This window comes from Ornithorhynchus anatinus, chromosome 12, assembly GCF_004115215.2.
Source record: "Ornithorhynchus anatinus isolate Pmale09 chromosome 12, mOrnAna1.pri.v4, whole genome shotgun sequence".
Classification (NCBI taxonomy): domain Eukaryota; kingdom Metazoa; phylum Chordata; class Mammalia; order Monotremata; family Ornithorhynchidae; genus Ornithorhynchus; species Ornithorhynchus anatinus.
In genome coordinates this window covers 49,216,553-49,353,649 of record NC_041739.1, presented here as the reverse complement: position 1 = coordinate 49,353,649, position 137,097 = coordinate 49,216,553, and the positions used below count along the sequence as shown (strand labels likewise).

The 137,097-nt window shown below is 54.9% G+C and overlaps 4 protein-coding genes across 13 annotated transcripts; 1 reads left to right on the top strand and 3 right to left on the bottom strand.

Moving 5' to 3' along the window:
- The first annotated feature begins 43,273 nt into the window (after nucleotides 1-43,273).
- DAPP1 (dual adaptor of phosphotyrosine and 3-phosphoinositides 1) lies at nucleotides 43,274-67,660 on the top strand. Of its 2 annotated transcripts, XM_039913807.1 has the most exons (9): nucleotides 43,274-43,501; nucleotides 55,581-55,703; nucleotides 57,235-57,368; nucleotides 62,051-62,181; nucleotides 63,788-63,835; nucleotides 64,054-64,116; nucleotides 65,180-65,265; nucleotides 66,222-66,309; nucleotides 66,775-67,660. In XM_039913807.1, exons 1-9 carry the CDS (start codon nucleotides 43,413-43,415, stop codon nucleotides 66,856-66,858), a joined length of 846 nt encoding a protein of 281 aa, XP_039769741.1. In that variant the 5' UTR covers nucleotides 43,274-43,412; the 3' UTR covers nucleotides 66,859-67,660. The 2 variants fall into 2 exon arrangements, with proteins under 2 accessions (XP_039769741.1, XP_028932794.1); XM_029076961.2 differs by lacking the exon at nucleotides 66,775-67,660 and having other exon boundaries at nucleotides 66,222-66,756.
- Nucleotides 67,661-72,371: 4,711 nt separating this feature from the next.
- LAMTOR3 (late endosomal/lysosomal adaptor, MAPK and MTOR activator 3) lies at nucleotides 72,372-85,945 on the bottom strand. Of its 7 annotated transcripts, XM_039913735.1 has the most exons (8): nucleotides 85,792-85,945; nucleotides 84,695-84,740; nucleotides 82,548-82,582; nucleotides 80,915-80,973; nucleotides 79,110-79,211; nucleotides 78,791-78,924; nucleotides 76,121-76,184; nucleotides 72,372-73,204 (listed from the first exon to the last, which is right to left on the bottom strand). In XM_039913735.1, exons 2-8 carry the CDS (start codon nucleotides 84,701-84,703, stop codon nucleotides 73,131-73,133), a joined length of 477 nt encoding a protein of 158 aa, XP_039769669.1. In that variant the 5' UTR covers nucleotides 84,704-84,740; nucleotides 85,792-85,945; the 3' UTR covers nucleotides 72,372-73,130. The 7 variants fall into 7 exon arrangements, 6 of the variants coding, with proteins under 6 accessions (XP_039769669.1, XP_028932832.1, XP_039769666.1 ...); XM_029076999.2 differs by lacking the exon at nucleotides 79,110-79,211 and having other exon boundaries at nucleotides 85,792-85,937; XM_039913732.1 differs by lacking the exons at nucleotides 82,548-82,582; nucleotides 84,695-84,740; nucleotides 85,792-85,945 and adding an exon at nucleotides 82,310-82,541.
- Nucleotides 85,946-87,999: 2,054 nt separating this feature from the next.
- On the bottom strand, nucleotides 88,000-127,098 carry DNAJB14 (DnaJ heat shock protein family (Hsp40) member B14). Of its 3 annotated transcripts, XM_029076495.2 has the most exons (10): nucleotides 126,939-127,012; nucleotides 113,963-114,214; nucleotides 113,285-113,456; nucleotides 104,694-104,839; nucleotides 102,751-102,936; nucleotides 100,647-100,744; nucleotides 98,956-99,065; nucleotides 96,109-96,281; nucleotides 94,123-94,285; nucleotides 88,000-89,384 (listed from the first exon to the last, which is right to left on the bottom strand). In XM_029076495.2, the coding sequence occupies exons 2-9, from the start codon at nucleotides 114,141-114,143 to the stop codon at nucleotides 94,161-94,163; spliced, it is 1,191 nt and encodes a 396-aa protein (XP_028932328.1). In that variant the 5' UTR covers nucleotides 114,144-114,214; nucleotides 126,939-127,012; the 3' UTR covers nucleotides 88,000-89,384; nucleotides 94,123-94,160. The 3 variants fall into 3 exon arrangements, with proteins under 3 accessions (XP_028932328.1, XP_039769606.1, XP_028932329.1); XM_039913672.1 differs by lacking the exon at nucleotides 88,000-89,384 and having other exon boundaries at nucleotides 93,508-94,285; nucleotides 126,939-127,011; XM_029076496.2 differs by lacking the exons at nucleotides 88,000-89,384; nucleotides 113,963-114,214 and having other exon boundaries at nucleotides 93,508-94,285; nucleotides 126,939-127,098.
- Nucleotides 127,099-132,945: 5,847 nt separating this feature from the next.
- Nucleotides 132,946-135,166, bottom strand: LOC100083640 (histone H2A.Z). The gene is made up of 5 exons (XM_029077158.2): nucleotides 134,935-135,166; nucleotides 134,592-134,669; nucleotides 134,375-134,488; nucleotides 133,870-133,999; nucleotides 132,946-133,384 (listed from the first exon to the last, which is right to left on the bottom strand). The coding sequence occupies exons 1-5, from the start codon at nucleotides 134,935-134,937 to the stop codon at nucleotides 133,323-133,325; spliced, it is 387 nt and encodes a 128-aa protein (XP_028932991.1). The 5' UTR covers nucleotides 134,938-135,166; the 3' UTR covers nucleotides 132,946-133,322.
- Nucleotides 135,167-137,097: the final 1,931 nt, after the last annotated feature.

Sequence of the window (137,097 nt, the reverse complement as noted above, 5' to 3'; positions counted from 1 at the left end):
CCTATAGACCCTCATCTACGTGGCACATACGGAGGTCTCAAGCGCTCAACAGACACCACGACGATCGTCACCGTTGCCGACGCACGACCGACGCGCCCCTCCTCGACGAGGAGCCGCGAAGGCGGGTTTCTGGCCGAGCAGTTGCAATCGTTACCCCCGGTGCCCGGCGCCATTTTCCCGTCTTCTTTTCTAAGACAGTCTTCCCATTTCTGCAGCCCAAAATGGAGTGTATATTGTGCTGCCGCCTCCCCGGTAGATCCGAATGACATTTTCCTTTGCCATCCTTTGTGCTCACTGGTGGATCCTGAAGCGAGGGGCTTAGTCAAGAGCAAGACGTTGGCCATTTTATTGGCACAATTCCCAGCCATCCACTACGTACGCCCGTCTCTGCTGCCTGAGTCACATGTACCAGCTGATCTCAGATCCCCCTATCTGATCTGAATTGTTGAGCAATTAAAAGTGACTGACGTTTCATCCCCTGGACCAGCATCCCCCCCCCCCCCCCCATCGCTCTCTATATGGGCATTCAAAACGATCACAAAGGGGATGATTCAGGGCTAGTATTTTTAACTCTCCTAGAACTTGCCTTCTCGTTCCTTGTTCCCGTCGGGCGATGGCTCACAGAATGGAAACTTCACGGTGAGAGAATAAATGGAGAATGCTAGGCTTTCGGCTAGGGGGATATGCGTATAGAGCCAGCTTTTGTGATCATAAAGCAAGAAAAACTATTTTCCTCTTCAGGGGCAGTGGGGCCTTGCCCTGGCCGGGAAGTCAGCGAGAGGTGAAGCAGCACGGCCTAAGGGAAAGGGCACGGGCCTGGAAGTCAGAGGACCAGGGCTCTAATTCTCACTCTGCTACCTGCCTGCTCTTTGACTCGGGACATGTCATTTTACTTCTCAGTGCCTCAGTTTCCTCATCTGGGGAAATGGGGATGGAAATACAATACCCGTTCTCCCTTCGGCTTAGACCGTGAGCTCCGTGTGGGGCAGGGACTGTGACCAACCTAAACGTCTTCTATCTCCCCCAGTGCTTAGTACAGTGCTTGGCACAGAGTAAGCGCTAAACAGAGCAGCGTGGCCTAGTGGGTAGGGCAAGGGCCTGGGAGTCAGAAGGTCATGGGTTCTAATCCCATTTGGCTGCTGGGTGTCCTTGGGCAAGTCGCTTAACTTCTCTGTGCTTCAGTTCCCCCATCTGTAAAATGGGGATTAAGACTGTGAGCCCCATGGGGGACAGGAAGTGTGTCCAACCTGATGGGCTTGTCTACCCCAGCGCTTTGAACAGTGCCTGGCACCTAGTAAGAGCTTAACAAATACCATAATCCTACCGGCACTTAGCACAGTGCCTGGCACATAGTAAGCGCTTAACAAATACCATCCTTATTATTATCATTATTATTAAAATACCAGGACCCACGTACTGAAAACCAAGGTGTTTGGGTTGCCTCAATTTTCCCACCTGAAGGAACCTGCTCTTCTCCGCCTCGCTGGATTATCGAGTAGATAAGTGGCGTGCTGGTGGCTTGAGATGTTAACGTGAAAGATGGGCTGTGAATCCGGAGGAGAGTCAGTGCTGATTCCCAAGGAAGGCTTGGGAGAAACAGCGTGGCCTCGTGGAAAGAACACAGCCCTGGGAGTCAGAGGATCCGGGTTCTAATCCCGGATCCGCCATTCCCCTGTTGCATGACCTTGAGCAAGACTCTTCACGTCTCTGATCCTCAGTTTCCTCACTTGTAAAAAGGGATTTCAAAACCTGGTCTCCTTCCCTAACCCTCTTTTTCCCACTCCCTTCTGCTTTGCCTTGATTTGCTCCTTTGATTCACCCCTCCCTCAGCCCCACAGCATTTATGTGCACATCCATAATTTATACATTTATATTAATAACTGTCTCACCCTCTAGACTGTGAGCTCACCATGGGCAGGAAATGTGTCTACCAACTCTGTTGTATGTATATTATTATTAATCCTATTCATTGAGCGCTTACTTTGTGCGAAGCACTGTACTGGTGCCTGGGAGGGTTCAATATAACATCAGACACATTCCCTGCTCACAACGAGCTCACAGTCTAGAGGGGGAGACACACATTAATAGAAATAGGTAAATAAATTACAGATATAGATAGATATATGTATATAAATACAGATAAATAATGTACTCTCCCAAGTGCTTAGTAAATTGCTCTGCACACAGTCAGCACTCAGTAAATACAATGGATTGATTGGTTACTTAGACTGTGAGCCCCAGGAGCGGCAGGGACTGTGTCCTACCTGATTAAGCATTCGTTCATTCGATCTTATTTACTGAGCACTTACTGTGTGCAGAGCACTGTACTAAACGCTTAGCACTGTCCTTACGGTCCAGAGGCTAGACGTAGTAAGTGCTTAACAAATACCATTATTATGGTAAGCGGCATGGTGTATTGGATGGGCCTGGGAGTCCCAAGGTCATGGGTTCTAATCCCTGCTCTGCCACTTGTCTGCTGTGTGGCCTTGGGCAAGTTGCTTCACTTCTCTGGGCCTCAGTTACCTCATCTGGAAAATGGGGATCAAGTCTATGAGATTCATGGAGGAAAGGGACCATCTTCGATCCGATTTGCTTGTATCCACTCCAGCGCTTAGTACAGGGTCCGCCACACAGGAAGCGCTTAACAAATGTAATTGCCGTCGCTTACCTCATCGACCTCACCGGGAGCCTTCGATCGCCCCCCTCCACCGAGCCTGTCTGCTCACCCCAATCCTCTCCTCCCACGTCACCTCCCCAGTCCCCTCCGCCACCCAACTCCATCTCTCCCCTCGTGTTGCCCCCTCCCTGCCCCATCCCTGTAATCCCTCTGTCCCAGAGCCAGTCCTCATCCCCCTCCCCCAGAGCCGGCCCCCATCAACTCCCTCCCATCCAAACCCTCCCCACCCCCCGCGTCGTCCCCTCCTCCACTGCCCCCTCCACAGCTCCTGTCAAGTGCGGCCTGTGGAACCGCTACTCCATCATGGATGGGGGAGCTTCCCTTCCTTGACCTGTTCCTGTCTCAGACCCTCCTCCTCCTCGCCATCGCTGAAAGCTGGCTCTCCCCAGACGACGCGGTCTCTCCCCTGCTGCTCTCTCCAACGGAGGCCTCTTCTTCTCCCTCTTCCCCAGACTCACTGGGAAAAGAAGAGGTGTTGGCTTCCTTCTCACACTCCAGTGCCGCTTTCGTGTCATTCCACCTCCCCCTTCCCTTTCTTTCCCTTTCTTCGAAGCCCAGATCATCCGCCTCTACCCCCCAGCTCCAGAGTCTAGGAGCTGTCAACTACCGCCCCCCAGGTCCCACCTCCAACTTCCGTAACCACTTTGATCCCTTTCTCACATTCCTTCTCTCTTTCTCCATGCCCACTTTGATCCTTGGGGACTTCAGTATCCACGTAGAAGTTCCCGATGACCCCTCTGCCCCCGCCTTTTATCGCTCCTCAACCCCGTCGACCTCCTGCTCTACTCCACCTCCCCGACTCACCAACTTCACACACTCGCTCTCATCATCTCTAACCGCTGCACAATCTCCACCCTGACCAACTCTAAAATCTCTCTCTCTGACACACCTACTCCCCATTAGTCTGTACCATTCTACCATTCCCCACTGAGACCTCCAATCCTGGGCCTCCAGCCAATTTTCTCATCTCATCATGCCCCACTTAGCCTCCATACTCAAACTCCCCTCCCTTGAATGACCAAATAGACGTTCTCAACACCACCCTCTCTGTCGAACTCAACTCGCTCGCTCCCCATCCCTTCGTCGCTCTCGTACCACTAACCCACGGCTCTGGATCACTGGCCCTGGCCGCCTCCTTCGCTCTTGTGCTCGAGCGCAGGGCGCCGCCGGCGGAAATCTATATATCGGGCTCACTTCGTCCACTTCAAGTTTATCCCTGCGTGCTTTAACTCTGCCCTCTCCTCTGCCCGGCAAAACTGTTTCTCTACCCTCTCTGACACCCACGCCCATCACACTCGCCAGTTGTTCCAGACATTTAACTCCCTCCTCAGGCCCTCTGTCCCCTCGCCTCCCATATCCCTTGCCCTCAAGGAGCTGCCTACCTACTTCATTAAGAAAATTGACAGCATCAGGTGTGAGCTCCCTAAAATCGCCCCTGCCCTTCCTCAGTCCCTCCCCCTTCTGGCCCCCTTTTCAACTCTCCCATCGTCCCTAGACGTATCACCAGAGGAGATCTCCTACCTCCTCTCAAAAGCCACCCCCTCCACATGTGCATCAGATCCCATTCCTGTGCATCTTTTCAAAACTCTCACCTACTCCCTTATTCCCTCCTTATCAGCCATCTTCAACCATTCGCTCTCCAATGGCTTCTCCCCCACCGCTTTCAAACATGCCCACGTCTCTCCTAGCCTAAAGAAATCCTCCCTTGACCCCACAGCTCCCTCCAGTTACCACCCCATCTCCCTCCTACGACTCCTCGCCAAACTCCTTGAGCGAGTTGTCTACACCTGCTGTCTCAAATTCCTCTCCTCCAATTCTCTCCTGGGCTGCTTCCAATCTGGCTTCCGTCCCCTTCACTCTACAGAAAATGCCCTCGCAAAGGTCACCGGTGATCTCCTTCTTGCCCAATCCAATGGCCTCTACTCCATCCTAATCCGCCTCAACCTTTCAGCTGCTTTCAATTGTATGGACCACCCCCTTCTCCTAGAAATGTTATCTAACCTTGGCTTCACTGACACTGTCCTCTCTTGGTTCTCCTCTTATTTCTCGAGCCATTCATTCTCAGGCTCCTTTGCAGGCTCCTCTCCTGTCTCTCACCCCCTAACTGTGGGGGTCCCTCAAGGTTCATTGTTGGGTCCCCTTCTGTTCTCCATCTCCACCCGCTCCCTTGGAGAACCCATTTGCTCCCATGGCTTCAATTATCACCTCTATTTGGATGAGCCCCAAATCTCCATCTCCAGCCCTGATCTCTCTCCCTCTCTCCAGTCTTGCATCTCCTCCTGCCTTCAAGACGTCTCTACTTGGATTTCCTCCCGTCACCTCAAACTTAACATGTTCAAAACAGAGCTCCTTATCTTGCCACTCAAACCCTGTCGTCCCCCGGCTTTCTCATCACTGTAGACGGCACCGTCATCCTTCTTGTCTCACAGACCCATCCATAACCTCGGCATTATCCTTGACTTCTCTCTGACATTAAACCCACATATTCCATCTGTCACCAAGTCCACCTTCGCAACATCGCAAAAACCTGCCCTTTCCTTTCTCCATCCAAACTGCTACCGCCTTAATACAATCACTCATCCTCTCCCGCTTGGATTACTGCATCAGCCTTCTTGCTGACCGCCCAGCCTCCCGCCTCTCCCCATTCCAGTCCATACTTCACTCTGCTGCCTGGATCATTTTTCTACGAAAATGCTCTGGACACATCACCCCATTCCTCAAAAAACTCCAGTGGTCGTCCATCCTCCTACGTATCAAACGAAAACTCCTCTCCATTGGCTTCAAAGCAGTTCATCACCTTGTCTCCTCTTACCTCACGTCACTTCTCTTCTTCTACGACCCAGCCCGCGCACTTTGCTCCTCTAATGCTAACCTTCTCACTGTGCCTCGATCTCGCCTGTCTCCCCGCCAACCCACGTCCTGCAACACCCTCCCTCCTTCAATCTGCCAGACAGCCACTCTCCCCCACATCGACGTCTTATTGAACACACATCTCCTCCAAGAGGCCTTCCCAGACTAAGCCCCACTTTTCCTATTCTCCCACTCCCTTCTGCGTCACCCTGACTTTCTCCCTTTGCTCTTCCCCCCTCCCAGCCCCACACCACTTATGTACATATCTGTAACTTAATTTATTTGTATATAAATACACTGCTCTTCTATAAATGCTCTTATATACATGCATGTAAACAAATGCTCTTCCCCCCATCCAGACTATAAGCTCCTTATGGGCAGGGAATGTCACCGTTTATTGTTGTATTGTACTTTCCCAAGCGGTTAGTACAGTGCTCTGCACACAGCAAATGCTTAAAAAATACGATTGAATGAACAGATGCCATTATTATTATTATTATTATTATTATCCCTATTATTATTATGGCTTTTGTGGTAAAATTGGGATTTCAGCAGATGATCAAACTCAGGAAAGGTGAATTAGAAGGAGATAAGTCAACATGGAGGAGGTGTGCTGGAGGGGATCGGATGTGACGAAAGAATTGATTCCAAGGATGGGGATATCGCTGGAGACAAAGGATGAGGGCTGTTTAGGGGGCCACATGTTAATCAATCAAGCGATCGATCAGTGGCATTTATCAAGTGCTTGTGGGGTGCAGGGCACTGGACTGAACGCTTGGGAGAGTATTGACAGATATCTTCCTTGACCAGAAGAATCTTATAGTCTACAGGGGAGGACCGACATTAAAATAAATTATGGATATGTACAAAAGTGCTTTGGGGTGGATAGCAAGCGTTTAAAGGGTACAGATAAAAGTACAAAGGTGATGCAGAGCGAGAGGGATTAGGGGAGATGAGAGCTTAGTTAGGGAAGGCTTCTTTGAGGAGCGGGGATTTTAATCAATCCATCAGTAATATTTATTGAGTGCTTACTGTGTGTAGAGTCCTGTTCTAAGCACTAGGAGAATACAAGATAATAAGATTTGGTAGACATATTCCCTCCCCACAAGGAGCTAAGGCTTTGAAGGTGGGGAGGTTATGTCTCCCCTATCCTAAACCTCCCAATCCTTGACCCCACGATTCCCATCAGTTATTGCCCCAACTCCCTCCTACTCTCCCAAGTGCTTAGTACAGTGCTCTGCACACAGTAAGTGCTCAATAAATACGATTGAATGTATGAACGTGTTCCTCTCCAAATTCCCCGAGTGAGTTGTCAACTCTCACTGCCTCCCTTCCTCTCCTCCAATTCTTTCCTTGACCCCCTCCAATCTGGCTTCCCCCACCCCCACCCCTTTTACTCTACAGAAACCACCCTCTCAGAGGTCACATGGATCTCCTTCTTGCCAGATCCAAACAGCCTCTACTCCATCCTAATCCTCCTCGACCTCTCAGCTGCCTATGATACTGTCGACCACCCCCTTCTTCCGGGAAACATTATCCAACCTGGGCTTCGCTGATTCTGTCCTCTCCTGGTTTTATCTCTCTGGCCGCTCATTCTCAGTCTCTTTCGTGGGCTCCTCCTTTGCCTCCCATCCCGTAGCTGTGGGGGCCCTCCAAGGATCCGTTCTGGGTTCCCTTCTGTTCTCCATCTACACCCACTCCCTCGGAGAACACATTCGCTCCCACGGCTTCAAGTACCACCTCTAGGCGGATGATTCCCAAATCTACATCTCCATCCCCGGTCTCTCTCCTTCTCTGCACGCTCTTATTTCCTCCTTCCTTCAGGACTTTTATACTTGGATGCTCTGCTGACCCCTCCAACTTAACACGTCTAAAACAGAACTCCTCATCTTCCTATCCAAACCCTATCCTTCCCGTGACTTTCCCATCACCGTAGATGGCACCCCATCCTTCTTGTTTCACAAACCTGTACACTTGGCATTAGCCTTGATTCATCTCTCTCATTCAACCCACGCTTGTCACCAAATCTTCTAGGTTCAACCTTGCCAACGTCACTAAAATCTGCCCTTTCCTCTCCATCCAAACCGCTACTACATTAATCCAAGCACTTATCCTATCCTGCCTTGACTACTGAATCGGCCTTCTTGCTGACCACCCAGCCGTCCCGATGTCTCTCCCCACTTCACTCTGTTGCCCAGATCATTTTTCTACAAAACCATTCAGTCCATGTCTATCCACTTCTCAAGAACCGCCAGTGTTTGCCCATACACAAATTCCTTACCATAGGCTTCAAAACACTCAATCACTTTGCCCCCTCTTACCTTACCTTGTAGGTTTCCTACTTCAACCTAGCCCGTGTACTTCGCTCCTCTAATGCCAACCTACTCGCTGTACCTTGATCTCGTCCACCTCACTGCCGACCGTTTTCCCATATCCTGCCTCTGGCCTGGAACTCCCTTCCACTGCGTATCTGATAGAGGGTCATTTTCCCCACTATCAAAGCATTACGTAAGCTCGTTGAGGTCAGGGAATGTGCCTGCCTATTGATATACTGTATTCATTCATTCAGTTGTATTTACTGAGCGCTTACCGTGTGCGGGGCACCGTACTGAGCGCTCGGAAAGGGCAATTCAGCAATAAAGAGAGACAGTCCCTGCCCATGCTGGGCTTACAGTCTACAAAGGGGGAGACAGACATTAAAACAAGTAAACAGGCATCCATTTAAATAAATAGAATTATAGATATACACACATCAAAATAAGTGAACAAGCATTCAATAAATTCATTAGTTCATTCAATCATACTCATTAAGCACTTACTGGGTACAGAGCAGTATACTAAACACTTGGGAAAGTACAGTTCGACAGTAAACAGTAACATTCCCTGCCCACAATGACTGAGTAAATGAATGAATGATTTAAAGCCCATTTCCTCCAAGAGGCCTTCTCCTACGAAGCTCTCATTTCCTCTTCTCCCACTCCCTTCCGCATTTCACTTATACTAAATTTGCACCTTCATTCACCCCACCCTCAGCCCACAGCATTTACATAGCCATCGTTCATTCATTTATATATTTACATAATTATAAATTAACATTTATAAGTGTATGTGTTATAGATATTTACATTATCAATTAACAATTATATATGTGCCTCCCCCTCTAGAGTGTAAGCTCACTGTGGTCAGGAAACATCTCTACCAACTCTGTTATACCATACTCTCCCAAGCACTTAGTACAGTGCTCTGCACACAGTGCTCATGAAATTGGATTGATCGGGAAAGAGCTCCAAGCCCGAGGGAGGGAATGGACAAGGAGATAGACGAGATGACGACAGAGGAGTGAAGTGAGTGTTCAGGGTTGAAGTAGGAAATCAGCGAGGTAAGATAGGAGGGGACGAGGTGACGGAGTTCTTTTAAGCCGACGTTTAAGCTGTTTTATGAGGACGTCAAGTCAGAAGGATGTTGAGGAACAAAGATTCTCGGGAACGATGGGAGATGAGGCAAGTTCTCCTGAGGAAATCTTTGAGGGAAAGGAGAGCGTCCCATCCTGCCAGATTGGGCTTTCAGGGGCCGAAGAACTACCCAGAACTCCGTGCTGAAGTCAGAGAGCGCAGAAATGAGAGCCCTCTGCAATTGAAATAGAGCAGTCACTGCTGGCACGACCTCTAACTAAACTCTTCTCCATCTGTATGCTGAGCAGATCAAACCCATGTCTTTTGAAGGCCACTGGGCCGGGAATATGTCTGTTATACTGTTACATTATACTCTCCCCAGCGCTTAGCTCTGCACACGGTAAGCACTCGATAAATACAATTAACTATCTCTAGCCTCCCTCCTTTCCAATCAACCATGCATCCCCTGATCTCTTTTCTAAACGACCACGCAAGATCACATCACCCCCGCTCCCCCAAAACCTCTAATGGCTCGTAATTTATGTCTCCGTCATTCTATCAATCAGTAGTATTTACTGGGCACCTACTGTGGGTAGAACATTGTACTGTGCATTTGGGAGACAATAACCGAGATAGACTAAAATATATTGCAGAGAAATAGTCTTGTCAGGCAGAGTTAAAGCACGCAAGGATAAAGTCGAAGTGGATGAAGTCGGCCCGATATTTAGGTTTCCGCCAGCAGCGCCCTGCGGCTCCAGCCCAGGAGCGAGGGAGGCGGCCTGCGGCGGCGATCCACAGCTGTGGGTTAGTGGTACGAGAACGGCGAAGGGATAGGGGAGCGAGTGACTTGAATTCGAAAGAGAGGGTGGTGTTGAGAGCGTCTATTTGGTCTATCAAGGGAGGGTAGTTTGGGTACGGAGGCTAAGTGGGGCATGAAGACTTGAGAAAACTTGGATGCGGTCCAGGGAGTGGAGGTCTCTGTGGGGGACCAGTACAGATTTACGGGGAGGAGGTGGTGGGAGAGGAGACAAGTGGTCAGACACAGGGATTTCAGAGTTGGTGAGGGTAGAGATTGTGCAGTGGTTAGAGATGATGAGGTCGAGTGTGGGTCCAGGTTGAAGAGTGGGTGAAGTGCGGTGGAACGGGAAGTCAGCGGAATTGAGGGGTGAGAGAAGGCGGGCAGCAGAAGGGTCATCAGGAACATCTATGTGGATATTGGCCTAGTGGCAAGAGCACAGACTTGGGAGTCAAAGGACGTGGCCTCTAATCCCAGCTCCGCCACTTCTCTGCTGTGTGACCTAGGGAAAGTCACTTCACTTCTCTGGGCCTCAGTCACCTCATCGGTAAAATGGGAATTAAGACTCTGAGCCCCATGTGGGACAGGGACTGTGTCCAACCTGATTAGCTTGTATCTATCCCACTGCTTAAAAAAGTACTGGACACATAATAAGCACTTAACAAATACCACTATTATAAGTTTACTCGATTAACCTCTTTCTCCCTGTGATTTATTTTAGCATCTGTCGCCCCACTAGATTGCAAGCTCTTTGGTGGTGGCAGCTCTTCAGTGCTTAGAACAGTGCCTGGTACGTAGTGAGCACTTAATAAATGCTATTATTACTATTATTCTTATTTGTAGGGTGTTTTGTCGGGTTTTCTTCTTTCTTTCTCTCTCTTGTCCCGTGCTAAACCCACGTGTGGATCATTCTCAGCTGTGGCTTACCAAATGGGTGAGAGGCCATCTCAGAGATATTTAGTTCTGGGGCCACATTCTGCACCCAATCTGCTTACCAGCTGCCTCTCAGCGCGTGCCTCTGGGAACAAGGGTGAGAGTGGGGATAACTCAGTGCGGGCCATCACCGCTACTGCAGAAACGATGCGAGGAACACGTCCTGCTGGTGGCAGGACAGACCTCTCTCATCCCGGCTCCGCCGACTGCCTGCTGCGTGACCTTGGGCAAGTCACTTAACGTCTCTGTGCCTCGGGTCCCCCATCTGGAAAATGGGGATTAAGACCGTGAGCCCCATCTGAGACAGGGGCTGGGTCCAACCTCCCTATATCTCCCCCAGCGCTTAGAACAGTGCTTGACACATAGTAAGTGCTTAACAAATACCAACATTATTATTATTTGCTTGTATTCGCCCCAGTGCTTAGTACAGTGCCAGGGACACAGTAAGCGCTTAACAAATACCACAATCATTATTATTCTAAGCACTAGCCTGGGAGTCAGGGGACTTGTGTTCTTAGAACAGTGCTTGGCTCATAGTGAGCGCTTAACAAACACCATCCTTATTAATCCCAACTCCACCACTGACCCACTGGGGGAATCTCAGGATCTTTACAAATACCACAATTAATATTAACTACTGTTTCTGCTCAGAGCTTGCCCAAAGGGCCCAAAGGGCAGAGATTTTATAACTTCAATATTTTCACAAGCCGCAAAGTGTGCAGACCAGTCTCTCTCAGAGACACTCCCACTGTGAATCAATCATTCGATCGATCGATCATCGCCCCTGGGTCAATCAGTCGATCGATCAACCGTAACTTATTGAGCACTACCCTCGGTAGTGACAGATTCTAGACTAAGCACACTCTCCAACTCTTCACTCCTTCATTTTTGGTTTACTCTGTTGTTGCTTACTGATATTATCAATTATTTATAATAATGTTGGTATTTGTTAAGCGCTTACTATGCGCAGAGCACTGTTCTAAGGGCTGGGGTAGATACAGGGTCATCAGGTTGTCCCACGTGAGGCTCACAGTTGACCCCCATTTTACAGATGAGGGAACTGAGGCCCAGAGAAGTTAAGTGACTTGCCCACAGTCACCCAGCTGACAAGTGGCAGAGCTGGGATTCGAACCCATGACCTCTGACTCCCAAGCCCAGGCTCTTTCCACCGAGCCATGCTGCTTCTCTGTTAATATAAATTAACGTTTATATTAATGTTGGTCTCCTCCTCTAGACCGTAAGCTCCTTGGGGCAAGGAATCGGTCTGCTAATGCATCTGCTGGAGAAGCAGCGTGGCCTCACGGAAAGAGCACGGGCCTAGGAGTCAGAGGACGTGGGTTCTAATCCTGCCTCCACATGTCCGCTGGGTGACCTTGGGCAGAGTCACTTCGCTTCTCTGGGCCTCAGTTACCGCATCTCTAAAATGGGGATTGAGACAGTGACCTCCACGTGGGTCAGGGTCCGTTCAATCTGATGATCTTATGTCTACCCTAGTGCTTAGTACAGTACCTGGCAAATAGTGCTTAACAAATACTATTTATAGAAAAAAAAACTGTGTTGGTTTGTACTCTCCCCAGCACTTAGTACAGTGCTCTACACATACAGGTTCTCAAAAAATAGCATTGATTGATTAATTGATTACCATTTGTGTGAATATTTTCCTTCTTTTTCCCCTCTGCCTGTCTCCTTGCTTCAATTTTAGCTTCCTCAAGGGCAGGGGTCATAGTTTCTATTTTTATCATTTGCTCCTGAACACTTATGACAGTGCTCCACCCAGGAAGGGCTCAGTAAATTTTGATGATGACAAAGGAGGAGGAGGACGTAGGTGAATTTTGGTGCAGAGCTTAGGAGGGTCTGGAGGCTGATCATAAGCTCCTTGTGGGCAGGGAATTTAGCTTATTGTTGTTCTCTCTCAAGCGCTTAGCGCAGTCCTCTGCATACAGTAAGCGCTCAATAAATACAATTGAATCAATGAATTTAATCTCAGAAACCGGGGACACGATAGGGTGCGGTGAACCCTAATTTCCCTACCCTTGCTGGGATCCTGGGCTCAGAACCCCTGAACTCAAAGAAGAAGCCAGCAGAAGAAACTCAAAGAAGAAACACGCTGCAATTCTAGACCGTGAGCCCGTCGCTGGGTAGGGATTGCCTCTATCTGTGGCCGAATCGTACTTTCCAAGCGCTCAGTACAGTGTTCTGCACGCAGTAAGAGCTCAATAAATACGACTGAATGAATGAATCCCCCAGAGTCTGCTAAGTCCCACCCCACCCGATCTTCTCCTCCCACTCATTTGGTCAAGAGCAGCCAGAGCAAAACTTGAAGCGCTCAGCAGTTGCCCGTTTTCTCATTAAGCAAATTCCAGGCTTTAATATGCCCACTATTTTGATCCATGTAAACATACACCCCCGCCCATGAGCCTCGGTGCGGCACGTACATATTTACACATACGCGGCCTCTATGAATAGAAATAGGGGCAACTCCAGTGAATATCTATACACCCCCAACAGCTGGGGAAACAGTTCTAGAAGCGAAGAGGCCATTTCTAGTCTAAACATACCCCCTCCCCTCCTTTCTGTTTTTCACCATAAGAGGCTGCGGGCCTCCCGCGGTGCTCTGGGCAATTATCAAGTACTCGGTCACTCCCTCCGGACATAGGAACCGCCAGGGTCACCGACCTCTCCCAGCTTGCTCTCACCCGATTATCTTCAGAGGGAGTCCGGCTCTTGCAGGATGGCGACCGGGAAGGCCAGTGAAGAGACCTCGGCTCCCCACCCAGTGCAGGGGAGAAACGGGAAGCGGTGCCATCTGTGAAGGAGAAACGGGAAGTGGCCCCATCCGCAGGGCAGAGACAGGAAGCTGTGCCATCTCCAGGAAGAAAAAGGAAATGGAATCTTGGTTGGAAACCCTTGGCAGCCCAATTGGACTACCCAAAAGAGATGCTAAATGCCTGGGTGGGATGTAAAGTCCCCTGCCCACCCAAATCTCTCTATTCCTCTTTCTTCCCCTTGGGCCTTTCCCCACCCCGGCTATATCATTTCAATATTCCAGAAAAATTTTTCCCCTAGATCTGTTGGGCATCCTCTGCTGACTGGCTTCCCTGAGGGTCACACTTCCTTACCCTCTCCACCTCTCCGGATGCCGGCAGGTCCTAAAGAATAACTGGCATTGGTCCTAGATGCGGCTGTACTAGCTCACCAAAGGAGGTTTATTATTAAAAACCCTAACTGGGGTATTTGTTAAGAGACTTGACTTCACCGAGGTCACACAGCAGGCAAGTGGAGGAGCCAGAATTAGAACCCACAACTTTCAGACGCCCAGGTTTTATCCACTACACCAGGCTGCTTTTATCTGGGAGGCAGCAGGGCCCAGTGAAGTCAATCAAGCAATCAGTAGCATTTACTGAGGGCTTATTATGAGCAGAGCACTGTATTAAGGACTTAGATCAGGGGCCTGGGAGTCAGAAGGTCATGGGTTCTAATCCCAGCTCTGCCAGATGTCTGCTGTGTGACCTTGGGCAAGTCACTTCACTTTTCTGGGCCTCAGTTACCTCATCCGTAAAATGGGGATTGAGACTGTGGGACAGGCACCTGTCCAACCCGATTTGCTTGTATCCACCCCCGCACTTTAGTACAGTGCCTGGCACATAGTAAGCGCGTAACAAATACCATAATTATTAAGTACTTGGGAGAGAACAATGCAACAGATACAATACTGGGAATCAGAAAGAATGGGTTCTAGTCCCAGCTGCTCCACTTTGTCAGCTGTGTGGCCTTGGGCAAGTCGTTTCACTTCTCTGGATCTCAGTTTCTTCAGCAGTAAAATTTGATTCCAATACCTGGTTTCGCCCTCCATCTTTGACTGTGAGCCCCGTGCGGGATCATCATTATTATTATTTTTATGCTATTTGTTAAGTGCTTACTATGTTCCAGGAACGGTTCTAAGTACCGGGGTAGATACAAGCTAATCAGATTGGACACAGTCCGTGTCCCTCGAGAAGCTCACAGTCTTAATCCCCACTTTACAGATGAGGTAACTGAGGCCCAGAAAAGTTAAGTAACTTGCCCAAGACCACACAGCAGACCAGTGACGGGGCTCGGACTAGAACCCAGGACCTTGTGACTCCCAAGCCCATGCTCTATCCACTATCCAAGCACATGCTCTATCCACTCTGCTTCTCTGGGACTGTGTCAGTCAGTCAATCGATTGTACTTATTGAGCACTGACTACGTGCAGAGCACTGTACTAAGCGCTTGAGAGAGGACAATATAACAGAGTTCGTAGACATGAGTTTACAGTCTAGACTACAGTCCAGAATGATCGTCTCATATGTATTACAGTGCTTGGCACTCAATCGGTCCATCAATCAATGGTATTTATTGAGCGCTTATTATGTGCAGAGAGCATTGTAGTAAAAGCTTAGGAGAGTGACGCAACAGATACCCTTAACTGTGGGGGTCCCCAAAGAGGGTCCCCTAACCTTCTCACTTGGGGAACTCAGACATTCTGATAGCTTAATAATAATAATAATAATAATAATGTTGGTATTTGTTAAGCCCTTACTATGTGCAGAGCACTGTTCTAAGCGCTGGGGTAGATACAGGGTAAGCTACCACAGCTCTGTGGACGCCTCTCAGATTGACCTCGCTGGCCCTGACCCCTCTCCTTCTCCACTATCTTGAAACTCCTCTTAACTCTCGGGCCTTTCTTACGTGGCTGTCCCACCAGCATCCTCAGAACTTGTACGTCCGAAACCGAACTCCTCATCTTCCCTCCTAAATCCTCTCCTCCGCCTAACTTTTCCATCGCAGACGACAACACCGTGCTCCTCCGCGTCTCTGGAACCCTCAACCTCGGCATTACCGATCAATCCATGGTATTTACTGAACTCCTAGTAGATGCAAAGCACCGTACTAAGTGTTTGCAATAGTGCTGATAGACAAAATCACTGCCCACAAGTAGCCGTCATCCTCGACTCCTCCCTCGGTTTGCAATTTGTGGCAAATCCTGTTGGTTTTTCCTCTAGAACATTTCCTCTTCATCCAAATGGCCACCAAGGCAATCCAGATACTGGTTGCACCGCTGTTTGGTTACCACATCAGCCTCCCAGCCTTCCTGCCTCCAGTGTCTCCCCTTTCCAGTCCATACTTCAGTAGGCTGCCTGGATCATTCTTCTAAAATATCACACTGCAGGCCTCCCCAACCCCGACTCCACCCCGCCCACTCCCTGTGAGGGTCCCTCAAGGCTCAGGTTTGGATCCCCTTCTATTCTCCATCTCCACCCACTCCCTTGGAGAACTCATTCGCTCCCATGGCTTCAACGACCACCTCTATGCGGATGATTCGCAAAACTGCATCTCCAGCCCTGATCTCTCTCTTTCTCTTCAGTCTCGCGTTTCCTCCTGTCTTCGGGACATCCCTACTCAGATGTCCCACCGATGTCTCAAACTTAACATATCCGAAAAAGAACCGCTTATCTTCCCACCCAAACCGTCCTCCCCATGACTTCCCCATCACTGTAGGCAGCACCACCATCCTCCCTGTTTCACAAGCCCATAACTTTGGTGTTATCCTTAACCCTCTCTCATTCTACCCGCATATTCAATCTGACACCAAATGCTGTCAGTTCTACCTTCACGGGATTGCTAAAACCCGCCCTCTCCTCGCCATCCAAACTGCTACCGTTAATCCAAGCACTCATCCTATCCCACCTTGAATACTGCGTCAGCCTCCTCGCTGACCGCTCAGCCTCCTGTCTCTCCCCGCTCCAGTCCATATTTCACTCTGCTGCCTGGATCATTTTTCTACAGAAATGTTCAAGACATGTTTCCCCACTCTTCAAGAACCTTCAGCGGTTGCCCATCCACCTCCGCATCAAGCAGAATCTCCTTAACATTGGTTTTAAGGCACTCAATCACCTCGCCCCCTCCTACCTCACCTCGCTGCTTCACTCCTCTAATGCTAACGTATTTACCGTACCTCAATCTCGACTATCTCGCTGCTGACCTCTCGCCCACATCCTGCCTCTGGCCTGGAATGCTTTCTCTCTTCATATTCAACCGGCCACCCCTCTCCCCACCTTCAAAACCTTATTAGAAGCACATCTCCTCCAAGAGATCGTCCCCAACTAAGCCCTCATTTCCTCTTCTCCCACTCCCTTCTCCGTCATACTTGAACTTGGATTTGCTCCCTATATTCACCCTTCCCTCAGCCCTAGGACACTTTAGTACATATCAATAATATATTTATTGATTTTAATGTCTGTCCCTCCCTCTAGACTTAAGTTCCTTGTGGGCAGGGAACATGTCTACCAACTCTGTTACACCGTACTCTCCGGAATGCTTAGTAAAGTCCTCTACGTATAGTAAGTGCTAAATAAATATGATCGATCGATTGATAAAATAGTCTCCCTTCCTCTCCGCATCAAGTAGAAATGCCTGCCTATTAGATTTAGGGGGCTCCATCAGCTCTCTCCTCCTCTCCTACTTATCCACTCTCTTCTTTACCCCCCCAGCTCACACTCTTTATTCCTCTTAAACCAACTTACTCTCTTTCATCCCTCCTATCTCTGACCCCATTTTCACACCACTAACCTCTCTGGAACTTCCTCCCCTTTCAAATTCAACGAACCCCATCTTGCCCCATCTTCAAAGCCCTTCCGAAATGACAACTTCCTCCTCTTCCTCCTGCTCCTCTACATTCTTTTCCTCATTCTAAAAATGCAATGACCAGAGCCAGGCATGGAGCTCAGATAAATCTTCCTCCTCTTCATCCTCCTCCTCCTCCTCTTCTTTCTCCTCCTCCTCCCACTCCTCCTCCTTCTTCTCTTCCTCCCCCTTCTCCTCCATCTCCCTCTCTTCCTCCTCCTTCTCTTCCTCTCCCTAAAATAAAGTGAGCCCATTGCTGGGCAGGGATTGTCTCTATCTGTTGCCGAATTGTACATTCCGAGCACTTAGTACAGTGCTTTGCACACAGTAAACGCTCAATAAATATGATTGGATGAATGAATGGGCCTAAGGCTCAAATAAATCTTCCTCCCCCTTCCCTCTTTCCTCCTCCATCTCTTCCTCCTCCTCCTTCTCCTTCTCCCCCTAAAACGCAGTGATCAGCTCTGGGCCTGAAGCTCAGATAAATCTTCCTCCTCCTTTTTACTCCTCTTCCTCCTCCTCCACCTCCTCCTCCACCTTCTCCTCCTCCACCTTCTCTTCTTCCTCCTTCTTTTCTTTCTCCTCATCCTTTTCCTCCTTCTTCTCTTCCTCCATTTCCCCTCTTCCTCCCCCTCAAATACAGTGACTGGCTCTGGGCCTGGGGCTCAGGTAAATCTTCCTCCTCCTTTTTACTCCTCTTCCTCCTCCTCCACCTCCTCTTCCTCCTTCTCCTCTTCCTCCTCATCCCCCTCTTCCTCCTCCTCCTCAAATACAGTGACGGACTCTGGGCCCGGGGCTCAGAGAAAGACTATCGCAGGCCATCCCTCCTTCCCAATTGTGCCCTTGGCTACACACATGAATCTGTCGGGGAGAGGGACCATTCATTCAATCATATTTATTTTCATTCAGTCGTATTTATTGAGCGCCTACCGCGTGCAGAGCACTGTACTAAGCGCTTGGAATGTACAATTGGGCAACAGATAGAGACTATCCCTGCCCAACAAGGGGCTCACGATCTAAACCGGGGTTTGTCGGAGTTCAGCGAGCTCCTGCTCGAGATCGGATGAGCAGCAAGCCCCCTTCCCGCAAGCCTCCTTGAGCAGCGAGCGGGGGGGTTCGGGGTGGGGGTCTCTGTTTGGTCACAAGAGCCAGTTCCCGAGCACTGACCACCCCCACCTCCCCTGGGCCAAGCCCCCTGCCCGGAGCTGAAGGCTGGTGATGAAAAGTGGGATCAGACAGCTCTCACAGAGAAGCCTCCAGCCGACACTGCCTCTCCATCTATATTTAGACCCGTGCAATAAACACCATTGTCAACTGCTTGGACCTCGCCTGCTGGAGGTTAGGCTTGGAAATATCTATACACAACCCTCGCGGGAGCCTATTTTATTAACTATAAAAAAAAAGCTGACATTTGCCTATCTTTTAAATCGAAGCTGCCAGGCCTAAGGGAAAGGGCAAGGGCCTGGGAGTCAGAGAACCTGAATTCTCACACCGACTCTGCCTCTTGGCTGCTGGGTGACCTTGGAACTTCTCTGTGCCTCAGTTTCCTCCTCTGCAAAATGGGTTTTTTTCCCCCATTAGAGTGAGAGGCCCGGGTTGGACAGGGGCTGGTTCCGAGCTCATTATCCTTGTTGTAACCCAGGGCTTTGCACAGTGCCCTGCACATAGTTAAAAGTGCTGGACGAGAATCACAAATATTGTTATCCTTAAATGGATCTCCAATCAGCCACCAGTCCTTTAGCTAAAGTAACAGAAAGGGGAAGAGTGTCTGATCAGGGTCAGTTAGAATTTTCATGCAAAAGGTAGGAACTGAGGCTGTAATATGAGTTGTCAGGTGTCTTGAGCATGCAGGCTTCAGAACTCGGGGGTGAGGGACACCTTTGAAACAGGGCAGTTTAAGAATCGGGACAAAGTTCCTTTCGCAAAGGTGGCCCAAGGCCAAGTACGGAAAAGCAACCTGGCCTAGTGGGAAGAGTCCAGGCCCGGGAGTCTGAGGACCTGGGTTCTAATCTGTGTGTCTCCTCCTCTAGACTGTAAGGTCAATGTGGACAGGGAATATGTCTACCAACTCTTTGTTATTGTACTCTCCCAAGTGCTCAGGATAGTGCTCTGTGCACAGTAAGAGCTCAATAAATACTGACGATGATGATGATGATGATGATAATGACAGTGATCCACCCTCCCCAAAGGCAAGAAATGCACCTTTTTGTAGGGAAGAAAGTGGCAATTTTGCCTACTGCCATGGCATAGTGGCTAGAGCACAGGCCTGGGAGTCAGCAGGGCATGGGTTCTAATCCTGGCTCCACCGCTTGTCTGTTTCGTGACCTTGGGCAAATCCCTTAATTTCTCTGTGCCTCAATTACCTCAACTGGAAAATGGTGATCGAGACCGTGAGCCCCATGTGGGACAGGAACTGGGTCCAAGCTGATTAGCTTGTATCCACCTCAGCGCTTAGCATGGTGCCTGGCACATAGTAAGCGCTTAACAAATGCCACAATATTTAGTATTATTATTATTAAATATCTCGGCAATGGTGCAGAAGGGTGCACGTGGCATTTCTGCCAAACACCATCCCTTCCTTCTCACCTGTGAAGGGTGACAGAAGGCATGGGAAGATTGCCACAGCCCTGAGGGCTTTGGGGGGAACAGAGGGAGAAGCAGGACAGACATTTAGGGGGAGACTTTTCTCCTACAGCAACCTAGCCCTTCATTCATTCATTCAGTCAATCATATTTATTGAGCACTTACTCTGTGCAGAGCACTGTACTAAGTGCTTGGGAGAGGACAATATAACTATTTAAAAGACACATTTCCTGCCCACAGTGAGCTCACATTCTAGAGGGGGAGACAGACATTAATAGAAATAAAGAAAATGATAATGGACATAAGTGTTGTGGGGCTGAGAGGAGGGGTGAATAAAGGAAGCAAGTCCGGGCGACACAGAAGGGAGAGGAAGAAAAGGAAAAGGAAGTTTAGTCAGGGAAAGCCTCTTGGAGGAGATGGGCCTTTAATAAGGCTTTGAAGTTGAGGAGAGTAATTGACTATTGGATATGAAAGAGGGAGGGCATTTAATAATAATAAAAATAATGGTACTTGTCAAGCTCTTTCTATGTGTCAAGCGCTATTCTAAGCACTGGGGTAATAATAATAATAATAATGTTGGTATTTGTTAAGCGCTTACTATGTGCCGAGCACTGTTCTAAGCGCTGGGGGAGATACAGGAAAATCAGGTTGTCCCACAAGGGGCTCACAGTCTTAATCCCTATTTTACAGATGAGGTAACTGAGGTACAGAGAAGTCAAGTGATTTGCCCAAAGTCACACAGCTGATTAGTGGAGGAGCCGGGTTTAGAACCCATGACCTCTGACTCCCAAGCCCATGCTCTTTCCACTAGGCCACAGCATTTCAGGCCAGAGGTCAGTGGCAAGATAGACGAGATTGAGGTACAGCGGGTAGGTTAGCGGTAGGGAAATGAAGTGTGCAGGCTGGGTTATTGTAGGAGAGTAGCGAGGTGAGGTAGGAGGGGCCAAGGTGATGGACGGCTTTAAAGCCTTTGGTGAGGAGCGTCTGTTTGATGTGGAGGTGGATGGGAAACCACTAGAGGTTCTTGAGGAGAGGAGAAACTTAGCCTGAACGTTTTTACAGAAAAATGATCCGGGCAGCAGAATGAACTATGGACTGGAGAGGGGAGAGACAGGAGGCCAGGGAGGTCAGAGAGGAGGCTGATACAGTAATCAAGGTGGGACAGGATAAGTGTTTGGACTAAACAGCGTGGCTCGGTGGAAAGAGCCCGGGCTTGGGAGTCGGGGGTCATGGGTTCGAATCCCGGCTCCGCCATTTGTCAGCTGTGTGACTGTGGGCGAGTCACTTAACTTCTCTGTGCCTCAGTTCCCTCATCTGTAAAATGGGGATTGACTGTAAGCCTCACGTGGGACTACCTGATTACCTTGCATCTCCCCCAGCGCTTAGAACAGTGCTTGGCACATAGTAAGTGCTTAACAAATACCAACATTATTATTAAACGGTACTAAACCTGCTTGGTCCTAAACCTCCATTTCCCTACTTGCACAGCTGGGAAAATACACTGGTCTATACTTGCGTTAATTACTAGAGATGGCGTGTGCTGTTTGGATATGAGTGAATGACTATGCGTAAGCATGTCCTTTAAATAATAATAATGATGGCCTGTGTTAACCACTTACCACGTATCAAGCACTGCGCTAAGTGATAGGTCCAAGATAAGCCGGTCACACGTGGGGTCTGATCTGATTGCACTGTATCTTTCCCGGCACTTGGAACGATCTGAATATCATAATTATATTCAATTAGACCCAATCCCTGCCCCACAATCTAGGGGGATGAGAGGACTGGTGCTGAAACCCCATTTTACAGATGAGGAAACTGAGGCACAGGGAACTTAAATCACTCACCCAAGGTCACACAGCAGCCAAGTGACCGAGCCGGGGTTAGAATCCGGGTCCACTGACTTCCAGGCCTGGGCCCCTCCCACCGGGCCACCCTGCTTCGTCGGTGCGTAGGGGAGAAGTCAGGGCGATTGATACCATCTGGCCGTCCAACCACCGGGGGTATTTACTGAGCACTAACTGGGTACAGAGCACTGGTCAATACTTGTTAAGCGCTTACTATGTGCCAGGCACTGTACTAAGCCCTGGGGAAGATACAAGGTAATCAGGTTGGACACAGTCCATGTCCCACACGGGGCTCACAGCCTTAATCCCCCTTTTACAGAAGAGGGAACCCAGGCCCAAAGAATAATAATACTAATAACGTTGGTATTCGTTAAGCGCTTACAATGTGCAGAGCACTGTTCTGAGCGCTGGGGTAGATACAGGGTCATCAGGTCGTCCCACGTGAGGCTCACAGTCTTAATCCCCATTTTACAGATGAGGAAACTGAGGCCCCGAGAAGTAAAGTGACTTGCCCACAGCCACACAGCTGCCAAGGGACAGAGCCGGGATTCGAACCCACGACCGCTGACTCCCAAGCCCGGGCTCTTTCCACTAAGCGAAGTGACTCGCCTAGGGTCACTCAGCAGAGACGTGGAGGAGCCGGGATTCAAACGCCTGCCCTTCTGCCTCTCAGGACTGCTCGACCCACTAGGCCACGCTGCTTCTCTGGTCGACAAAGCAGCAGCTCCCAGGATCCCGTCATTCTTGCCCCTGCGCGGGCACTCTCGGCCAACGCTAAATCACAAACACGGTAATTCCCGGCTGCGGGGACTTAGCCGTGCCATCCCCCACCCCAGGTTGACACGACCTGCCTCTTTGCAAAAGCTGCCTGGGATTTACTGCCTCGGGATGGGGACTGAATGGCCTCTTTACCTAGAAAGAGTGGTCACTCAAGGTCAGTGCCTTTAGGGGGGCGGAGGCGGGGAGGGGGCCGGTCGCTGAAAGCTCAACACTAGAGCCAGCGGTCAGCCGCGCTGGTCTATTAAGTGGTCTTTCTGCTCTGGAGCCGATGGCCGGATAGCTCATAGACAACCCAAATCTGTTTTCAAGACCGCCGAAGCCCTCCCCACTTTGTCCTCCCAGGATCCAGTGAGTGTGGGCATCCGGCAAGAACACAGGTCCGGAAGAGTCAGGAGGCCTGGGTTCTAATCAATCAACCAGTCAGCGATATTTAGTGAGCTCTTATTTTGCGCAGAGCACTGGACTGAAGCCTTGGGGAAATACAATATAATAGACGCGTTCCCTGCCCGCAACAGGCTTACAGTCTAAAGGACGGACGTTAATAGAAATAAATAAAATCGAAGATGTGACACGAGAGCTGCGGGGCCGGGACGGGGGATGAATAAAGGGAGCGAGTCAGGATGACGCAGAAGGGAGTGGAAGAGGAGGAAAAGAGGGTTTAGTCAGGGAAGGCCTCTTGGAGGAGACGGGCCTTCGGTAAGGCTCTGGAAGGCGAGCGGGGAGAGTAACTGTCTGGCAGATACGACGAGGGAGGGTGCGTTACTGAGCTCTTTCCGTGCGCAGAGCACTGCACTAAACGATTGGGAGAATGCGCTACAGCAGAGTCGGCAGAAGCGTTCTCTGCCCACAACCGACTTACAGCCTATAGCCCAGCTGGTAGACGCGATCCCGACACGCTTACGAGGAGCTTACGGTCCACGGGGGGAGACAGGTGTTAAAATCTAATCTCAGCTCTACCATTTTTCTGCTGTGTGACCCCGGGCAAGTCACGTCACTTGCCTCAGTTTGCTCGTCCTGTAAAATGGGGATTAGATACCTGTTGTCCCTCGCCCTTCCGGACCGTGAGCCCCAGGTGGGACAGGGACTGATGATCTAGACCAGATCATCTTGTACCCACCCTAGGCTTTGGCAATCGTAATAAAAATAATAACAGTAATTGTAACTATAATTGTGGTAGTTGTTAAGTGCTGACTGTGTGCCAGGCACTGTGCTAAGCACTGGGGTAGATGCAAGGTAATTAGGTTGGACGCCATCCCTGTCCCACATGGGGCTCCCCGTCTTAATCCCCACTTTACAGATGAGGACACCGAGGTCTAGAAAGGTGAAGTGACATGTCCAAGGTCACCCAGCCAACAAGTAGAGGAGGTAGGATTAGAACCCAGGTTCTTCTGACTTCCAGGCCCATGCTCTATCCACTAGACCATGCTGCTTTACCTAGAGCACCGTGGCATTAGAAGTTCCTCTGGTAACATTTTATTGTTGAACTGCACTCTCCTAAAGTGCTTAGTACAGTGTTCTGCACAGAGTAAGCGCTCAATAAATAATAGATACGACTGAATCAATGAATGAATAATCATGTTTGGCCCAACATTCTGGCTTCCCCCTAAGAAAATACCCACTCCGTCCTCGGCCAATGCAATAAGACGTAAAACCGAAATCCTGCCGGAAGCAGCGTGGACTAGCGGCAAGAGCCTGGGCTTGGGAGTCAGAGGTCATGGGTTCTAATCCCTGCTCTGCCACTTGTCTGCCGGGTGACCTTGGTCAAGTCACTTCACTTCTCTTTGTCTCAGTTACCTCATCTGTAGAATGGGGATTAAGAACTGGGAGCCCCATGGGGGACAGCCTGATTACCTTGTATCTATCCCAGCACTCAGAACAGTACTTGGCACATAGTAAGCGCTTAACCGACACTGTAATTATTATTACTAATCTACTTTAATATCTGTCTCTCCCCATAGATTGTAAACTGGCTCAGGGGAAAGAGCGCGGGCTTGGGAATCAGAGGTCAGGCGTTCTAATCCCAGCTCCGCCCCCTAGTCAGCTGTGTGACCTTGGACAAGTCACTTAACCTCTCTGTGCCTCAGTTACCTCATCTGTCAAATGGGGATTAAAACTGTGAGCCCCACATGGGACAACCTGGTCACCTTGTATCTCCCAGGGCTTAGAACAGTGCTTTGCACATAGTAAGCGCTTAACAAATACCACAATTCATTTTATTTATTTAAACTCTCTGGGGGCAGGTATTGCATCTAACTACCCTGGTCCTAGTGGCTAGAGCATTGGGCCTGGAAGTCAGAAGGACCAGGATTTTAATCCTGGCTCTGTCACTTGTCTAGTCTGTGACACTGGGCAAGTCACTTCTCTTCTTTGTGCTTCGACTCCCTCGTCTGCAAAATGGGGATTCATTCATTCATTCATTCAGCAGCAGTTACTGAGCGCTTACTGTGTGCAGAGCACTGTACTTAGCACTTGGGAAAGTACAACACAACAATAAACAGTGACATTCCCTGCCTACGAATGACCTCGCCATCTAGACGTGGGGAGACAGAAATAAATAAAATGACAAATATGTAAAAAAAATTGGTGTGGGGCTGGGAGGAGGGAAGAGCAAAGGGAGCAAGTCAGGGTGATGCAGAAGGGAGTGGGACGTGAGGAAAGATGGGATTCGGGACCTGTTCTCCCTCCTACTTAGAATATGAGCCCCACGTGGGACCTGATTATCTTGTATCTACCCCTGTGTGTTCAGTACAGTAAGTACTTAACAAATACCATCATTATTATTATTATTATTTTACAAATGAGGGAACTGAGGTCCAGTGAAGTTAAATGACTTGCCCAAGGTCACACAGCAGACAAGTGGCAGAGCCGGCATTAGAAACCAGGTCCTCTGACTCTCAGGCTTGTGCCCTCTCCATTAGGCCATGCTGCTTCTCATTAGGCCACTCGCCTGCTGGGTGGCCTTGGGCAAATCCCTTAACGTCTTGTGCCTCAGTTTCCTCTTCTGCAAAATCAGTCAGGTTGGTGCTACCGTGATTCTAAGATTCAGGCCAAACAAGAAAAGGTATTGAGCGACTGTAATCAATCGATTAATCAATAGCACTGAGTACTTACTGGGGATTAATGACTGTTCTCCCCTTTCAATTATGAGCTCCCTGTGGGACGGGGATTTTCATTCGATTGTATTTATCGAGCGCTTACTGTGTGCAGAGCGCTGAACCGTGTACCGCATCTACTCCAGTGCTTGGCACAAAGTGTTGAACAAATACAGCGATGATCATTACTACACAGAAGAGAAAGAGTGGGGAGGGAGAAAGAATTAAATTTCCACCAACCTTTCATCTCCCCTGGTGAACAGAGGAAAAGGACGTCCCTACATGAAACAAAATTGAAACTCGAGTCCTGGATTTGTGTCACTGAGCGGGAATCCGTGGAAAATCCGCGGAAAAGAGCAGGGAATTATTCAGGGAATTTAGCGTTCCAACTGTGAATCACAAGAGCCAGCGGTGCAGGCTATAATTTCCCACTCCTTATCAGTCAGTCGGTCATATTTATTGAGCGGTTACTGTGTGCAGAGCACTGTACTAAGCGCTTGGAAAAGTACAAGTAAAGAAAGTAGAGAAGTAGCGTGGCTTAGTGGAAAGAGCCCCAGCTTGGGAGTCAGAGGTCGTAGGTTCTAATCCCGGGTCCCTGTTTATCAGCTGTGAGACTTTGGGCAAGTCCTTAACTTCCCTGTGCCTCAGTTACCTCAAATGGAGTTGGAGACGGTGAGCCCCACGGGGGACAACCTGATTACCTTGTATCTACCCCGCTTAGAGCAGTGCTTGGCACATAGTCAGCACTTAACAAACACCGTCATTATTATAACAGGCACATTCCCTGCCCACAACGAGTTTACAGTCTAGCGGACTTGTGTAAATCCACTCTGAAGCACTCTCTCTGCTTTGCTCCTTGTGTCTGCCAGGTTGATGGTTTTGAAGATCCACTAGGAACTCTGCCTCGTCAAAATAGGGGTTCTCTATTCCCGCTTGGGGAGACGGTGCAAACGAACCCGAATGTCTTCGGAGCAACAGCAGGAAAGAGCCAGAAACGAGAGCCTTGGGTGGCAAAAGGAAACAGACACTTGACAGGCGGATGGGAGTTTGCCCCTTGCACCTCATAATAATAATGGTACCTGTAAAGCACTTACCATGTGCCAGGCACTGTTCTAAGCGCTGGGAGAGATATAAATTAATCAGGTTGGATACAGTCCCTGTCCCACATGGGGCTCACACTCTTAATCTCCGTTTTACAGATGAAGTCGCCGAGGCCCAGAGAAGTGAAGCGACTCGGGAGTGTACAGTACAACAATAAACGGGCGTATTCCCGGCATAGAGACTCGCTCAAAGTCACACAGCTGACAAGTGGTGCACCTGGGATTAGAACTCACGACCTCTGACTCCCAAACCCGTGCTCCTTCCACTAAGCCGGCGTGCTCAATAAATGAGATTGACTGAATGAATAGCACTGATCTATTGACTGATCTCCCAGGCGTATGGAAGGTAGTGCTCTAGGTTGTAAGCTCCTTGTGGGCAGGGAATGTGTCTACCCAATCTGTTGTACTGTAATAATGTTGGTATTTGTTAAGCGCTTACTATGTGCCGAGCACTGTTCTAAGCGCTGGGGTAGATACAGGGTAATCAGGTCGTCCCACGTGAGGCTCACAGTTTTAATCCCCGTTTTTACAGATGAGGTAACCGAGGCACAGAGAAGTTAAGTGACTCGCCCGCAGTCACACAGCTGCCAAGTGGCAGAGCCGGGATTCGAACCCATGACCTCTGACTCCCAAGCCCGGGCTCTTTCCTCTGAGCCACGCTGTGCTGTGGGGCTGGGAGGGGGGAAGAGCAAAGGGAGCCAGTCAGGGTGACGCAGAAGGGAGTGGGAGAGGAGGAAAGGGGGGCTAAGTCAGGGAAGGCCCCTTGGAGGAGACGTGTCTTCAATAAGACTTTGAAGGGGGGGAGAGTCACTGTCGGATCTGAGGAGGGAGGGCGTTCCAAGCCAGGGGCAGGTCGTGGGCTAGGGGCCGGCGGCGAGGTAGGCGATATCTAGGCACAGTGAGATGGTTAGCCGTACCAACGGTCAATCAATACGATCGACTGATTGCCAGACGAATGACGGCATTTCCTCTCACTGGGGGAGACAGTGCCATTTCAGAATCCACCCTCCCACTCTTCCGGGCACGTGGCAGAGGAAACGCCAGAAAGAGGAAGAAACCACCGAGAGGTGTCCGCATCCGGTGAGGGAGGGCAGCGTGATCAGTAGCAGGAAATGCCTTGGATTTCATTTCCTGGGCCCTCTCGGACTGCCTTTCCATAATCGATCCGGTTACAGCTTCTGCGGTTGGCTGGTTCGACCGGAGAGGAGCCTCCACGGACCCTCAGGGCATTATCAAGAAGGGACGGCCCGCGAAATGGACCGGAAACCTTCGTCGAGCAAGCTGGCTAGAGGGGCCCGGGGGAGGGGAGAGGGTGGAAGCGCTTAGTACAGTGCTCTGCGCTCAGTAAGCGCTCCATAGATGCGACTGAATGAACGGAAGGGCGGGGGTGAGGAGCTCTCTCCGGCAGGCGCGAGATGAAGAGAGCTGGGGCCAGGGCCATATAGAGAAGCTTTAACCCTGGTCCGGCCTTCTCGGCCGTCTCGGATCGGTGGTAACTTCAAGGCCTCGTGCTAATCGTCGGCTCTCTGCTGGAAACGGCTAAATATAGTGAGACCCTTGAAACCCAATGCCGTGGAGGAGCCGGTGGGCTCCAGAAGAACCACGCCACCTCCCTAACAAAGGGATAACAAAAGGGAATTCGGATCGGCCCACCGCACTTTCCCCGACTTCGACAGCTGCTTCCGCCCGGATCGGCCTCCCCTTCTCCGGCTTTTCGGCGGAAATACTTATTAGCGAAGTCATGGGGACGGAAATCTCTCTAATTGAGAAAGTCGATGGCACGTGGGAAAGGTTGGATTTCACCCCGGGCCCCGGAATGAGCAGGGGCCCGAGAGCCAAGGCACCTGGGTTCCGATCCCGGCTCCGCCATCTGCCTGCTGTGTGACCTTGGTCAGGCCACGTGACTTCTCTGGGCCTCGGTTTCCTCATCGCTCCGGTGAGGATTTGTTACCTGTCCTAGTCCCTCTTAGACTGGGGGCCCTGGGAAGGCTAGGGACCGTGTCGGATTGAATTGATTGATCCCAGAGCTTGGCACACAGTGAGCGTTTAACAAACACCTCAGAACTCGGGGTCAGGAGTCAGAGGGACCTGGGTTCTAATCTCGGCTCCGCCACACGTCTGTTGTGTGAACTTGGGCAGGTCACTTATCTTCTCTGGGCCTCAGTTACCTCATCCGTAAAAAATGGGGATTAAGAGTGTGAGCCCACCGTGGAACAGACTGTATCCAACCTGTTGAACTCGTATCTAATCCGGCACTTAGAACAGTGCTTGGCACATAGTAAGCATTTAACAAGTACCATAATTATTATGATTATTACTAGAAGTAGGACAATTATTACTATAAAGAAATTAAGGGTGACCACTGACAGCACAAAAAAATTACCCTTACTTTATTCCATAATATAATATATGGGCAAAATTTCGCGATCCAGTTAGGGCGCCTGGCACAGAGAAAGTGCTTAACAAAAAACACAATTACTATTAATATTATTATTATTACTGCCGAGCATGCCACTGAGTAGATTGCTTGTATCTGGGGCTGTATCTGACCTGATGATCTTGTCTCCACCCCGGTGTTTAGCACAGTGCTAGGCACAGAGTAAGCGCTTACCAAACCCCCCCATCTTGATTGTTATTATCGCCTCCACTGCTCCGGCGATGAGGTGTTTCCCTCCCGGGGTCGGAGGTTCTGAGCCACGGAACTCGGCAGCAGGAGACAAGGATGAGGGAGGTTCGGTATTTAAAATGAGAAGCAGCGTGCCTGATGGCTAGAGCACAAGCCTGGGAGTCAGAAGGACCTGGGTTCTAATCCTGGCTCCCCCACACACCTGCTGCGTGACCTGGGGCAAGTCACTTCACTTCTCTGGGCCTCGGTTACCACATCTGTCAAATGGAGATTAAGCCTGGGAGCCCCACATGGGACAGGGATTGGATCCAACCCAATTAGCTCGTATCTACCCCAGCGCTTAAAACAGTGCTCGGCACACACTATAAAACAACAGCGACTTAGGGGAGAGATTCCGCCCTCTCCGAGGACTGGCTCATCTGAAGAGATCAGCTGAAGCTCAGCGAACTCCAAGGGAGAATTCCGTTAAGGCGGAGGTCAGAAGAAAATGTGAAATCACCCCCAACCTCTCTCTTGCTCTGTGTCTGTAAACTAAAGTCAAAATTCCTTGGCTGGAGCACCAACAAAGTCAACACCAGGACTTTCCATGGGGAAAAAAGACAAGTGGAAGGTTCTAACTTGGAGAACAACCCAGATTAAGTTCATCCGTTCATTCGATCGCATCTGTTGAGTGCTTATCGTGTGCAGAACACTATACTAAGCGCTTGGGAGAGTACAATACGACGACAAACAAACACATCCCCTGCCCACATCGAGCTCACAGCCTGGAGGAGGAAACAGACATTAATGTAAATAAATAAATGACAGATATGTACAGAAGTGCTGTGGGGCTGGCAGGGGGGATGAGAAAAGGGAGCGGATCAGGATGACGGAGAAGGGAATGACACAGAGAAGCAGTGTGGCTTAGTGGAAAGAGCACGGGTTTGATACAGAGGTGGGAATCAGACCCAATCTAATGAGGGAGCAAGTCAGAGAAACGCAGAAGTGAGTGGGAGAAGAGGAAAGGAGGACTTAGGGAAGGACTCTTGGAGGAGATGGGCCTTTAATAAGACTTGGAAGGGGGGACGAGTAATTGTCTTTTTATTGAGTGCTTATTGGGTGCTGAACACCATACAAAGCTTTGGGAGAAAATCCACAGGTGGAAATTAGAAGCAGACTCTAAGATTCGAGGTGGCCCAGGTCAGAAGCAAAATGGCCCACAGGGATTCACTTCCCCCTCAACGCCCTCAAACGCTTACATCCTCATCTTAAGACTCCGTTTCTTCCCCGGACCTGTAAATAGAATTTAACATCCGTCTCCCCTGCCCCTCTGTGAGCTCCTCGAAGGCAGGCATCACCCCTGGCTTCTCGCAAGCGCGGCCACAGCTGCTGAAACCAACGGGGAGCTTCCGAGTGGTCTGCAAAACCCTTTCCAAGAGCTGGGACCAACGAACCGGACGGTTCAGGAGACAGCGGGGGGAAATCACAGTTTCTGGATCGGGATTACTAATTTCTTCAGAGAACGGGGGCAGCCAACACTGTCAGTGGGTGGCACCGCTAGCCGGAGTGTCCGCTGACGAGATGGAGAGGGAGAAAGCAGTCTGAGTGTCCTGCTAACAGGTGTGGCACCGACAGGCACACCGAGAAGCAGTGTGGCTCAGTGGAAAGAGCACGGGCTGGGGAGACAGAGGTCATGGGTTCAAATCCTGGCTTCACCACTTGTCGGCTGTGTGACTCTGGGCCAGTCACTTACCTTCTCGGTGCCTCAGTTACCTCATCTGTAAAATGGGCACTAAGACCGCGAGCCCCACGTGGGACAACCTGATCACCTTGTATCCTCCCCAGCGCTTAGAACAGTGCTTTGCACATAGTAAGCACTTAGCAAATGCCATCACTATTATTATTATTATTAATAGGGGGCTGACTCCCTTGACCATATTCTATTCACTTGGCTACGCTGCTCTAGCTCTTGGGGAGAGAGAAGCAGTGTGGCTTAAAGAAAAAGCACGGGCTTGGGAGTCAGAGGATGTGGGCTTTAATCCCGGCTCCACGACTTCTCTGCTGTGTGACCTCGGGCAAACCATTTCACTTCTCTGGGCCTCGGTTACCTCATCTATAAAATGGGGAGTAAGACTGTGAACCCCACATGGGACAACCTGATTACCTTGTATCTACCCCAGCGCTTAGGACAGTGCTTGGCCCATGGTAAGTGCTTAACAAATACCGTCAGCATTATTATTATTATTATTATCAATAGAGTTGATAGACAAGATCCCTGCCCTCAAGAGGTTTTCAGCCTAGAGAGAGCTGGAACTCAAACCAGAAACAGAGAGGGGAAATGGCAGGGATAGGGATTGTGTAAGGATAAGGACATAAGTGCCGTGGAGCTGGGAGTTAGGCGAGAATCAAAGGGTTTTAAGGGGTCACAGCCGAGTGTGTAGTTGACGCAGAAAGGAAGGAGAAAAGGGTGAGGAGAAGAGAAATTAGCCAGGGAAAACTTGGTGGAGGAGATCTCCTTCTTGTCAAATCCAACGGCCTCTACTCCATCCTAATCCTCCTCCTCCTCTCAGCTGCCTTCCGCACCGTCGACCACCCCCCTCTCCCGGAAACATTATTCAATCCCGGCTTCACCGACGCTGTCCTCTCCTGGTTCTCCTTATAACTCGCTGGCCGCTCATTCTCAGCCTCTTTCACGGTCTCCTCCTCCGCCTCCCACCTCCTAACAGTGGGGGGTCCCTCTAGGTTCACTTCTGGGTCCCCTTCTATTCTCCATCGCCACCCACTCCCTCGAGAACTCATTCACTCACGTGGCTTCAACTGCCGCCTCTATGCGGATGATTCCCAAATCTCCATCTCCAGTCCTCATCTCTCTCTCCCTGTCTTCAGTGTCTCATCTCCTCCTGCTTTCAAGACATCCCTATTTGGATGTCCTCCTGTCACCTCGAACCTAACATGTCCAAAACAGAGTTTCTCAGGGGCAGCGTGGCTCAGTGGAAAGAGCATGGGCTTGGGAGTCAGAGGTCATGAGTTCGAATCCCGGCTCTGCCACTTGTCAGCTGTATGACTGTGGGCAAGTCACTTCACTTCTCTGTGCCTCAGTTACCTCATCTGTAAAATGGGGATTAACCGTGAGCCTCACGTGGGACAACCTGATTACCCTGTATCTACCCTTGCCCTCCTTTTTCTTGTGCTAAGTGCTTACATAGTGAGCGCTTAACAAATACCAACATTATCATTATTATTATTATTATCTCCCGCCCCCAAGCCCTGTCCTCCCCGCTGACTTTCCCATCACTGAAGACGGCACCACCGTCCTTCCAGTCTCACAAGCCTGAAACCTTGGGGTTATGCTTTACTTCTCCCTCTCACTCAACCCACATATTTAATCTGTCGCCAAAATCTGTCAATTCCACCTTCGCGACATGACGAAAATCCGCCCGTTCCTTTCCGTCCGAACTATCGTTATTATTAAGTGCCGCCGAGTCGGTTCCGATTCACAGCGACCCCGTGGCTCTACTTTCTCCAGAACGCCCTGTCCCCTGCCATAATCCTCAACCCTTCGAATGGTTCTTCCACTGTCGTTGTCATGCGCGGCTACCGCATTAATCCCATCACTTACCCTCCCCTGCCTTGATTACCTCCTTGCTGACCTCCCTGCCTCCTGTCTCTCTCCACTCCAGTCCCTATTCCACTCTGCTGCCAGGATCATTTTTCTACAGAAGCGTTCAAGTCATGTTTCCTCACTCCTCTGGAGACTCCAGTGGTTACCCACCCAACAAAAACTCCTCACCGTCGGCTTCAAAGCTCTCCATCACCTTGCCCGCCACCCCACTTCTCTCCTTTACAACCCAGTAGTCAAGGGGAGAACTCTACTACAGAAATTTATTTATTTATTTATCTATTTATTTATTTCTATTCATGTCTGTCTCCCCCTCTAAACTGTGAGCTCGTTGTGGGCAGGAATGTGTCTGTTCGGTGTTGCATTATACTCTCCCAAGCTCTTAATACCGCGCTCGGCACGGAGTAAGCGCTCAATAAATACGACTGAATGAATGAATGAACCATTAATTCTAGTACTACAACGACTCTTTCTGCTGCTACTATGGGTTCCCCTTCTTCGTGGGTTTTCTCCCACTGCTGCCCCTTGCCCTCCTTTTTCTTGCTGTGCAGGGTAGGGGGGAAGGAGCCGCCCCATCCCTCCCCCCGCCCTGGGGACACCGGCGGGGTCTTCCATATCAACGGCTGAAATCGCCGTTAGGACTTCTGGGTTGAGAGCCAAGTGTCCACAGCCTGGCATCTCCCTCCCCGTCCCTCCATTAGCATTTTGGGGGAGAGGGCAGCCCTCCCGGATCCTGAACCCCCCAGCCCGTTGAGGGAAGGGAGACCCGACCGAGAGCCCTGCAGAGGTGGGATTCTGCTTTCTTGATTGTTTTTTCCAGAAAATAAATGAGCAAATGCCACGCTCAAATCGGTCTATGGAGCAGGATAATTTTAGGTGGCTATTTGGAACTGGCAGCCTGTCTGGGCACGTAGTGACAGAGGGAGATCGGTTACCTCGGGTTACTGTAGGGAGCAGGTGTCTAAACAAAGTCGCTGTTAGTCAAACTGATTTAGAAGAGCTCCGGCCCTCTCCGGGCCCCCTGGCATTTCTCAGCAGGGAGCAGATACCAGGGAACTTCTTCTGCAGAACTGGCCTTTGCGGACACTTCGGCCTAAACGCAAGATAAGGAAGGAAACATCAGTTACGCAGCAACAATAGTAATAAGAACTGTGGCATCTGTTAAGCGTTTACTATGTGTCAAGCACTGGGGTAGATAAGAACAACCCCAGTACTGGTTAAGCGCTTGCTATTTACCCGACACCGGACTAAGCACTGGGGTGGATATAAGCAAATCAGGTTGGACACAGTCCCTATCCCACGTGGGGTTCGCGGTCTCAATCCCCATTTTACAGGCGAGGTAACTGAGGCCCAGAGAAGTGAAGGGACTTGCCCCGGATAACACAACAGACAGGTGGCGGAGCCGGGATTAGAACCCAGGACTCCCAGGCCCGTGGTCTCTCCACTATGCCACGCCGTGAGACGATCAGGTAGGAAACAGTCCCCGTCCCATATGGGGTTCACAGTCTAAGGGAGAGGGGACACACATTTAATCTCCATTTTACAGATGAGGCAACTGAGGCCCAGAGAAGTAAAATGACTTGCCCAGGTCCATGAATGTTGTAAGTGTACTTTTGCATCCAGGATTCGAGGGACAGCAACCTTCGTCAGTCAGTCAATCAATCAATCGCATTAGTTGAGCAGTTACTCTTTGCAGAGCAGACAAGCGGCAGGGCTGGGATTAGAACCCAAGACCTTCTGACTCCCAGGCCCGTGCTCTCTCCACTATGCCGCACTCTGAGATAATCAGGGAGGAAACAGTCCCTACAGAACAGAGTAAGCGCTTGGGAAGGTAAACTACAGAGTGGGCAGACACGTTCCCTGCCCACGGTGAGCTTGCAGTCTAGAGAGGGAGATAGACATTAATCTAAATAAACTATAGATTTGTACATAACTGCCGTGGGGGCTGAGGGAAGGGTGAATAAAGGGAGCAAAATCCAAGTGTAAGGATGACGCAGAAGGGAGTAGGAGAAGAGGAAAGGGGGGCTTAGTCAGGGAAGACCTCTTGGAGGAGGTGGGCCCTCGGAAAGGTTTTTGAAGGTGGGGACAGTCACCGTCTGTTGGATTTGAAGAGTCCAAGAGTACGAGATGGAGGTACAGTGAGTAAAATGGCATTAGAGGAGCGAGGAGTGCGGGCTGGGTTGTAGTTGGAGAGAAGCGAGGTGAGGTAGGAGGGGGTCAAGGCGACGGAGGGCTTTAAAGCCAATGGTGAGGAGTTTCTGTTTGATGCGGAGGTGGATGGGTAACCAATGGAGGTTCTTGAGGAGTGGGAAGATGTGGACTGAATGTTTTAGTAGAAAAATAATCTGGGCAGCAGAGTGAAGTTTGGGCCGGAGCGGGGCGAGACAGAAGGCAGGGACAACTTCCATTCAGTCTACTCAAGGGGTCAGTTGTCTGGACTGATGCTGAGGGGCAGTAAAATGCCTACGCCTTTCTCATTTAAAAGCACGACCAAGTTGAAAGAACACGGTCCTGGGAGCCAGACGACCTGAGTTCTTTTCCCGGCTCCGCCATTTAACTGCTGTATGACCTGGGGTAGGTCACTTAAATTCTTGTGCCTCAGTTTTCCCCTCTGTAAAATGGGGATTCATTCATTCATTCGTTCAATCGTCTTTATTGAGCACGTACTCTGTGCAAAGCACTGTACTACGTGCTTGGGAGAGTACAATATAACAACAAACAGTCACAATTTCTGTCCACAATGAACTCACATTCTCAAGGGGGAGACAGACCCTAAAACACATGAATAAATAAATAAATAACAAGTATATATATACATATATATACGCAGATTTATACATATGTGCTGTGGGGATGGGAGGGAAGATGAACGAAGGGAGTAAGTAAGGGCGTCGCAGAAGGGAGAGGGAGAAGAGGAGAGGGCGCCTTTTTAGAGGACGTGCGCCTTCATTAAGTCTTAGACCCCAGCCCTCTCCCGACATACTCAAAGCTCTCCTGAACAACCCACCCCTGCAAGGAGACCTTTCCTCAAACACTCCCACCTCTCTGCTTCATGTCATCCCAACAGCTGTCCGGTGTAATAATAATCACCGTGGAGTTTGTCAAGTGCTAACGAAGCCCGTGAAGATGGTCTAGACTTATCCCCATTTCCAGTAGCGTCTCCCGTGAGGACTGCCCGGGGCCATCCTAACTCCTGGCAGTGTTTCCTGTGAGGACTGACCAGACTGTCCCTGTTTCTGGTTGTGTTTCCTGTGAGGACTGCCCAGGCCCGTCCTCATTTCTGGTGGCGTTTCCTCAGAGGACTGCCCGGTTCCCACCTGTTTCTGATAGTTTCTCCTGTGTGGACTGTCGAGATCTGTCCTGCTTTCTGGCAGTGTTTCCTGTGAGGGATGCCCAGACTTGTCCCTGTTGTGCTTCCTGCGAGGAATGTCCAGATCCATCCTCATTTCCAGCAGTGTTTCCTGTGAGGGATGCCCATATCCTCCCTCGTTTCCTGTGAGGACGGCCCAGACCCAACCTAACTTCCGGCAGTGTTTCCTGGGAGGGATGCCCAGATCCACCCTCACTTCCAGCAGCGTTTCCCGTGAGGACTGCCCAGATCTGTCCCTGTTTCTGGCAACGTTTCCCGTGAGGACTTCCCAGGTCCGTCCCCGTTGCCGGCAGTGTTTACCGTCAGGACTGCCCAGATCCGTCCCCATTTCTGGTGGTGTTTCTTGCTGGGACTGGCCAGACTGCCAGCAGCTGCCCAGAAATCCCTCCCCGGGGCTGGCAGTCGATCAGTCGATCGATCGATCAGTCGTATTTATGGAGCGCTGACCGTGTGACCGATCCACCGCAACTCGGGGCACAGGGTCCGGGGACGTCCGGAGGAGTCCGGCCTGGTCCTCGGGGTCGGGGTGAGGCCTTTAGGAGCCGGGGCTGTCGGGGGTCTGGTCTGGAAGCTCAGGCAGGGAAAATTGCCCCCCAGCCCGTGGCAGGGAGCGGGCACTGCAGGTTGGCATCACCCATTGACCCAAACTGGGAGCTGAGCGAGAGCCAGCAGAAGCTGAGAGTCCTAGCTGCCTGCCAAGGATTGCTCTTGGCTCTCAAATGACCACAGGTGGTCTGGCTGCCTCTTTTAAACCTCACCTAAAAATACCCCACCCCCGGGCTCTGCCAGCCCCCGGGGGGGATTTCTGGTTCTTTGGCTTCTCCTCGATGGGGGAGGATGGAAGAAGGGAGCCCTCTGGTGAGCGGGGCCACCCCTCAGACCACCAAAATTTCAACAGTGCTCCTTTAATAATAATAATGATGGTATTTGGTAAGCGCTTACTACGTGCCAAGCGCCGCTCTCAGCGCTGGGGGAGATACAAGCTTATCAGGTTGTCCCACGTGGGACTCACAGTCTTAATCCCCGTTTTACAGACGAGGGAACTGAGGCACAGAGAAGTGAAGCGACTTGCCCGAAGTCACACAGCCGACAAGCGGCGGAGCCGGGATTAGAACTCCCGACCTCTGACTCCCAAGCCCGGGCTCTTGCCACCGAGCCACGCTGCTTTCCTCCCTTAGGCTGCGATCACAGTCGAGGTGTCTCCCCCGACTAGAATCTCTGCCGTTTTCTAATCAAGGATGACTTCCGAGTAACAATAATGGCGGTGTCTTTTCAGCGCTTACTATGGGCCGAGGACTGTGCTAAGCGCTAGGGAAGATACATTACGATTAGATCATCGACAATCCCCGTCCCGGGTGGAGCTCACCGTCTAGCGGGGAGAGAGAACAGATATTGAATCCCCAAGAGACTATCAGGCACAGAGAAGGTAAGTGCCTTGACCAAGGTCACACGGCTGGCAAGTGGCAGAAACGGGATTAAGGCCCAGGTCATTCATTCATTCAGTAGTATTTATTGAGCACTTACTATGTGCAGAGCACTGTACTAAGCGCTTGGAAAGTACAATTCGGCAACACAGAGAGACAATCCCGGCCCAACGGCGGGCTCGAAGTCTAATCCGGGGAGACAGACGGCAGAGCAAACGGGACCGAAACCGGAAAACAAGGCACTATCACGATAAATAGAATCAAGGGGATGTACTCCTCTTTAACAAAATAAATAGGGTAATAAATAATATATACAAATGAATACAGTGCTGAGGGAACGGGGAGGGGAAGAGAGGGGGAGCAGAGGGAAAGGTCCTCTGCGTTCCAGACCCGTGCTCTTTCCACTGGACCACACGGCTTCCAAAGTCATGGCAAATGATGGATTTCTAGTTCCCTTGGGTTGTCCAAATGTTCACATGTCCCCTGACTGACTCTGGTCTTCCCTGTACTCCACTCCCCAACCTCCTGACCCCATCGCCCCCACACTCCGCCAAGCATGCCTGCACTGATTATTTACTAGTCGTTGACCTTGCGTCTCTTATTTGGATCTATTCTCTCACGCTTAACTGTGTAGATTCTTATATCCATGATAATAATAACTGTGGTATCTGTTAAGCGCTTACCGTGTGTCAAAGCCCTGCGGAAGACACAAGCTAGTCAGATGACAACAGGAATAATAACGGTACTTGTTCAGCGCTTACTATGTGCCAAGCACCGTTTTAATTGCTGGGGTAGATACAAGTTAATCAGGTTAATCCGTCCCTGTCCTGCACGGAGCCCACGGTCTTAATCCCCATTTTACAAATGAGGGAACTGAGGCCCAGAGAAGCGAAGCGACTAGCCCAGGGTCACCCAGCAGACGAGTGGCGGGGCCAAGATTAGAACCAGGTCCTTCTGACGCCCAGGCCCGGGCTCTATCCATTAGGCCACGCTGCTTCTCTTTCAGATACAGTCCCTGTCCCACACGGGGCTCACGGTCTAAGTAGAAGGGAGAGCAGGTATTGAATCCCCATTTTAGGAATGAGGTAACCGAGGCCCAGGGAAGTAAAATGACTGCACCGAGGACACACGGCGGACAAGTGGCGGGGCCGGGATTAGACCCCAGGTCCTGTGACTTCTGGGCCTGTTCTCTATCCACTAGGCCATGCTGTTCCCCTATTTATCTCAGCTTGCTTCCTCCATTCCTCCCATGCGGGCAGGGATTGTCTATAATACATCTCTTCTATGTTCCCCAGGCACCTAATCCTCGGGCAATACTGACTGTGTTTTCTATTACTGCTATTATTACTATTACTATTATTACATTTGTTAAGTGCTTAATAATAATAATGTTGGTATTTGTTAAGCACTTACTATGTGCTGAGCACTGTTCTAAGCGCTGGAGGAGATACAGGGCCATCAGGTCGTCCCAGGTGAGGCTCACGGTTAATCCCCATTTTACAGATGAGGTAACTGAGGCACAGAGAAGATAAGTGACTCGCCCACAGTCACACAGCTGACAGGTGGCAGAGCCGGGAGTCGAACTCGTGACCTCCGACTCCGAAGCCCAGGCTCCTTCCACTGAGCCACGCTGCTTACTATGTGTCAAGCACCTACGTGTCCACTTCAAGTCTATTGTCGCGTGCTTTAACGCTGCCCTCTCCTTTGCCCGGCAAAATGATTTCTCCAACATTACTGACAGCCACGCCCATCACCTTCGGCGGTCTCTCCGGACGTTTAAGTCCCTCCTCAGGCCGTCCGCCTCCCCCCTCCCTTGCCCTCAGGGAGCTGCCCACCTACTTTATTAAGAAAATTGCCACTATCAGGAGTGATTTCCCAAAAATCTCCCCTGCCCCTCTCCAGTCCCTCCCCTCTCCTGCCTCTTCTTCAACTCTCCCATCTTTCCCAGCAGAATCTCTAGAGGAGAGCTCCTGCCTCCTCTCAAAATCCAACCCTTCCACCTGTGCTTCCAACCTCATCCTTTGCACCTAATCGAAATACTTGCCCTTCTCCCTTCTTTCCTCCCTAACTGCCATCAACAGCTTGCTCTCCAATGACTTCTTCCCCACTGCTTCTCAAACATGTCCATGTCTCCCCTATCCTTAAATAAAAACCCACCCTTGACCCCCTCGCTCCCGCCAGCTATCGCCCCATCTCCCTCCTACCCTTCCTCTCCAAACTCCTTGAGCGAGTCGTCTACACCCTCTATCTCCAATTGCTCTCCTCCAGTTCTCTTCTGGCCCCCCTCCAATCTGGCTTCCGTCCCCTTCGCTCCACAGAAACCGCCCTCTCAGAGGTCCCCGGTGATCTCCTTCTTGCCAAATCCAATGGCCTCTACTCCATCCTAATCCTCCTCCACCTCTCAGCCCCCGAGTACCATAATAATTACGGACGATTACGCTTCTCGGACGGTTTCCCCCTAAGTCCGGAGGCGGGGTCCCGGGGAGTGGCGAGCAGCCGCGCTGAGGCCGAGAATCCCGGATCGGGGTCAGCTGGACGCCCGTAGGCGCAGATCACCGCGCTCGCTGGGTTGGATGCCGCCTCCAGGCAGGGAACCAGGGTTGACATCGTCATCATCATCCCTGCTCTTCCCAGTTCTCCCTACCCAACTCTGCTCTTCCCGTTTCTCCCCTCTCTTCCCTCCTCCTCTTTCTTCTCCTCCCTCCCTGTTCTCCCCATTCCTCCCTACATCTCCAATTCCTCCTCCTCCTCCTCTTCACTCTTCCCTGCTCTCCTCTGCTCCTCCCTGCCCCTCCCCTTCTCCCCACCCCCGTCCTTCCCTACTCCCCCGTTTCCCCCCCACCCCATTCTTCCCGCTCCTACCTGTCCTCCAGCCCTTTCATTTAGTCGTATTTATTGAGCGCTTACTGAGTGACCAGCACTGTACTAAGCGTTTGGGAGAGTACAATATAACAATAAACAGATACACTCCCTGCTCACAATGAGGTCCCAAGGCCTAGCTGACTTTCATCCTTCCACCTACCCACCCACCCATCCACCCATCCATCCATCCATCCATCCATCCATCCATCCATCCATCCATCCATCCAACCATCCATCCAACCATCCATCCATCCGAGCCCACCCAGCTTCCCCAGATTCTCACGCATGCCAGCAGACCCGCTGGGTCGTCCCCCAGGGGCTGGGGTCAGGGCGGGCCAGGGGTGGGACCGAGGGAGGAGTTGGGGACAGAGAGATCCAGACCCCCAGAACTCTGCTCTCTCTCCCACCTCCCGCACCGCAAGAGGCAGGCTGCTGGGTCCTCGGAATGAGGGGCGGGGGACCTCTGCCTACGTGTGTGTGTGCATGCACAGTATGTGTGTGCCTGTGTGTGAGAGAGCATGGGCACACGAGGGTCTGTGCATGTGCATATATATATACACATAATAATAACTGTGGTATGTGTTGAGCACTTACTATGTTCCAGACACTGTACTGAGCACTGGGGTGTCACGTAAGTGCGTCTGTGTATGCAGGTGCATACTGTGGGGCTATGTATGGACCCGTATGTAGTAGCATGTGGATATAATAATTTGGGTATTTGTTAAGCGCTTAGTATGCGCCAAGCACTGTCCTAAGCACTGGGTAGATACAAGGTAATCAGGTTGTCCCACGTGGGGCTCACAGTCTTCATTTTACAGATGAGGGAACTGAGGCCCAGGGAAGTTAAGTGACTTGGATATGCACGTGTGTAGGTATGCATGCATGTGTGGGCATGCAAATACAATTGTTCCATATGGATACATATATGTATCAGACTGGTGTATTTATATGTGTGGGCATTTATGTAAGCGTAGTTGTGTGGGCATATAGGAAAGCGTACGCCCATGGGGTCTAAACGCGTACACGAACGTATTTGCACATGCGCGTGCCTATGTAAGCGTGCAAGAGTGCGGTGTGAGTGCGCGTGTGCATACATGAGAGCTGTGCGTCCGTGAACGTCTCTGTTTATGCCTAAAAGTGTGGGTGTCGGTGCACGAAAGTGCCTGCAGATGTGCCGAGTCTGTAGTTTTGAGCAGGTGTGCACCCGTCTGCGTGCATCCCCTTAATAGTTACGGTACTTACTGAGCGCTTACTTGGCGCTAAGCACGGTTCTAAACACTGGGGTAGATTTGAATTAACCAGGTTGGAAACAGTCCCTGCCCCAGATGAGGCTCACAGCTCTTATCCCCGTTTTACAGATGAGGTGACTGAGGCACAGAGAAGTGACTTGTCTAAAGGTATCTGTGGGTATGGAAGTGCATGCGGGGGGGTGCAAGTGTGGCCTCGGTGTGTGGGGGGGGGGGGGGGCGAAGGGGTGTGTATGTGGGTGGGGGGGAGGGGGGAAGGTGAATTCCCACGTCCTTCAGGTGCCGCGAAGGGAAGCGGCGTCCAGTAAATACAGTTGAGTGAATGAATGACTTGGCGGAGAGGGGGCGTGAGCCAAGAGGCCCGTGGGTCCAGCGCTTAGAACAGCGCTCTGCACATAGTAAGCGCTTTACAAAATACCAACATTATTATTATCGTTAGTGGTCAGTTTAGGTCACAGTGGTCGGAGTTGGACGGCTCCCGCTGGGGCTCTGGGGCGGCGGGAAGGCAGGAGGGGGCCGGCTAAGGCTGGGCCGGGCCGGGCCCCGACGGCCGGCATCGCCGCGCGCCCCCCACCCCACCAGCCTCGCCCACCTGGCCACCGGTCCACCCGCAGCGGTGTCCCCTGGGCCCCCCTCCCTTCCCGTGCTCGTCCAACCCACCCTCCCTGGAGGGAGCTGATGGCGGGGAGGGGGCCTGGGGGTGCAGGCGACAGTGGGCCGGCGGCTGGGCCGGGGCAGGGCACGGCTGCCTGACCGCCTCTGCGTAATAACGACACGATAATAATAATGATGGTCTTTGTTAAGCGCTTATTATGTGACGGTATCTGTTAAGCGCTATGAGCCATGCGCCGTTCTAAGCGCTGGGGTAGATACAAGGTAATCTGGTTGTCCCTCGCGGGGCTCACAGTCTTTCACAGATGCGGGAACTGAAGCCCAGAGAAGTGAAGTGACTCGCCCAAAGTCACTCAGCAGACAAGCGGCGGAGCCGGAGTCGGAACCCGCGACCTCTGCCTCCCGAACCCGCGCTCTCGCCGCTAAGCCACGCTGCTTTTCGCAAGCACTGTTCCGAGACCTGGGGTAGATACGGTCGAATCGGGTCGGACCCGGTCCCTGTCCCACCGGCGCTCGCCGCCTCAACCCCCGTCTTACAGATGAGGTCGCTGAGGCCCAGGGAAGTCAAGTGAGTTGCCAAAGGTCACACGGCAGACAAGAGGCAGAGCCGGGATTAGAACCCAGGTCCTTCTGACTCCCAGGCCCGGGCTCTAGCCACTGAGCCACACCGCTCGGCATAGTTCGCGGATGACTGTCCGGCCTGGGGCCGGGCCGGGTCCCGGGGGTGCTGGGCTGGGGGCTGGGCCCCGGGGGGGTTGGGCAGGGAGGCGTCCCGGGCTGGGGTTTCACTTCCTCCCCGGGCCGGGCCTGGAGCAGAAGCAGCAGAAGCGGCAGGAGGCATTCGGTCCCGGCTTCTGGCAGCCGTCGGCAGGCCGAGCGTGGAGGGTCTGGAGGCCCCCTGCCCTTCCCCACCTCCCCACGACGCCCCCCGCCCCCCATGCCCCGGGGCCGGGCCCCCGCAGGCCGTGAGGAGGGCGGATGGGCAGGGTTGAGGCCGGAGGAAGGAAGATGAGTGAGACTGTGCCCCCGGAGCCCGCGGGGAGCCCCGAGAGGCTGCAGGAACTGGGGTAAGGAAACGGGCCACGGCCTGGCGGGGCACCCCTGGGCATCTCTGGGCGTCTCCGGGCACCTGTGGGGTCGGGGCCAGGCTCGGCCCCTCGCCGGGTCCCACGGTCGGGCCTGGGAGAGAGGGACCATCCTCCCTCCTCCGTCCCTTGGGGGCTTCTAAGGGGTCTCCGCCTTCCGGGGATCTCCGGTCGTCCCCCAAACTCAGACCCGGGGCAGAGGGGCAGAGGGGTGAGGTGTCGGCTCTCGGGCCGGGGGGCGGCCCGGCCTCGAGAGCGCATCCAACGTTGTCCGCCCGTTCCCTGGAGGTCCCAGTGGGGCCGGTGGGTGGGGAGAGGGGGGTACGGGGGAGACCCACCGGGTGGTTTTAAAGGCGCGAAAATGAGGAAGTGTGAGCCTCGCAGTCCCATCCGCCCGGGTCAGGGTGCCCGCCCCCCACCCCGTCCCAGGTAGGCCGCTTCTGCGGCCTACGGGGGTCGGGGCTCGGCGGGGCGGGCGGCCAACCTGCCGATCGCTCAGCGGTGTCCATCCACAGCCCGCTTGGTGCGGCTCTCTCTTGGGGAAGCGGTACGGCAGGGGCCCGGCCCTGGGAGTCAGAGGTCCCGGGTTCTCATCCCGGCTCTGCCGCTCACCTGCCGCGGGACCCTGGGCGCCAGTCACTTCGCTTCTCTGGGCCTCAGTTTCCTCAAGTGTGAGAAGCAGGGTGGCCCGGCGGATGGAGCACGGGCCTGGGGGTCACAAGGGCCGAGGAACTAATCCCGGCTCTGCCACTCGTCGGCTGTGTGACCCCGGGCAAGGCACTTCACTTCTCTGGGCCTCGGTCACCTCGTTTGTAAAACGGGGATTAAGACCGTGAGGCCTCCGGGGGACAGGACCCGACCCGATTTGCTTCTCTCCAGCCCAGTGCTTCGTACGGTCCCTGGCACGTAATATAAGTGCTTAACAAATGCCACAGTTATCATTATCATTAATATTTATTATCAAGATGGGGATTCGATACCCGTTCTCCCTCCTACTTAGGCCGTGAGACCCCTGTCGGTCAGGGACTGTGTCCAACCCCAGTGCTCGGAACAGCGTTTGACCCGTAGTAAGCACTTAAAACTCTCAGAAGTCAAAGGGCACCAGATCTAACCCTTGGGCTGAGCAGAAGAGTTAGCCTTCGAAGGGCAGGTTCGCCGTCGTGCCTCGAGGAGGCTTCTGGCGGCGGGCAAACTCTCAGCTTCAGGCACTGCACCGAGGGGCAGTGTGGTCTGACGGAAAGAGCTCCGGACTGGGAGAGTCCAGAGATCTGGGTTCTCGTCCCGCTCTGTGTGACCTTGGGTCGGTACCTTAACGTCTCTGTGCCTTTTCCGTTCAGTGGAGATAGACTGCCCACCTCCCGCGCCCTCTTAGATGTGAGCTCTTGCGCTACGGGGCCCGGTTCTGCTCTGATCGCTTACTCCAGTTGCTTCGGACACAGGACACGCTTACATGTGATCGGGCGGATCAACCATCTGTCGGGAGGATCAACAGAATTCTCCTTTGGGAAAGAATGGGCGCTTTTTGAGGAGGGTAATCTAGCTCCAGGCCAGGGCCCTCCGAAGAGGTCCGCGGTGGCCGTGAGGCAGAGAAGAAGCCGGTAAGTGGCTGCTCCTCTGCCTCATCCTCAAAGTTTTGCCCCCTCTGCCCTCACCTCCCTATTCTCCTTCTACAACCCAGCCCGCGCACTTCGCTCCTCTAATGCTAACCTTCTCACTGGGCCTCCATCTCGCCTGTCTCGCCGCCGACGCCTAGCCCGTGTCCCGCCTCTGGTCTGGACGCCCTCCCTCCTCAGATCTGACAGACAGTGACTCTCCCCGCCCTTCAAAGACTTATCGAAGGCCCATCTCCTCCAAGAGGCCTTCCCTGACCAAACCCCCCTGTCCTCTTCTCCCACTCCCTTCTGCATCACCCTGACTCGCTCGCTTTCTTCTTCCCCCGGCTCCCAGCCCCCACAGCGCTTACATCCATATCTGTCATTTATTTATTTGTACTGATGCCTGTCTCCCCCGCTCTAGACTGTACGCTCGTTGTGGGCAGGGCATGTGTCTGTTTATCGCTGTAGTGTCCTCTCCCAAGCACTCGGTACAGTGCTCCGCACACAGTAAGCGCTCAGTAAACGCAGTCGAATGAATGCCTGAGAAAATGGAGATTCATTCTACTCATAATAATTACTATTATGGTATTCAAGCGCTTACTATGTGCCAAGCCCTGCTCTAAGCGTAGTCAGGTTGTCCCCGTGGGGCTCACGGTCTTTATCCCCACTTTTACAGATGAGGTAACTGAGGCACAGAGAAGTGAAGTGGCTTGCCCGAGGTCGCAGAGCAGACGAGTGGCGGAGGCGGGATCAGAACCCGCGTCCTCTGACTCCCGGGCCCGGGCTCTTGCCGCTAAGCCACGCTGCTTCTCTAGCAATTAGAGAAGAGCAGGCTTGGAAGGGCAGGTTTGAAGCAGCGTGGCTCAGTGGCAAGAGCCCGGGCTTGGGAGTCAGAGGTCATGAGTTCTAATCCCGGCTCCGCCCCCTCATCAGCTGTGAGACTGTGGGCAAGTCACTTCACTTCTCTGTGCTCAGTTCCCCCATCTGTAAAATGGGGATGAAGACTGTGAGCCTCGCGTAGGACAACCTCATTCCCCTGTATCCACCCCAGCGCTTAGAACAGTGCTCTGCACACAGTAAGCGCTTAACAAATACCAAAAAAAAAAAAAAATAGGGCAGGAGGGCTGGGGTCGTCGGCGGGGTGAGGGGGAGGTGACGTCTGCAGAACCCAGGTCCCCGGCTCGGCTCCTGTTGGGCGGCCCGGCTCGAAACCGACCGACGGCTTGGGCTGGGGGCTCGGCTGGTGGATCCGTAGCCCCTCGGCCACCTGGTCGGGGCAGTCTGGAGTTGCCGGACCCACCTCCACGATGACATGAGCCTCACCCATTTTGAAAGAGAAAAGCCGATCCCCCTTCTCCCTCCTCCTCAGCCTGGGAATCCCACGTGGGACCTGCGTCCAACCCGATTATCTTCCATCTAGCCCAGCCCTGACGAAAGTGCTTCGAGTAACTGCCACAATTATTAGCCACTGATATCACTATTCTGCGAAATGCAAATGCTTGTACCTTGTCTTTGCCGGTCATCTCCTTCTTCAAATGCCGTCGAGTCATTTCCGACCCATAGCGACTCCTTGGATCCACCCTCTTCACGATATCCCATCTTCCATCGTAAAGTTGTCCCGGTATGTGTATCCAGGGAGTTTTCTTAGTAAAGCGGCCGAAGCGTTTACCATCGCCTTCTTCGGCACAGTGAAAACTTCAGTCTCTGCCGTGGTTTTCGATCAACACTGCGATCGCTCCATCATCCGCCTTGGACTCTTTGCCAGCGCTGGTCACGCAACTCTGTCTGACGCTTCGGCTTGGACCCCTTCCGTTCTGGGTGAGCCTGACGAGAGAACGTCTCTCAAAGGCACTTCGTCAGCCTACGCAAACCCTCCCGCCACCCCAGGACGTCGATTCGTAGGAGAATCACCTTCTGCCGTCTTGAAAAACATCGGCCAGGGTGTCTGCGTCTCATTCGTTCATTCGTAGAGAAGCAGCGTGGTTTAGTGGAAAGAGCCCGGGTTGGGAGTCAGAGGTCGCGGGTTCTAATCCCGGCTCCGCCGCTTGTCAGCTGCGCGACTTGGGGCAATTCATTTCACTTCTCCGTGCCTCAGTTCCCTCATCTGTAAAATGATTGTGAGCCCCATGTGAGACAACCTAATTAGAACAGTGCTTAGCACATAGTAACCGCTTAACAAACACCATCATTATTATTAGTATTCATTCGATCTTGATTTATCGAGCACTTACCGTGCCCAAAGCAAGCGTACTAAGCTCTCGGAAAAGTACAGGACCACAAAAGACACATTCCCTCCCCAGAATGAGCTCGCAGTCTAGAGGGGGAGACAGACATCAATACGAATAAACATTTCCTTTTAAAGCCAATGGGAGGACGTACAGATCGCCTCGAGTTGACTGTTTTAATGGCAACGTTAGGTAGGAATAAGCTCATGAGGGAGGCGGTTACTGGATCAGAGCAAGGGCCTGGCTAAGAAGCTGTGAGGCCTAATGAAAGAGCCCGACCCTGGGACTCAGGCTGTGTGATCTTGGGTAAGTCAACTAAGTTCTCTGGGCCTCAAATGGGGATTCACAATACCTGTTCTCTCTCCTCCTCAGCCCGGGCAGGGGCAGTGTCTGATCTGACTGTATTGCATCTACATCGGTCCTTGCCATAATCAATCAATCAGTGGCATTTATTGAGGGCTTACTGTGTGCAGAACACTGTACTAAACACGTGGGAGAGTACAACAGAGGTGATAGACACGTTCCCCGCCCAAAACAAATTCACTGTCTAGAGGAAGAGCCAACAAATACCACGATTATTCTTTTTTTGTGGGCGATTACCCATCCCAGAACTGTCTCTAACCATGGCACCGAAACACTTGGAGAAACCGGATGGCTGTCTCTGGCACCTAGTCTCGTGGTTAGGGAATGGGTAGAGCGCTTAGTACAGTACCAAGGGCTTGGAAAAACCGGGGTGGCTGTCTTGGGCACCCATTCTCATGGTTAGGGAAGGGATCGAACGCTCGGTACAATGCCGAGCGCTTAGCCCAGTGCCCTGCACGCTCAACAGATATCACGGATGATGATGGTGACTACCCAACACCCCCTCTTTCCCCTCTCCTCCTCCAACTTTCCCCTCTAGAAACTATTCTGAGTTTATAAGAACCCTCCTTGATCTCACTGATATTTTTACCCTGCACAACTTCCTGTGGTTACGAATCCCACATGCTTATCACCCGCCATGGTGAAGACACATTTCTTCTGGTTGCTTTCAACTTACCAGCTTCCAGCTTCAGTGTGTCCCCATGTTCTTCGAGGAACAGAAGGTCTCTGTTCACCCTGTCAGTCAATCGATCGACGGTATTTTGAGTACTTACCGTGTGCAGAGAGAGCACGGTATCTATTAAGTCCAGGGGAAAGTACGACGGAGTTGGCAGACCCCTTCCCTGCCCACAACAAGCTCACAATCTAGAGAGGGAGGCAGGCATTAACATAAATACGTTACGGATACGTGAGTGCCGGGGGGCAGAGGGTGGGTTGGATGTCAAATTCTTAAAAGGGAGAGATTCGGGTGACCCGGTTCCACCCGCTTCAAGATTCTGTCCGCTTCAATCCCGTCCCCTCTTGGCCTGCGTCTTTCCAGATGGAATGAGTCAAATCCACCGGCTGATCGGTGATAATAATAAAGATGATGGACGTTGTCAAGCGTTTACTACGTGTCAGGCACTGTACTGAGCGCTGGGGTGGATAAACTAAAAGGATTTGGACAAGGTCCCTGTCCCACGTGGGGCTCACAGCCTCAATCCCCATTTTACAGATGAGGCGACTGAGGCACAGAGCAGTAAAGTGACCCGTCCAAGGACACACAGTAGACAAGGGGTGGAGCTGGGATTGGACCAGTCCGGTCCTGTACAGAGCTCGTAGACACGATCCCTGCCCTCGGGGAGCTTACGACGCTTGGCACCTGGTAGGCGCTTAACAAATACCGTCATTTTTATTTATTTTTTACAATCTTGTCAGTCTCTCCTCCCAGGACCCCATACCAGCCTTCTGAGCATCACGATTTCCCTTTTCTGTTCCTTCTCAAGCAGGGACCGAAGAATGCGATTCACAGAACAGGTCACGAGGGACGAGAAAATAGGGCCAGAAGTTAGTCCTCACTCGATGCGGCCCTCAAGAAATACAGAAATTAAAAAAAAATGACGTTCCCTGCCTACGAGGAGTTTCCACTTTCATGGGGGATGCAAACCTAAAAATATTTACAACTCGAATGTCTGAAAGAAATAAACTGAGCGGACGTAAATTTGAAAGTGCTGAGGAGAGTTTAAATGAATTCCAAAGTGCTAGAGTTGGCCGAAGGGATGATATGGCTTCTGGAGCTTTCCCAAGTGCTTAATATAATGCTCTGCACACAGTGAACACTCAATAAATACAACTAATTAATCGATAAATCCCACTGATTGAGGGATGGATGGATTGAAGGCAATGGGGAAGGCCCGTTGAAGGAGGTGGGAATTCAGGGGTGCTTTGAACGTGGGGAGAACTGCGGTCTGCCCGATGGAGGGAGGGAGGGAGGGAATAATAATAATGTATTTGTTAAGCATTTTCTGTGTCCCAGGCACTTTTCTAAGAGCCGGGATGGTTACAAGCAAATCGAGTTGGCAGAGTCCCTGTTCCACGTGGGGGATGCTCTTAATCCCCATTTTTTTTACAGATGAGGTGACCGGGGCCCAGAGAAGTGAACTGACCTGCCCAAGGTCACCCAGCAGACAAGTGGGCAAGCCAGGATTAGAACCCAGGTCCTTCGGAGTCCCAGGCCCGTGCTCGTTCCACCAGGCCGCGCGTCCCGAGTCTCCATGTTTAAAATGGTGCCCTCCCCGTCCCTGGGGAAACGATTCCGAATCAGCAGAGCCTGAATGTTGTGCGAGACGGAGGACGGACGGAGACCGACCCGGGAGCCGTAGCGAGGGGCCGAACCGGGTAGCCGAGGGGTGGGGTGGCGGCTACCACATTCTCGACCGAACCCTCGTGGGCCCGAAACAGTGTAGGCCGCAAGTGGATTCTGAAGCTCGTGGGTCTGGACTGAACCTGGGAGGTTTGGGGTTAAGAGACAAGGCAGGGGAACACCTGATGTCTGAGATGCATCATGGAAAACCGAAGCGGGGCGGCCTAGTGGAAAGAGCACGGGCCCGGGGGTCAGAGGACCCGGGTTCTAATCCCGCCTCCGTCACCTGTCCGCACCGTGCCCTTGGGTAAGCCACTTAGCTTCTCTGTGGCTCAGTTACCTCATCTGTAAAATGGGGATTACATACCTGCTCCCCTCCTGTTTAGACTAGACATCCCATTCGGGTTAGAAATCGTCTGCGCCCCAATTATCTCCTATGCGGTCTAGCGCTTGACACAGAGTAAGCGCTTAACAGATGCCACGGTTGTTACTGAAGTGTAATGTTACTGGCTCTAACCACAGCCCTGGAGATGGTTTTCAATATTGCAACTTCGTACCGTTTGGCAACTTTCAAGTTACCTAAATTACAGACTATTGCATTTCATTCATTCGTTCGTTCAATGGTATTTATTGGGCACTTACTGTGTGCAAAGCATTGCACTAAGCGCTTGGGAGAGTACAACTCAACAACAAACAACACACCACCCGCCCACAATGAGCTCACGATTTAGAGGTGGAGACGGACATTAATCGAAACAAGTAAACAAATAAAGAAATGACTGCTTCCTTCGACGTTTTGGGAGAGACGCGTCTGTGGTGTCCCACTGGGTCGGAGGCGACTCGACCGCATAAGAGAAGACTGCTGTTACCATAATTTCTACTACTAGTGGAGAAGCAGCGTGGCTCAGTGGAAAGAGCCCGGGCTCGGAGTCAGAGGTCACGGGTTCCAATCCCGACCCCGCCGCTGGTCAGCTGTGCGACCTTGGACAAGCCACTTAACTTCTCCGTGCCTCAGTTACCTCATCCGTAAAATGAGGATGAAGGCTGTGAGCCCTCCGCGGGACAATCTGATGACGTTGTATCTCCTCCGGCGCTCAGAACAGAGCTTGGCACGTCGTAAGCGCTTAACCAATGCCGACATTACTATTAACGCTATGACTACTCTTGCCACTCCTCCTCTTACTACCGACGGGCTCTTCCTCTCCCCTGGTCAGAGATCTGGTTCCCTTGCTTTTAGAGAGCCTGGGCCCACGTGAATGAGTAGGTTGGCCTTAGAGGGGTGAAATGCGTGGGCTGGGTTGTAGTAGAAGAGCAGCGCGCTAAGGTAGGAGGGGGCAAGATAATTAGGTGCTTTAAAGCCCTCCCTCCACCACGTTGCCCTCTCCTACCTCGCCTCGCTTCTCTCCTCCTCCGACCCAGCCCTCACACTCCGCTCCTCTAGTGCTGACCTTCTCACGGCGCCTCCATCTCCCCCATCTCACCGCCAACCCCTTAACCCGCATCCTGCCTCCGGCCTAGAATGCCTCTCCCCCCTCATCAGATCCTTCTCGAAGGCCCATCTCCTCCAAGAGGCCTCCCCGGGCTAAGCCCCCCTTTCCTCTTCTCCCACTCCCTTCTGCCGTCGCCCTGACTTCCTCCCTTTGTTCCTTCCCCCTCCCCAGCCCCGCAGCACTTACGCCCCTATCCGTCATTTACTGATTTGTATCGATGTCTGTCTCCCTTCCCCCGGTACCGTAAGCTCGCGGTGAGCGGGGAGTGTTTCCGTTTATCACTGTACAGTACTCTCCCGAGCGCTTAGTACAGTGCTCCGCAAATAAGTGTTGAATAAATACGAACGAATGAATGAATTCAAGGCGCATTAAAGCCAATTCCTGCTTCCAAGGGGACAGGGCCTCTCTCCGTCTCATCGCCGGCCCCGATCTCCCCTCCTGGGTCCTAGGTCCGGGGCGCCCGAACAATGGTGTCTGACCTCGAGAGCCGCCCCCACCCTCCCCTGACCGACCCTGAGATCCGGGTCTGCTCTTTAGCTCTGCTTCCTGAGTGCCCAGAGATAAGCGGGCCATGACCACGCTTTACATTAATATCTGTCTCCCCTCCAGAATGCAAGCTCACTGTGGGGAGGGAATGTGCTTTTTTTTCTTCCACTGTACTCTCCCAAGCGCTTAGTACAGTGCTCTGCACACAGTAAGTGCTCAATAAATAAGACTGATTGAATGAAGGGAGGAAGAAATGAAGAAACCGGCAGCTCTCCGAGGGCAGGGCAGGAGGGGGGTCTTGTCGGACGCCAGGCGAAGAGACGGGGTTGTTACCGCCACGGCTGCAGGGTAACAGAGAGAAGCAGAAAGGTATAGTGGATGGAACGTGGCGCTGGGAGTCAGAAAGTCACGGGTTCTAATCCCCGCTCCTCCTCTTGTCCGCTCTGCGGCCTTGGGCCGGTCACTTCATTTCTCTGTGGCTCAGTTACCTCATCTGTAAAATGGGGTTTAAGCCTGTGTCCAGTTCAATTTACTTGTATCACCCCAGTGCTTAGTACAGTGCCTGGCACACAGCAAACCCTTAACCAGTACCATTACTATCGTCACTATCAAACCCACCACCGGCCACCCGCTCAGAGGATACTTTTGACCCCCGACTTTGCATTCTCTCTTCCCCGGCTCCCCTCAACGTACGTGTGGAACCAGGCAAAGGATGTTGGGAGGCCGGTGCCGCACCCACCGCGGCCTAGCGGAACGAGAGAGGACCGGGGATTCCGCGGGCCTGGGTTCTAATCCTGACTCCCCCACCTGCCTGCTGCGTGAGCTCGGCCAAGTCGCTTAACTTCTCCGGGCCTCCGTTTCCTCAACTGTAAAATGGAGAATCGATACCTGTTCTCCCTCTTCCTTAGACTGCGAGCCCCGTGTGGGACAGGGACGTGGTAAGTGCTTAACAAATACGGCGATTATCAGTCATTATTATGACAAGAGCAAGGCCATCCTCTCCCAGCCCACAAGGCAATGATACCCTACGGAGCCATGCGGGCCATTTAACCGCGATCCTTAACCCACGGAAAAGACCATTTATAATTACAGCTCATCCCCAGACCACGAGGGACCGCCGCCGCCTTCCCGTCGTGACCCTTGGGCCCCTGCCCTCAGCGTGCCCCGGGCCCCAGGGATTGCGAGGGATTTAAACGGCGACGGCGGGCAGCATCTTAGAACCTTTGGATGACTGACCCTGGGCCCCGCAAGACCTCACAGTTCCCCTTCACCACCAGACCTGAGGGCCTTGGTAATTTTACGTTGCCTTTTGTGTGGTTTTGTACTTCTATCATTCCATCGTGCCTCCCGAATCTGTGGTCAAACCACTCCCTACTTTATTTTTTGACTGTGAGACTCCGAGGGCCATGGACCGGAACTAACTGTCACCAATGTATTTTTTTTCCAGTGCTCAGTAACGTGCGCTGCACACTCTCATTACTACTATTATTATATCATCTGTGACCGAGCTGTATCGAGACTACCATAAAGGGAACAAGAAACCCTAAAACGAAATGGAAATAACTGTTTTTTCAAATGGGTATAAGGCTCTGACAGAGGCCACGTTCAAGGGAAATTCCCCCGCCTAGAATACTCAAAACCGCGGTATTCGTTCGGCCCTTATTTTGGGCCGTCCAATGGGGTAGATATAATGAAATCAGGTCGAGCACAGCCCCTGTCCCACGTGGGGCTCGCGGTCCAAGGGGGAGGGCGGCGAACCCCCGTTTGACGGATGAGGAAACCGAGGCCCAGAGCTGTTAAACGATCTGGCCGAGGTCGCAGAGTGGGCAAGGGGAGGATCTGGGATTCGAACCCAGGAAGGCGGACTCCCCGGCCCGCTCTCCGACCAGGAGGCTCGAGCTTCCGGCTCGCCGTTGCCGACGTCTCCCCAAGGGTCTCCGCTGGGCCGCTTGCCCCCCTCACCCCGCTCGCTTCGTCTTGGAGCCCGTTCAGGGTCAGGTTGAGCCGGGCTAGGGCAGGGATGAAACTGGGGAAGACGTGCCTGCCTTCAAAGGGGATCGTCTCTTTCCAAGCCACGACAAAGCAGCACGGCCTAGCGGACAGGCTTGGGAGTCAGGAGGTCACGGGTTCTAATCCCGGCTCTGCCACTCATCTGCCGTGTGGCCTTGGGCCGGTAACTTCTCTGTGCCTCAGTTACCTCATCCGTAAAATGGGGATGGAGACTGTGAGCCTCAAGCGGGACAGGGACTGTGCCTAACCCAATTTACTTGTAATAATAATAATAATGATTATGGTATTCATTAAGCACTTACTACGTCACAGGCGCAGTATTAAGCGCTGGGGTGGAGATAAGTAAATGGGGTTGGATTCAGACCCTGTCCCTCATTGAGCTCACAGTCTCATTCCCCATTTTACAGATGAGGTAAGTGAGGCACAGGAGAAGTGAAGCGACTTGCCTAAGGCCACACAGCAGACAAATGGCAGAAATGGAATTAGAACTCATGCCCTCTGACTCCCAGGCCCGTGCTCTAGCCACTGCACCATGCTGCTTCTATCCACCCCAGCGCTCAGTACGGTGCCTGGCACATAGTGAGCGCTTAGCAAATACTGTTATTATTGTTATTAAGCCGGCTACTCTCGGGCTACGGGCCCGTTTTGTCCAAAAGAGGAAATGGAGCCAAGAGAGTGTGTCCCTTGTTCGCTCATTCAGGAAATACAGAATTAGAAAAGAGAGATAGCGTTAAAGGCTCCGAAGAGACCTCCCCTGCCGGGGATGTGATGACTCCGGTTGCAGGGCAGAGTCCTCGTCTGGCCTCGATGATCCCTTCCGGGTAGCTGCGTGGAAAACTCAGCCTCGACCCTCTTCTTCCATAGCGTCTGCTTTCGCTCAGCGTTTCGGACAGACCGCCCTTTGGGAGTAAAGGGGCGTCCCTACAACAACCCGAACCCGTCCGGATCGAACGTAACCCCCGTGTCATCTAAAAACAGTCTGAAGGGCGTTTCCTCCAACGGCGCCTCCGTGAGAAGCGGCGAGGCTTAATGGAAAGGACGCGGGGCTGGGAGTCAGGAGACCTGGGTTCTAATCCCGGCTCTGTCGCTTGCCCGCTGGCTAATAATAATAATAATAATACTGTTATTTGGTAAGCGCTTACTATGTGCTGTTCTAAGGGCTGGGGTAGACACGAGGTAATCAGGTCGTCCCACGTGGGGCTCACAGACTTAATCCCCATCTTACAGATGAGGTCACAGAGGCCCAGAGAAGTGAAGTGCCTTGCCCAGAGTCACAGAGCCGATAAGTGGTGGGGCCGGGATTAGAACCCACGACCGCTGACTTGCCACTAGGCCACGCTGCTTCTCTTAATGGCCTGGGGCAAGTCATTTCGCTCCTCTGAGCCTCGATTTCCCCGTTCTCCCTCCTCCCCCTTTGCCCCAGGGGAGGCAGGGACCGCGTCCGACCCGATTATCCTGTATCCCCGCTCCCGCCGGCTGACGGCCCACTCCCAAGACCTGGAAAGCCGCGTTCTCCGTCGGATGACACCCGTTTCCGTCTTGTCTCCCCAGATGGTATCACGGCAACCTGAGCCGCCACGCGGCGGAAGCCCTGCTCCTCTCCAACGGGCGGGACGGGAGCTACCTCCTCCGGAACAGCAATGACCGGACCGACCTGTACTCGCTCTCAGTGAGGTGCGGAGAAAAGGGGGATCCCTGGGGAGCCCCAACGCGGCGACGGGGGCGAGGGTCAGGCATGTCCCGGCGGCCGGAAGGAAGCAGCTGAAGTTCCGGGGCCTCTCCCTCCCGACCGCTCCTCCGCCAGAGCTCACCATGTCCATTATTCCCCAACCCGCCTCCTCCCGGGGTCGAGCTCTTGACCTTCCTGTCTCTGACCCCGGCTCACGTCTGGAACTTCCCCAAGTCCACCAGGCCACAGCCCACCCTGATTCCAAACCCTCTTACTGCTGAACTGTACTTTCCAAGCGCTTAGTCCAGTGCTCCGCACGCAGTAATAATAATAATACTGGTATTCGTTAAGCGCTTACTACGTGCAGAGCACTGTTCTAAGCGCTGGGGGAGATACAGGGCCATCGGGCCGTCCCACGTGAGGCTCACGGTTAATCCCCATTTTACAGACGAGGGAACCGAGGCACAGAGAAGCGAAGTGACTTGCCCACAGTCACACAGCTGACAAGTGGCAGGGCCGGGAGTCGAACCCACGACCCCTGACTCCGGAACCTAGGCTCTTTCCACTGAGCCACGCTGCTTCCCAGTGAGCGCTCAATAAGTGCGATCGAAGGAATGAACCGACGACAGACAACGGGGTCCCCCTCCAGAGGCTTCCTCAGTTTCTTCATCTGCAAAATCGGGATTCATTTACGTGTTCTCTCTTACCCCTTACTTGTGAGTCCTGTAATCCGCCATGATTACCCTCTGCCTATCCCAGGGCTCAGCACAGTGCTTAGCACCCAGTAAGCGCTTAACTCATCCTACGGTTATCATCATCATCGTTACTGTGGTTCGTACTTGTATCTCTCCTTCTCCTTCCACCGTACGTCTGTCATCTGTGGGCCTTGCTGTCGGTGCAGCGGAAAGAGCACCTCTCTGGGAATCGGGAGACCTGGGTTCGAGTCCTGACTCTCCCTGGACAGGATTTAGGTGGGAGAAAGCCACAGGGCCCTTGGCAGTGTGCCGGCCCCGGCCTTTTGTACTCTCTCCCCGCCGGGCAGAAGTAAGGGATTGTGAGGGGTAAGGTGCCAGCCGTTACCACTAGAAATCAATTCCTCTGCACCGAGTTCTTAATCCTGAAGTCTTAGCAGGGAAACTCTCCTCCTGTCGATCCTGAAGAGAGACCCATCCCCCTAGTAATAATAATTACGGTATTTGTGAAGTGCTTACTATATGCCGAGCACTGTTCTAAGCACTGGGGTAAATAGGAGTTAGGTTGGGCCCAATCCCTCTCCCATGTGGGGCTCACGGTCTTAATCCTCTTTTTACAGATGAGGGAACTGAGGTACAGAGAATTTAAATGGCTCATCCTAAGTCACACAGCGGACGAGCGGCAGAGCCGGGATTAGAACCCAGGTCCTTCTGCCTTCAGGGCCCTTGCTCTATCCACTAGGCCACGCTGTTTCTGTTTCCCGTGTACCTATGGGTTTATCTTCGCGATGAGCAAGCTCTTTATTTGCCGCGTAACGGCGGGTTTATCTTTTCCTCCCTTCAGAGCCAAGGAGTCCGTCAAGCACTTCCACGTGGAGAACGTAGGGTCTTCCTACAAGTTTGGCTTTAACGAGTTCTCCAGCTTAAAGGAATTTGTCAAGCATTTCGCCAACCAGCCATTAATTGGGAGCGAGACAGGTGAGTCGCCCGTGCGGGGCTGGAGGCTCGTGAGGAGGGTGGGAGAGGGGGGTTTGGGAGGAGAGTTCGAGAGGACGGTCTTTCAGGAGAGGAGCGAAGAAGGATTTCAAAGGAGTAGCAGAGTCACTGCTCTGCACACGGTGAAGCGCCCTATGAAGATGATCGATCGATTGAGCGTGTTTGAAAGCAGAGGGAGGGTGAAGAGTTGAAGCTGATGGCCAGGGAGTGAAGAAGGGAAAGGGCGAGTACTTGGATAAGGTGTGAAGGGATGGGGTCGGTCCCCGGGGCTTAGTACAGTGCCTGGCATATGATGAGCGTTTAACAAATACCATAATTTATTATTATTATCAGTGTTCCATTCACAGTCGGTGCCGAGTATAGTGCCCTGCACACGGTGTTTGCCCACTGTGGTACTCTGCACTCGGTAGGTGCCCAGCACAGGGCTCTACACAAAGTAGGCGTGCAGCGTAGTACTCCGCATAACTCGATAGAGAGTTCTGCCAAGAATAGACACGCAGACTCTCTAAATTCAATCCATCCCCAAATCCCGTGGGTCACACCTTCACGACACGGCTAAAATCCGCCCTTTCCTCTCCATCCGAACAGCTACCACGCTAATCCAATCCCTCATCCTCGCCCGTCTAGATGGCTGCATCAGCCTCCTCTCTCTCTCCCCACGCCAGGCCGTCCTGCACTCCGCTGCCCGGATCGTTTATCTACGAAAACGTCCGGGACACGTCACCCTCCTCCTCAAAAATCTCCAGGGGTCGCCCCTCCGCCTCCGTATCAAACAGAAACTCCTCACCCCTGGCTTTAAAGCTGTCCATCACCTCGCTCCCTCCTACCTCACCTCCCTTCTCTCCTCCTCCAGCCCAGCCGGCACACTCCGCGCCTCTGCCCCCGCTAACCTCCTCACTGGGCCTCCTTCTCGCCTAGTCTCACCGCCGACCCCCGGCCCATCTCCCGTCTCTGGCCCGGAAGGCCCTCCCTCCTCTAATCCTCCGGACGGTTACTCCCCACCACCCCCGCTTCAAAGCCTCATCGCAAGCCCATCTCCTCCAAGAGGCCTTCCAGGACTAAGCCCCATTTTTCCTCATCTGCCATTCCCTTCTGCGTCACTTTGACTTGCTCCCTTTTCCCAGCCCCACAGCACTTACGTATAATATTTATTCATTTGTATCGATGTCTGCCTCCCCGCCTCTAGGCTGTGAGCTCACTGTGGGCACAGAATGTCACCGTTAACTGTTGTGCTGTGCTTTCCCAAGCGCTTAGGACCGGGTTCTTCTCCCAGGAAGGACTTGATACACACGGATGAATGAGGGGTAGAGGGGATGGCCGTTGATTTATACGATAACCATGACTCCAGGCCCCGGGATTTAAGAGTTTAGCCGTTTCGGCACCACTCTGCGGGCCTTACAGAGCAACGGTGTAGATATTCCCTCCGCTTCAGAGAAAGGTCGAACTTTTATAGCCTACTGAAGGTCTGCCACGGTGCGGGGGTGGAGGCGGATTTGAGCAGAAATTCAGAGTCCCCCTAGCTGAGGCCCCAGCTTGCAATCCAATCAATCAATCAATCTTAGGCACCGTACTAAGCGCTTGGGTGAGTACAACGTAACGACAGAACAGGGTGGATAGACGCATTCCCCGCCCACAGTGAGCTTACACTCTAGAGGGGGAGACAGACACGACTAGAAATAAATAAATGACAGATACGGACAGACGTATTGTGGGGCCGGGAAGGGGGACGAATAAAGGGGAATAAATCAGGGTGACGCAGAAGGGAGCGGGAGAAGAGGAAGAGAGAAGTTCCCTGATCCCAGTGAGCTTGAACGCTAGTGAGGAAGACAGGTAACAACTGACTTACAAATAGTAGCAACCGGAAGAAGAACAAGGGTATTATCAGGGAAGAGTACAAATAATAATAATAATTTTGGTATCTGTTAAGTGCTTACTCTGTGCCGGACACTGTACTAAGCGCTGGGGTGGATACAAGCAAGTCGGGTTGGAGACAGGCCCTGTCCCACGTGGGGCTCACAGTCTCAATCCCCATTTTACAAATGAGGTAACTGAGGCACAGAGAAGTGAGGTGATCTGCCCAAGGCCACAGGGCAGACAAGAGACAGAGCCAGGATTAGAACCCATGACCTCCTGACTCCCAGGCCCGGGCTCTATTCGTTAAACCATGCCGTTTCTCAGCGTACTCTCCCGGTTCCACCACTTGCCTGCCGAGCGACCTCGGGCAAATCGCTTCACTTCTCTGGGCCTCGGTTCCCTCATCTGTAAAATGGGGATTAAGACTCTGGGCCCCCTGTGGGACAGGGACTGTGTCCGACCCGATTTGCTCGTATCCACCCCAGTGCTCCGTACAGTACATGGTAAGCACTTAAAAAGCATCACCATCATCATCATTATTATGAAGCTCCCCATTTACAGGTGAGGAAATTAAGGCCCAGAGAAGCGAAATGACTTGCCCGAGGTCGCACGGCAGGCAAGTGGCAGAGCAGGGACGAGGGCTTGGGCGTGGCCCCACTCCCTCCCTCCGCCCTACCCCCTTCCCCGCCCCACAGCTCTGCTGTATATCTGTACATATTTATCATTCTATTTATTTTATGAATGATGCGTCTACGTCTATAATTTTATTTATCTATTTTGATGCTACCGAAGCCTCCTTGTTTTGTATCGTTGTCCGTCACCCCCCTTCTAGAGTCTGAGCCCGGGGCTGGGTAGGGATTGTCTCTATCTGTTGCCCAGTTGTACTTTCCCAGCGCTCAGTACAGCGCTCCGCACACAGTAAGCGCTCAGTGAATACGATCGAACGAATGAGTGAGAACAGAGGCCCCGTGACGCTCAGGTCCGTGCTCTAGCCACTGGGTCCCGCCGCTCCCCGGCAGTCATTTCTAACGAGGTGAATTCAGGCAGAGCCCCCCTCGAGGACGTTTCGTTCCCCCTCCGAACGTCACGTTCTCCTGCAATTCAGCCGGCCTTCCCCGGGCCACGCGCTCCCATTAATCACGCCCCGGGGACCCAAGAGGTTCCGCTGACGGTAACCGGAGAGGGGTCTCCTTTCCACCCACAGTCCACTCTCCCGGCCTCATCACTTTCCCGGTCGTCGGCGGTCAGTCAAAACCCGTTCCCCGAGGCGACTTCACCCCGGAAAGTTCAAGGGAGAGATGGATTTCCCGGCCCGGGCGGTGTTTCTCCGCGTGCCGGGGGGCCCGGGGAAGGCGCTCCTTGCTCGGGGCCGGGGGACGGGAGGCCCCCGGCTCTCCCCGGGCCTGCCTCCGCCCTTGCCCCGCCGGTAGCCGCCGTGAAGAGTGGTGGGCCGCGCCAGGTGGCCGGCGCCCGAGCGGCTCTCGGACGAAGCCGGGGAGAGCGGGACCGGGAGGGGAAAAGCCAGCACTCCGCCACGATCCCGGAGTGTCCGACTCCTCTAGGAGTCGGCTAAGGATCCCTGGCCTCGGACAGTAGGGGGCCCGGCACCCCGAGGTCGCTCAGCAAGCACGAGGACCTCTACTCTCCTGGCTGCTACAGCTATTACTACTGCTACCGGCACGGCGGAGTGGCTACAGCACGGGCCCGGGAGTGGGAAGGTCTGGGTTCTAATCCCGGCTCCTCCGCTCGTCTGCCGTGGGACCTCGGCCAAGTCACTTGGCTTCCCTGGCCCTCGGTTCCCTCATCTGTAAAATGGGTACGAGACTCGGAGCCCCACGTGGGGCGGGGGCTGTGTCCAACACGATCTGCTTCTATCCACCCCGGCGCTTGGTACAGTGCCTGGAAGATACTAAGCGCTTAAAGAATACCACAATTATTCTCTACCCCGGATCTCAGTACAGTGCTCTGCACACAGTAAGCGCTCAATAAATACGGCTGAGTGAATTATCATCACCACTTCTACGACTGCTATTACTAATAACTGTGCTATCTGTTGAGCGCTTACTATGTGCCAGGCACTGAACTAAACGCTGGGGTAGATACACGGTAGTTGGATTGGTCAGAGTCCCCGTCCCACGTGGGGCTGGCAGTCTTAATCCCCATTTTCCAGATGAGGGAACTGAGGCCCAGAGACGTGAAGTGACTTGCCCACGGCCACCCAGCGGACAAGAGGCGGAGCCGGGATTAGAACCCAGGGCCTGCCGACTCACAGGCCATGCTACTGTCTAAATTAGAGCAGCAGCGTGGCTCGGTGGAAAGAGCGTGGGCTTTGGAGTCCGAGGTCACGGGTTCGAATCCCGGCTCGGCCACTCGTCAGCCGTGTGACTGTGGGCGGGTCACTTCACTTCTCTGGGCCTCAGTTCCCTCATCTGTCAAATGGGGATGAAGACTGGGAGCCTCGCGTGGGACAACCCCATTAGCCTGTATCTCCCCCAGCGCTTAGAACGGTGCCCGGCACATAGCAAGCGCTTAACAAATGCCGACATCATTCATAATTACTATTAGTCTCTCGGATGAGCCTTCTGGTGGCGAGAGATTTGGCTTGGCGCTCTGCCCTTGAGGGATATTCTCCCGTCAGGCTTACCCAGAATGGAAAGGCCCGAGCCGACGCGCCAGACGAAGCCGAGTGAGCGGCGCCGGACGGCAGCGGCCCACGGGGAAGAGTCCAAGGCGGACGACGAAGGGATCGAAATGCTGGTCGACGGCCACGGCGGAGACTTACGTTCTTTACCGCGTGCGTTTCCTTCCAGGCACCCTGATGATCCTGAAGCATCCTTATCCGTGCAAGGTGGAAGAACCGTCCATCTACGAGTCCGTCCGGGTCCACACGGCCATGCAGACCGGAAGGACCGAACACGATCTGCTTCCGAGCGCCCCTTCGGTAGGCGACCGGTGCCCGGCTGTTGGGCCGCAAGCTCAGGAGGGCAGGGATCGTTTCTACGGACGCCACTCTCCCCGGTGCTCGGTACAGCGCTCTGCCCGCGGCAGATTGGAAGCTCCTTGTACTCTCCCAAGTGCTTAATACTAATTTAATATAAATAAATTACGGATACGTCCCGCATAGGGGTTGTAGTCTGAGTAACTGCGTCCAACCTGATTATGTTATACCTACCCCGCGGCTTAATACAGCGTTTTACACATGCTAAGTTCTTACTGAGCTCCACTAAATTACAAATCAGTCGACTGAATTTAATAACGACAATGAGGAGGATGGTATCTCTTAAGCACTTACTATGTGCCAAGCACTGTTCTAAGCGCTGGGGCAGATACAAGGTCATTAGGTTGTCCCACTTGGGGCTCACCGTCTTAATCCCCATTTGACGGATGAGGTAACTGAGGCACGGAGAAGTGGCTCGCCCAGAGTCACACGGCCGACAAGTGGCGGAGCCGGGATGGGAACCCACGACCTCTGACTCCCTCTTTCCCCTAAGCCACGCTGCTTACTCTGGGCAGAGCGCTGTACTAAGCGCATCGGCGAGTACAACGGAGTTGGTAGACACGTTCTCTGACTACAAGCAAGGTCCTCAGGGTCTTAAGCATTTTGATAATCACCCTAATAGTAATTTTGGTATTCGTTGAGTGCTTACTTGGCGACGAGCACTGTCCTAAGCACCGGGCTAGACAGAAATTAATCGGGTGGGACACAGTCCCTCTCTCAAATGGGGCCGTTGGATTCCTCTTTGTTTTGTACTTTTCCCAGCGCTTAGTAGAGTGTATCGGCCCCGGCGGGTACTCGATAAATCCAACTTCTGTTGTAAAATGCCCAAACCGCCGTCTCGTCTCCTCTCCCCACCCCCATGCTAGACTGGAAGCTCCCGAAGGGCAGGGATAGCTCCATAGGACCCGGGGTCTAATCCCGGCTCTGCCACTCGTCTCCTCTGTGGCCCTGGGCAAGTCACTTCACTTCTCTGTGCCTCAGTTCGCTCATCTGTAAAATGGGGATTGAGACGTGGGACAGGGACTCTGTCCAACTATTTTAACTTGTATCTCCCCCAGCGCTCAGTACAGTTCCCGGCACACAGTCATTCATTCAAACGTATCTATTGAGCGCTTACAGTGTGCGGAGCACCGTACTAAGCACTTGGACAGTACAATTCGGCAACAGATAGAGACAACCCCTACCCGACGACGGGCTCACAGTCTAGAAGGGGGGGAGACAGACAACAAAACAAGTAAGACCGGCAGGTAGACGTAGTAAGCGCTTCAGAAATCCCACAGTTATTATTAATACTCGATAAATCCACCGACTGATGGATTGATTGGACAGAAGCGCCACAGTCACGCCAGGCAGAGTTTTGGGTTTTTTTAGGGTTATTTTTTACGAGGTTCCTATGGGTCAAACAGTGTTCTAAGCACTGGGGTTGGACAGTTAGGTGGGTCAGTCCCTGCCGCACCTGGGGCTCACAGTCTAAGTAAGGAAAATCTAAGCTCCTCACTTGTCTCCCCTTCTGCTTGCGAATAATTGGAATAATTATTCTCTTCTCCAGCTGGGGACCAAGGAGGGGTATCTGACGAAACAAGGAGGTCTCGTGAAGGTAAGGGACCCCAGTTTCCGCCTCCGGCTTCCTCGTTGTCTCCGCGGACGTCTCTTGCGGGAGGGGAAGAATTTCCCGGAGGAACGGCGGGTGGGGTTCCCTCCCTTGGGGCTCCTCCCGAATCCGGGGAGCCTTCTTCCGCTTCCACCCTCCTCGGGCCCTCGTGTGACCCTTGCCTCCGTGTGTGTGCGTGTGTGTTTGCGTCCGGATTCTCTCAGAGCTGGAAAACCCGGTGGTTCACGCTCAATCGGAACGAACTCAAGTACTTCAAAGACCAGATGGTGAGTGGCAGAGGGCGCGGCCCTTCCACACCTGCCTTCCCCGGGCCCGGGCCGAGGCCTCCGCTGGACCCTCCAGGCCCCGGGCACCACCAAAGGATGCCCCGCCGTCTGTGGTGAGGGGCAGCGTGACAACCGGGAAACCCGCGTCCTAATCCCGGCCCCGAGCCAACCCTCGGCGGCGCTGCCTCACTTCTCTGCGCCTCCCCTTCCTCGCCCACAGTGTCGGGGATTAAATATCTGTCCTCCTCTCCTGCTCAGACCGGGTACTCCACGTGGGTCAGAGACTGTGTCCGATCCCATCGTAGCGTGCCTGCCGCAGTGCTTGGCACAGAGTAAGTGCTGAACAAATACCACAGCCTGGTCTGGTTTGGAGGAGACACAAGCCAACAGGTCTCCCCCCCCGTCCCGCTTTGGGCAAGCCACCTCACTTCTCCGGGCCTCAGTTCCCTCATCGCTAGAACGGGGAGTCGATCCTAATAATAATAACGATGTCGGTATCTGTTAAGCGCTTACTGTGTGCAGAGCACTGTTCTAAGCGCCGGGGTAGATACGAGGATAATGGGGTTGTCCCACGTGAGGCTCACGGTTAATCCCCATTTGACAAGATGAGGGAACTGAGGCACAGAGAAGTGAAGTGACTCGCCCAGAGTCACACAGCTGACGAGTGGCAGAGCCGGGAGTCGAACCCATGACCTCTGACTCCGAAGCCCGGGCTCTTTCCACCGAGCCACGGTCCTACCGAGACCGTGAGCCCCACGTGGGACAGGGACCGCGTCCGACCTATCTTCTGCCTGCCCCGGCGCTTAGAACAGTGCCTGCCACATAGGTCGTAAGCCTTCTTCTCATTAAGAAGCCAGAGGAATAATCCAGCCCCCGACGACTTCCAGGGCTCCTCTCCTCGGCCCCCTCGGGCGGGGGTCCGGGCCCGGACTAAGGGTCCCGCGGGCGTCTCTCTCCGGGGCCCGGCCAGAAGCCGGGGGACGGGGAAGGGACGGCGGGCCGCGGCAGCCGCGGTCCAGCCGGGCCCTCCGGGAGGTGACCGGGATTTCCACGGCCCTCACAGACGCCGGAGCCCATCCGCACCCTGGACCTCACCGAGTGCTCGGCCGTGCAGTTCGATTACACGCAGGAGAGAGTCAACTGTTTCTGGTGAGTGGAGGCGGGCGGCCCAGGCTCTGGGGAAGGGAAGGGGGATGCAGAGAGGGCAGGGGATGGACCGACCGTGACCTCGGAGGGGTCGGGGGCGAGGCGGGCAAAGTGACCGCGGGACAGATCCCTGCGGGGCAAGAGCTCTGGTCCAGTAGGGAGAGGGAACCCCCAGATGGCAGCTGAGGACCAGGAGCAGGAAGGCCTATCCAGCTGCGAAGATCCCAGTAGGAATCCTGCGGGGAAAGTCCCGGGGCCCACGGTGACTGCCCGACAGATCCCGGTGTGAATCCTGCCCGAAAGGACCCGCTGCAGATCTAGCTGGGGAAGGTCCCGGTGTGAATCCTGCCGGGGAGGCCCCGGTGCAGATCCCGCTGAGCAATTCTATCAGGGAGGTCCCGATGTGAATCCTGCCCCGGAAGTCCCGGCGCAAATCCTGGCCAGGGAGGTCCCGGTGCAAATGCTGCAGGGAGAGCCCCGGTGAGAATCCTGCCCAGGAGGTGCTGGTGCAAATCCTGATGGGGAGGTCCCAGGGCGAATCTTGCCGGGGAGGTTTCGGTGCGAATCCCGTCCAGAAGATCCCGGTGCAGATCCCGCGGGGAGGCTCCCAAGGCGAATCCTGCTGGAGAGGCCTCAGTGCAAATTCTGCCAGGGAGGTCCCGGCGCGAATCCCGCCGAGGAGGTTCCGGTACAAATCCCGCCTGGAAGGTCTTGGCGCGAATCCCGCTGGGGCGGCCCCGGTACAGATCTTCCCGGCAAGACCCGGTGCAGATCCTGCAGGGAGGATCCCGGTGGGAACCCCACCGCCGGGGGGGGGGGGGGGGGGGGCGGTCCCATTTCCAGTCCCCCCCCCCCACCTCCTCAGCTTCCCTGACAGCCTCCCAGGGCCCGGCGGGGCAGTCGCGGACGTCCAGCAGGGTGAGACGATACCTCACCGGCCTTCTCTTCTTCCCCCACAGCCTAGTGTTTCCATTCAGGACATTTTATCTGTGTGCAAAGACTGGAGTGGAAGCGGATGAGTGGATTAAGATATTGCGGTGGAAACTGGTAAATCTGCGTCGGTTTCCTTGCCCGGGTCCTTATGCAGGGGGAAGGGAGGCGGCGGAGGACGCGGGCCGCTGCTTTGCTCTCTGCCGCCGAGGAGAAATAATAACACCGTAATATCACAGTTACGATATCGTCGTCGAATTACGGTGAAACTGTAATAACTGCGGTATCTGGTTGAGCGCTTACTACACGCCAAAGCACCCTTCTCGCTGCTGGAAATGGCGTCCTTCTGGCCCGGTGGGTCTCGGCGGCCTTCTCCGGCCGGGCCCCGTCCGCCCCTAAAATGCCGTCTCCCCTCGGCCCCTCCGCTCCCAGTGCCAAATGGGACCCCCTGGTCCCGGGTTCCTGTCGGGCAGCCCCGGGCGACCCCCCAAACAGCCCTAAGGGGCAACTGCTCCTAGACTCGGGCTCCGGCCGACGCCGCGGCCGACGCCGCGGCCGACGCCCCGGCCGCCTCTGTTGCAGTCGCAGATCAAAAAGCAGCTGGAGCAGAGAGAAGGCACCCCGACCTCCGAGCCACCCCCACACAGGCCGTCCTTCCGGAGCTGAGTCCGCGCCCCGGACCCACCCTCAGCCGCCACGGCCACGGCCGCGCCTCCCACCGCCGTGGCCTTCCCTCCCGCTGCGTTTCCCCCCCCGCCGCCGACCACCGCCTCCATAGCCTTGGTCCCACCCCTCCACCCAACCCACGCCGGGAGACCGACCCCAGGGGCCAAGGGGTCCCGCAGCCCGGGCCCGGTCTTGAGCCCCGGACGACGAGAGCCACTGGGCTGACCCCAGATGGACCCGTCTCCCCCAAACCCCGACCTCCCCTCACCGGAGGCTCGGGCCGGAAACCGGCCACCCACCGCCGCCCCCGAGAGCCGCGGAGCCCGTTCGGCGCTCACTAGGGGCGTTCGGGCGGCTACGGGATGATCCGAACGGACACGGGCCCCGGTCCGCACGGAGCTCACGACTTGAGGAGGGAGAAGGGGTGGTTCAGCCCCATCGTACGGAGGAGGCGACCGAGGCACGGGACCTTAAGTGACCTGCCCGAGGCCACGCGGCTCAGCCCAGGCCCCGGGCAGAGGTGGAATATGGTTCGGAGTGGAGGGGGCAACCGGGTCGGACCCCAGGAAACTCCAGCTACGAGGGGCACGGATGGGAACCAGCGAACGATCCAAGGACGCTGAGTGCCTGGAAAGAGCAAACGCCGGGCCAGGTGCTGTCTGAAGCCAAGGAGGAGGAGCCGGGCTTGGGGCCACGTGAGAGAATAGACCACGGAGTTGGGAAGACCAACATAATAATGATAATAATCGCATTTATTAAGCGCTTACTATGTGCCACCCGACGTACTGTGCGCTGGGGTGGATCCAAGACAGCGGCTGGACACAGTCCCTATCCCACATAGGGCTCACAGTCTTAATGCCCATTTTACAGGAGAGGGAACTGAGGCCCAGAGAAGCAAAGCGACTTGCCCGTGGTCCACGGCGGACAAGCGGTGGAGCCACCATTCGAACCCAGGTCCCCTGACTCCCAGGCCCGGGCTCTTTCCACTAGGCCTGCGTCAGCGTCTCTCCTTCGGTGCGGGATTTACCCCCCCGCCCCAGGAAGGCGTCGGGGGGCTCGGATCGGCGGGCACGGGACAGTTTGTTGGCCGTGGGTATCGTCCAGGGGAAGGTAGAGCCGATTCGCCACCTAGCTCGGGGGGTCGACAACATCAGTCTGCGGAATAATAATAACGATGGCATTCGTTTAGCGCTTACTCCGTGCCAGGCGCCGTTCTAAGCGCAGGGGTGGACGCAGGCAAATCGGGTCGGACACAGTCCACGTCCCACCTGGGGCTCACGGTCCCCATCCCCATTTTACAGAGGAGAGAACTGAGGCCCGGAGAAGCGAAGTGACCGGCCCCACGTCGCACAGCCGACCGGTGGCGGGGGCGGCATTCGAACCCACGTCCTCTGACCGCCAAACCCGCCCTCTTGCCACTGGGCCACGCTGAAACCTTGGCGGCCGGCCAGGCCAGGTGCGAGGCCGTCACGCCGCTCGGCCGCACCAAGGCTTCCCGGCAACAGATGACGCTGCCCGCGGGAAGGGGGAAAGGGAGAAGGGCAAGAAACGGAAGAGGGGGAAGAGGAAGGACGGGGAGGAGGAGGAGGAGGGGGGTGGGAGAGGACGAGGAAGAGCAAGGCCTAACGGCAAGAGTCGGAGGATGCGGGTTCTAATCCCGGCTCCGCCACCCGTCCGCCGTGACCTTGGGTCAGTCGCTTTGCTTCTCTGGGCCTCGGTTCCCCCACCCGTCAAATGGGGATTAAAACTAGGAGCCCCACGTACGACAACCTGATTACCTTGGATCTACCCACGGCGCTTCAAACAGGGCTTGGCACGGAGTGAGCGCTTAACAGATATCACCGTTATTATTATCGGGAGGAGGAGACTGGGAGGGGGGGAGGAGGAGGAGGGAAAGGTGGTGGAGGGGGAGGAAGAGATGTGGGCCAACAGTAGCAGAAATCAGTCTCTTCTCCCTCCTATCCCCTCACCCTGGAGACCAGAGACCATTTAGCCAAGAACACGGTGGTCCGCTCTGACCCACCACTCCCAGACGTCAGGACCCCCCGGCCCCCGACCCCCCACTGCCATTGATCAGGAGCTTGCGCCCTCCTCTCCCTGCCCCACACCACCGTTGGCTAAGAGCTCACCCCCTCTCTGCCCCACCTCTGCCCCGGTTGAGGAGCCCGCCCCCTCCCTTCCCCTCCACCCCCATCAGCCAGAAGCCCACCGCCCCCCGACAGCGCGGGCTGCGGCCTGGCCTCAGAGAGCCCCCCGTCCATCCCCGGCCCGAGACGCCCTCCTCACCTCCTTCCGGCCGATGCGACGGTGGAGACGGGTGGAGCGGGGAGGGGGCCGCCCAGGGCTAAATCACGCCTCTGCAGGACCCCCGGTCCCCCCGCCTGGGGGGAGCTCCCCTCGTCAGGGCGGCCACGGGGCAGGATGGCGGAGGCCGGTGGCCCCCAGCCTCGCCCCAGGGTCCCCCTCGAGAGCCACGTTCGTCCAGGCCGGCCGATCAGATCGGCACGGCGCTCCGCGCACGCTAAACGCTCGGTAGTTACGATTCCCCGATGGCCCCTCGCCGGCTTCCGGGGGGGGGGGGGCGGGAAGGCTCCGGCTCTGACCCGGCCGGCCGTTGGCCCGGAGGGAGGGCGGGCCCGCGTCCGGCCGTCTCCGCGCCGGCCCGGTTGGCCGCCCATCCGCCGGCTGGCTTCTTCAGAAAACCATCGAGGGCTCGTGACTAACTTATTATGTACAGTCGTGGAAAAATCCACAAGGAGAGAGTGTTATTAAAGACCGGTTTAAAAATGCGATTGATGTCTCAGTTCTTCCCGGACCAAATGCACAATTCACAACAACTATTACTCCCGTTATTACTGAAGGCCCATCTCCTCCAAGAGGCCTTCCCGTCTAAGCCCCCTTTTCCTCCTCTCCCACTCCCTTCTGCGTCGCCCTGACCCCGCTCCCTTTGCTCTCCCCCCTCTCCCAGCCCCGCAGCAATTACGTCCATATCTGTCATTTTATTTATCTGTATTGATATCCGTCTCCCCAGCTCTACACTGTAAGCTCACTGTGGGCAGGGAACGTGTTTACTGTTGTATTGTACTCTCCCAAGCGCCTCGTACAGTGCTCTGCACACGGTAAGCTCTCAATAAATACGGCTGAACGGACACCACCGCTTCTGTTAATACTAATAGTATTTGTTAAGCGCTTACTATATGTCAGGCACTGTACTCAGCACTGGGGTGGATACCAGCAAATCAAGTGAATCCTGAGTCCCTCATAGGGCTCACAGTTTTAACCTCCATTTTACAGATGTGGGAACCGAGGCACGTTGACACATTCAATCGGATTTACGGAGCGCTTCCCGTGTGCAGACCGCTGGACTAGGCGCTTGGAATTCAGCAACAAACAGAGACAATCCCTACCCATCAACGGGCTCAGGGAAGCGAAGTGACTTCCCAAGGTCACACGGGCAGCCAAGTGGCCGAGCCGGGATTAGAACCCAGGTCCTACCGACTCCCCGGCCTGACTTCTGTCCGCTAGGCCATACCGCCTCTCCATACACTCCTATAATCGCTTCCGCCGCGTAATTGTCCCATGCCCACTTCAGAGGATTTAAAAAGCCATTTTTCAAACCACACAGTTGCGAGGAGGAGGAGGGTGAGAATGGGGCAACCCACTAGTAGAGGAAGTTGAGCAGTTGGGAGAGGGCAACGGACGGAAGGAAAGACGGTCTCAGGTGCCCGTTGATCTTCCTCTTCCTTCTCCCCTCCCTTTCTTTCCTCTCCCTATTGCTAGATTTAATCTTATATGGCCCATTCGATTAGCCCCACCCCTGTTTAAATGTGACAAAACTATCCCAAAGTGGGGCAGTTACGTGGGTAATACCAGAATCCGTATTGCCAAAAGCCGGTACGGTACATAGACGAATTCCGGTATCCATCAAGCACTCACTGTGGGTCGGGCACTATCGTAAGCGCTGGGGTAGGTTCAGGTTAGTCAGGTTGGACTCAGTCCCCGCCCCACATGGGGCTCACATTCTAAATAGGAGGGAGAACACATATTTAATCCCCACTTTACAGACGAGGGACTGAGGCCCAGAGAAGTGCAATTGGCGGAGCATAATATACAACGTTCGAAACGAATCCCTAGCCTCGACATACAGTGGGCGCTTAAAAACCACAATTATTACTCTTATTCTGGCACCGACAAGCCCCTCATTTAGTCCATTAGGATACTAAAAAGTCAAGATTCTGAAAATCATCTCCATTTACTCAGAGGGCAGTGAAAGATAACCAAACCGGAGCGGTGGATGTATTGAGACTTTGTGTTTGGAAAGAATTCTGTTTCTCTCCGCTCCCCCGACTTTTCCCCGTATTTACCCGCGGATTTAAACGATAGTCCCTACCACCCAACGGCTCCTGGCGATTTTAACTTCAGCCTCTCGGCAGGTTCAGCGAGTGGCAACCTTTCTGTGCGAAAGATCAACGTTCGTACCGTCGTATTTACTGAGCGCTCACTGTGCGCAAAGCACCGTACTAAACGCCTGGGAAAGGGTGACGTAACCCGTTCCTGCCCACGACGAGCTCACGACGCAACGGAACGCCGTGACCAAATGGTGCCCCGAGAGCCGATCCGACCAAACCAACACGCGTTACGTTAACTTTGAGGAGGCTGACTTCGCTGTGGAGGTGTAATCCTGAAATAATCATCATCATGATGACATCTGTTGAGCGCTTACTACGTGCCAAGCGCTGTTCTAAGCGCTGGGGTAGATACAAGGTCATCAGGTTGTCCCACGTGGGGCTCACAACCTTAATCCTCATCTCACGGATGAGGTAACCGAGGCACCAAGTGGCTCGCCCGACACGGCGGGCAAGTGTCGGAGCCGGGATTAGAACCCGCGTCCTCTGACTCCCAAGCCCGGGCTCTTTCCACTGAGCCACGCTGCTTCTCTAAGAATCGAGGAGGAGAGGTGAGGGGAGACGAAGAAGGGATGGAGTGATGGAGGGAAGGAGGGAGGGGTGCGTGCTATGGCCGTGGAAGGAGGACGACGGAGACCAAGGGGGCTCAGGGTCCGCTGGACCTTCCGGCCCAATTCATTTGCCTTTTTTCCTCAGGTTGAGGGAAGGGAGAGGGGAGAGGGGGAGATGGCTTGTGCCCCCCCCTCCCCCTCACCGAGTCTCTCTTCGCGCGCTCCCACCTCGCTTCCACGACCCCGTCGGCTGGTCGGCCCTTTTCTTCCCCGATTCCCGACTCCGTTGGGGCAATTCTCCTGCCTGAAATCTTGCTTTTCCAAACCCCTCCCAGCTGTCCCGCTCCACCCAGGCGACAAGATTTGAACTCTAGAACGGGGAGGGAAGGTGGGGGCTTCAGACATGTTCCTTTTGGGTTGAACATCCCTTCTGCCCGCCGTTCTCTCCCCCCTCCACCCGCCCCGACCCCGCGGCCGCCTCTCCCGTTTCAACTTGAAGGCCGAGCGGCGACCTGGGTGGAAGGAAGCCTCCGCGCGCACCAAGAACTCAAGCTGCCCTTTTTAAAAATACGATTTTATTTAGAGTCGCTCCGGGGAACCGGGGGCGGGGGGGTGAGGGGGAAGGAACCGCTCGGGTGCCGTATGACTACATCCACACCAACACCGAAACCCCGAAACCAGAGAGACCGAACCCGACTCTCGCGTCCACGCCGCACGCAGAACACGCAAACGTCCGAAGGCTGATTGGTTACGGACGGCCGAGGGGAAGGGGCAGACCTCTCCCGGGGCCGAGCTTCCGTCGAACGTATTCCGCCGCGCTTCTCCGCCTCCGCCGGACGACGGCATTAACTCGGGGTCGTGATTGTACTGGGGCCAACGAGCACTCCCGGGTAGCCCGGAGAAAGGCCACCGAGGCGTCCAGGGGTGGGGTGGGCTGGCGGGGACGTCGACGTTCCGCGGACGACGGGGGGGCCGGCCCGTGGGGATCGGGATCCCGTTCTGACGGGGAGCCGGTGGGGACGGCGGGGGGGGGGGGCGTCTCATTTCCGATCGCCGGCCGGGCCGATGAACTCCACAGGAGCTGAGGTAGCGGCTCTCTCCCCCGCTTCAGACCATCGAGACGCCCCCGACCAACACGCCGCGGCGGCCTAACGGTCCGGACGCGGATCGAACGGGCTCATTCTTTAGCGCGACGGGCGGGGGAGAGCGGCCCTGGGGGCGGGGGGCGGGGGGGGTCTCTGGCGCGCGGAGCCGTATTTTCCCCGTGGATTCTTCTCGTCTCTTCGCCGGGGGCCTTCCGGAGACCCTCGGCGGGTTAAGAAACTTCCACGACTTGTCGCAGCTCTTCGAACAGTGGGGCTAGTTCCTTCTCTAGGCTCACGATCAGCCCTGCAACGGCCAACGGAAAGCGGGTTATCGGGAACACGCCGCCGATCACGCAAGACGGAACCTGAGGGGGTTCCGACGCCCTTCCCTCCAGAAACGAAAGCAAACCTCCTCTCGGAGGGGGCTGGGGGGGGGGGGGGGGGGGGGGAGGTTTCGCTTCCACTTTTCCCTCCGGGGAGGGGATACGGCTTGAGGGGGGAAAACATTCTCACGTCGCACCAGTCCGCCTGCAATCAGGGGACTCGGCTTCCTGCTCACCTTCCAGTCGCGAAGGGGAGCGACAGGCAGAGGAGCCCCCGTTACCGTTATCGCAGTCCCTGACGCCACAAGGACGGCCATTCCCGCTACGACTTGACGTAGTTTCCCCCGTGAAAAGGGCCACGCCAAACCCGACCACACGCACACACACCAAAAAGCCACCAAGAAAGGAAACCGCCACCACCTCACGTCGAGCTGGGTCCGTGATAAGAGCCCACCGTGGCAATACCGGTTTCGGTGGTTTTAAAGGAAGAAGGGCACGGGGGTGGGGAAAGGACGGGCCTCCTCGTAAGGCCGCCGGCGGCTAACAGCGGGACGGCCGGTCCGTGTTCCGCCGTGGGCGGGGAATGTCGCCCTTTAATGTCGTGTGGTGCTTTCCCAAGCCCTCAGTACGGCGCTCCGCACCCCGTAAGCGCCCAAGAAGTACGGCTGACCCAACGCGGGCGACCCGGCGGCCGAGTCGTCGGCCTTCTCCTGGGCGGCGGGTAGGCAGCAGCTATCTGGTGAGAAGCGGCGTGCCGTAGCGGACCGGGCACGGCCCCGGGGAGTCGGAAGGCCGTGAGTTCGGATCCCGGCTCCGCCCCTTATCTGTTACGTGACCTCGGGCGAGTTACTTCGCCTCTCTGGGCCTCGGCTGCCTCACCTGTAAAATGGGCATCGAGACTCTGAATCCCACGTGGGCTAAAGGACCGTATCCAACCCGATTTGCCTGTACCCGCCCTGGCGCTTAGTACAGTTTAGCACTTAAAAAAAGGCCATAACTATTACCGTTAGCTAGTGAGTCAAACGGGACTCGCTGCGGCAGGCCGGGGACCCCGTGAGGACAGACGCGGGCCGGACGTGAGCCGGGGGAAGGCTCGGGAAAGAGAGAGAGAGCCAAGGCCGGGCAGGCCGCGGCACCAAGAACGATATTACTTCTCGGGGCAGCGGGTCGGGAGCACGAGGGGCCAAGCGCCGGGGCGGAAACGAGACGACCGCATCGGACCCAGCCCCCAGAGAAGCGGGGGCCCGGGCCTGGGAGTCGGGAGGACCCGGGTTCTAGCCCCAGCTCTGCCAGCGGTCCGCCCCGTGACCGAGTCCCGTCACTTCTCTGGGCCTCGGTTCCCTCCTCTGTAAAATGGGGATTAAGAGCGTGAGCCCCGGGTGGGACGGGGACCGCGTCCCGCCTGACTACCCTGTATCTACCCCAGCGCTCGGAAGAGGCCCGACACGTAAGCGACCACTTGACGGATACCACGAAAACAGAACCAGACAAGCAAAGCGAAGGGACGAGAACGGGGTACCCCAACGGCTGCCATTCGGCGGGCGGAAACGGGGGAAGCCGGAAGCCGGGACGACCAGGACTTTTACGTGCGGCGCGAGAGAGGCTGAGACGACGAAGCACGGGCGGCCCGAGCCCGGTCGGGGCAGCGGCGGCTCGCTGTCTGCCGTCGAGTACGGAGCGGCTTTTTCTGAGCGGGAGCTTCGGGGGGAGGGGGAGTCGAGGAGCGGGGAGTGAAGGTGATGTAGCACGAGGGGCAGCCGTATGCCAGGAACGACCGTACGCTCGTTGCGGGCAGGGAACGTGTCTGTTGACCGTGGTACTGTGCTTTCTCAAGCCGTTAGGAAAGTGTTCTGCACACAGGGAGCGCACGGCAGGTACGAGCGAATGATCGAAAGCTTCGAAAAACCCAGGATGACCGAACTCTTCTCACTCCCTTCTGCGTCACCTTGACCGGCTCCCTTTATCCCACCCCCTCCCAGCCCCACGGCGCTTCTGCCCGTATCTCTCATTCATTGATTTCTCCGACTGTCTGTCTCCCCCTCTAGACCGTAAGCTCATCGCGGGCAGGGAAGGCGTCCGGTATATTGCACAGTGCGCTGCAAACAGTTGGCGCTCGATAAATACGACGGACCGACCCTCCGAGCAGCTCCCTTCGCGCTTCTGACGCAGAGTCGCATCCCGTTTCTGTCCGACGGCATCCCCCCGGGGCGTCCCGCTGCGGCCCGGGCGATCCTCGCCCGCGTCACGGCACTTGGCTCCCCTCTCCTCCCGAGGCGCCCGACCCCAAGCAGCACGGACTACCGAGCAGGAGCCGGGCCGGGGACTCAGAGAGACCTGGGTTCTAACCCCGGCTCTGCCATCTGTCCGCTGTGGGACCCTGGGCGAGTCACTTCGCTTCTCTGGGCCTCAGTTCCCTCCTCTGGAAAACGGGGACTCAAACCGGGAGCCCCACGTGGGACCGGGACTGCGTCCCACCGGATCCGCCTGCATCCACCCCGGCGCCAAGTACGGTGCCCGGCACGCACGAAGCGCTTAACAGGTTCCGCGATTATCAGCATCACCCCAAAGCCGCATTCCGGCAGGAAGCGACGGGGCGATGATCGTAATAACGACGGCACGCGTTAAGCGCGTCGTACGTGTCGAGCGCTGTTCTAAGCCCTGGGGTAGACACAGGTCGATCAGATTGGACAGGCTGTACCGTACGGGGCTCGCCCTCAATCCCCGTTTCACCGACGAGGTGCCCGAAGCCCAGGGAGGTGAAGCGACTTCCCCCGAGATCACCGGGCGGAGCCGGGATTGGAACCCGGGTCCTCCCGCCTCCCGAGCCCGGGCTCCGGCCGCTCCGCTTCTCCCGCTGCTTCCTCACTCACCCGAGAGTGACGGTAATGAGAACTTACCGGTGTTGGCGGTGCTGCTGGCTATGAAACTCACCACCAAGGGCAAACGATTGAACTGGACCACCTTAGAGACGGAAACCAAACATGTGACGGTCTGCCGGCACGGAAGGCACCCGGACGTCTGGGGCACCTCGGCGGTGAACGCGTCCGATACGTCGGCCTGGACGACGGTCCCCCTCTAACGACAGACCTCCCGGCCGTGGTCCGTCGAGGCGACCCGGACCCTCCCCGCGTCGCCTGGGCGTCGGGACGCAAATCTTGCCGGCAAAAGGAGACTGACTTTGGAAGGAAGGAGACTAGGAGCCCGTCGGTGGGGAATCCGACCAGGGGGAAACCCTGATGAAATGGGTGGGATCGGAGAAAACGAGAAAGCTAAAATCAAATTCACGCTGTCACGCCAAACGGGGCGGCGTGGCCTGGTGGAAAGGGCACGGGCCCGGGAGTCCGAAGGAGCTGGGTTCCGATCCCGGCTCCGCCGCTCACCTGCTCGGTGACCTCGGGCAAGTCGCTTGATCTATCTGTGCCTCGGTTCCCTCATCTGTAAAACGGGGATTAAGGCGGGGAGTCCTGCGCGGGACAGGGACTGTGTCCAATCACCCGGTACCTACCCCGGGGCTTAGTACGGCGCCTGGCACCGAGCAGGTGGTTAAATAAAAAAAAAGAAAAATTCTGGCATTTGTTAAGCACCTACTACGTGCCAGGCACCGTACTAAGCGCTGGGGCGGATACAGCAAATTGGGAGGGACACAGCCCTTGTCCCACGTGGGGCTCACGGGCTCGATTCCCATTTTACAGATGAGACGACGGAGCCCCAGAGAAGGGAAGTGACTCGGTGACCCAGCTGACAAGCGGCGGAGCCGGGAAATGTACCTCCCGAGCGTTCGGTACGGTGCTCTGCGCGCAGTAAGCGCTCGATAAATACGACTGAATGAATGAACGAACCTCTGTCGACCCCAGCGCTCAGAACAGTCCTCGGGACGGAGAAAGCGTTTGACGAATACCATCGTCGTCACGCCGTACTAGAGTTGGAAGACGTGACCCCCGCCCGCAAGGAACTTAAACTGAAGCGCCTTTTCTGAGCGCTAAACGGACCCGAACCCATCTTCCACCGAGCGGTTTTCAGGTACAGGGCAGCACCTCGGGTCGTTCGCTGCCGACGGGGAATGTGCCCGCCAACCCGGTTAGATCGGACTATCCCAAGGGTTCGATTCAGTGCTCCGCACCTAGTAAACGCTCAGGAAGGGACACGGGATGACTGTGATGGAGCTGGGGACGAGAGATGGAGTCGGTCCGAACGCACCCCAAGTTTTGCATTTTCCTCGATTTGGGGAGGGCAACAAGAAGGGGGGTAAAAAAACGGCCTGTGTGGCCGGACGCGATTAAAAACAAGAGATCGAACCAATGTATCGAAGCAGCACGGTCTACTGGATAAACTATGGGCTTGGGAGGCAGGAGGGCCTGGGTTCTAATTCTGCCTAAGCCGCTTGTCCGCTGCGTGACCACGGACACGTCGCTTTACCTCCCAGAGAAGCAGCGTGGCTCAGTGGAAAGAGCTCGGGCTTGGGAGTCGGAGGTCGAGGGTTCTATTCCCGGCTCCGCCACTCATCAGCTGTGTGACTTCGGGCAAGTCACTTCACTTCTCTGTGCCTGTTCCCTCATCTGGAAAAGGGGGATTAACACTGTGAGCCCCACTTTGGGCCAACCTGATTACCCTGTATCTACGCCGGCGCTTAGGGCAGTGCTTGGCACAGAGTAAGTGCTTAACAAATACCATCATCATGATTATTATTGTTCGCTGGCCCTCAGTTACCTCATCTGTAAAACGGGGATTCAGACCCTGAGCCCCACGTGGGACACGGACCGCGTCCGACCTGATTATCTTGTATCTAGCCCAGCGCCTACTACAGTGCCTGACTCACAGTAAGCACTTACTACTATAAAAACAACTAAAACAATAAAATAATAAGGGGCTGCTGGCGTTTGCTTTCTTAAAAATAAAAAAAAAAAAAAAATCAAAATTCATATCAAAGGGATCGCTGTTATTCTTTCCGAACTCATTGCTGTTATCCCTTTGCTCCTTAGATGAAGAAATGAAAGGAATACTGAACACGGCCTAAGTAGGCACGAGCTACCATTCTTTAAAGATGGAAGACGTGGGCAATTACGGTCTTCTAAACCAGTTTTTTCCCCGGAAAAACGGACCTCCAACCCTGCTGCCATCACCGACCGAGCACGTGCTGGAACAAAAGCAGCTATTTCAAGCCTGTCGATTTCGGCAACTGCCATCACGTGAATTTTCAATCCGATTCAGTCGTGTTTATGGAGCTCTTACCGTGTGCGCAGCACCGTACTGAGCGCTCGGCGAGAGTCGCCGTCCGGTTAGCCAAGGGGCCGTGTCTCCCGGGGGGGCGACGGTGGGGAGGGAGATGAATCTTCAAGACCGTGCTTCTGACCGAGCATACAAAGCTGGTGGCCCGTGAAACCTCCCTTTTTTATCCTTTTCTGTCGCTTTCCCGGGATACGATCCGAAGAGACTGCACGTTCGCTGTAGGCAGGGAGCGCGTCTACCAGCTCGGTTGGATTCTACTCGCCCGGGTGCCCAAGTGCCGTGCGCGGCACACGGCGGGCGCTCGCCAAATACCCCCGGACTGGCCGATCGACTCGGCTTACCTGGTAGGTGTTGTAGTAGCAGATGATGCTTTTATTCTTCGAGAGTCCCAGCTTGCTGCCCTGGTCCGTCGCCAGGGCGAAAGTGGACAAGAAGCCAGGCCTCAAGGCGTGTTCCGGGGCGCTGTCGTTGGCCACTGCGAAGAAAGGCCGCGCGGGTCGACGACCGCCCCCGGATGGCAGCTCCCGACCCCCCGATGCGCGTGGAAAACACAAATGAGGGACCCCCGGCCCGGGTCCGCAAGGGATCAGGGGACCCCCCCCCCCCCGACCCGACCCTCCATCCCAATGTCCTCCTCTGAAGTGGACGGCGTCTACTGACCGGCTGTGGCGCGGAGGGTAGGGGGCGTGTCCACCGGCTCCTCCGCACTGGACTCTCTCGCACGCTTAGTGCACCCAGGAAGCGCTCGGTAAATACCACCCCCTGACTGATTGCGGTGACACTCAGAATGATAATAATAATAATATAAAAATGATGGTATTTGTCAAGTGCTCACTACGTGCCGGGCACCGTTCAAAGCACTGGGGTAGATCCAGTGTCCCACGTGGGGCTCCCGGTCTTCATCCCCATTTTACAGATGAGGTCAGTGAGGCCCAGAGAAGTTGAGTGACTTGCCCGAAGTCACACAGCCGCGAAGTGACGGAGCCGGGATTAGAAACCGAGACCTCTGACTCCCCAGCCCGGGCTCTTTCCACTGAGCCACGCTGAGGAAGAACCGCTGATCTGCCTCTCAGATACTCTCCACGGGGGAAATGGCTTGAGAGGGGTGATCCATTTTCCTCTATATGTTTTAGAGATTAAGGACTTATTTTTCCGACAGGGGTGGGCCGGGGGGGGGGGGGGGGGGGGGGAGAGAAAGCTCGGCTGGCATTTGCGGAGAAGCTGCCTTTTGGTTTTTTCCTATGGTATTTGTTAAGCGCTTGCTACGTGCCAGGTGCTCTACTAAGCGCCGGGGTCGTTCCAAGCTAATCGGGTTGGACCCGGGCCCCGTCCCGCGTGGGGCTCACGGTCTTAATCCCCAGTTCACAGATGGGGGAGCCGAGGCCCAGATAAGGAAAGCGACCCGCCCCGGGTCACACAGCGGATGGTGAGCTTTCTCGGGGCGGCCGTTGGGAAGGCCACCGTCTTAGCTCGCTGACTCCTGGCTCGACTGATTCCGGTTTCTAGGAAACGGGCCCTTTTGCTCCCAGAGTAAGTAATAATAAATCATAATCACGATGATATTTTGTTAAGCGCTTAGGGTTCTAGGCGTTGGGGGAGATACAAGGTGATCAGGTTGTCCCACGTGGGGCACGCCGTTTTAATCCCCATTTTACAGATAACTGAGGCACAGAGAGGTGACTTGCCCAGAATCACACAGCTGATAATGCGACTGGATTAGAACCCCTGACCTTCTGACTTCCAGGCCCGGGCTCTACCCACTACACCATCCTGCTTCCCCGTGGGCTCGGAATCTCGTCGTCACTCCGCGCTTCCCCAGTGTCTCCTTGTGGGCGGAGATCACACCTACTCTCCCAACCGCTCCCAACAGTGCTCGGCACCCGGGAAGCGCTCAATAAATGCCACCGATCGACAGGTGCTCCATAAACGCTATGGCCCAGGATCGAGTCTGGGCCCTTTTAACGACCTCTACGACCGGACTGTTGTGACCAAATCACCGTCACCTGGTTTGGGTGGGTGCCCGGTGTGTGCGGAGCACTTTCTGGGAGTTTGCGAGCGCTCGGTGACAGCGCTCGGAAGCGCCCACGACAGATGCATCCTTCGGGCCGGGTGCAAGCCTACGCTTCTCGGAAACAACGTCTTCCCCGCCAGACGGAGATGCCCGTTTTCTCCTTACCCAGCTGAGGAGCGGCGAGGCCCAGGGGAAGGAGGACGGGCCTAGGAATCGGAGGACCCTGGGTCAGAGTGCTCTGCTGTGTGACTCTGGGCAAGTCGCTTCCCTTCTCTGTCCCTCCTTGACCTCATCCGGAAAACGAGGATTAAGACCGTGAGGCCCCGCGCGGCACGTCGGCTCCGTCCGACCCGACTGGCTTGGATCTACCCGAGGGCTTTGGAGGAGTGCCCGGCTCACAGTGAGCACTTCAATACCATTTTTTGAAAAACCCTACAGGACAGGTCGCCGTTACCTTTAATCACGGGCACCCCATCTCGATCTGACACCACGATCGCATGGAGACCTTCGACGCTGCGAAAGGGAAAACAGGTTCAGTTCGCGTCAACCTTCCCGGCAACGCTGCTGGCTTTTTTTAGCGCCCCGGCTTCCCGGGAACGACGCTCGGGGTAGGAATTAATTCTTCCGCGTGTTCTGGACCAGATCTGGTTTTACCGTGTGGGGACGGTGAGCCGGAGGCTGGCGATTGGGGCGGTTAGCTTGAGGCACGTTAAGGTTGCCGGTCAGGCGACGGCGGGAGAAGGAGCGTGGCCCGGGGAATAGAGCCCAGGCCCGGGCGTCAGGAGGAGCTGGGTTCCGATCCCGGCTCCGCCACCTCTCTGCTGTGTGACCCTGAGCGAGTCATTTCACCCCCCCCCCCCCCCGGGCCTCAGTTCCCTCATCTGGAAAAAGGGGATTGCGACCGTGAGCCCTACGCGGGACAGGGATTGCGTCCAACCCGAGCTGCTCGTATCCAGTCCGGCGCTTAGTACGGTGCCTGGCACGCTTAACGGACACCACAACCGTTATCCCCTCTAGACTGTAATCCCGTTGTGGGCAGGGAACGGGCCTGTTCATCGTTCTACTGGGCTCTCCCAAGCGCTCAATAAATATGACCCATTGGCTGCACTCCCTCGTACGGTTTCTCGGGGCTGAGGCTCACCTGGGATTCCCGATGAGAAACCCCCGCCGTCGCCAGAGGGCCCGGAAACCAGGGGAATTCACAGTTTGGGAGGCAGCCCGAGGCTGGTGAGGAAGTCACTTCAGTGGCATTTCCTGAGCGCCGCGGACAGCGCTCGGGAGGGTACGATACGGTAGGGTTGCTGGAGGCAGCCCCCGCTTCCAAGGAGCTTTCAGTTTCAGTAATTCCCGGGTGCTTTCGGAAAGGCCAATTTGTTCAGATATATCACCGAGTGAATGATAAGAAAAAGCGGACTTAAATACACTCCCCCCTCCCTCCCCCCCCGCCCCCGACACACAGCAGACAAGGAAACCGATCTCTTCAGACCTCAGCTACATCTCCTTGCTGAGAAAACAGAAAGGAAGAAGTGAAACCGTGGGCAAAGACAGCTTAGGACGGTGAGGAGAAGCAACGCGAGCGGCGAGCCGCCCACCAGCCGGGGCCCGCTGGCTCTCGGGCTCGCTCGCCCCGGCCGACCGGCTTCGTGCCCCTCCGGGCCCGGGGGATTCCGCCTCGGGGGTGGAAGAGTTGAAGCTTTGGGTTCGGGGCTCTGCTAAAAGGCAAGTGGCGTCCGACGATCGGGAGAGAGGGGGACGGTCCCCGGCCTGGCGCGCGGGTATCGACCGCAGCGCTTGGCCCAGAGCGCTTAATACGGTTACGACCGTGATGACGGGTATTCCAGACGTTCACCTGTATGTTTTGGGGAATGCTGAACTGGTCTGTGTAAAGAGCGCACGTTTTAACAGTTGAGAAAACCCATCCTCCATCCCTCCACTGTTGAGTCCCACGTGAGACAGGGACTGGGCCACATCTGACTGTCTTCTCCAGGGCTTAGCATCTAACGACTGCTCGGCGGCATTAATGTTATTAGTATTATTACTGAGCGAAGTCCAGACTCCATTTTGCGATGCCCCCATCACTCTTTTACCTTGGTAACTTTTTGTAGAGGAATCGCTTCAAGTCCTGAGAGAGAAAGGAAGAAGAATGCTGTAAGAACTCAAGCCCGGTATAGCAGTTTTCATTACTTACACCAGACGATAATAATAATAATGGTACTTGTTAAGCGCTTACAACGTGCCTGGCGCCGTTCCAGGTGCCGGGGTGGATACAAGCAAATTGGGTCGGACACAGTCCCTGTTCCACATTTTGGGCAAGTCACTTAAGTTCTCTGTGCCTCAGTTACCTCATCTGGAAAATGGGGATTAAGGCTGTGAGCCCCATGTGGGACAACCTGATCCCCCAGTGCTTGGAACAGTGCTCGGCACACAGTAAGCGCTTAAATACCATCATCCTCATTATTATTACTATGAGGCTCACAGTATCAATCCCCATTTTGCAGATAAGGTCACTGAGGCACAGACAAGTGATCACAGAGCAGACCGGGGCAGTGCCGGGATTAGAACCCAGGACCTCCTGACTCCCAGGCCCGGGCTCTAGGCACGACGCCATGCTGCGGGACGGCTGAGACATTACAGGCGGTCACTCCACAGACTCTCTCTCCGATAGAGGAATCGGCGCAGTGGACAGAGCACAGCCCTGGGAGTCAGGAGGTCCTGGGTTCTAATCCCGACTCCACCACCTCTCTACTGTGGGAACCTCGGGCGAGTCACGTCACCGGGCCTCAGTTCCCGTAAAATGAGGATTGAGACCGTGAGCCCCACGTGGGCCAGGGCCTGTGTCCAACCCGATCTGCTGGCATCCACTCCAGCGCTTAGTACAGTGCCTGGCGCAGCACGGCTCAGTGGAGAGAGCCCGGGCTTGGGAGTCAGAGGTCATGAGTTCGAATCCCAACTCTGCCGCTTGTCAGCTGTGTGACTGTGGGCAGGTCACTTCACTTCTCTGTGCCTCAGTTCCCTCATCTGGAAAATGGGGATTAAGACTGGGAGCCTCACGTGGGGCAACCTGATCACCCTGTATCTGCCCCAGCGCTTAGAACAGTGCTCTGCACAGAGTAAGCGCTTAACAGATACCAACATTATTATTATAGTAATCACTTAACGAACACCATCATCATCATCCTCCGTGGCACTGACCCTAGTTAGGGACGGGTCATCCTGCACCCCCTAAAATTTCCCGTGGCATTCGTCTCTCTCCCGCAGTGCCCCATTTGGGATTTCTTTTCCCTAACGCTATGCAAATCCTTCTTCCACAAGTTGGGGTGTCAAGCCTCACTGCACCCCCCTGGAGCAGGTTCTATTTTTGCTACAGGACTGGGAATCGGGACACTTGGGTCCTCATTCCGGCCTCCTCCCCCCCCCCCCCCATCTGCTCTATGACTGTGGGCAAGACCCTTCCCTTCTCTGGGCCTCTGGTTCGTCATCTGGCAAACGGGGGCTCAATTCATTCGTTCAATCATATTTATTGAGCGCTCACTGTGTGCAGAGCACTGTACTAAGTCACTTCACTTCTCTGTGCCTCAGTTCCCTCATCTGTCAAATGGGGATGAAGCCCGTGAGCCTCACGCGGGACAACCTGATTAGCCTGTGTCAACCCTAGCGCTTAGAACAGCGCTCTGCACATAGTAAGCGCTTAATAAATGCCAACACTATTATTATTATTACGGAGCACTTGGGAAAGTACAATATCTGTTACAGCATAGGGTAACTAGCAGTCCCCTGGGTCAGCGACTACTTTAGAAGCGTGGCCCAGCGCTTAGAGCGACGCTTGGCACCTAGTAAGCGCTTAACAAATACCATCATCATCATCAGTGGAGGGCGCACGGGCAGCGGCGTGGCTCAGTGGAAAGAGCCCGGGCTCGGCAGGCAGAGGTCGTGGGTTCTAATCCCGGCTCCGCCGCCTGTCAGCTGGGTGACTGTGGGCCAGTCACTTCACTGGGCCTCAGTGACATCATCTGGAAAATGGGGATGAAGGCTGGGAGCCCCCCCGTGGGACCACCTGATCATTTTGTATCCCCCCCCCCAGCGCTTAGGGCAGTGCTTGGCACGGAGTGCGCGCCCAACACATACGACCCAGATGATGATGAGGATGATGATCCTTCGCAGCACATGGAGGATGGGAATCGTTGTGGTTTTTAAGGGTCGGGGCCCCCCCTTCCCCCCCCCCCCAGTGACTCACATCCGCCATGATGGGCCCCTTCCTCCTGCGGGGCCGCTCCCCTCACCTGCAACGAAAACGAGTGACGTCACACACAGGCCACGCCCCCTTACCACCCCCCACTGCGCCTGCGCACGGGGGGCAAGCGGGAGGGGTGGGAGGGGGTCCCCTCTCCCTCCCACGGGACTGCGCCTGCGCAGAGGGGGCAAGCGGGAGGGAGGGGGCGCTCTCCCTCCCCCACGGGACTGCGCCTGCGCAGAGGGGGCAAACGGAAGGGGTGCGGGCCCCCCGCCCAAGACGGGCACCACCCTCGCCACCGGGACTGCGCCTGCGCACAGGGGCGGCGTGGGGCCTCCTGTCAAAGACGGGCAGCTCCCTCTCCCCCCTTCCCGGGACTGCGCCTGCGCAGAGGGGAGAAGCGCGGGGGGGGGGGTGTCCTCTCCCTCCCCGCCCGGGACTGCGCCTGCGCAAAAGGGGGCAAACGGTAGCGAGGCACTGTGGCTCAGTGGAAAGAGCCAGGGCTGGGGAGTCAGAGGTCGTGGGTTCGAATCCCCGCTCCGCCAGCTGTGGGACTTGGGGCAAGTCACTGAACTTCTCTGGGCCTCAGTGACCTCATCTGGAAAATGGGGAGGAAGACTGTGAGCCCCACGTGGGACCACCTGATCACCCTGTATTCCCCTCCCCCAGCGCTTAGAACAGTGCTCTGCACATCGTAAGCGCTTAACAAATACCACCATTATTATTAAGGGACGGGGGGGGGGGGCCCCCTCCCTGCCCCGCAGGACTGCGCCTGCGCAGAGGGAGCAAGCCGCAGGGATGGGGGGGCCCCCTGTCGGGGACGGGCAGCGCCCTCTCCCGCCCCACCTCGGGACTGCGCCTGCGCAGAAGGAGCCAGCAATAGGGATGGGGGGGGGGGGGGGCCCGTCAAAGTCGGGCACCGCCCTCCCTCTCCCCCGGGACTGCGCCTGCGCACGGGGGGCAAGGAGTAGGAGTGGTGCTGGGGGGAGGGGGACCCGAGAACCCCTAAGGGAGGAAGGCTCCCAGCGACCCCCCCCACCCCCGCCTCGCAAGCGACAGGCGTCCCGAGGGGGGGGGTCGCGGCCCCGCCCGGCCATTACCAGGTTTCGACTCCCCGGGCCGCCGGACTACACCGCACCACCCGCGGCCGCAACTGGGGAACAGCCGGTTCCGCTTTCCCTCTTCATCCCGTGATTGCCCGCCGGCCCCCGGAAGCGCCTCCCGGCCTGACCCGCTCGGCCTGCCGTACTTCGCTTCCGGCCTCGGCGGGGGCGCCCCGCCCCTCCCCCGCTCTTAAAGGGGCCGCTGCCGCCCGGGGGGGGGGGGCGGGGGAGGAGGACGAGGCGCCGCGCATGCGCCCCGGGGAGGCCGCGGCCCAGCCCCGCCCCCTTGCCCTCCGAACGCTGCGCCTGCGCACTCGCTGTTTGCTGGAGCCCAGCCTAACTGAAACTACTGATGAAAACCATGGGAATCTGCTAAGCGCTTACTATGCGCAGAGCACTGTTCTAAGCGCTGGGGGTAGATACAAGGTCCTCAGGTTGTCCCACGTGGGGCTCACTGTCATTCATTCTTTCAATTGCATTTATTGAGGGCTTACCACTACTGCTTCTACTCCTACTAATCATGTTGGCATTTGTTAAGCGCTTACTATGTGCAGAGCACTGTTCTAAGCGCTGGGGCAGATACAGGCTCATCAGGTTGGACACAGTCCCTGTCCCCCGTGAGGCTCCCAGTCTTATTCTCCCATTTGACAGATGAGGGAACTGAGGCCCGGAGAAGTGAAGCGGCTTGCCCAGAGTCACTCGGCCGACAAGTGGCAGAGCTGTGTGCAGAGCACTGTACTAAGCGCTCGGGAAGTGCAATTCGGCAGCAGGTGGGGACGATCCCTGCCCAACAACGGACTCACGGTCTAACAGATGAGGGAACCGAGGCCCAGGGAATGATGATGATGACGACGACGGTATTTGTTAAGCGCTTACTATGTGCGAATCACTGTTCTAAGCGCTGGGGCGGGGGCGGGGTGAATACAAGGTGATCAGGTGGTTCCACGTGGGGCTCACCTTCTTCATCCCCATTTTACAGACGAGGTCACTGAGGCCCAGAGAAGAAGTGCCTTGCCCCAAATCACACAGCTGACAAGTGGCGGAGGCAGGATTAGAACCCACCACGCTCCCAAGCCCAGGCTCTTACCACTAAGCCAGGCTGCTCCTCATAATTATGGTACTTGTTAAGCGCTTACTGTGTGCCAGGCCCTATTATAAGCGCTGAGGTATATACAAGATAGGTTGGACACAGTCCCTGTCCCACATGGGACTCATAGTCTTAATCCCCATCTTACAGGTGACATAACTCAGGCACAGAGAAGTCCAAGCGCTTAGTACAGTGCTCTGCACACAGTAAGCGCTCCATAAATACTACTGAAGGAATAAATACGACTGGCTGAATGAATGAAACCCAAGTGCGCAGATATTATTTTAAGCACTTGTGGAGTACCAACCTAAGCGCCAAGGTGATGCGGCGGGGAGGCCGAAGAGACGGATGGAGGGATGCGAGGTTAATCAGGGAAGGCTTCCTGGAGGAGGCACGAAAGGGGCTCCTTTCAGGAGGGCTTTGAAGATGGGGAGAGCGATGGTCAGAGAGGATCACGAAAGCAACCCAGGCTGCACGCTTAGCTTCCCTAACACCGACTTATTCTCTGTACCTCCATCTCATCCATCCCGCCACCAACCCCTTCTCCACATCCCCCCCCGTCTCCGGCCTGGAACTCCCTCCCCTTACCTATTTGGGAGACCCCCCCCCACCCCCCAAAGCCCTCCTAAAACCACATCTCCGCCAAAAAGTCTTCTCCGACTAAGCCCCGTCACTCCTGGATCCGTTTTTCTCAACCACTTTGCTCTTCACTTTCCCCCCCGCCCCACAGGACTCACGTTCGTATCCACCTGCAATGGATCTTAAGGTCTCTCCCGAGCGTCGAGCACAGTGCTCTGCGGAGGGGCAGTGCTCAATAAATAAACGATCGAATGGGGAGGGAATTCCGGGTAGGAGGGAGGGAGGGGTCAGCGACGAAAGAAATGACAAGACCAAGGTCTAGCGAGGCTAGGCGGGCGTCGCTGGGGCAGAGCGTGCCGGCCGAGTCGTAGCGGGGGATGAGCGAGGTTAGGGAGGAGGAAGAGACTCGCCGAGTGCCTCAAAAGCCGAAAATCACCCGATTTCTTAACTTGGATTTTGAAGACGGGGAATCAGATCCCCAACCCTGTCTTCACGGTTTACACGACGGAAAGTCAAATGCCACTTTCTTTCACACACGGTTCTCACACTGAAAATAATTTTATTTTGATATAAGTTTGATATTACATTAAATATATTACAAATCAGACGGGGCTTGTTCTGTTAAACCTAAACTTTAAATCTTGAATGCACTATAGAGATAAACAAAATAAGATCTCCTTTAGGATGCCAGCTTCATTTCATCGGATATCCTTCACAAGGCTTCCGTTAAGCTCTAAAATACTTTACATATCTTGAAATCACCTGCAAGTCTCCAAGCGGACGAGCTGAACATTGCGCCGGTGGGGATTTCACCATGCCTCATAATCTAAAAAAGCTGTTAGCTGGGAAGAAGCATTTCTCGATATGAACCGTCGGTGGGGTTTTAATTCACAGAGGCCTTCGAGGCTCCCGGTTGGATTAGCAGATCGCTGACTACTCCCAGGTCCACGGGCTGCGGTCCGTTAGTTCGCTGGTTTTTAAGGGAAGGTTGAAGACAACAACGGGGGTATCCAAATGAAGATTTGGGTTTTTTTTTTCTTTAAACATTAAATGCGGAGGCCAGAATTTCATTTAAAAAGGGGAATAATCCATTTAAGCTATTCAGTTCAGAAATTTAGAGCTACGCCGCTTACCCGTAAAGCTTTCGGGACTCCTGGGAGCGTCTACAACATCATTTCCCGGAAATCAAGCCATTTAAAAGACTTGGAATTCACACCGTCAGACCTCTGGGAACCAAGACCACCTCCGGCTAAAGGAAGCCCTGCTCTGTGCAAACATACTGTAGTGTATATATATATATATAGATATTAGCCAATCACAAGTTTGAGGTATTAGATGAAAAATATATATATATATATGTATGTATATATACACCTACACATACACACATTATTCACATATCCAGTGGCCACGAGACCAGCAAACATTAGTATTCGACGCAAAGAAATCATGTACTGATCGATGAAGTTACGCATGCGAAGAGAATTGATGAAAACCAGGGTTACACGGTCCTTAATATAAGGAGTAGGCTGTGGATTTAACGAGTGTCAAGAAAACAGTTTTAGGGTCGAGAAAAGAGTCTAGCTTCATCTGGAAATAAACCGGAGACGTTCGTTAAGCTGAATTCTAGATTTTGCCCTCAGAGAACTGAAGCAGATGCACATTTCTCCAAGAGACTAAACGATCTCGAAACATTCTTTCTTAGAGATTGGATGGCGTTAGAATTTCAAAGGCGGATTTTTTGTTCCCTTTGCAAATCTACTCTTCTTCCATGTCGCCGTAATCCGGAATTCCTCATCGGCGGGTATTTTCTAGACGCGCTTAAAGGCAACCGGATCGGTTGGTGATAAGAAAGCTAAGCTGACTGTTCTGTGAAGGAGCAAAGTGAAGTTCCTTGGCCGACTACGGTTGACCAAGACCTTCCCTACCGGGTGGGAAAAGAAAACAGGGTTACAGATCATTTCTTAGAATGCCCCCACGGCCTGAGGACGGAGGTTCCTCTGGCCCTCCTTGAGGACGAGCCTCCCACGGGGAGAAAAGTTGCGGGCCACCGGCACTCTTCTGGGCTTTCTCTGCTCTTTCCGGAGAGTAGAAAGGTCACCTCGCTCAGGACTCAGACAAAACCCCCCTCACCCCACCGTGCTCCGCTACTTTTGACTCAACGAGAGGGCGTTGGAATTTGTTCAGACGGGGGGAAAAAAAGGGGGATCGAAAAATCCAACAGGACTAGTTTTAGAACACCAGCCATCGCAATCTACCTCCAAAAAGAGCAGCACGGCCCTGGGAGTCAGCAAGACCTGGGTTCTAATCCCGGCTCCGCCACTTGATTGCTGGGTGACTCTGGGCAAGTCATTTCACTTCTCTGGGCCTCAGGTTCCCCTGTCGGTAAAATGGGGATTGAGACTGTTGAGTCCCTCGTGGGACGGGGACTGTGTCCAACCTGATTAGTTTACATCTACCCCAGAGCTTAGAACAGTGCTTGACGCCTAGTAAACGCTGAACAAATACCATCGTCGTCATTATTATTATGATTAAAATATGGTCCGATTAAGAAGTCTGAACAAAACGGTCCAATGAATCTGTCAAATAAGGACTTAATCTGTGAATCTCACATTTCTGCTCCATCGATAGCCATTCGTTAGGTAGCTATTTCAGGCTGGCATCGGCACAACAGCACTGAGGGAAGTTTACATTTTGCAGCTAAAAGAAAATGATTCAACAACATGTTGCCTGCAGAGAATCGAAAAGAGGAGGACTACAGTCAGGTCCCGCGTTACGTTCGAGGTTTGAAAATCAGGTTCCAACGGGCTTGTCCGCAGCCTGCCTGTTGAAAATGAAACCCTCAGCCTTGTTACAGTGTGGGTCCCTAAAGACTAGTTCCAACCTCCTTGGCTATCACAGCAAAGTAGAGGACATTGGGAAGGGGCAGGGTGGCCTAGTGGAAAGAGCACAGGTCCGGGAGTCGGGGGACCTGGGTTCTAATCCCAGCTCTGCCACTTGTCTGCGGTGAGACCCTGGGTAAGTCACATCACTCCTCTGGGCTTCGGTTATCTCAACTAAAAATAGGGATTAGAATTCTAAGCCCCATGTGGGACAGGCCGTGTACCACCTGATTATCTTCTGCTTGGTACGGTGCCAGCACGGTGCACTTAAATACCATCTAAAAAAAAAATAATCACTTTTTAGGGAAATACAGGGAGAGGCCGAACCCATCAATAGCTTGCCTAAGTCAACCAAACCATTTTCTAACGCAGCAGCTCTTGAAAAGACTGAAAGGGGTCGTCTGAGATGGTCTTCCTCAACACTGTTCCTGAGTTACCAGTTAAATGAGCTCTCTTTGCACAGTCGCTACCTCTGAGAAGTTTGGCGGAAACCTACAAGATTAAAATACGTTCCAGAAAGAAAACCACTAATAGTTACACAGCGGGGATCATCAAGACACATCCCGGACACCGATGTGCTCACACACACACACACACACACACATACGAACACGCACAATCGGGAAACAGCAAACTTACATTTCAAATGGGAGATTAAAAAAACCTCCCACTTGTACCTGGGGTCAAAATGCCTCTAACGCAATGATCTGAAACAGCTACCGTCCTTTTCGCCGCTGAACTGGTAGCAAGACGGACCCAGCTCTGTCTCAGAAAGCTCTGAAACTTTTGAGCGGCGTTTCCTAACAGCTTAAAAATGACCTGCCCCTCTTTCTCCAGGCAATTCCGCCAAGCATTTTGCCAGATCCAGTAGACTTCACCAACCCATTTCCAACGGGAATGCTGCCAAGGGGGATCATTTTGTCCTGTGTATTGAAGAGTTTACCAACTCGGTGTCTAAAGGGGAGAACGAGTTGGCTGGAAAGAGGGGGTTTGGTCCTTAGAAATATCACCCTTTCCAATTTCTCAGGTCCTCTAGGCGGTGAGCTCCTTAAGGGCAGGAACTGTGTCTACCAAATCTGTCGTACTGCCCTCTCCCAAGCGCTTAGTACAGTAGACGCTCGCGACACGCGACCGATCGCTAGGCCTGGAAGCCCGGAGCCCGTACAGACACCATTTCTACGTTGACCGCGTAAAACACGGAGAGCTCGGGATTTCTTTCCTAAATGTAAAGTGGGAGGCCTGGAAAGTCCATTATATTTTTGTGTTTGAGCCCAGGTTAGATCCTAAGCTCTTTGAGAGGAGGGAATGGGTCACTTCATTATCCCCTACTTCTCGAGCACCTAATACAGCGCACCAGATACAGAGAGTATTCAGTAAAGGCTGAATCGATTCGATACACCTTTCTTTTATGATATTTGGGAAGCACTGTGTGTTAAGCGCTAGTCTAAGCGCGGAGCACTGTTTGAATAACTTCCTTCCGCTGCGTGACCTTGGACAAGTCACTTCACTCCTTTGGGCCTCCACTGCCTCCTCTGTAAAATGGGGTTTAAGACCGGGAGCCCCATGTCGGACACGGACTGTGTCGGACCTGACCGGCCTGTATCTACTCCGGCACTCAGTACGGTGCCCGGCGCAGCGTAAGTGCTTAACGAATACCTTTAAAAAAAAAAAAAAAAAGTGCTTAATTCTTCTTCCAAGGCTGCACTACCTCCTCTATTGAGAGAGCGGTTCATTTCGTCCAATGCCGGATTTTCCTGCTAAATAAGAGAGTCGTCGCAAAGAATGCTTCTTTTTCCTTTAACCGCAAAGAGCCGAGAAGCGGCACGGCCTAGCGGGAAGGGCCTGGGCCTGGGAGTCAGAAGATTTGGGTTCTAATCCCGCCTCCTCCGCTTGTCTGCGTGACCTTGGGCAAGTCACTTCACTCCTCTGGGCCTCAGTTACCTCATCTGGAAAATGGGGGTTAAATCCTCCTCTCTCCTCCGTAGACTGCGAGCCTCTTGTGGGAGAGGGACTGCGTCCAACCTGATTAACCCGCACCTGCCCCGGGGCTTAGAACGGTGCCAGGCACACAGTAAGCGCTTAACCAGAATGCGAAAGCCAAAAGACGTGGAAAACGTGCCCTCCGGTAAACTGGCAGCTGGGAATCAAAATCTCTATATTCAGGAACCCGAACATTTGGCTGTCTAGCCACTTGTAAACTTTTTCTCCTGCTGGAATTTGATTATAATGGGATTATTTCTGGAGTTATACGAGACAGGACAATAAATAGGTAGAAATGCTCCCTGCCCTCAGTGGAGTCCCTCTAAGGTCCACGATCCGAAGATTAAGTCCAGCTTCTGCTGACCTGGCCCTCGGAATTCAATTCAATCTTATCTATTGAGCGCTTACTGTGTGCAAAACACTGTACTAAGCGTTTGGGAGAGTACAATAATAAAAGGACACACTCCCTGCCCATAACAAGATTACAAGGCTAGAGGGAGCTTATAGACTCTAGAAGAAGAATTTCTCTCCACATTTTCCCTCCGGTCCTTTCGACAATGGGTGACCTCAGCAGGCTCGTGTTATTGAGGAGTGAAGGGCTTCAGCTCAGGGGTCTGCAGGATCGACTTTATTTAAACCTTCGATTCAATCTTGCTCTAAATTACGTGCTGACAGCGGACCTCCGCAATCCACTTGCAAGTGTCATGTCTGGCAATCGTGTTTGAAGGCACGTGGCTTAAATTTCAGCAGTAACACCTCTTACCGCCCACTGGCAAAACAAATACTCACTGACTTTTACATAAGCCTGAGCACTAAAACTGAAACCTCAAGAGTTTAAAGACCAAAAAAAACCAAAAACCAAAAAAAAAAAAAAAAAAAAACCCAACAAAATTGGGTTCCCCTTTTCCTAATTTTAAATAGCTTGAAACTCGCTTATGTTTGGGCTATTTGAGGAGGAGCTACTTTTCAGCTTTTGAGAAGGAAATTTTCAATATTCTAAACATCTACTGCGGTTATATACTGCAAGTACTTGCAAGAGTATCTACTGTCTGCACAGCAGTTTTCTGGTCCCTTCTCTTACGGTGCCTAACTTTCCAAATCGTATTGCTTAGCAATTCATAAAACTAAATTGCAAACTGTTACTCTACACCAGTTCTATGTTCTTCTAACACGTACTAAGGAATGTTCACCGCCATATTTTCAAATGGTCGAGATCCTCTGAACGGGAAAGGTCAGAAGACTTCACACAAAATTAAATCAATCAAAAAAACCCACAAAAACCATCTGGCATTATTTAAACTCCACGCGCTCGACATCCGGTAAGGAGTACTGTCCTACGATACTTATTCCATGTCTTAAGAGCGAAACTTTTGAGATTTTTAAATATAAAGTCAGTCACTTGTATGTACACAAAATGGTTCTCCCCCCCCCCCCCCCATACATATTTACACGACAACGGAAGAATTCCTAAGATTGCAGGTTGCTACAGTGTTTCTGTTGAAAGAACGCTGTAAACTTTCCAACTCAAACGAAGGCGCGGCTAAGTTGCTGGACTGAAACTAGGAGAAACTAGGTAAAGAGGAAATCGGGACTTTTCGGCTTTCAATTCTGCACTAGGTGAGGGGGCTATTGAACGAAAGGGGTGCGCTTCGGCATATGATTTTCGACCCCAGCTGACCAAGCTTTCATTTTACTATCTGCTGTCTTTCCGACTCTCACGAGGAACTACATTTCTTAATTTACATGGAGAGAGACAGAGAAAGAGAGAGAGAGAAAGAGAGAGAGAGAGAGACAGCGTACTGAAAGGGGTCGCACGGCGGAAACTGGCGTTTCTCCTCTCATCCTCCCCTGAAGATACTCGTGAGCCGTTCTAGTTCTTTGCAGTTGTCCATGCTCAGGGATTCCGCTTTCTGTCGCAGCTGTTCATCGCGATAGACCTTGGCCGCGTACTGCATGTCTGTTTCTTGAAGACACGAGAATACCGCGGGGTGAGGGAGGGGAACCGGGGCTTTAGCTCCCGTCATCCGCTCCTCGAGCACTGACCCCAACCGGACACGCCGTCTCCAAGGGCTCAAGCGCTCGGTCCAGCGCTCTGCACACAGTAAGCGCTCGATAAATCCGCCGACCGACTTCCTCCAAGGCGCCGACCCCCATTTTTCGTCGGGAGAGCGGAGGTGGGGATTTTCGGGGGTCGGAGAGTGCCGGGGGCCGGGGTCCCTGGGGGAGGGGCCGGTCTGGCAGTCAGTCAATCAGCAGTACTTACTGAGCGCTTACTGTGTGCAGAGCATTGTACTAAGAGCTTGGGAGAGTATAATACAACAGAGCTGACAGACCCGTTCCCCGCCTACAGGGAGCCTACAGCCTAGAGGGGGAAACAGACATTAAAAATAAATTACGAAGACGGACACAAGTGCTGTGGGGCTGACGGCGGGGTGAATAACGGGTGCGAATTCAAATTCAGGGGTGACACGGAAGGGACAGGGAATGGGGGGAAATGAGGGCTTAGCTGGGAAGGCCTCTTGGAGGAGATGGGATTTTAATAAGGTTTTGAAGGTGGGGAGAGTGACAGGAAAGGGGAGGGAGTTCCAGGTTAGAGGGAGGAGGTGGGCGAGGGGTCGCCATTTCCCTCACAACCTGCACCAGGCCCCATTGGCCACGTTAATGATGACGGTACCTGTTAAGCGCTCGCTCCGAGCCACAGCACTGCTCTGCGTGCCGGGGGGAGATACGAGTTAAATTAGGTGGGACCCGGTCCCACCCGGGGCTCACAGTCTCAGTAGGAGGAAGAACAGGAATCGAATCCCCATTTTACAGACGAGGAGCTTCCCGAACCCGGAGTCACGCTGTGAGGAGAAAACGTCTCCCTTACGACCGGTTTCGTTGACCTGAGGCATCGGGGGCATAGACTGACACTCCAGGGAACCGATCTAGGATGTCTTCACGGGGGCCCGCCGAGGTCACCCTTTGTCAAACGACCAGAAGAACCAGCGGGGCCCAGGGGCTAGAACACGGGCCCGGGAGTCAGAGAGACCTGGGTTCTAATCCCGACTCGGCCGCGTGTCTGCTGTGTGACCTCGGGCAAGTCACTTCACTTCCCCGGGCCTCAGTTGTTTCAACTGTAAAATGGGGATGAAGACCGTGAGCCCCATGAGGGACAGGGACTGGGTCCAACCTGCTGAGCTTCTATCTACCCCAGTGCTTAGTAAGGTACCTGGCACACAGTAAGCGATTACCAAATACCACTTAAGAAAAACAAAAAAAACACAGGTAAAATGAGGAGGGACACTCTTCGGAGGACAAGGTCGGCAGAAACCGGGCCTTGTAATGATAATAATGATAACAATGATGACATTTGTTAAGCGCTCACTATGTGCCAAGCTCTGTTCTAAGCACTGGGGTAGATACAAGGTAATCAGGTTGTCCCACGTAGGGCTCACGGTCTTCAGCCCCATTTTCCAGATGAGGTAACTGAGGCACAGAGAAGTTAAGTGACCTGCCGAAAGTCACACAGCTGATAAATGGCAGAGCCGGGATTGGAACCCATGACCTCTGCCTCCCAAGTTCGGGCTCTTTCCATTGAGCCACGCTGCTTCTGATCTGACCGTGGGCCACACAGACCCATTCAGACACTGCTGGGGAAATCCCATTAAGGCATTTCATCACGGAAAGGGAGCGTGCCTACCGACTTCTGTACTCTCCCAAGCGCTTAGAACAGTGCCCTGCACACAGTAAGCGCTCGCTAAGTATCACTTTTTGATCACTTGGTTATTCATCTGGTTAACTTACTTTGCTGTCTTTCCTTCCAACAGTTATTTCGAATGTTAGTCAAATAATCCTCTTCCACACTCTTTTCCACTTTCTGTAGCAATGTTCCTTTGTATTCGCTTTTAAATTCTTTGCTGACATAATACACGACGCCCAAGTTGGCTGTCCTCATTTTAATGGTTTGTCCTGAACCACTGTGGGGGGGGAAAAAAAAGGAGAGATACGTTTGACTTCAGCGGAATTTAAGTGAGGGCGGGTTACTCCATCAAAGTCCCGTAACAAAGCATCCCATCGCCGTCAAACTGACTCCATAGTTCATATTCCACAGCGTGTGTATCACATTAGCTAGGACTCTCCAAAAACCAAATGACCCTTCTCTAACCAAGAACTCACCTCAGCCACTTACAGATGAAAAAGTACAAAAACCACCGTTTCACTGGGCCTGGGTCGTGGGCTCCAGCGCCGGCTAAGTTACGTCTTCTTTGAGACCGATCGAGAAGCGTCTTCAAGACTCTCATTAGAAAGAGGCCACGATTTAGATTAAACTGATTTTGAACTGGTCAGTGTGGTGTGAAATTGATACAATGGGACTGGACAGAAGGATTCTTTTTTTCTACGGGTGAGGTTGGCGGTACAACATTACATTAGCACAGGAAATGAACGTTTCGTCAGGTCTGCTGCTCCAGAACGGAGGCGGCTCGGAACTTCCAGAGGCGGCTTTGGGACGGAGAGGAGAAGGGTTCCGGCGAGAAGGCCGCTAGGACAACGGAGGGGTAAGGGGGTGTCCGTTAGGGTGAGGGGGGGAGAGGGGAGCCGCGCGGACGCATGACGTCGAGGCGGCACACGACCACAAACGACACACCTCCGGGACCATCACAACTCGAGCCACCGACTGCTTGGACGAGAGGCCTCTTACAGGTGACATCCGTGGGGTGGATTGAGAAGCAGCATGGCCCGGTGGAAAGAGCAAGGGGGTGGGCCTGCTGGGTGACCGTGGGCAAGTCGCTTCACTTCTCAGTTTCCTCTCCTGGAAAATCGGGATCCTATCCTTGTTCTCCCTCCTATTTAGGCTGTGAGAGCTCCCCCGGGGGAGGGCTGTTTCTAACCTCATTATCCCGGGCAAATAGAAAGCGCCTATCAAATCCCGTGACTGCTATTATTACTCTCATCATTATTATCAGTATATAATACAGTGATTGAGGCTTTTGCCTTTATATTGAGATCTTACCTACACAACTAACCTCTACCTGAAACGTCACAGCGATCGTACTCCTTCGTAAAATCAGGACTCCCGCCTCGGTAATCGGTCTATGAAGTGAGTGAAAAGCCTACCCCGTATTAGAACAGACGGACAAAGACCTCTCGGCCCTTCCCCGAGAAAAACCTTATCATCGTTAATAATAACAAGATTATTATTATATTATACTATGAAGAATAATCTTATTATTAACCAAGCCTAATATCCCATTTGTCCTTGGGGCCGAGGAGCCGGGTAGGGTCGATCCATGGAGTTTATTTCACCTCCACTAACAATAATAATAATAGAGAAGCAGCATGGCCTAGTGGATAGAGCATGAGCCTGGGAGTAAGGAGCACCTGGGCTCTGCCACTTGTTTGCTGGGTGGCCTTGGGCAAGTCACTTCATTTCTCTGGGCCTCCGTTCCCTCATCCGCAAACGGGGATTACGACGGTGAGCCCCATGCCCGGATGTGGACGGTGCCCAACCTGATTAGCTTCCATCGACCCCAGCACTTAGTAAAGTGCCTGGCACGTAGCAAGCGCGTACCGTATACCATAAAAAACAATACCCATACTTGGGGTATTTGGGAAGGTCCACGGCGTCGCTACGGACCGGAGACGACTCGACAGCGTTAAGACGAGTGTTAAGCACTGTAATTAGCGCTGGGGCAGACACAAGGTAATTAAGTCATACGAGCGGCTCACAGTCTAAGTAAGAAGAAAAGTATTGAATTCCCATTTCTAGATGAGAGAACTGAGGCACAGAGATGACTTGCCCAAGGTCACATGGCAGGCTTTGATATTGATATCTGCATCATTCCCAACCCCGCAGCACTTAAGTCCATATCTTTAAATTATTTATCATGAATTGTTCTTATCAATGTCTGCCTCCCCCCTCTGGACTGTAAGCTCATTATGGGTAGGGAACCTCTGTTAATTCTGTTCTATTGTACTCTCCCAAGCGCCAGAACAGTGCTCTTCCCTAATAAGTGCTCAATAAATGCCACTGACTGATTGCTTGATTCTAAGTGGCAGAGTCAGGATCAGAACCCAGGTGCTCTGACTTCCAGGCCTGTGCTCTTTCTCCTCTGCCCTTAGCCCCTTCGCTCATCCAAGTAAGAGGGAAAAAGGAACAAGGAGAGAGAAAGTCAGTCAAAGTGGCAGAGAAAACGTCCCTTCCTGGTGCTGAAGCTCAGTGAAATCCAGCAAGCGCCTGCCAAATCACCTGCTCTTACCAGCTTGTGCCCATCTGAGCCTCGGGAGACGCCAAGCTAGGAAAGTTAGCTCGGGAAGGGAAAAGAAGAGCACTGAAAAGGACTCTGTGTAGGTGAAATTGGGAAGCAGCATGGCCCAGTGGATAGAGCCCAGGCCTGGGAGTCAGGTGGTCACGGGTTCTAATCCCGGCTCTGCCACCTGCCTGCTGCGTGACCTCGGCCAAGTCGTTTCACTTCTCTGTGCCTCAGTTCCCTCAGGCCGTGTGTCGATCCCTGTTCGGCCCCAGACCCGGAGGGCGGGGACCGTCTCCGGCCTGAATGAGTCTGTATCCAGCCCAGCCATTAGGACAGAGCATGACCTTTGGGAAGGGCTTCGCGAATACCACAAAAATACCCAAACCTAAAAAGTACTCACGATCTGGGATATAAAGAATAAGGAGGATTAGAGACCATCAGCTGGCTCAACAGAGAGACGAGGATCAATACGATAATGGGCAGCAACTGGATGAACGCCGAGAAGCCTCCCTGTGGAAGAGAGGAAGAAAGAGCCCGGCCCTGTCGCCCGCCTTCTTCGCCCGCTCCCTGGCCACCGGCGGTCACGGCTGAGCGCCGGAGGGCCTCTGGGTGACCCGCCCCCAGCCCCCTTTCGCCCCCAGGGAGGCGGAACAAGGGCCCTGCCGTTAAGGAGCGCCCAATTTAATTGGGGAACCGAGGAAAAGTAAAAATGGCAGAAATAGAGTTCGGGGGAGGTGGGGAAGGGGGAGTGTGGGTGTGGGTGTGTATGTGTGTGTGTGTGTGTGTGTGTATGCAGAAATGGAGCCCGGGATGTGTGTACGTGTGCACTTACACACATGACAAGGGCCCTGTCCTTAAAGGGCATCCAACTTAATTGGGGAGCCGGGTAAACGTCAAATCGGTAAAAATAGAGGCCCGGGGGGAGGGGCGGTGGTGTTTGTGTACGTGCGGGGGGGGTGCATGTGGGTTTTTTGTGTGTGCGTTCACAGAAATGGAGCCGGGGGGGGGCGGTGGTACACGCACTCAGAAAGGGAGCCCAGGTGTGTGTCTTCCCCCCCACAAACCCCGTCCTCTCTCTGACTTTCCCGACACTGCCGACGGCACCACCATCCTTCCTGGTCTCGCGAGCCCTTAACCCTGGCGTTATCCTTGACTTCTCTCATTCGACCCACATATTCAATCCGTCCCCAAAGCCCGCCAGTCCCACCCGCACAACAGCGCTAAAATCCACCTTCACCTCTCCATCCGAACTGCTCCCGGGTTAATCTAAGCACTTATCCCGTCCCGCCTAGATGACTGCATCGGCCTCCTTGCTGACCTCCCAGCCTCCCGCCTCTCCCCGTTCCAGTCCGGACTTCGTTCCGCTGCCGGATCCTCTTCCTACAGAAACTTCAGGACATGTCACCCCCCCTCCTCAAAAACCTCCACCTCCACATCGAACAAAAACTCCTCACCTTTGGCTTTAAAGCAGTCCACCGCCTCGCCCCCTCCTACCTCAGCCGGCTACTCTCCTACTACAGCCCAGCCCGCACACTCCGCTCCTCGGGTGCCGCTCGCCTTGTCACTGGGCCGCCATCTCCCCCGTCTCTCCGCCGACCCCCGGCCCACGTCCTACTCTGGCCCGGAACGCCCTCCCTCCTCAGATCCACTGAACAATTACTCTTCCCCACTTCAAAGCCCTACCGAAGGCACACCTCCTCCAAGAGGCCTTCCCCGACTAAGCCCCGCTCTTCCTCATCTCCCACTTCCTTCTGCATCACCCCGTCTTGCTCCTTCTGCTCCTTCCCCCCCGCTCCCTGCCCCGCAGCGCTTATGTCCCTGTCATTTTATTTATCGTATTGATGTCTGTTTAGTTTCTACTGACGTCTGTCTCCCCTCCTCTGGACCATGAGCTCGTTGTGGGCAGGGACCGACAGTGTTTATTATTATAGTGTACTTTCCTAAGTTCTTAGCACACAGTAAGCGCTTAATATATACAACTGAGTGAATGAATGTGTGTGTGTGCGCGCGTGTATCTACACAGGACAAGCGTGCAACTCAATTGGGGAGCCGGGCAGAAATGGAGGCCGGGGCTGAGAGAGCGGTACGTACGTCGCCTCTTTCTTCTTCTCTTTCGTGTCCGCTGTGTCGGTGCTGCTGCTGTTGCTGACTGTACCCGGCTCGCCCGTTGGAGAAGGAATGGACGCTACCTGCGGGAGAACCAACCGTACAGCGGACAAATCAGTCTGGACGCAAAAAGTCTCTAAGAAGGCAGTTACAGACACCGCGGGCTTGTAATCCGGGATATTTACAGTCGCTGCTCCGACCGTTCGGTTCTCGTTAGGGTCGTTCGTCTTTTCAAATGGATCTTAAAACAGTGTGACCCCATTTGGAGAGAGTTAGGCTTCTGAACGTGTTCCTCTACTTCGCTGTCAACGGCGAGGCCTGGTGAAAAGAGCACGGGCCTGAGAGGCAGGAGACGGGGCCTTCTGACACCGGCTCTTCCACTCGTCTGCCGGGTGACCCTGGGCAAGTCACTGCCCTGGGCCTCGGTTCCCCCATCTGCAAAATGGGGATTCAGTACCCCCTCTTCGTCCCCTTTAGACCGTTAGCCTCATTCGGTGGGGTGGTGAGGATCACGTCTGATTCGACTGCATTACAGAAGCAGCAGAGGCCTGGGAATCGGAAGGACCTGGGTTCTAATTCCAGCTGGGCCACCTGTCTGCTCTGTGACTTTCGGCAAGTCACTTTTCTGAGCCTCAGTTACCGCATCTGTAAAAGGGGATTAAGACTGTGAGCCCGCTGTGGTACAGGGACTGGGTCCAACCTGAGTAGCTTTTATCCACCCGAGAGCTTAGAACAGTGCCTGGCACATACTAAGCGCTTAATCGATACTCCGAGTATTATTATTATTAACACCTGTTCTCCCTTCTTCTTAGACTGCGGGCTCCACGAGGGACAGGGACTATGTCCAACCTGATCTAATAATAATAATAATAATGTTGGTATTTGTTAAGCGCTTACTATGTGCCGAGCACTGTTCTAAGCGCTGGGGTAGACAGAGGGGAATCAGGTTGTCCCCCGTGGGGCTCACAGTCTTAATCCCCATTTTACAGATGAGGGAACTGAGGCACAGAGAAGTGAAGTGACCCGCCCACAGTCACACAGTGGCAGAGCCGGGATTCGAACTCATGAGCCCCGACTCCAAAGCCCGTGCTCTTTCCACTGAGCCACGCTGCTTCTCTACATCTGATCTCCCTACATCTAACTCGGCGCTTCCTCCACGGTGCTCGGTACAAAGTAAGCCCTTAGCAAATATCACAATGATCATCGCCCCTTTCTGGAAAAGACGTAGCTTGGCAAAGGCAGCCATACAGACTGTATGGAACGCTCGCCAGTGGTTTCAGTTGTGGTTTTTACCTTAACCCGGTTCCTTTTTTCTGGTTGGGAGGAGAGGGGTCAGGCTTAGCTCCCCCAAAATCTAGGGCAGTTGATGGAAATTTCTGGAAGCTGCCGTCTCGGGAGAGCAAGGGGAGGTGGACTGTTCTGGGGGACCCGGAAGGGCTCGGACCTCCCCAGGGACTTTCACCGTTCGTTTCCAGGGCCTCGGTCCGGCAAAAGAGTAGGTGCGTGACTCCGCGGCTAGACTGGAAGCGGCTCGAGGTCAGGGATCGCGTCAACCAATTCTGCTGCACCTCCCAGAGCGCTTCGCGCAGCGCCCTGCACACGGCAAGCCCTCGATAAAAACCACCGGTTGGGAAGCGCTCGACACCTGCTCTCCGGGTCCCACGGCTGTTCTAGGACGCCCCGTCTCCTCGCCCCCCGGGTGCCCTCTGACCTTCTGACGGGAGCCGACAGGGCGCCATTTGGCGTCCGATCCAGGCTCCCTCCAGAGTGCCTTCCCAACCCCTCCGATCGCCCCGGATCCTACGGAAACTCCGCTCCGAGGACAGAGTAGAATATATTCCAGGCAGCATGAAAAAGGCCTTTTGTATTTTGTTCTCATCCGTGGACGGCTGCTCTAGAGAGTCTCAGCGGGGCTGGGAGGGGGTGGACGTCTGTTTATCGCTGCGCTGTCCTCTCCCGAGCGCTCGGCACAGTGCTCGGCACACACTAAGCGCTCAACAAATCCGACCGAACGAACCGCTTTGAATCCGAGTCCGGCGTCCCGGCAGGCGAACGTTCCGGGGCTCGAACGGGAGGGTACGTACGGTACCTGAGGGAAATCCGCCGCCGAAAAATATGTTGAACAAGTCTTCCGGAGTTATGTCGGCTTCGCAGCCTCTGTGGAAGTTAAACCGCCCGTTGTTCGGGTGGCTGCAGGCCGGCTCTTCGCTGCCCGTCAGGTCGTACTGCTTTCGTTTTTCCGGATTGCTCAGGACGCCGTAAGCGTTGCCGATCTCTGAAACGTTGGAAGGATGAGCAGGTGAGCCCGCAGCCGCGGCGACCCAGCTCCTAAGAGCCGCTCTCTGATCTAGGGCCTCCTGGTTGGAAAGTGACTCGACCTTCAGAAGCTCTGGGAACTGGAGAAATTAGAGGCCGCGCCTGGGATTCAGGAGGCCCGGGTCCTCATCCCGGCTCCACCGCCGGCCTGCTGCGTGACCTTGGGTGAGTCGCTTACCTTCCCTCTCCGGGCCTCGGTCTCCTCCTCTGTACCACGGAGATCAAATACCCGTTCTCCCTCCCCCTTAGACTGTGGGACATTCCGGGGCTGGGTGATAGGGGTAGAATGACTGTCTACGCCCTCCTATTTTGTTTTTTTTTTTAACTGGTATTTGCTAAGCACTTACTCTGTGCCAGACACTGTACTGAGGGCTGGGACAGAGACGAGACAATCGGGTTTATATTTTCATGATATTAATGTCCGTCTCACGCTCTAGACTCTAAACTCGTGGTGGGCAGGGAATGGATCTGTTTATTATTATTCTGAACTATTCTAAGTGTACAGAAAGCGCTTAATAAGTACAAGTGAATGAACGGTGATTAGGGAGAGGGTGGAAGATGATGGGGGTGGAAGCGGCGTGGCCTAGTGGAAAGACCCGGGACCTGGGAGACCAAAGACCTGGGATCTAATCCTGGCTCCACCGCTAATCTGCTGCGAGATCTTGGTGAAGTCACTTCACTTCTCTGTACCTCAGTTCCCTCATCGGTAAAATGGGGATTGCGACTGGGAAGCCCATGTGGGACAGGGACTGTGTCCAACCTGATTTGCTGGGTACGGTGCTTGGCACATAGTAAACTCTTAGCATATACCATAAATAAAAAACAAAGCAAGAAACAGATACAGCGGGGAACAACAGGGATGATGGGATAAAGCAAGGTGGAATGAGTACTGTGGGATGAAGAGAAGCAGCATGGCGCAGTGGAGAGAGCACGGGCTCGGGAAGAAGAAGGTCATGGGTTCTAATCCCAGCACTGTCATCTGTCTGCTGTCTGACCTTGGCTACGTCACTTCACTTCTCTAGGCCTCAGTTACCTCATCTGGAAAATGGGGATTGAGACTGTGAGCCCCACGTGGCACAGGGACCTTTGCTTATATCCACCCCAACGCTTAGTACAGGGCCCGGCACATAGTAAGCATACCTTAAGCACGAATTATTATTATTACTTAGGCTGTGAGCCCCGTGCAGGACAGGGACCGTGTCCAACCTAATTCACCTGCATCTACCCCAGCTCCTAGAACCATATTTGACACGTAGTAAGTGCTTAAATACCTACAGAAATGTGCTTCAAACCTAAATGTGAAAAAAGGATACACAGAAAAATAGATTTTGTTGGCCCAACACAAAACCTGCTGGTAATTTACCAGCCTACAGTGCCTAGGATCACTTAAAAGACTGAAGCCTCGGTAGGGGAGATTAATAACCCAAGGAAAACACTTACGGGTCAAAGGACCCTATTAATTTAAGCTGGGGTCAAAATTAATCCTCAATTCTTGTCCAGCCAAACCGTATTTCTCGCTGTTTCTGGAGGTCCAAAGTAATGACCACCAAAACTATAAAGGCTCATGCCTTGCCTGACCATTGCTAACACTTATTTAATATCCCACCAGGGAAATTTAAGACTTTGTTTCAGAAAGAAGACCGTGTTTTCTGAAACGGGCTCTCTGTCACAGAGAAGAGCCGTGTACGGGGCTTTTAAAAAAAAAAAGTACTTTACTTTTAAAAGCATCTGTTGCTCCAGGGGCGTGGTTTTTGTCCGGATGAAATTTCAGAGCCAGTTTTCTGTAGGCTTTCTTCAGGTCTTCATCGCCAGCGTCTTTGGGGACTCCAAGTACTTCGTAGTAATTTTTACATCTGTTTATGCTGCGAACAAGAGAAGGAGACGACAGTTCAGAAAGACGAACTGGAAACGGCACGGTCCCGGGCCTGGGAATCCGAAGGACCTGGGTTCTAATCCCGCCTCTACCACTCGTCTGCCGTGTCGCGCTGGGTAAGTCACTTCGCTTGGCCTCAGTTCCCTCGCCTGGAAAATAAGGATTAAGACCGCGAGCCCCATGTGCGACAGGGACTGTGTCCAACCTCATTAGCCTGCATCTATCCCAGCGCTTAGAACAACGCTCGGCACATGGTAGGCGCTTAACAGATACCATCAGTATTATTATATCCGAAATCTGGGCTTTTGGCCGACGCCCAGCAGGAAGGGGTGAGAAACAAGAGGATGAAAACGATTTCAAAGTCCTGCGCGTCGAACCCGAGACACTTTGCCAAACGCGTCTCACGACTGCCATTACGCGTTCGTACCATATGCGGAAGCCTGCTGTGCTAGGAGAGCCCAGAACATTGCCTCTGTCCATCCAAAAGCAAACCGAATGCCAAAATTATGTCAGAGGAAGCAGCGTGGCCTAAAAGACAAAGCACGGGCTTGGGAGTCAGAGGACGTGGATTCTAATCCCGACTCTGCCACTTGCCTGCTGGGTGATCTTGGGTAAGTCACTTCCCTTCTCTGTGCCTCAGTTTTCTCAACTGTAAAGGGGAGATGCAAAACCTATTTTCCCCCCCACTTAGACAGTGAGCCCCAGGTGGGACGGGGAACGCGTCCGACCTAATTGACTTGTATCTACCCCAGTGCTTAGAACGGAGCTTGACACCTAAGTGCCGATCGGTTGGAATACGAAAGGCCGCATCACCCTCTAATCACACCGACAATGGCGATGCATTTATTTCGGTTCCATTTCGGCCAGACCCGGGTCAGTGTTGTGTGATGCAATCATTCCTTGGGTTCTAAAACCACCCAATGAAGTCAGCCCTGACTTTACCGACACAAACTCATCAGGTTGGACACAGTCCCCGTCCCGCAGGGGGCTCGCACTCTTAAGATAGGAGGAGGGGGAAGGGAGAAGAGGGAGAGGAGGAGGAAGAGGGAGAGGAGGAAGAGGAGAAGGATGAGGAGGGAGAGGAGGGAGAGAGAGAAGGAAGAGGAGGAGGGAGAGGAGGAGGATGAAGAGGAGGAAGAGGAGAAGGAGGAGGAGGAAGAGGATAAAGTGGAGAAAACTGACAAAGGAGGAGGAGTTTAGCTCACCTCGTCGAAGAGGCCTTCCCACACTGAGCTCCCCCCTTTTTCCCTCTGCTCCCTCTACCCCCCCCCCCTTCACCTCTCCGCAGCTAAACCCTCTTCTCCCCCCCTTTCCCTCCGCTCCTCCCCCCTCCCGTCCCATCCCCTCGGCACTGTACCCGTCCGCTCGACTGTCTGTATCTTCATTACCCTATTTATTTTGTTAATGAGATGTACATCGCCTTGATTCGATTTCTTTGCTATTGTTTAAATGAGATGTCCTTCCCCTCGATTCTATTTATCGCCATCGTTCTCGTCCGTCCGTCTCCCCCGATTAGACCGTGAGCCCGTCGAAGGGCAGGGACTGTCTCTATCTGTTACCCATTTGTCCGTTCCAAGCGCTTAGTACAGTGCTCTGCACATAGAAAGTGCTCAATAAATACTACTGAATGAATGAGAAGTGAGAGGAGGAAGAGGATGAAGAGGAGGAGGAAGAGGATGAAGAGGAGGAGGGAGAGGATGAAGAGGAGGAAGAGGATGAGGAGGATGACGAGAATGAGGAGTTAGAGAAGGACAGAAGAGGAGGAAGAAGAGGAGAATGAGGAGGAAGAGGAGGAGGAGGGAGAGGAGGAGGAAGAGGAGGAAGAGGAGGAGGAGAGGAGGGAGAGGATGAAGAGGAGGAAGAGGATGAGGAGGATGACGAGAATGAGGAGTTAGAGAAGGACAGAAGAGGAGGAAGAAGAGGAGAATGAGGAGGAAGAGGAGGCAGAGGAGGAAAAGGAGAAGGGAAAGGAGGAGGATGAGGAGGTAGAGACGGAAGAGAAGGATGAGGATTTAGAGAAGGACATGGAAAAGGGGTAGGAGGAGATGGAGGAGGAGGAGGAGGAGGATCAGTATTTGAGCAGCCCCTCACTGCAGTACCTTGCACACTGGGGGAAGAACAATAAAGAAGTGACAAATCGCCTCCGCCCGCAAGGAGCTTACACTCGAGCGGTGAGGGGCGGGAATCACCACGGTCCCTGCGGCCCGTTTAGAACCCCCTCCCTTCTATGGAGCATTTGGCAGTTGGCTATTTGGGGGAGGTCGTCATCAGCTTTTCACATCCCACCTCGCTCTGCAACAAACTCCTGGCTGACCTCCCTGCCTCCTCGCTCTCCCCTCCCCGGTCCTCACTTCACTCCGCTACCCGGATCGTTTTCCCGAAAACCAAAAAATTCAGTGTACGTCTCTCCCCTCCTTAAAAAACTCCAATAGTGGCTTACATATATACCTGCGAGTTAGTTATTTATTGCTGTTAAAGCCTGTCTCCCTCTCTGGACTACAATCGATCAACGGTATTTATCGAGCGCTTACCATGCGCACAGCACTGTACTAAGCGTTTGGAAAGTACAGTTCGGCGACAGGGGGCAAGGAACGTGTCTAACAACTCTGTTGCTTCGTACTCTCCCGAAGACTTAGTACAGTAAGCACTCGATAAATGTAAACCACCGATTGACGGATGGGTTGCCCTTCCATTCGTTGGTTCAGCGGTATTTACTGAGCCCTTACCGTGTGCACAACGCCTCCGCAAAGAGAGACTTCCCGGCATTGGCTAGGAAGCAATCTGCACCTCAGCTCGCTGATCTCCTACTACAACCCAGCCCGCGTGCTTCACTCTTCTTACAGCGACCTACTCGCTGTACCTCGATCTCGTCTGTCTCGCCGACGACCCCCTCCCCGACGTCGTCCTTCTGGCCTGGGACCCCCTCCCCCTTCGTATGCGACAGACCACCACTCTCCCCGCCTTGGAAGCCCTCCTAAGATCACGTCGCCTCCAAGAGGCCTTCCCTGACTAAACCCCAATCTCTCCTACTCCCACTCCCTTCCGCCTCACCTAAGCACCGGAATCGGCTCCCTCTAAGCACTGGACAGTCACCCCGCCCCAGTCTCACGGCACTTAGATACATATAACAATAATAACGACGGTATTTATCAAGCGCTTACTAGGTGCCAAGCACTGTTTTCTAAGCGCCGGGGTGGATACAAAGTAATGGGGCTGTCCCACACGGGATTTACAGTCTTCGTCCTCATTTTACGGATGAGGTGACTGAGGCACAGTGAAGTGTTTTGCCCAAGCTCACACAGCAGACAAGTGGCGGAGCCAGGATTAGAACCCACGTCCTCCGACTCCCAAGCCCGGGCTCTTACCGCTGGGCCACGCTGCTTCTCCTTATACCCTGCCGATTCCCCCTATCTAAATCGATTTCGATGCCCGCCTCCCTCTCTAGACCGCAAGCTCCCCGTGGGCAGGGAGCATGTCTACCCACTGCGTTATACTGCACTCTCTCTGAAATATCCATTTCTCTCTGCTCCTCCCCCCCCCCCCTTCCCACCCCCTCAGCACTGTACTCGTCCGCTCAACTGTATATATTTTCATCACCCTATTTATTTTGTTAATGAAACGTACATCGCCTTCATTCTATTTATTTGCTGTTGTTTTAAGGAGATGTTCATCCCTTGATTCTATTTATCGCTATCGTTCTGTCCGTCTCCCCCCGATTAGACCGTGAGCCCGTCAAAGGGCAGGGACTGTCTCTGTTACCGATCTGTACATTCCAAGCGCTTAGGACGGTGCTCTGCACATAGTAAGCGCTCAGTAAATACTATTGAATGAATGAAATGACTACTCTCCCAAGCCCTCAGTACAGCTCTTTGCCCCCAGTCAATGACCATGCCCCCTCTTACCTCACTTCTCTCCTACTACAACCCGGCTCGCCCACTTCGCTCATCTAATGCCAACCTTCTCGCTGCACCTCGATCTGGTCTGTCTCGCCGCCGAACCCCCGCCCACGTCCTGCCCCTGGCCTGGAACGCCCTCCCTCCTCAAATCCGACAGACGATTACCCACCTCGCTTCAAAGCCTTATTGAAGGCCCAGCTCCTCCGAGAGGCCTTCCCTGACTGAGCCCCCCTTTCCTCTTCTCCCACTCCCTTCTGCGTCACCCTGACGTGCTCCCTTTATTCATCCCCCTTCCCAGCCCCACAGCACTTAGGTACACGTCTGTCATTTTCTTAATATATTAACGTCTCTCCCCGCCCTCTACACTGTTAGCTCGCTGTGGGCGGGGAATGTGTCTGCTTATTGTTCTGCTGTACTCTTCCAAGCGCTTAGTACTCTGCACACAGTAAACGCTCAATAAAGACGATCGACCGAAGGAATGAAGTAAAAGCTGCATAAATGCCACCGAAAGGTTGATTTCAGCTCCTAAAATCCTCGGGTCCAGCTGTAAAATTGTTCTGCAGCCCAAATCCTCAAAATCCCCCCCCCCCCCCCCCCCCCACTCCTGCTCCACTGAAGCCCCCCGCGCACTGTGGCTTGGACCGGGAAGGAGAGGTGAGAGGCTCAGACCGGCCCCTTTCTGGTTTCGACAGCCGAGCTAAATAAAGCAGCCCGTCCATCTGGATAAGGGAAGGAATTTCCCAGAAACCTTGTCCGGTCCGGTCCCGTTTTAGATTTTCAATTCGGAAAGACTCTCTCCTTTCCACAATTTGCACCTGCAATCCCTTCTTAGTGACTGTTCAGCCCACTGCTGTTCTTCCTGAGCTATTCATCCCAACCCATAGGGGAAATATTCTATTTTAAAATCAGTGTACAAAGGGCGGGGGGATTTATAGGGGGGAAAAAAGGCCTCTTCGGGTTCTGATCGATGGATTTGATTGTCCTAAGAATCGTAAGAATAATGATGGCATTGGTTCAGCGCTTCCTATGTGCCAGGCACTGTTCTAAGCGCCGGGGTGGACACGAGCAAATCGGATTGGACACAGTCCCCGTCCCACGTGGGGCTCACGGTCTCGATCCCCATTCCACGGATGAGGTCACCGAGGCCCGCAGAAGTAAAGCGACTCGCCCAAGGTCCCACAGCAGACAAGTGGCTGCGCCGCGATTGGAACCCATGACCTTCTGACTCCCGGGCCCGTGCGCTATCCACGACGCCGTGCTGCTTCCTAAATTCCGCATCCCCAGCTGTCCCCTCGGCTTGCGATCCCCCAGTGAAATCGGGCCGGCGGTTCCTGAGACACACGGGGCCGTGTCATCTGCACCGGTGAATCCTGTCCGTGGTACGAGGAGGGGGCGACGTGACGTCCGCCAACCCCAACCGAGCGGCCTCCTGAACGGGCCGAGAACGAGAGAGTTCCATCAACTGGCATTATTTTACGGTACCTGTTAAACGCTTACTATACGTCTCATGCCGTCGAGTCGTCTCCGACCCGTAGCGACACCACGGACGCACCTCTCCCAGGAGGCCCCGCTCTCCAGCTGCCATCGTTCCGGTAGTGGATCCACAGGGTTCTCTTGGGAAAAATGCGGCAGTGGTTTACCGTCGCGGCCTTCCGCGCGGTAAACTCGGGTCCCCGCCCTCGACTCTCTCCCGGGCCGCCGCTGCCCGGCACGGGGGAGTTTCGCCCCGTAGCCGCCGGCCCGCCGCCCGCCGGCCGCCGGCCGAGCCGGGGACGGAACGGACAGGCCTCCGCTCGACTCTCCCTCCCGTAGCGGAGACCGGTAGAGGACTGGAAACCTTCCAGGCGCCACGCTTACGATATGCTGTACGTCTATTGTTGCACTGTACTTTCCCAAGTGCTTAGTACAGTGCTCTGCACACAGTAAGCGCTCAATACATACCACTGAATGAATACGCCAGGCACTGTTCTATATCCTGGAGTAGATCCAAGCTAATTAGTGTTAATCGGTCAATCAATCCTCCTCTAGCTTATAAACTCACTGCGGGCAGGGAACGTCTCCTAACTCGGATGTAGTATGCTCCCCCAAGCGCTCAGTACAGTACTCTGCACACGGTAAGCGCTCCATAAAATCCTACGATTGAGCCCGCAGTGTGTGCGGACCAACGTACTAAGCACTAAGGTTGGATTCAGTCCGTGTCCCACGTGGGACTCACGGTCCTAATCCCCATTTTACAGATGAGGGAGGAGAAGGGAAGTGACTTGTCCGAGGTCACCCCGGCGGACATGGGGCGGAGCCGGGGATAGAACCCAGGTCCCTCCGACTCCCGGGCCCGTGTTCCCTCCGTTAGGCCACGCCGCTTCTCATTCGAGTCGGCGGACTGGATCACCGGAACAAAATCCAACTTCTTGAGAACCAGTCGACCAAGAGAGCGCGCCTGGTTCAACGGCAAATAACAGGACCTCACCCCCCGCCATTTCATTTCACACAGATTTCGACCCAAATCTCAAAACGGGGGCAAACCTTCTTTCCTCTGGGTGACTTAGTTAAACGTGCTTCTCTTTCTTCTCTACTCACGGCACGTTACCCGGACCTTATGCAACTAGTAGAGAAGTATTGCATCTTTTATTCCTCCCCATTGAGTCAGCTTGTCGCCAAGCAACTGGGTTGCATAACTCCACAACGCCCTGCTAACCAACCGGAGAACAGCTTTCTTCAAACATCCCTGGCGTACGGGACGGGGGGAGAATAAAAAAAAATACCGGACTCCTCTCTGTTGGTGCTTGAATCACTTACTGAAGTAACCGATGAAAATATGGGCGATGGTTAGCCGGACACAAGAATTCAAGCTGTGGTTGCTTTTCTACCGCCTATCCGGCTACCGCGGCGATGGGCGAAAGGTCGATTTTCCGCTCCGGGATAGGAGCCGTGAACCGTGCCTGAAGGCGGCATTCATTCGCTCGCTCACGCCTTCATTCGATCCTATTTATTAAGTGCTTAGTGTGTGCAGAGCACTGTCCTGAGCACTTGGGAGAGTGCAATATAGCAATCAACAGACACGTTCCCTGCCGGTTTGCACGTGTGCTCTTACAGCAACACTGAAAACTGAATGCAACTGGCTCAGAGTAAAGGACGACTGAAATCTCTTTTCCCGCTAAGGAACCGTCAGTCGGTAATAATAATGATGATGACTGCGGTATTCGTTAAGCGCTTAGTGTGGGTATTTGTTAAGCGCTTACTATGTGCCGAGCACCGTTCTAAGCGCTGGGGTAGATACAGGGGAATCAGGTTGTCCCACGTGAGGCTCACGGTTAATCCCCAATTTTACAGATGAGGTAACTGAGGCCCAGAGAAGCGAAGTGACTTGCCCACAGTCACACCGCCAGAATCCCAGCAGCGTAGCCCAGTGGACAGAGCAAAGCCGGGGGGTCCGGAGGACCTGGGTTCTAATCCCAGCTCCGCCACTGCCCGCTGTGGGACCTTGGGCTGGTCACTTCACTGCTCTCTGCCTCAGTGAGCTCATCAGTAAAATGGGGATTACGGTTGCGAGCCCCACGTGGGACACGGACTGCGTCCACCGCGATGAGCTTGTATCGCTCAAGCGCTTAACAAGTGCCAGAAGAAAATTAGTTATAAAAAGCACGGCTCGGTTTGATGGCGCTTCAATCTCGGTTCACCTGCCCTTCTCCCGTTGTCGGGTAAAACCGGGTCCAACCTACTTAGCTTAGAGAGTAATAATAGTAACGTCGGTATTTGTTGAGCGCTTACTATGTGCCGAGCACTGTTCTAAGCGCTTGGGGGAGATACAGGGTCATCAGGTCCGTCTCACGTGAGGCTCACAGTCTTAATTTTCCAGATGAGGTCACTGAGGCAGCGAGAAGTGAAGTGACTCGCCCAAAGTCACACAGCTGACAGGTGGGGGAGCCGGGATTCGAACCCACGATCTCTGATTCCTAAGCCCGGGCTCTTTCCACTGAGCCGCGCTGCTTCTACACAGCGCTTCGTTCAGTGCCTGACACGGAGTGGCTTAACATTTGGGAGGAGGAGGAGGAGGAGGATAATGGGGAGGAGGATGAGGGGGGGATGAGTCGGAGAAGGGGAAGGAAGAGTAGGAGCGTGGCTCAGGGGAAAGAGCCCGAACCTGGGAGTCAGAGGTCATGGGTTCGAATCCCGGCTCCGCCACCCGTCAGCTGTGTGACTGTGGGCTCGTCCCTTCACTCCTCGGTGCCTCAGTGACCTCATCTGGAAAATGGGGATGAAGACTGTGAGCCTCACGGGGGACAACCTGATTATCCTGCATCTACCCCAGTGCTCTGCACATAGTAAGCGCTTACCAGATCCCAACGTTATTAGGAGGAGGGGGAGGAAAAGCGGGACGAAGAGAGGGGAGAGGCCCTCTGCCTCTCAGGCCCACGGTCCATCCACCGGGCCACGCCGTTTCCCACCTCCGCGCACCTCCGTGCTCCGGGGCCGGCCGGAGGAGCGCGACCCCTCTTTCTCTCAGCGGGCAGCCCGGACCGGCGCGGGGGACGACGTACCTGAGGACTCCTTCCACCTGGTCTTTGGAGTAGCCCTTTCCACTCTCGGGGCCGGCGGGCGGGCGATCCTGGGGCCCGCCGGGCCTGCTCCGCTCCCCGGCGCCGCCCGGCTTCCGGCAGTACGGGCCGTTCCCGGCCGCGCTTCCGTTTTTCACGATCGCTTCCAACAGCACTGCGAAAGGGCAGAGGGGGACAGGGGCGTGAGGAGGGTTCAGCGCAGCCATCTGGACGTTTTCCTCCGAACGTCTGAAATCCCACCGCCGCCCGGAAGGGTCCCGCGTCCAAGGGGAGAGCGGGACGCCCGTAGGGGATCAAATCTAGACTCCAAGCTCCCCGCGGGCCGGGAACGCGTCGGCTCGGGAACAGAGAAGCGGCGTGGCTCAGTGGCGAGAGCCCGGGCTCGGTCGGGGGTTCTGATCCCGGCTCCGCCACCTGTCAGCTGTGCGACTTCGGGCGCGCCGCTTCACGTCTCTGGGCCTCGGGGACCTCATCCGGAAAATGGGGATGACGACTGGGAGCCCCACGTGGGACAACCCGATTCCCTCGGATCCCCCCCGGTGCTCAGAACGGGGCTCGGCACATAGCGAGCGCTTCACGAATACCACGATTATTCTACCGTTCGGTTCTTCCACCGTACTTTCCCACGTGCTCTGCGTGCAGTAAGCGCTCAATACATACCACTGACTGACTCAAGCGTCTCGAGGGGACTCGCCACTGGGACGTGGGTTGTCCTCCCCGCCGGGTTTCGGCTGGGTCGCCTCTCATCCGACTCGTCCCTGGCTCTGTCGGCCGGAAACGCGGTGGCCAGACGGGATGTCGGCAGTTTAACAATCGGGTCGCACGAAGGCAAGCGGCTCATTGGCTCCTAAACGCCGACAGAGCCCGCGGTGAAGCAAAATCCTATCGGGATTCTCCAAATCGACGACACCACTGTGGAGAAGCCGCGTGGCCGAATAATGATAACGTTGGTATTCGTTAAGCGCTTCCTATGTGCCGAGCCCCGTTCTAAGCGCCGGGGTAGATACGGGGTCATCGGGTCGTCCCCCGTGAGGCTCACGGTCTTCACCCCCGTTTTCCAGATGAGGTCACCGAGGCACCGAGAAGTGAAGCGACTTGCCCAAAGTCACCCAGCTGACGGGTGGCGGAGCCGGGATTAGAACCCACGACCTCTGACTCCCAAGCCCGGGCTCTTTCCACTGAGCCACGCTGCTTCGCGAGCGGATAGAGCAAAGGCCCGGGAGTCAGAAGGACCGGGGTTTTAATCCCGGCTCCGCCACGTCCGTCAGTCAGCCAGTTGTCCTCCTTGTGCACTTACTGCGTGCCCAGCACCGTACTTAGGAGCGCTTAGGAGAATTCAACGACAGACAGACCCATTCCCCGCCCGCAACGACCTGGGGCGAGACGCTTCACTTCTCTGTGCCTCCGTTCCCTCATCTGTCAAATGGGGATTAAGACCGTGAACCCTAGGTGGGACAGGGATCTGTGTCCGATTCACTCCGGCGCTCAGTTCAGAGTCTGGCACCGCGTGAGCGTGGTAGAAATGCCCTAAAAAAGAAAACTGGACGAGTGCCAGAGAGTTACCCCTTCTAAACTGCTGCCTTCCTAATGACTTTGAGATTCTGAAATGGCTCTCTCGCAAATGGGCCACCCGGAGTTAATTTGAGCAATAATAATATTTTTGGTACTTGTTAAGCGTTTACTATAGGCCAAGCGCTGTTCTAAGCGGTGGGCTAGATACGAGTTTATGGGGTCGGGCAGTCTCCGTCCCACACGGGGCGCCCACTCTTAATCCCCATTCTACAGATGAGGAAACTGAGGCCCGGAGAAGCGATCCGCCCCAGCTCACGGTAGACATGTGGCGGAGTCAGGATTAGAACTCAGGGCCCTCCGGGCTCCCAGGCCCGTGCTCGATCCGCCAGGCCGTGCCGCTTCTCTGTGACACCTGCGACAGAGCCACGACCTCAGAATGGACCCCTTAAAGAAATTTCGCTCAACAGAATTTTTTTTTTTTGGAAACTACGTTCACCCCCAACACTTTCCAGGGTCATAATCCGGCCTTGCTCTTTTTTCCGTAAAATACCGATCCGTATTGCCCGTCAACCCGTTCTCTGAGCCCGTGCCGGCTATAACCGCCTGAGTCGGGCGTCGGCAATGGCTCCTAAATCAATCCACGGTATTTCTCGCGCGCATAATCTGTGCGCAACACCGTACTGAGCGCTCGGGCGAGTAACGGCGGAGTCGGCATACGCGATCCCAGCCCTCAAGGAGCCTACCACCTAAGAGGAGTCGGAGACACTACAGGAAATCACGGATCGGGGGGAGTGAAAGGTTAAAAGTATCCGTATCCCGCTACGGAGGCGGGTGTGGGGGGCGGTGAATACCGAAGTAATTGGGTGGCCCGGAGGAGCTGGAGTGGAAGTGGTCCATCGCTGGTATTTCCCGAGTGCTCGCTGTGTGCAAAGCACTGTAATAAGTGCTGGGGAGACAGGATAAGAAACAGACGCATTCCCTGCCCCCACCGAGCTTCCGTGAGTGAGCACGGGGGCTCAGGGGAGATGGAGAGTGGGGCTCCGCCGTGCAGTCGGAGGAGAGATTCCCGCCCTCTCCCTGCACGTACGCCAGACCGCCACCCTCTCCACCTTCAAGGCCTTCTTACAATAATAATAATAATAACAATACTGGTGGTATTTGTTAAGCGCTTACTACGTGCCGAGCACCGCTCTGAGCGCTGGGGGAGACACAGGGGAATCAGGTCGTCCCACGTGGGGCTCAGGGTCTTCATCCCCATTTTACAGATGCGGGAACTGAGGCCCGGAGGAGTTAAGTGACTCGCCCACAGTCACACAGCTGACAGGTGGCCGAGCCGGGATCCGAACCCGTGACCTCCGACTCCCAAGCCCGGGCTCCTTCCACTGAGCCCCGCTGCTTCTCTTATGGTCGCACCCCCTCCGAGAGGCCTTCCCCGATCGAGCCCTCTTTTCCCCGCCTGGCTCTCCCTTCCGCGGCATCTGAGCACTTTTATCCGGGGCCTTCGGACATCCGACACTCGCCACGCTCCCAACCCCACAGCGCTTGCGTACCTATCTTCGATGCATACGTTGGAAATCACTTACTTATTCCTATTACTATAATAATAATTGTGGTATCTGTTAAGCGCTTACTACGTTCCGGGCACCGCACTAAGCGCTGGGGTGGACCCGAGCAAACGGGGTTGGACACGGTCCCTGTCCCACGCGGGGCTCACTGTCTCGATCCTGCCTCCCCCCGCTAGCTGGCTGTGGGCAGGGAATGTGTCTGCTTATTCTGATATTCTAATGATGACGATGATGATGGCATTTGTTAAGCGCTTACTATGCGCCAAGCACCGTTTTAAGCGCTGGGGGAGATACGAGGTCATCAGGTGGGGCTCCCGGTCATTACCCCCATTTCCCAGATGAGCTTACTGAGGCCCAGAGAAGTTAAGTGACTTGCCCAAAGTCACACACGCAATCTCTGGGCCTCAGTTTCCGCATCTGCGAAGTGGGAATTAAACCCTACTCCCTCCCGCTTAGACTCTGAGCCCCACGGGGGGGGGGGGGATCGGGTCCAACCTGATTAACCCCTTACCAACCCCGGTGCTTAGAACAGTGCTCGGCATATAAAAAGTGCTGAACAAGAACCATGATTAGGATCACGGCTGTCGTCCCCCCTGTGCGACCCAACCTTCGTCCTTTTCCCCACCAAGGGTGAATATCACAGATCTGCCTGCAGATCTCTTTACGAGTATAAGAAACCAGACTCGGGCTTCGGCAGCCCTCTCCCAGGCGCAACCGGAGGAACGCATCTCCAGAGCGCCGAGGGCCCGCCACACGGCGAGACCTCAAAACCTCGGGCCGCTTGAGCCCCCGACGGCCAAAGGTTCTTCTCCTCCCCGGCTCACGCAGCTCGCGGCCTGATCTCGCCGGGCCCTCGTTCGACAACCTGACCTAAATCCGGCGGGAAGACGTTTCAGTGGGTCTGCCTCTGGAAGGGGGAAGGAAAGCCGGCACATCAACTGCTTTGGGGGAGCAGCCCGGCCTGGCGCCTAGAGCCCGGGCCTGGGAGTCAGAAGGTCCCGGGTTCTAACCCCGGCTCCGCCGCCCGTCGGCTGTGTGGCCCCGGGCAAGTCACCCCACTTCTCTGTACCTCGGTCACCGCATCCGTAAAACGGGGCCCGAGACTGTGGCCCCACGTGAGACGGGGACCGTGTCCAACCCGATCGGCCGACATCCGAGCAAGCGCTTAACAAACACCGTCATTAAAATCACCCGGGAGGACAAAAAAAAATCACCGTTTAATGGTATTGGTTAAGCACTAGTACGGCACCGTCCTAAGCGCGCGAGTAGATACGGGTTAATCGGGTTGGACGCGGGCCCCGTCCCTCGTGGGGCTGACGGTCTCGATCCCCATTTCACAGATGCGGTGACCGAGGTACGGGTGAGTGAAGCGACCCGCTCGAGGTCGCACAACAGACAAGTGACGGAGCCGGGATCGGAACCCGGCTCCTTCTGACTTCCAGGCCCGCGAGCTACCCGCAAGGCCACGCTGCTTCTCCCATCCCGCCTCCAGCCTTGCTTCCAGAAAGCCGATGAGTCTAGGAAAAAGATTTTTCAAGGAAGGCCCCGATGGGGAGAGGAGGTGTGCGGGGGCAGCCGGTCTGCTATCGGGGAATTCAGCCTGGCTCTGGACGGTAATCTCATTGTGGGAATGGGCAGGGAATGCTTAACAAATACCATAATTGGTATAATAATCTTGGTATTTGTTAAGCGCTCACTATGTGCCGAGCACTGTTCTAAGCGCTGGGGGAGACACGGGGGAATCAGGTTGTCCCACGTGGGGCTCACAGTCTTCACCCCCATTTTACAGATGAGGGAACCGAGGCACAGAGAAGTGACTCGCCCACAGTCACACGGCTGACAGGTGGCCGAGCCGCCATCCGAACCCATGACCTCGGACTCCAGAGCCCGTGCTCTTGCCAACTGAGCCACGCTGCTTCTCCACCAACCCCGTTGAACCGTACTCGCATTTGGGTCGGGGACCTTTGGGCATCTGGAATTCGTCCCGCGGCATTTAGGTACCTGTCTGTAAATTATATATATTGCAAGTTTTTACTGTATGTCCGAAAATAATACAATATTTATTTATTGTATAGTCTCCCCCTCTAGACTGTAAGCTCACTGGAGGCAGGGAATGTGTCTGCCGACTCTTTTGAACTGCCGGTGCCCTCCCTCCTCAAATCCGCCAGTCCCGCTTCCCCCCTGCAAAGCCCTACTGAAAGCTCGCCTCCTCCAGGAGGCCTTCCCAGAGTGAGCCCCCCCCTTTTTCCTCCGCTCCCCCCCGACCTCGCCCCGACTCGCTCCCTTTGCTCTACCCCCCTCCCCGCCCCGCCCGTGTACCTGTGTCCGTGTCGCTTTATTTATATTAATACCCGTTTCACTTGTTCTGATGATTCTATATACCTCTAATTCTATTTATTTACATCGACGCTATTGTTGCCTCTCTACTTGTCTCGACGTCCGTCTCCCCCCCCCTTCCCGTCCGTGAGCCCCGGGGTGGGCCGGGACCGTCTCCGTTGCTGAACTGTTTCCGAGCGCTTAGTGCGGCGCTCAATAAATACGCCCCAGTGATCTCGCGCTTGTACCTGTGACCTTTGGGCAGCTGGAAGTCGCCCCACAGCACTCAGGTGCCTAACCAGAAATGATATATATTGGAAGAATTTCTCACGGGTGTCCGTCTTCCCCTCTGCGCTGTGAGCTCACTGTAAGGGGACACGTCTGTCAACTCCGTCCAACCGTAATCGCCCCGGGATCCGTGACCTCTGAGCCCGTGGAATTCGCCCCACCCTCAGCCCCGCGGCACTCACGTACCCATCTAGAAATCATATGCGTTATAAATCCTTTATTTCCCTGAACGTCCGTCTCCCGCTCTGGACTGTGAACCCACGGCGGGCGGGGGAACGCGTCTACCTTCTCTCTTGAACTGTATTCCCGAGCGCTCAGTACGGTGTCCCGCATCCGGTAAGCGCCGGACGAATATCGCCGATTAACTGATAAGAGGGCGGGCGGGGAAGGGCTGGTTCTGGAACGGAACGGATCCAACTGCCTTCATCCAATCCCATTTACTGAGTGCTTTACTGCGCGCAGAGCGCTGTACTAAGCGCTTGGGAGAGCACAACAATAAAGAGACACGTTCCCCGCCCACCACGAGCTTACAGTCTAGAGGGGGAGACAGACATCAGTCTAAATAAATCGGGGAAAAACGTACGCCGCGATCCAGCCGTCGGCAATCCGTCTGTGTTTTTCCTCAGGAGCCTCGTGGTGGGCAGGGAACGTGTCCGCCCACTCCGTGGTACCGGACTCTCCCGAGTGCTTGGTACAGTGCTCTGCACCCAGTAAGCGCTCAACAAATACCACCGATTGACCCCATCCCGGCTGGACCCCTCTACCTTCCCCAGGTCAGCCCTCTGCCTGGTCTCGGGTGGCTAGAGGACGGGCCTGGGAGTCAGAAGGACCTGGGTTCTAATCCAGGCTCTGCCACATGTCTGCTGGGTGACCTGGGGTAGGTCACTTCACTTCTCTGGGCCTCAGTTCCCTCATCTGTCAAATGGGGATGAAGACTGTGAGCCCCACGTGGAACAGGGCCTGGGTCCAACCTGATTAACTTGCTGAGAACGGGGCTTGGCACAGGGTAAGTGCTTAACAAGTAGGAGAATTACTATCATTGCTATTCTCTAGGACCTCGGTCGCACGGCTCAGTGGAAAGAGCCCGGGCCTGGGAGTCAGAGGTCATGGGTTCGAATCCCAGCGCCGCCGCTTGCCACCTGTGGGACTTTGGGCAAGTCACTTACCGTCTCTGGGCCTCAGCTATCTCATCAGTAAAATGGGGACTGGAAACCGTGAGCCCCATCGGGACAATGTGATCACCTTATAAGCCCAGCGCTTAGAACGGTGCTTTGCACATAGGAAGCGCTTATCAAATACCACCATTATTATTATTATTACTCTGCTCTGCAAAATGGGGATTCAATACCTCTGCTCTCCTTCTTATTTAGACCGTGAGCTCCATATGGGACCTGATTAGCAGGAATCTTCCCCGACACTTAGTACGGTGCTTGCCGCATAGGAAGCGCTTAACGATGACCACAGTCGCTACTTATTCTACGGGACTTTGCGCCTGCTCGACATTCAACACGGCAAGACAAGTGAGGGGAGTAAAAGCGTAAAACTCTCTTCACAGTGATGGTCCGGTCTTACGCCGTCGAGTCCTGTCCGACCCACGGCGACGCCACGGACACATCTCCGCCAGAAGGCCCCGCTCGCCAACCGCCATCGTTCCCGGTAGTGGATCCACAGAGTTTTCTTGGGAAAAATCTGGCCGTGGTTGACCACCGCCGCCTTCCACGCGGCAAACTCGAGTCTCCGCCCTCGACTCTCTCCCGGGCCGCCGCTGCCCGGCACGGGGGAGTTTTGCATCGGAGCCGCCGGCCCGCCGCCCGCCAGCCGCCGGCCGAGCCGGGGACGGAACGGACAGGCCTCCGCTCGACTCTCCCTCCCGTAGCCGACGCCGGCAGACGCCTGGAAACTCTCCGGGTGCCAACCTCAGAGGGGAAGACAGAGCAATCTCCAGTGAAAAATGCCCGTCACCGTGCGTTTCCGAACCACTTTCCTCTCCGCCGATGTTATAGGACACGGAGCGTATTTTTGATTTAACGGTGGTAGTGAAATCAATGATAACAAGGTGATCTGTTAAGCACTTACTATGTGCCAAGCGCGGTACTAAGCGCTGGGGTGGGTACAAGACCATCGGGTTGGAGACGATCCCTCCCTGTCCCGAACGGAGCTCGCAATCTCGGGGAGGGGGGCGACCACAGGTATCTAATCCCCATTCTACAGATGAGAACACCGAGGAACAGAGAGGTGAAGTGATTTGCCAGAGGTCAAAGAGCAGGCAAGTGGCAGGGCCGGAATGAGAACCCAGGTCTCGTGGCTCCCCGGCCCGGGCTCTCTCCACTAGGCCACACTGCGCTTGTGGCTTCTACCTTTAGAGTTTTATAGCTCGGTTCTCCCCTACCGCATTGTTGGCTTCAGGTCCAGCACCCCGTCCGTTCCTTTCACGTCACCTCCGGCGGACCGTACGGTACACCTGGTTTTAAAAACGGCCTATCGATCCGACTGTCTCGTGTCGCTCGTTCGGTCGTATTTACCGAGCGCTTACTGTGTGCAGAGCACTGCACTAAGTGCTCGGAAAGTCCGGTTCGGCAATAGAGAGGGACAAATCCCTGCCCGCCGCGGGCTGACGGTCTAGACTTCGGCGCTCGGCTCCCGGTAAGTGTTTAGACAACTGCTGTCATTATTATCATCGCCGATGAAGAGAATGTGTCTCTGCGAATAGCCTTCTTAAGCCAAAAAGGAAGTAAACGCTGTAACGGTGATGAGACACGCTTTAGAATAGCAGCGGCGCTGGCTAGGTGCTTATTTTGGGTCAAGCTGGGGGTAGATTCGATATAATCGCATCGGATTACGTGGCTCACGGTCTAAAGGGACAGGGGGAGCAAGGATTTTTCTCATTTTTCTCATTCTCAGAGTGGTGAAGCCACTTACCCGAGGTCCCCCAACAGGCACGTGAGCGAGCCGGGATTGGAACCCAGGTCCTCTGACCGCCACCTCCCCCACAGGCCCCCGCCCCTTGCCAAACGCCGCAGGTTTGTTCTAGGCCGGTCCAGGTTAGAAAAGGAAGTCACTAAACCCTTCCTTTGGATTGTCCCCGCCGTCCTCGCTCACAGTTCCTCTCCGGCAACAAAAACCTCCCGGGCAAGTTCACCTTGTCTCTCTCCATCCCGCTCGCCCCTAGGATCCTGAACCCCAAAAAGAACGGTGACCCCGCTTGGACTCCACAGAGGCCTTTGACCTGGAGGTCCGCACAAGGTCCCGGCTCAAAACACGCTGCCGCTGCTGCTGAGGAAATGACAGCGGGGGAACGGGGCCAAGTTCTCCCAAATTTAGCCCCGCCGCCGGCCGGGCGGGCGGCAGATCTGGCGGCTGCGGGCCTCTGGCCACCGACCGGGCCCCACGGGGAAGGAGGCCCCTCTCCCCGGCGTCCTAGCCGAGCTCACCGGGCTCCACGCGGCCTGGGACGACAGAAGGCCGGAACCGCCAGCGGGGGAATGCGTCTGCAGCAAGAAGCAGGAGCTTCCTCCCTGTCGGCCGCCAAGAGCCCCCCAGTGGGACGGGGACCGGGTCCCAACCCATTTGCCCGTATCCACCCCAGCGCTCGGTACGCTGCCCGGCCCGGCCCCTCCCACGAAAGAAACACAAATATCATCAACTCCCGCCGACGGGGTTGAACGTAGGTCTGCACGCCGGGCCTCTGCCACCGAACGAGGCCCGAAAGGTCCAGTTCGGGAGGGCGCTGGTCATCCCGGGCCGCAGTGGGAAAGAGATTTGGCCGCGGCTTTAAATTAGAAGGGGCGTCCTCAGGGGCTCGCCTCGAATTACAACCGGGAAGCATAGGGGAAAAAGCCAGGGGTCTGAGAATCTGGGACTGGGGGGACCCGGCTCCCCAACCCGGCTCTGCCACTTGGCTGCTGCGTGACCTCGGGCCGGTCGCTTGCCCTTCCTGAGCCTCGGTCTCCTCGACTGCAAGGGGAGCCCTGAATACCTGTTCTCCCTCCTACTTGGACTGTGGACCCCGTTGGCAGCGTCTGACATGATGAACTCGAATCTGCTCCCGTGTTCAGAACCGCCCGGAACGCCCTCCCTCCTCCCGTCCGCCAAACTAGCTCTCTTCCCCTCTTCAAAGCCCTCCCGAGAGCTCACCTCCTCCAGGAGGCCTTCCCAGACCGAGCCCTCCCTTTCCCTCCGCTCCTCCTCCCCTCCCCATCGCCCCGACACCCTCCCTCTGCTCTGCCCCCCTTCCCCTCCCCACAGCACTTGTGCATATCTGTACATATTATTTATTACTCTATGTATTTGACGAATGATGTGTACAGATCTACGATTCGATTCATCTTGACGGTACTGACGCCTGACTGCTTGTTTTGTTCTGTCTGTCTCCCCCGTTTAGCCTGTGAGCCCGTTGTCGGGCTTGGATCGTCTCTACCTGTTGCCAAACTGTCCATTCCAAGCGCTCAGTCCAGTGCTCGGCACATAGGAAGCGCTCACTAAATACGACCGAATGAACAGCACCCAGCACAAAGCAGCACCTGACAAATACCAGAATAACAATAATAACGTGATTTTACCACCCTCGAATGCCATAACAACAGTTGTCGTTTTGTTAAGCGCTGGGCGCCGAGCCTTGTGCTAAGCACTGGATTCGACGGAAGATCGGTAGTTTAGAACCAGCCACTCTCCCACACAGGCCCTTCCACGCTACGCCGATTCCACCCGGCCCAATAAAGGGGGTGAAAATATCCCCTGGTTAGGAGTAACGGTCTACAGGCCTCCCTTCCGTCCGGTAGTTTAACCACTTTCCTCTCGAGGAATGCACAGGGCGACATTTAAGAGAAACGGCACCGGCCACAAGAAAAGGTAAAGACAACGAAAGGTATACGGCATTCACCCGACTCAGAAATCCAGCACCGCGCGTTACACGGGCGTTAGAAATCAGACCCCCCCCCCCGAGAGAGATTTTTTTTTTTTCTACCGAGGTTGTTTTGCAATCTACAGTCTCTTCCCGCTTTGGGAAGGGTTGGGAGGGGGGGGGGAAGAAACCAAAACCCAAATTAAAACCGTTTAGAAATCGGACTTTGCGTCTACGCGAACAAACTCACGGATGGGAAAACCTCTAAAAGCCTTTGGGAAGAAGGAGAAGAAGAAGAAGAAAAAGGTAGGCATAGCCACTATCACACGCAATGCATTTCCCCCCTCCCGACTGAAGGATTAACAGTATTTATTAAGTGTTTACTAGGTGCCAACCACTGTACCGAACACTGGGGTAGATAGAAAGTCACCAGGTAGGACCCAGTCCCCATAGGAGGGAACCGGATTTAATCCTTATTTTACAGATTACAGACGAAGAAAAAGAGGCACAGGGAAAGTGAAGTGGCCTCCCTCTAGCCTACAAGCGTTTTGTGGGCAGGGAACGTGTCTCCCAACCCTGTTAATAATAATAATAATAATAATACCGGTATTTGTTAAGCGCTTACTACTTGCAGAGCACTGTGCTGAGCGCTGGGGGAGATGCAGGGTCATCAGGTGAGGCTCCCAGTTAATCCCCATTTGACAGATGAGGTCACGGAGGCACAGAGAAGTGACTTGCCCGTTATACTGTAGTACGGTTCGCCTAGTACGGTCCTCTGCACCCAGTTAAGCGCTCAGTAAATGCCATCGACTGACTTCCCCTCACGGAGTCATGGAGTCTCACAGACGGAGAAGCCGCACGGCCTGTTGGCCGGAGGGCGGGCCCGAAACTCACAAGGCTGTCTGTCACTCTGTACTTTCCAAGCGCTCAGCAGAGTGCTCCGCACACCGCGAGCGCGCCAGAAACAGATCCGAATGAATGAACCCGGGTTCTGATGCCGGCTCCACCTCTTGGACTTCTCACTTCTCCGCGACCTCACCCGCAAAATGGGGACGATTAACACTGGGACACGGACCGGGTCCAACCCGATCGGGTCAATCGTCATCGTCACCGTCATAGCGGTAATAACGATCACGGCATCCGTTAGGCGCTCACCTTGTGCCAGGCACTCTTCTCGGCGCGGGGGGTAGATACGGGCCCATGGGGTCGGTCACCCGGTCGCCGCCCCACACCGGGCTCCCGGTCTTCATCCCCGTTTCACGGATGAGGGAACCGAGGCGCAGAGGAGTGAAGTGACTTGCCCCCCGTCACCCGGGAGGCGGGTGGCGGCGCCGGGATCGGAACCCACGACCCCCGTAGATGGGATGACTGTATCTACCCCGGTGCTCAGGGCCGTGCCTTGCACGGTCGGTCAGTCGATGGTATTTACTGAGCGCTTACCGTGCGCAGAGCACTGCAGTAAGTGCTTAGGGGAGCACAATTCCACAATCAACAAGGAATGCCAAACGTTGCCTGTTTATCCAGAGGGAATAGCCAGATACCGCCCGGTAAGAGTTTAAGCGACAGCGAGGCCTGGTGGCCAGGGCAGGGGCCCCGGAGTCTGAAGATCGTGGATCCTAATCCCGGCCCTGCCCCTCGTCTGCCGCCTGACCTTGGGCGAGCCACTTCGCTTCTCCGGGCCTCGGTTCCCTCATCCGGAGAAAGGGGACGGAGACCGTGAGCCCCGCGTGGGACGGGGCCCGTAGGCAACCGCATCAGCTCGTGTCTCCCGCAGCGCTCAGCGCGGGGCCCGGCGCGTAGTGAGCGCTCAGCAAATACCACCGGGACTATCCTGTGGGACGGCGTCCGACCGGATGAGCCTGTCTCTCCCCGCGGGGCTCAGTACAGGGTCCGGCCCACGGTAAGCGTTTAACCAAAACACGGCGGTTATTATTATTATTATCGCTATTCTGGGGGCCGGGGGCCGCGTCCGACCCGATGAGCTTGTATGTCCCCTACGGCTTAGTCAGGAGCCCGGCACACAGTAAACACGAAACCGATACCGTCATTTATCATCCTGCGGGCCGGGGACGGGGTCCAACCCGATGGGCCTGTCTCTCCCCAGCGCTTAGGGGAGGGCCTAGCGCTAAGTAAGCGCTTAACCGATACCGTCATTTATCATTCTGCGGGGCGGGGACGGGGTCCAACCCGATGGGCCTGTCTCTCCCCAGCGCTTAGGGGAGGGCCTAGCGCTAAGTAAGCGCTTAACCGATACCGTCATTTATTATTCTGCGGGGCGGGGACGGGGTCCAACCCGATGGGCCTGTCTCTCCCCAGCGTTTAGCGGAGGGCCTAGCGCTAAGTAAGCGCTTAAACGATACCATCATCTATCATCCTGCGGGGCGGGGACGGGGTCCAACCCGATGGGCCTGTCTCTCCCCAGCGCTTAGGGGAGGGCCTAGCGCTAAGTAAGCGCTTAACCGATACCGTCATTTATCATTCTGCGGGGCGGGGACGGGGTCCAACCCGATGGGCCTGTCTCTCCCCAGCGCTTAGCGGAGGGCCCAGCGCTAAGTAAGCGCTTAACCGATACCATCATCGTTATTCTGCGGGCCGGGGCCGGGGTCCAACCCGATGAGCTCGGCTCTCCCCAGCGCCTAGCGGAGGGCCTAGCGCTAAGTAAGCGCTTAACCGATACCATCGTTTATTATTCTGCGGGCCGGGGTCCAACCAGGTGGGCCCGGCACCCGGTAAGCGCTTAACCCCCGCCGCCCTGATCGCCATCCTTCCCGTTACAACGACGACAGTAATAACAGGTTATTAATAAAGGTCGGGGAGCGGAGCCCGGACCGGGCCTCGGGGGTGTGAGCCAAGTAAGCGCTTACTACGTGCCCCCGCAGTCATTCGTTCACTCCATCCTATTTACTGAGCGCTTCCTGGGTGCAGAGCGCCGTGCTGAGCGCTGGGAACGGACGATGGGGCCCCGGAGGGAGCCCGGCCCTGCCCCGTTAAGCGGGGAGGGCGACAAAGAGGCCCAGGGCAAGGGGAGCTGAGCACGGGCCGCAGCGACGGGGTGGAGGGGAGGGGGAGCGCCCGAGCGGAGGGCGCCGGACGGTGTGCGGGGCGGCGTGCTGACCTCGGGCGTGGTCGGAGGGGTAGAGCTTCTGGGCCTTGCGGAGGAAGCGCAGGGCCCTGTCGCGGTTCCCGGCCTGCAGGGCCTGGCGGCCGATCTCCACGCACTTCTCCGCCTCGTCCCGGTTCCCCTCCATCGCCGGCCGGCCGGCCCTCGCCCTCCTCCTCCGTCCGGACCCCCGGACCCCCGGACCCCCGGACCCCCGGACCCCCGGACCCCCGGCCCGGCGCGGCGCAGCGGCCCGGAGGACAGGGGGCGGCGAGCGGCGGCGGCCGCAGGCGCCGACGGGCTGCGCGGCCGGAAGGGGGCGGGGCCGGAAGGGGGCGGGGCCTCGCCGGGACGGAGCCAATGGGAGCCCGGGGCGGCGGGGGCGGGGCCCCAAAGGGAGCGGGCTCCGTGATGGACGGCTCTGGGGAGGCGGGCCTACGCGGGCCGGGAACCAATAGGGAGGGCCGGGGCCCGAAGGGGGCGGGGCCCACAAGGGGGAAGCCCAACCCATGAGGGCCCGTGACGTCAGTGGGGGGGGGCCTAGAAGGGGCGGGGCCGACGAGGGACCGTGTCTGCAGGGGGTGGGGCCCAAAGGGGACGGGACCCACAAGGGGGAGCCCAACCAAAGAGGCCCGTGACGTCAGTGGGCGGGGTCTAAAAGGGGCGGGGCCGAGAGGGACCGTGTCTGCAGGGGGTGGGGCCCAAAGGGGACGGGACCCACAAGGGGGAGCCCAACCAAAGAGGCCCGTGACGTCAGTGGGCGGGGTCTAAAAGGGGCGGGGCCGAGAGGGACCGTGTCCGCGGGGGGCGGGGCCCTCGATGACGTGTCTGAGGGGGCGGGGCCCGCAAGGGGGGAGCCCAACCGATGAGGGCCCGTGACGTCAGTGGGACCCAAGGGGGCCTCGTCTGCAGGGGGCGGGGCTTAAGGGGGCCGGGCCAATGGGGACCGTGCCCGGAGGGGGGCGGGGCCTCGAGGGGGCGGGGCCTCGGCGTCGCTCGCAGCTCCGCCTCCTCCCCAGCCTCCCCCCGCCCCCTTAGTCAGTCATTCATTCGTTCGTTCGTTCGTTCGTTCGTTCGTTCATTCGTTCGTTCGTCGGGTCGTTCTTCTGCAGCCCCCAGCGCGGGCAGGGCGCTGGACGAAGCGCTTGGGAAATATTGATTCGTTTCTCCCTTTGCCGCCGGTTCCCTGAGATGTTCTTCCCCTCGATTCTCTCTACCGGGCTCCGTTCTTGTCCGTCCGCCTGCCTGCCCCGGGAGCCCGTCGAAGGGCAGGGACCGTCTCTCTCTGTTGCCCATTTTGTCCCTTCCAGGCGCTTCGCCCAGCGCTCTGCCCAGAGGAAGCGCTCGGTCGCAGGTCGTGGGTTCGAATCCCGCCTCCGCCCCCGGTCAGCGGTGTGACCGTGGGCCGGTCGCTTCGCGGGGCCTCCGTGACCCCATCTGGAAAATGGGGATTAACCGTGAGCCTCACGCGGGCCCACCCCGTGACCCTGGATCTCCCCCAGCGCTTAGAACGGGGCTCGGCACATAGTAAGCGCTTCCCAGATGATTATATGATTATAATGATGATGATATCATGATTATATGATTATATATTACATGGTTCTAGAGAAGCAGCGTGGCTCAGTGGAAAGAGCCCGGGCTTTGGAGGCAGAGGTCGTGGGTTCGAATCCCGGCTCGGCCACTTGTCAGCCGGGTGACTTTGGGCCAGTCACTTCACTAGGCGGTGCCTCGGTGACCTCATCTGTAAAATGGGGATGAAGAACTGGGAGCCCCACGTGGGACCACCTGATTCCCCTGGGTCTACCCCAGCGCTTAGAACAGTGCTCGGCACATATTCGTTCATTCATTCCATAGTATTTATTGAGCGCTTACTATGTGCCGAGCACTGTACTAAGCGCCTGGGATGAACAAGTCGGCAACAGAAGCGCTTAACGAATACCAATATTATTATTATTATTATTATTAAATCCTATGGAATGAATGAATATTTGTCAGCTGGGTAACTTTGGGCCAGTCACTTCTTTTCCCTGATCTGGAAAAGGGGGGTGAATATTAATATTAATAACGATGTTGATATTTGTTAGGCGCTTACTATGAGCAGAGACAAATACCAACATTAACACATGAACAAATACCAACATTGTCATTATCATTATTATTAGCAGAGCACTGTTCTAAGCGCTGGGGGAGATACGGGCTCATCGGGTGGTCCCACGTGAGGCTTCCGTCTTACATCTTCATCCTCAGTCTTCATCCCCATTTTCCAGAGGAGGTCACTGAGGCCCAGAGAAGTAAAGTGACTTGCCCACAGTCGCCCAGCTGCCAAGTGGCGGAGCTGGGATTCGAACCCACGACCTCTGCCTCCCAAGCCCGGGCTCTTTCCACTGAGCCGCGCATGGGACGATCTGAGGACCCTGGAGAATAATGTTGGTATTTAATAATGTTGGTATTTGTTAAGCGCTTACTATGTGCCGAGCACTGTTCTAAGCGCTGGGGTAGACACAGGGGAATCAGGTTGTCCCACGTGGGGCTCACAGTCTTAATCGCCATTTTACAGATGAGGTAACTGAGGCACCGAGAAGTTAAGTGACTTGCCCAAAGTCACACAGCTGACAAGTGGTAGAGCCGGGGTTCGAACCCATGACCTCTGACTCCAAAGCCCGTGCTCTTCCCACTGAGCCACGCTATTTAAGCGCTTACTATGTGCCGAGCTCCGTTCTAAGCGCCGGGGTAGGTACAGGGTCATCAGCTTGTCCCACGTGAGGCTCACGGTCTCCATCCCCATTTTCCAGATGAGGGAACCGAGGCCCAGTGAAGGGGTTTGCCCAAAGTCACACAGCTGACAGGCGGCGGAGTCGGGATCAGAACCCATGGGAGAGTTGAAAAGGGGGTCAGAGAGCGGCGCGGGGAGACGGACTGGGGAGGACCAGGGGAGAGTACAATCCAAACGCTTAGTACAGTGCTCTGCACATAGTGAGCGCTCAATAAATACTATTGAATGAATTTGGGGGTCAATTTTCTCACTAAAGTAGGTGGGCAGCTCCTTGGGGGCGAGAGATGGAGGAGGCGGAGAGGGGACAGGGCACTGAGGAGGGAGTTTAATGTCTGGAACAACCGGCGAGGGTGCGGGGCATGGCCGTCAATAGGGGTAGGGAAATAATAATAATAATAATGACATTAATAATGGTATTTGTTAAGCGCTTACTATGAGCCAAGCACTGGTCTAAATGCTGAGCGGGGGGGGGAATACAAGTTGATCAGGTTGTCCCAATGGGGCTCCCAGACTTTCTCCCCATTTTACAGATGAGGGACCTGAGGCACAAGGATGTGAAGTGACTGGTCCAAAGTCACACAACAGACAACAACAATAATAATGACGGCATTTGTTAAGCGCTTACCATGAGCACTGTTCCAAGCGCTGGGGGGATACAAACTGATCAGGGGCGCCCAGTCTGAATCCCCATTTTACAGATGAGGTCACTGAGGCCCAGAGAAGCGAAGTGACTTGCCCAAAGCCACACAGCTGACAAGTGGCAGAGTCGGAATTAGAACCCATGACCTCTGACTCCCAAGCCCGGCCTCTTTCCACTGAGTCACGCTGCTTCTCATAATGATAATGCGGGCATTTGTTAAGCGCTTACTATGTGCCGAGCACTGTTCTAAGCGCTGGGGGGGGGGGAGATTCAGGGTCATCAGGTGGTCCCACGGGGGGGCGGGGGGGGGGCTCACAGGCTTCATCCCCATTTTCCAGAGGAGGTCACTGAGGCCCAGAGAAGGGAAGTGGCTTGGGCAAAGTCACACAGCTGACAGGTGGAGGAGGTGGGATTAATAATAATAATAATGATAATGTAGGTATTTGTTAAGCGCTTACTCTGTGCCAAGCACTGTTCTAAGCGCTGGGGGAGGTACAGGGTGGTCAATGAAGGTGGCCCAGGGCTCAGGTCCCGCGCAAGGCCGGGCCGTGTCGAATCGGCCGCCGGGCACCCGCCGTGTCGAATCGGCCGAGGGGAACCCGCCGCTGGCTGTGGGAGGCGAGCGGGAGCGGGAGGGGGCGGGGCCTGGCGGCCAGCCGGCCAATCCGGAGACACCAGAGGGGGGAGGGGGAGGGAGGAGAGGAACCGCCGGGCGATACCAACTAACCGGGGGGGGGGCGGCCTGCAGGGCGCGTCCATTACGGAGGCCGGTGAGAAGAATGGTGCTATTCGTTGAGCGCTTAACTCTGTGCCAAGCACTCTTCTTCGGGAGCAGAAACAAGGTAAGCAGGTTGTCCCCCGGGGGGGGGCAACCGAGGCCCAGAGAAGTCAAGTGGCTTGCTCAAGGTCACACAGTAGACAAGTCCCTCCCAGCCCCAGAGGGGCAGTGGATGGAGGCCGGGCCTGGGAGGCAGAAGGTCACGGGTTCTAATCCTCCCCCTGCCCCTCGTCTGCTGGGTGACCTTGGGCGAGTCACGCCGTTCCTTCGTATTTAGCGAGCACTCACTGGGTGCACAGCCCTGTGGGCCTCAGTTCCCACATCTGTCAAATGGGGATGGAGACCGTGAGCCCCACGTGTGTCCAACCCGATTGGGTGGCAGCCACTCCGGCGCTCGGTACAGTGTCTGTCACAGTCAGCGCTTACAGAATGTGATTAATTATTCAAAGGGGCAGGGGAGGGAAGAGTGGAGAGTTCCGGTTGGGACACAGTCTCCATCCCCCTTTTAAAGATGTGGTAACTGAGGCCCAGAGAAGTGAAGCGACTCACCCAAGGTCACACAGCAGAGCCGGGATTAGAACTCAGGACCTCCCGAGTCCCAGGCCCGTGTTCGCTCTCTAGGCCATGCTGCTTCTCAACTCACCTTTCAGGGAGGGATACAGGGAGGCTCCCTGTAGCGTATAAAAAAGCATTTCTGTCTTGAGGGGTGGGGGGGAAAAAAAAATCATCGTGAAGACATTTTAGCATCTCCCTTTCATCGTCTTCTCACTGTAGCAGCCCTACCCCTTTTCTCTTGTCTCCCAACATCCCTAAGGGATATCTTTCTAAAAGGTAGCCTAGAGCAGGTTGGCGATAATTGGTTCCTTGCAGAAATCCAGGTCAGATAAAACCCCGCGACTGTAATGCCTTCAGACCTTGGCGCCGTGAATCAGGAAAAGCAAAATGTATGCCCGGCCACTCGTTACGAGTCCATCCGATTTCATTTCTACTTCCTTTGACATGGCTGCCGGTAGCAAAACAGGAAGTGTGAGAAATAAAGCCTTGCATTAAAGCTACTTTTCACTTTGGCTTTTTAGAGCTGTAAAAAATAAAAGAAGTGCTTGCCCAGGGTCAAGGTCAAACCCTGTGTGAACTGATTTTTGAGGATCAAAAATGTAAAGGGATAATCATCGTAGGGAATTAACTAGACCGAGAGTTTGCCCAACTGACATTATCCATTTCCATTAGAAATCACCAAGTACTTCAACTTTCCACTTTGACACTCTGTGGAACCGGGGCCCCGGGTGTTGGCTCCTCGTAACCCAGGGAATGTGACACCTTGTTATCCTGTGACGCACGGTCCATCCAGTGTTGACTGAACCCTAACTAGGTGCAGAGCACTGTACTAAACCCTCGGGAGGGTAACGCCACCCCGCCCCCTTGCCGCAAGCTTTCGGTCGAGAAATACTACTCGTGCGACTACTCAATCACACAACTGGAGTGTTTTTTTTCCTCCAGTGACTAGTTCATTTGCAGGGCTGGGACCAGTTTGCAGGTTACAAGTAGAACTGTGCCAGTTACTTGAGAACCGAAGGGCTTATTCTAGGCAACATACTGTATTCATCTCTGACCAAGCACACACAGATAGCTTCAAGGGACACCAAATATCCAACAGTATCACAGGGCCGCAGCCATCTCCAGCAGCTGCTTGCTGAGGACCCTTATCTGGGGGGGAAAAAAAAGGAAAAATAGCAGCCAACGGGGGCAGGTTTTTCGAGGTGGGACCTGAGTCAAAAATCCCGAGTCCCAGACAGACCAAAATAACCTTTCAGAGAGAGTCCAACCGCCAAGGTAGTTTTGGATGTGACCTTTATTGAACTCACCCACCAGAGGGGAACTAAAGTCTGTACAAAACCAAATGCTCGTTACTATAACTTCTGCATCACAATTAAAATCCGAACAGATTTAAAGTCAACTCAATCGAAACCCACTACTTCAGAATCAATAGCTTCTTTGAAGCCACAGTAACACTTAAATATGGTTAAGACTTCAATGCAGAAATTTGGTTGGTTGGAAAGCTCAGTAGACTCCCAACTTGCTCCGAGAGAATTACAAAAAGGCAGAATCGGGTGTTTTTTTCACAGAGATATACAGTCCACTGGAATCACCAACACTGGACAGTCGTTAGAGCATTTAGAGTCCTGAGAGAACAGAGAATCCAGGCATCCTTTAGACGGTCTTCTGTTGTCCTTTCTTTCCGATCAGAGATTTGTGAATGTGGGGAATCACACCTGAAAAAAAAAAAAAAAAAATACACATAGTGATTCGGGCAGGATTTCTAAGCACGTGGGAAAACTTGGAGCGCATCGAGGCCGGCGCGGGCTTTGGGGATTTCCGTTCCAACCTCGGTGTTCGTATTCCAAGGGAGGAACCGAGACCATCCCGAGCGCCCACGCCCGATACCGCAGTGACGCCAGGCCGTGAGAAACGGCTTTGAGAAGGAGCAATAGGTCGGCGGCTGCCGTGCTCCGTTGCAGGTTTCTGAGTCGCGGATGGCCGGCGCCAACGGTCTGCAGACCGGGCCCCTGCTAATGATGCCCCACTCGCCTGAGCTGCCCTTTACTTCTGCAGCTTCTCTCCGATTCCGATCCCGGGGGGGAGGGAGGGAGGGATGTGTGTGTTTGGGGTGTGTAGGATAAAGTCCCTCCAGCTCGGGGGAAGGAGGAAGGGCTCGTGTCTCCCTGCCACCCGCCCGCCCGCCCGCCCGCCTCCGTACCGCCTCCGGCGATGGTCGCCTTGATGAGCGAGTCCAACTCTTCGTCTCCCCGGATGGCCAGCTGCAAGTGGCGCGGCGTGATCCGCTTCACCTTCAGGTCTTTGGAGGCGTTCCCTGCCAGCTCCAGCACCTGCAGGCCGGACGGGCGGACGGACGGCGGGGGAGAAGACGGAAGAAAGAAAGGGGCGAGGAGAGGGAAGGGAGAAGAGAGAAGGGGAGGAAAAAAAGGAGGGAGAAGAGGAGAAAAAAAAGGATGCGATAAGAAAAAGAGGGAAAAGCGAGGAAGCAAAGGAAAAGGGAGGAAGAGGAAAGGAGGCAGAAGAAAAAGGAAGAGCAGAAGCGAGAGGAGGGGAAGGAGGAGGAAGAGGAGAAAGAGGGCGGTGTGGGCGTGGGTGCGGGGCCGTGCGTCTCTGGCTCCCCCGGCCCGGCCCGGCCCCGTCGCCCCCCTCGCCCGCCCCCTTCCCTTCCCTTCCCTTCCCCCGGCCCGGCCCGGCCCGGCCCGCACCTCGGCGGTGAGGTACTCCAGGATGGCGGCGCTGTAGACGGCGGCCGTGGCCCCCACCCTTCCGTGGCTGGTGGTCCGCGACTTGAGGTGCCGGTGGATGCGGCCCACGGGGAACTGGCGGGGCGAGAAGGCGCGGATGGGCCCCGCCGCCAGCCGCCCCCCGCCGCCCCCCGCCCCCGCCGTGCTCCCTCGGCCCGCGGCCCGGGGCCTCACTGACCTGCAGGCCGGCTCGCTGCGAGCGGGAAACCGCCTTTGTCTTGGCCTTGCCGGAGTCCTTCCCCGCCTTCCCGCCAGCCTGCGGGGCACGCGCACGCACACACACGCGCGCGCACGCACGCACAGAAGCGCGGCCGGTCGCTCAGAGCCGGGGGGGGGGGGCCGCTCCTCCGCGCGCCCCCTCTCTCCCCCCCCCCCCACCGCCCGGCCGCGCACGCGCGGTACCCCCTCCTCGCGCACCCCCCACCCCCCCTCCCGCGCGCGCGCGCCACGAGACGAGAGGCGCCCCCTCCCCTCCCCTCCCCTGCCCCCTCCCCGGCCCCTTCCGCCCCCGGGAGGTTTACCATTTTCCTTCCTCGGAGGCGCGCGGACGCTCGAGCGGCGGGCGGCGGAAGGAAAAGCAAAAGGGTGGTCTCCCCGGCCCCGGGCTGCCGGCCGCCCGCGACTGCCGGCCGCGAATTCCGGCGCCCGCTCCTCCTCCTCCTCCTCCTCCTCCACCGCCGCCGCACCGCGATTCAAACTGCGCCGGCTCCCGCCTTCCCCGCCGCCTTTATACCGCAGAATCTTCCCTCATCCGGGAACCCGGATGGGCCCCGCGCGCCAATGGCGGGCGGCCGGCCGGGCGGGGGGGCGGGGAGCCCCCGCGGGCTCTCGGCCAATGGGCGCGCCGAGGCCGGGCCGGGGGGGGGGGGGCGGGTCCTCCGCTAGCGCGCGCGCGCGGGGCCGAGAAGGGGAGGCGGGGGGGGGGGGGGGCACGGCGCGTCAGGCCGAGTCACGTGACGGGGGAGGGCGGGGCTGCTCCTGGAGGCCCGCGCCCTCCCTCGGGGCGCGCATGCGCGCGCCGCCTGAGGCGGGAGGCCGCCCGCGATGGGAGCCTTTTGTGTGTCCCCTCCCCGCCAAAGAAAGAAAGAAAGAAAAACGAAAGAAAACGCCCCCGGGGCCCTTCTCCCCCCTGCCGTGTTCCTCCCCGCGGCGGCCGGGCCGCAGAGCCCGCGCCCTGGGAGTGGGCGCCGCGGCCGCCCCGCCCCCACGTGACCCCCCCCCCCCCCCGCGCCCCCACGTGACCCGCCCGCCCTCAGCGGCCTCCGCTCGGCCCTGCGCCCCACAGCCTGCTAAGCGCTGGGCGCATCCCGGGGCTCGCCCTCTCCATCCCCCTCTTACGCCCGAGGCCACGGAGGCCCAGAGATGCTAAGAGCTCCGGTGGATCCCGGCAGACGGGGTGGGGCCCGGGCCCTAGTCCCGCCTGGGGCTCCCGCTCTCCATGCCCATTTTACAGATGAGGGCAGTGGGGCCCGGAGACGCTAAGCGCTGAGGTGGATGCAGGGCTCGCAGTCTCCACCCCCCTTTTGCAGACGAGGCCACCGAGGCCCCGAGATGCTAAGGGCACAGGCCCTTGTCCTACAGGAGGCTCCCGGTCTCCATCCCCATTTTACAGATGAGGCCACTGAGGCCCAGCGATGCTAAGCGCTGAGGTGGATCCCGGCAAATGGGGTCATTCATTCATTCAATAGTATTTATTGAGCGCTTACTATGTGCAGAGCACTGGACTGAGCGCTTGGGATGAACAAGTCGGCAACAGATAGAGACGGCCCCTGCCCGTCGAGTCGGGCACAGGCCCTTGTCCTACAGGAGGCTCTCAGTCCCCATCCCCATTTTACAGATGAGGGAACTGAGGCTCACAGATGCTAAGCGCTGGGCAGATACAGGGCTCGCAATCTCCATCCCCCTTTTACGGACGAGGCCACCGAGGCCCAGAGATGCCGAGCGCCGAGGTGGATCCCGGCAAACGGGGTTGGAGCCAGGCCCTTGTCTCACCTGGGGCTCCCGGCCTCCATCCCCGTTCTACAGATGAGGGGACTGAGGCCCGGAGATGCCGAGCGCTGAGGTGGATACCGGCCAGCGGGGTTGGGCGCCGGCCCTCGTCCCACGTGGGGCTCACCGTCTCCATCCCCGTTTTACGGACGAGGGAACCGGGGCCCGGGGACGTCAAGTCACTTGCCCAAGGTCACAGGACAGACCAGCCAGTGGGCGAGCCGGGATTAGAACCCGTGACCTTCTGCCTCCCAGGCAAACGTTCGGTGAACGCCAGAGGGGCGATATCGGCACGATTCACCGGCGGTGGCAGACGGTCCCCGTTAAGCAGCGTGGCTCAGTGGAGAGAGCCCGGGCTTCGGAGTCAGAGGTCACGGGTTCGACTCCCGGCTCTGCCGCTTGTCAGCCGTGTGACTGTGGGCGAGTCGCTTCACTTCTCTGGGCCTCGGTTCCCTCCTCTGTAAAAGGGGGATTAAAGGCGTGTGAGCCCCACGTGGGACAACCCGATGACCCTGTATCTCCGCCAGCGCTCAGAACAGTGCTCGGCACCTAGTAAGCGCTTAACAAATACCGACATCATCATTATTATCATTATCATTATCATTATTAATAAATCAGCGGCAAATGGAGTTTCCTCTCTGCGGCACCAGCCGAGCGGCGCTACGGACCCAGGTTTTACCCAGCGGGTTTCCTGC

Excerpts from the sequence above, each read along its gene's own strand:
- LAMTOR3 (XM_039913732.1), bottom strand. The coding sequence starts at position 82,536 with ATGGGGGCATCGCAAAATGGAGTCTGGACTTCGCTCAGTAATAATACT. Across the intron at positions 79,212-80,914 it reads TGGGGTGCCCGTGATTAAAG|GGGGTGGTATTTACCGAGCG; the intron begins GTAACGGCGACC and ends GCAATCAGTCAG. Across the intron at positions 73,205-76,120 it reads CAGCAGCACCGCCAACACCG|GGCTGATCGTGAGCCTAGAG; the intron begins GTAAGTTCTCAT and ends TGGCCGTTGCAG.
- DNAJB14 (XM_029076495.2), bottom strand. The coding sequence starts at position 114,143 with ATGAGCCGCTTGCCTTCGTGCGACCCGATTGTTAAACTGCCGACATCC. Across the intron at positions 102,937-104,693 it reads AGCAACAGATGCTTTTAAAA|AGATCGGCAACGCTTACGGC; the intron begins GTAAAGTACTTT and ends CCAACGTTTCAG. Across the intron at positions 99,066-100,646 it reads GAGAAGAAGAAAGAGGCGAC|GGAGGCTTCTCGGCGTTCAT; the intron begins GTACGTACCGCT and ends TCTCTTCCACAG.
- LOC100083640 (XM_029077158.2), bottom strand. Across the intron at positions 134,489-134,591 it reads CGCAGCGAGCCGGCCTGCAG|TTCCCCGTGGGCCGCATCCA; the intron begins GTCAGTGAGGCC and ends TCGCCCCGCCAG. Across the intron at positions 134,000-134,374 it reads TGGAGTACCTCACCGCCGAG|GTGCTGGAGCTGGCAGGGAA; the intron begins GTGCGGGCCGGG and ends TCCGGCCTGCAG.
- DAPP1 (XM_029076961.2), top strand. The coding sequence starts at position 43,413 with ATGGGCAGGGTTGAGGCCGGAGGAAGGAAGATGAGTGAGACTGTGCCC. Across the intron at positions 43,502-55,580 it reads GAGAGGCTGCAGGAACTGGG|ATGGTATCACGGCAACCTGA; the intron begins GTAAGGAAACGG and ends TTGTCTCCCCAG. Across the intron at positions 57,369-62,050 it reads ATTAATTGGGAGCGAGACAG|GCACCCTGATGATCCTGAAG; the intron begins GTGAGTCGCCCG and ends GTTTCCTTCCAG.